Source organism: Eschscholzia californica, unplaced genomic scaffold (assembly GCF_041429995.1).
Source record: "Eschscholzia californica isolate CP2 unplaced genomic scaffold, dmEscCali1.0.p SCAF_2, whole genome shotgun sequence".
In the NCBI taxonomy this organism is placed as follows: Eukaryota; Viridiplantae; Streptophyta; class Magnoliopsida; order Ranunculales; family Papaveraceae; genus Eschscholzia; species Eschscholzia californica.
The window spans coordinates 29,938,093-30,082,271 of NW_028238309.1; the positions used below are offsets into that span (position 1 = coordinate 29,938,093).

The 144,179-nt window shown below is 37.0% G+C and overlaps 4 protein-coding genes, 4 long non-coding RNA genes and 1 pseudogene across 34 annotated transcripts; 5 read left to right on the forward strand and 4 right to left on the reverse strand.

The window, feature by feature from the left end:
• Positions 1 to 1,555: 1,555 nt before the first annotated feature.
• LOC147557320 (uncharacterized) lies at positions 1,556 to 3,470 on the reverse strand. The gene is made up of 3 exons (XM_086658801.1): positions 2,705 to 3,470; positions 2,196 to 2,648; positions 1,556 to 2,082 (listed from the first exon to the last, which is right to left on the reverse strand). The coding sequence occupies exons 1-3, from the start codon at positions 3,468 to 3,470 to the stop codon at positions 1,556 to 1,558; spliced, it is 1,746 nt and encodes a 581-aa protein (XP_086514927.1).
• A 3,771-nt stretch (positions 3,471 to 7,241) lies between these two features.
• On the forward strand, positions 7,242 to 8,667 carry LOC147557321 (uncharacterized). Its single transcript, XM_086658802.1, has 3 exons — positions 7,242 to 7,728; positions 7,828 to 7,977; positions 8,548 to 8,667. Exons 1-3 carry the CDS (start codon positions 7,306 to 7,308, stop codon positions 8,665 to 8,667), a joined length of 693 nt encoding a protein of 230 aa, XP_086514928.1. The 5' UTR covers positions 7,242 to 7,305.
• Positions 8,668 to 16,451: 7,784 nt separating this feature from the next.
• Positions 16,452 to 20,820, reverse strand: LOC147557322 (uncharacterized). The gene is made up of 3 exons (XM_086664073.1): positions 20,683 to 20,820; positions 19,064 to 19,348; positions 16,452 to 18,640 (listed from the first exon to the last, which is right to left on the reverse strand). Exons 2-3 carry the CDS (start codon positions 19,335 to 19,337, stop codon positions 18,360 to 18,362), a joined length of 555 nt encoding a protein of 184 aa, XP_086520199.1. The 5' UTR covers positions 19,338 to 19,348; positions 20,683 to 20,820; the 3' UTR covers positions 16,452 to 18,359.
• On the reverse strand, positions 16,797 to 18,350 carry LOC147557323 (uncharacterized). The gene is made up of 3 exons (XM_086658803.1): positions 17,555 to 18,350; positions 17,078 to 17,452; positions 16,797 to 16,930 (listed from the first exon to the last, which is right to left on the reverse strand). Exons 1-3 carry the CDS (start codon positions 18,348 to 18,350, stop codon positions 16,797 to 16,799), a joined length of 1,305 nt encoding a protein of 434 aa, XP_086514929.1.
• A 6,620-nt stretch (positions 20,821 to 27,440) lies between the features above and the next one.
• Positions 27,441 to 28,501, reverse strand: LOC147557324 (leucine-rich repeat extensin-like protein 7; annotated as a pseudogene).
• Positions 28,502 to 28,755: 254 nt separating this feature from the next.
• On the forward strand, positions 28,756 to 36,949 carry LOC147557325 (uncharacterized). Of its 16 annotated transcripts, none has more exons than XR_015233935.1 (5): positions 28,756 to 32,175; positions 32,257 to 33,789; positions 33,971 to 34,448; positions 34,624 to 34,695; positions 35,174 to 36,949. It is a non-coding gene; the product is annotated as an uncharacterized LOC147557325 (long non-coding RNA). The 16 variants fall into 16 exon arrangements; XR_015233938.1 differs by having other exon boundaries at positions 33,971 to 34,066; XR_015233930.1 differs by having other exon boundaries at positions 33,971 to 34,901.
• A 9-nt stretch (positions 36,950 to 36,958) lies between these two features.
• Positions 36,959 to 85,883, forward strand: LOC147557326 (uncharacterized). 4 transcript variants are annotated; one of them, XR_015233922.1, is made up of 28 exons: positions 36,959 to 38,125; positions 38,226 to 40,390; positions 40,490 to 41,859; positions 41,963 to 42,024; positions 42,444 to 45,258; positions 45,391 to 45,439; positions 47,021 to 48,186; positions 48,293 to 50,798; positions 51,197 to 52,260; positions 52,423 to 52,878; positions 53,085 to 53,607; positions 54,214 to 55,231; positions 55,865 to 56,329; positions 56,430 to 56,802; positions 56,903 to 58,812; positions 58,909 to 62,441; positions 62,574 to 63,092; positions 63,342 to 63,393; positions 64,006 to 64,074; positions 64,265 to 64,424; positions 64,542 to 68,771; positions 69,772 to 69,965; positions 71,507 to 76,662; positions 77,715 to 77,932; positions 78,010 to 78,895; positions 79,075 to 80,405; positions 81,514 to 84,727; positions 84,896 to 85,883. It is a non-coding gene; the product is annotated as an uncharacterized LOC147557326 (long non-coding RNA). The 4 variants fall into 4 exon arrangements; XR_015233923.1 differs by lacking the exon at positions 64,006 to 64,074 and having other exon boundaries at positions 52,423 to 52,518; positions 53,085 to 53,161; positions 53,561 to 53,607; positions 58,909 to 62,623; XR_015233921.1 differs by lacking the exon at positions 64,006 to 64,074 and having other exon boundaries at positions 52,423 to 52,518; positions 58,909 to 62,623.
• Positions 85,884 to 86,437: 554 nt separating this feature from the next.
• Positions 86,438 to 87,923, forward strand: LOC147557327 (uncharacterized). Of its 2 annotated transcripts, none has more exons than XR_015235166.1 (4): positions 86,438 to 86,737; positions 86,827 to 86,920; positions 87,055 to 87,088; positions 87,828 to 87,923. It is a non-coding gene; the product is annotated as an uncharacterized LOC147557327 (long non-coding RNA). The 2 variants fall into 2 exon arrangements; XR_015235167.1 differs by having other exon boundaries at positions 86,827 to 86,878.
• A 772-nt stretch (positions 87,924 to 88,695) lies between these two features.
• On the forward strand, positions 88,696 to 95,860 carry LOC147557328 (uncharacterized). Of its 8 annotated transcripts, none has more exons than XR_015233944.1 (10): positions 88,696 to 89,539; positions 89,673 to 89,742; positions 90,495 to 90,586; positions 91,199 to 91,251; positions 92,333 to 92,407; positions 93,473 to 93,553; positions 93,647 to 93,727; positions 93,969 to 94,304; positions 94,864 to 94,947; positions 95,539 to 95,860. It is a non-coding gene; the product is annotated as an uncharacterized LOC147557328 (long non-coding RNA). The 8 variants fall into 8 exon arrangements; XR_015233948.1 differs by lacking the exon at positions 93,969 to 94,304 and having other exon boundaries at positions 88,700 to 89,029; positions 89,122 to 89,539; XR_015233946.1 differs by lacking the exon at positions 93,969 to 94,304 and having other exon boundaries at positions 88,697 to 89,539; positions 92,333 to 92,411.
• Positions 95,861 to 144,179: the final 48,319 nt, after the last annotated feature.

Consider the following 144,179-nt stretch of genomic DNA (forward strand, 5'->3'; position numbering starts at 1 on the left):
ATAGTACTCATATGGCTAGGTAACAAATAACCTTAAGGCTCGAAATTCGTGACAAAATCTTTGGACAAGGATAGTATAATAACTAAGATCTAAAGTTATTAACAAGATAAAATCCTCAACTAGCCTCACATAATTCTATCAACTCAAAAATTTTGAATTTTGAACTTTCTTGCATTTTGAAATAAGGGACAAATTTTTGTTCCCACATCCCCAAATTTAAACCGAACATTGTCCTCAATGTTCTAAAAATGAACAAAGAGAAATGTTAAAATAAATAAAAGGGTAAAAGGAAGGATATTACCAGATATCGGTGTCCCAAAACCTACCAAGTGTATAGGTTGCCTCCTAGTTAGCGTTAAGTTTAGTGTCCTCAGCCAGACCATGGTGACTCAAAGAAAAGAAAAATTACTAGACCTACTGGATTCCGGGTTGGTGACTCCCAGTAAAATAGTAATCGGAAAATCTTAGGGTCAACCCAGAATGTGAAATATCCAATTAGGTCTATTCTCACGTAAATGTAATGATATAACAGTTTAAATGAAACTCTTAGAGTGAATGAGCGATCCCCAAATGATGCTAAGATCACTAAGTTTGGCAATACACTAAAGAGGACAGACATTGGATAAAATGGATCCTCATAAACTCGACAAATGGGTAGAGAAATCGTGTTAGAATTGACAGGTATTTCCATGGGAGGGTCACGAGTTTCCGAAAGACATGGTGCAAAATAATCGAAGAGATTTTCAGGTTCACCTAGACCCACACTCAAACTAGGAGATTTTAAAGTAAGCTCATCAGGATGTTGCATTGAAATTTCCTCCAAGTTAGGTGCAAGATCCTCAGACTCCGACTTAGGTAAAGATATAGCCAGACCTTCTAGAATTTCTTTCATTATGATGTCATCAGTGTCCTTAAAAAAATCTAAAGTTTCACCTAAGTCTAGTGACACATCACTCTCGTTTAAGATTTTAGCAAGCCATAATTCATCATCTTCATCCTCTGCTAAATAGATTTGATGTTGCACCACTGAAGGACTTATTCCCTTAATATCAACTGATGAGTTAGGTACTAATGGTTTGACTTCTAAAGGTTCAGGTTTAGCTTTCCACTTGAGGTGATCTACAATTAGGGTTGATTCTAACACAACATTTACTTTCTGGACATCTTCTTCCTTAGCAACTGACTCAAAGTAAGCCAAAAGGAGCTCTAGTGGATCTTGAGATAATGTTGTTGGTAGAAAATCTTGAATTAACAACTCAATTAGGTTTGCCTCATCAAATTCGTCAGGATTAGATGGGTGCAGTCCAGCATTGAAAATGTTTAATTCGACTTTCATGCTACCAAATGACATCCTCAACAACCTACTTCTACAAAAAATGATTGCATTTGATGTGGCAAGGAATGGCCGACCTAAGATAATTGGGATTTGCTTATTGACATTCTCGACTGGCTCAGTATCTAAGATTATGAAGTCAACAGAAAAAATGAGTTCACCCACTATAATTAATACATCCTCAACAATACCACGTGGACGTCTTACAGAACAATCAGCTAATTAAAGCATCACAGATGTGGGTTTCATCTCCCCTAATTCTAGTTGCAAATAGACTATGTACGGCAAAAGATTGACACTGGCACCTAAATCAAGTAAAGCACGCTCTATGTGATGATCTCCTATAGTGCAGGGAAGTATCTGGCTACCAGGGTCCTTATACTTAGGAGGGAGTTTCTGCTCTTTAATGATGGAGCTGACATTCTCAGTTAGAAAAACCTTCTTGTGTACTTGTGGCTTACGCTTATGAGTACACAATTCCTTTAGGAGTTTTGCATAATCAGGAATCTGCTTGATTGCATCAAGTAATGGAATGCTAATTTTTACTTCTTTAAGGATATCCATTAATTCATTAGCATTTGCACCCTTTCTATCCGCAGCTAACCTTTCAGGAAAAGGAGCTTGAACGGTGCGGATCTTCTCAGGTGAACTCTCGTCTATACTCTTAGAAGGTGTCTCACTATCTATTACATCCTTGGTGGGTGGGGAGATAGTAGTTTTACACTTTTCAGGTTCTTCCTCCTCATCACCTATAACTTTCCATTCCTAAGTGTAAAAATCGATTGTACTTGTTCTTTTGTCTTAGAAGAGTTAGGTTCAAACACTCCTTTTGGGTTTGGTTGAGGTTGGCTAGGGAATTTACCTGGTTCCCTCGCACTTTGTGTATTTGCCAATTGACCTATTTGTGCCTCTAACTTTAGAATGGACTGAGCTTGGGAGTTCATCATCTGAGTTGTTATTTCTTGGAACCGAGCATTACTCTGGGCGAGTAATGATAGAGATTCCTCTAAAGACGACAACTTTTGTTGAGTAGGAGGGTTTTGCACAGTTGGTTCTTTAGGAAAACCGGGAGGAGTAAGAATATTCTCAGATTGAGTGATATGAGTTTGTCCGTTGGACCATGGGAAATTGAGATGCTTTCTCCACCCTGGGTTGTAGGTGTTAGAGAATAGAGCAAACCTTTGTTTGTTCTCATACCTTTGATGCTGATAAAGAGCATTGGCTTGTTCATGTTCACTAAAGAATAAGGTGCATCGGTTACCCGTGTGTGTAGGATCTCCACAAATCGAACATGGGTAACTTACTGGTTCATTTCCTACACTCATAACCGGATTTGGTGTGCCCTTAGACTCGACAGAAGACTTTGTTTACCTATTTCAACGACCTCTAATCTTTTTGCTAAATCAACAAAAGCTGGATGAGATTCCATATGGTATATGACCCCCTTGTTAGCTACAGTCCTCCTAGGCTCTTTAAAGGGTTCCCATTGGTGAGATTTCTCTTCCACATCATAGAGGTACTCCATTGCCTCTTCCGCTGTTTTATTCACAAATCCACCATTGCAGAATGACTCAACCATGGGTTTAGTTTGATAATCTAGTCCATCATAGAGAATCTGGTTTAATCGTATTTTCTCGAAACCATGGTGAGGGAATTGTAAGACGAGGTCGTTAAACCTCTCTAAATAACTACTAAGGGACTCTCCATCTTGTTGTACACCTGCAAGATTTTGCCTAATGGTAGTGGTTTTGTGTTTAGGGAAGAACTTTTGAAGAAAAGTTGTGGTTAACTCTTCCCAATGACTGATTGACTCGGGTTGCAAAGCGTGCAACCAAGATTTAGCTTTCTCTTTCAAAGAAAAGGGAAACAACCTCAGTTTTAACTCATCCTCAGACATATCTCTATATTTCATGGTTGAACATATCTCCTCAAATTCCCTAATATGGTGATAGGGATTCTCATTTTCCGCACCACGAAAAATAGGCAACATTTGAATCATACCCGGTTTTAGCTCAAAATGAGTTGTGGTGACAGGCAACTGAATACACGACGGACGACTAGTCTTTGTGGGGTACATGTACTCTCTTAGGGTTAGTGGAGCATTCTCAATCCTACGTTGATCTATGTTCTCACCCATTACTTCAACAAATTCACCTCCTTGATCTCTTTTAATGAAATGACCTAAGTGATCACGAGGTCTAGGTGGCATAAACTGACGCGGACAGAAAACAGAATATTTTTTTTTTTTTGTATTTTTTCGAAAACCAAGGATTAACTACGAAGATCCTAAGAAAACAAGCACAATCACGCTGACTCCACCAAGCAACCTAAACAGAATCTAGCAACAAGTTATTAGACGTAGATTTAGTGAATGGCTTGTTAGATTTGCCTAGTAATTTAGACAGCTCCTACTTCGCCACAACACTTGAACTATGACTGTTGTAAGGGTTACTCGATCAAAGTAGACGGTAAACAATTCTCCAGGAAGACAGCCAGCTATGAAAGCTGAAAATAATTGTCTTCCTTCGGCAACGTTTCCTCTTCTCGAGGCGGTCTGTTTGACAAGAATTGCCTAACACGTTTTCCTCTGAGAATGCCCAGATAAAAATCGAGTTCTAGAGTTGTTTATGAAGGTCCCATGAGCTCGATACCCCAGGGTCACTGTCTAAATCAGATTTTAATTTTTAACGAGGCTTACGATCGCGTATGTTGTTTCCTAATTGGGCAAGAGTTCGGTGATGAAATCCGACTCCTATCTTGTCACTGGGTTCGTGCCCTTACTAGAATGCTTACACTAAACAGTTCGACAAAACAATTAGGCACACGAATTCACACAATTACCCACTGACAGGAGATTCGTGGGTGATCAAACAAGTTACCTCCCGTTCCAGACGGGCGACGACCTTTGCAGACGACCCGGACCACACTTTCCTCAAGTGTTTGAATCTGAGGCTTTTTTTTTTCTTCACCTCTTGCTAAATCTGAAACAATCATAAATAACCAGAATTTAGAAAGCTCCTAAAAAAAACTAGACACAAAATAACTTTTTTTTTTTAAAGCAAATAAATTCCTAAACTACTAGTTTAAAAATCAATTCCAAATTTAGAAACAATTCCTAAAAACACATTCCCGACAGCGGCGCCAAAAACTTGATGTGAAATCTAGTCAACCTAAATAATAGGCTAACTAGACCAAACTAAAACTCGCAAGAGCACGAACCGTATGTGAATATGGTATGTATTACGAAGTCGATCCCACGAGGATTTGTTTGGAATTAAACCTAAACCTAAAATTAACTAACAAACTAGGAAAGTGGACAATCTATTTTAGAGAAGATATTTGAAAAACTAAAAATTGGAGAATTTGGAAAACAAAATAGGTAGCAAACAAAATAAAGTTGTGAGGAAAAACTATGAGATGGTAAATCTAGGATATTGGAGTTCACCACTAACAATCATATTCGAATCTAATATCTAATTCAAATCATTATCCCTCTTTAATAACTCAAAAATTGTTAGAAATCAATCTTCAATTTTCGGAAGATAAAACAATAAAAGACCCTTCTCAATTAACTACACCCATAACCCACTTCACTTAAAACATCATGCAATTAAGAATTAAGTTGTTAGTTTCTTAGGCTAACCGAAGTACGATTAATTGTAACACATTAAGGCACATTAGAAGAGATAATAATATAAATATGGTACTAGAATTTAAATAATCTTGTTAGGGTTTCATCCTCTATCCTAGTGGAAGAGTTAGAAACTCATGGATATTAAATACATGGTTCAATAATAATAAACAAGCAAAAGAAAAGAAAAGAGAGAAAAAGATAAAACCGAATTGATAATTGATGAAGCCCGTTACTCCCGTCTTTCTCCAAAAATTATCTACAATTGTAGCTCAAGAATCTCCCAAAATTATACTCCACAAGAAGCTAATAAGTCTCTTGTATTGCTCCTCTAAAGTTGAACTCAATGTTGGTGTGTGGAGTTGTGTCTAAATTCCTTAGGTTGGTTAGCTTTTGTAATGTCCTAGTAGCTAAAGATTTGGAAACCCATATGTTAGAAACCACACAAAATTGGAAACAGTAGGTTTTAAGAGATTATTTTGAGACAATATATATAAGGTCATTCTACGGGAATTTAGGTGGATTGACCTTTGTTAAAATGACCCTCATTTCCAAGTATTGGTCAAATGACCCTAATTTAGCCATAAACTTCCATATTTGCCCCTCACTATAAAAGGTTGTCTAAATAATCTAGACAACCTAATTTGGCCAAAATTAGAGTAAACTCTCTCTCTAGTAGAACGAAAAAGGGAAGCAACTCTCTCATCTTTCTCATTCTAGGGCACTCTCTCTGAATCGATCAATCTCTCTCACGCACACTCTCAATCGATCACTCTCTCTGATTCAGGTATCCCTATCTCTCTCTTAAAAATTGGGAACCCTAGCCCCCAAATTAAAATCCTAAATCCCCAGATTTTTTTTGGAGCAAGCTCTAATAGGGTTTTAATGGAGGCTTCTAAGTAGGATTTTAATGGAGGCTAAGCTTCTAATTAGGGTTTTAATGGAGGCTAACTAGGGTTCTTACTGCTTTGAGTTCATGACAATCCATATTTTATTAGTAGGTTTAGGGAAATAATACCCACATAATAAATATAGCACATAACCTGTTTGTAGAAATGTCAGAGTGAAGATAATAGCTAGTGGGAAATATGTTACTATATTTTGTCATTTCAAAGTCTTGTTATTATTTTGTTTTTAAGGTTTTATCTTAATTAGTAGTAGTACCAAACAAGAAGTTTTGATTATTTGGATTGTTGAATTAGTTAGAAGATAAAATAGTAAACATATTTGTTACGAAAAGTCTTTGAGGTCCCTTGATGTAGAAACCTCCAAATTATGCAGAAAAAGCTTGTTGTTACCCTCTATAAGCAAATAAGACTTGAAAAATGAAACTAACATTTTTGTTTGGAGCTAGAAATCTTTTCCTTGGTAAAGCTAGATACAATTTAGATGAGATCATTGAAGTTGTTAAATATATTCATGTAACTCTATACATGTGTGATTCTACCAAAAATAGGTGCTAAAATTAGCAAAAGGAAATAAATGACATAACGTACCTTTGGAAATCCCTTTCATAAACACTGGACGAGCTGTTAAGGGGGCGATTCTTGCTCTCTATAATATGCTAATTATGATTAAATTGTTCTATTCATTCATGGGTACTTGATTTTTCTTCTTTACTGAGTTTGTTGTATTCATTTATTTGTGATCTACTTCCTTAGACTTTCGGTAATTATATATGAGCTCATTATTAACATTCATTATATATTGTTGTTATTGTATTATCTTAAGTAACTCATATAAATACATAAAGTTATATGGTCTGATCTTAAGCAAGGTGTGGATAATGTTCATAGTTGTTCTTAAGAAAAATGTGGATAACTCCCACTGAGATTGCTGAATTATGAAATTGTGTTATATATGCTTCTTCACATGTTTATTATATTGTTCACTTAGACATGTTTCTTCATAAGAATCTATTGTGTTGGAATGCACATCAATATCTGATTGTAAAATGGTGTTTGTTTAAATGTAGTTTTGGTAAGTTATATTTAGTACTAAAATTGGAGGTTGACAATATGATTTCTTATTTGTTATGCAGGATGACACGTAATCTACCATTAAAGACTAAAGAAGCACCTCGTGCGAAAGTGACATGCATTTCAAGGATCGAGGATATGATTTTTGTTAAAGATAACTTGAAAAATGATAGACAAAAGCAAATGTTCAAAGAAAGTTGTTTTGGACATCTTTTAGAAGTAAATGACCTTAAGTTTTGTTATGTACTTGTGCATAACATGTTGCTGCGTGAAACTAAATCATCGGATATGGATGATGGTTCGATGAAGTTTTTGTGGGTAAGAAGGAATTGAAGTTTTCAATTGTTGACTTCTCTGAGATTATGGGGTTGAAATATGTGAAAGTAGATGAAGAAGACACGCTTGTAGAAGACATGGAGGAAGATCTTGACGAGGTATCATTGAGAGAGAAATACTTTTCAGAAGAGTTAAGCATCAACAAGGAAGTCTTAAAGAGATGTATTGAAGACTGTGAAGTTGATGTAGATAAGGTTAAGCTTTGTTTATTGTTGTGCTTAGACTATTTTTTGTTAGGTAAAGATGCTCGTAGGACGAATGTAGATACAGAACATATAGAGTTGGTGGATAATATAGAGAAATTCAATAAATTTCCATGGGGTCCTAAGGTTTTCCAACGCACTTTATCTTGCCTAAAGAAGGCATTGCCTCGTGCAATGGAATCAAAGAAAGAGAAGAAGGAAAATGGAATATCTTATTATTTGAGTGGCTTCCCATTTGGATTTCAGGTAATGTTATTTGATTTTATTTTCTAATTTTTATTAGTTTTGCATAATGAGTTCAAATCTAATAACTTTTTGAATTTAAAGAATAGCTTCGCAAAACAGGTTTGGGCATACAAATGCCTACCCACAGTTGCAGAAGAATGCGCAAACCGAAAAGCAGGAGGGAAGGGCGATCCTCCCATCGTTAAGTGGAATTCCAAATGCAAAGCTGTCACTTTTGAATCATTAAGGAAAAAATTTGTAGATCCAAATGTAAGATGTTTGTCTCAAATCCTCTTATAATTCACGTAGTCTTTGTAACCCTATAATTACTTATACTAACATGTTCATCTTCCAATGATTTTGATGGAAGTGACACCTTATAGTAGAGAAGGTGGAGAAGATAGAGAAGGGACTTCTGAGTTAGAGAGGCCACAAAGCGAAACCGAGCTACTTAAGAAATAGATTTTTGACCTTAGAGAAGATCTTCGTCGACGTGATGAGATAATAAAAAATTGGGAATAAAAAAATATGTGTTTGTGGTGGATTAGAGCGATCTGAAGAAGATATCGAAGAGAAATCACAGAAGCTTATGTCCGAAACGGATAGAAAGGTACTTGTTTAGTAGTAGTTTCCTTTTTTGTTTGAACTATATTTAGATGACATCATACAAGGTATTTATACTATAAAATTGCTTACTGTAAGATGATGTAAAAGACAACAATGCAGAGGAGAACCTCTCAGACTTCCATGACCGTTTGTCTCCGGAGGTAACGTTATTTGGTAGTGTAGTTGCATAACTATTTCATTATATTGAGGAGTTTGCATATCGGTCTGTTGCAGGAGACTCTAGGCGATAAAGATGTAGATGAGCGTCTTGATCAAATGGAAAATGAATGTTTTACAAAGGTAATATATATGTGTATTAGTATTTGTAATCATTTGAACAAAGAAGATATTTAGTTACAAAAAAATTGTAAGGTGCAACAGATGTGGTGGGAGATGATGTTGATGGAGTGAAGAAATTTCCTTTGTCTGAGATGAGAGAAGGTCAATCCGGCCCCCAATTGCAAGAAGATTTGATGGAGGTAATAAAATTTATATGAGGCTAAAAATTTATGTTTTGAGACTATTATAATTGGTTCCTTTTTATTCCTCTACCTAATTTATTTATATTTTAGGATGCGACCGAAGGGTCATTAGACACGATATATAGCGTGTTTAGTGAGGTGTTTAAGGTAGATGAAGATGTAAATTCTGTTAACGACGCTCGAGTGAAGGAGGTTGACGATATATTAAAAAAGTATCCGTCTGTAGCCTTAAGACCACCTAGAGATAGCATTCAAACCAATAAATCACCTTACGTAGGGATGAAAAGGAAAAAAAGTAACGTTCGTGAAACATTTGACGTCAACGATACTATTAGATTTATGTCGTGGGTGAATGCATGGAAGAAGCACCAGTAAGTACCTATTTTAGAATTTACTATAATATGAATTTTCTCTTCATAATTATAATAGCTATATATTTGACTCATGAGTACCTTTAACAGAACAAACCTACGTATAAATGTTGGCATTGCAACCGTAGAAGGTAAATGGTTTAAACAGCTATGGATGCAGAACCATTGGTTGACATGCTAGGTATAGGACTATTGGAGTTATGTTTTTGTTTATATTTATATTTATACAATTTGTAGTCAAATTTAATGAAAGAGTGAAAGACTTGATTATCACTATCATTCATATGTTGCAGCAAATCGATGTTGGGTTGCATTACTACCGTACAAGAAGAAACTGTGACCCTTCAAGATTCGGGTTGGATTGGACAACGACCGACTGTTTCTTTTCTGTAAGTTTGTGATTATTATGTATTACGAAGTGTTTGTATCTTGTGTGTCATCTTTTATAACCCTTTGTTTCATTCTTTTTGTTGAAAATACATGTTTCGGCAATTTAGTAGTGGCTAAGTATTTGTTGACCTCACAATCTTATGTTAAGTTGGTTCCGCGACTGGTAATAATATACTTACATGGTTCTTATCAAGTCTGGTTAGAATTGTCAATCTCTTGTATCCTAGATTTCAGTCTCGTTAGGGACTAAGTGTTAATGCTTAGAATTTTTTTATTTAGTTTAGCAGTATTGCTGTTAACTTTTTAGTTCTTTGTGTGCCCCTTTCGTGTTTTGGTTATCTTCATTGCTACCCTTAGTAGTTTGGTTATAAACATGATCTAATATTCATGACTAATATTGTGTTTTCTCCTCTTTTTGTCGAAGCAACTACTTCAAACTTGTCACGAGAAACCCCGTTTTCAAAAAGATCCATTGTTGGGCGAAGATGCTGAACCAAATCATGGAAGATGCTGAACCAAATATATTTCCCGATTAATTGTAAAGGTGTTCATTGGGTCCTAGGTGTTGTTCACCTTAAACAAAGAAAGATCGTAATCTACGACTCAATTCGTGGAGATGGACGACGGCAGACCAGGGGTATGAGTTTTTTAAAGTCTATGTTGCCATTTTTAATGAAGAAGTTGGAGGACAACGAAGAAGAAAAGAAAATCGTGAAGAAGAATCCATGGACAGTCGAACACGCTGCTTTTGTCCCGCAACAAAAAAACACGTAATGTTTATCTCACAAATTGATATTATTATAAATTATATTAGGCCACTTAACAACTGTATTATTACTAATTAGGAATGTCATATTTGTACCACAGGGATGACTGCGGACTTTATTTACTCAGATACTCGATTGTCTAACATCTAGAGAACCATTAGCTGATTGGTCATTAAATGATATAACCGAATATCGACGCAACCCATGCTTAAAATTGTTTAATTACCACACTCTCAGATGAGGTACGAGTTGGAATCTTAGTGTCTTAGCATATTACTTCATATATAACTGAAACTAGTTACATTATCATGAAAAAAATGAATTACTGAAACTAGGTACATAACCATGAAAATCATGCATCTCTTTTTGTCGTAACTCACTGCTCGATGTTGCTTAAATTTTTTGGAGAAGCCCGAGCTCCTTGATGAATGTTGTATAGTTTGTGTTGCTTATATGTTTAGTTTTAGGTAGTGAAAGTGATATATCAATCCGTATGATGGAGTTACAAGTAAAACTCGGTATTCATACATCTATTACTTGGTATATTACTGAAACTAGGTACATAACCATGAAAATCATGCATCTCTTTTTGTCGTAACTCACTGCTTGATGTTGCTTAAATTTTTTTGGAGAAGCCCGAGCTCCTTGATGAATGTTGTATAGTTTGTGTTGCTTATATGTTTAGTTTTAGGTAGTGAAAGTGATATATCAATCTGTAAGATGGAGTTTACAAGTAAAACTCGGTATTCATACATCTATTACTTGGTATATTACTGAAACTAGGTACATAACCATGAAAATCATGCATCTCTTTTTGTCGTAACTCACTGCTCGATGTTGCTTAAATTTTTTTGGAGAAGCCCGAGCTCCTTGATGAATGTTGTATAGTTTGTGTTGCTTATATGTTTAGTTTTAGGTAGTGAAAGTGATATATCAATCTGTAAGATGGAGTTTACAAGTAAAACTCGGTATTCATACATCTATTACTTGGTATATTACTGAAAGTAGGTACATAACCATGAAAATCATGCATCTCTTTTTGTCGTAACTCACTGCTCGATGTTGCTTAAATTTTTTTGGAGAAGCCCGAGCTCCTTGATGAATGTTGTATAGTTTGTGTTGCTTATATGTGTAGTTTTAGGTAGTGAAAGTGATCTATCAATCTGTAAAATGGAGTTTACAAGTAAAACTCGGTATTCATACATCTATTACTTGGTATATTACTTGGGTGGGAGAACATTAAAAGGGAGATCGCTAAACCCTTTTGCTACTTTGGTATTGACCCTCAAGCTAGAATCTTAAACCCCTTTTGCTACTTGGGTGTTGACCCTAAAGCTAGAATACTAAACCTCTTTTACTGTGTAGTTTATTTATTAATTAATAAGACTGGATCTTTTTATGTGTTCTCAGCCCGATGCAAAGAAACGGAAAGCTCAGGTGCAAGAAGCTAAAAAGAAGAAGATGGTTCAAAGGGTTGCGTCTATAGTGGTTGCAGTAGCAAGGGATCGGGCTTGGACTCAAAGACTAACAGAGCTCCAACAACTTGAGGCAGAGAAGGCACCAAAGGGTTGAATCAATGACTAAAAAAGTCTATTACTAGACAGTTGGCCTTTTTGTTTGAATTTCGTTTCTTGTGTTTTTTTTGTTGTGGACAAGTCTTTTGTTGTGGACAAGTCTGTATTTCGGTTCTCGTCTTTTATATGTTATGAATCATTTATTCCAGTTAGTTTTTCTTCCTGTTTTGTTATTTCATGAATCGTTTAAGTAAGTCTAGACTCTGTCTTGACAAATGTAGACTCTGTCTAGACAAGTCTAGACTAATGGAGACTATGTTTAGACATGTCCACTTTGTACTGATGTTGCCTAATACGTTAAAACAAACCAAATTACATTTATTATACTTCATAACTATTACATTACTTACTAACAGAACTCTTAAAGCGCTTGAATAGTATTATTGCAATACTAAATGCAAACTTCATAATGCACTAAAATAGTTGTCGAACATGTGAGGTTGGGTCTTCACTCAATACAGCTGGACATATTATACTGTTGTGTGAATCACCGTCCCAAGCAGGACATGGTTTTTGTTGAGCTTCCTGTGTGATACAAAAGATAATCGAAATGCACATTTTAGAAAAGGTAAACTAAACTAGTAACTGGTTACAAAACAAAGACATATACTTACTTCTCTGTAACGTTCTCTAGCATCAGAAACCCACTCAAACCTATTGCAATTCTTGTTCTTACAGAGAAGGAAATAACCTATCCCATTATTATTAGCATCAGTGGCATACATCAACGACATATAACTGAAACAACTCATTTCACAATAGCAAAAGTTCCAACCACATTCGGTAACGGAATGGTCTAAACTTTTACATATTTGACAATGAGTAGTAATGGACATGGTAACTAGTCTAAGATTTTGTGGTAACTATCTTGTGTCAACAAAGAGGGAGTTGTTGTGGTATATATAGAAGAGAATATATTCTCTTGTCACACTCTAAATCATTTAATTTCTTTTGTCTACAATGAGAATATTTTTTTTCTAAAGAAAATAAAACTTTTATGAAGCCTAAAAGTTGTACTCAAACCTATTTTTTGGTGTCTTTGAGAATTCCGCGTTTCTTCATGACAGCATCATGTTTTGCCAATGCATCTTCGGTCCATTCGAACTGGTTGCATCTGAAACACCTAACGAATTTCTGACCACGACTACCACGATCCTCTGATGAGTGAACACTCATCCAACCTCCGCAGTTAGGCCTTGTGCATGGATAACCATCTCATGGACAATCTTTTATGTCGTGGTTATCCTCGTCGCAGTAGTAACAAGTCTTTGGAATAATTTGTTTAACACTCGTTGTTTTTTACTCGTGTACGGCATGATCAAGCCATTTAAATGTTTCACACCAACTAAATTGACATGTTAAATATCTTCTTCCAGGACACGGATGCCCGTCGAATACATGTAACTTTTGAATGCCGATACATGTACTAACAGGACACCTTGAATACATCCATGGGCATTTTGTTGCAGTGTGTGTGGTTTCTTCGCATAGTTGGTAAACCTCCATCGAACTTGAACTACTCATACTTTGTAGAATTTGAGACAAAGTAAAACTTGATAGAAAGATAAAAGGTTTGTAAAATGAAAGTAGTCTTGTACCCCTTTTATAACGAAAAAACTTTGTACAGAAAACACTAAAATATATTGTGCCAGTACATAAAAACAATTTTATTTGTTATTTAAAAAGTTAATGTATATACCTATATAAATATGTGTGGTGTGAATGGAACTTATTTCTTTAATAGTATGAACTAATAACACAACAATCTTTTCATGGGTAATTCAAGTGTAGATATATGTCCTGCTTGTAAAATGGAAGGACATTTATTGACCGATTGTCGATGGAACTATTCTCTATGTCAATACGGTTGCAACGGATTCATGTTATTAATGTTTACTCCTGACATTAGAGGAAAGGGATACTTTCTATTATGCGGAAATAATGAGTGTAAGACGTTTGAATGGTTATGTGATGCGACGATGAAAGAAACAACAGTAACTGGGTTTAATTTCACTAATGAATTTATATTCCTACAAGAATACTAATTTTTCACATGTTATGATATGTAGGATGAAATATGTTGTTTATGTTATGAGTTCGGCCATAATCTACACAGTTGTCTGTCGGGATTAGCTTCATGGGAATGCACATGCGACGAGATATGCAAGGGCAAGGATATTGCTTAGTGTTCTTGTAGGAATTTAATCCGTTTTGATGTTACATTTTATATATGTACAATTTATTCACAATGTTTTGTTTGTGGTAGATTGAAAATAAAAGTTCATTTGATCACATAAGCAAAGATACATATTGGCACATATGCCTATCGCTATTACTACTAATCGTACTAATGAACCAAACACATTTCTACGTAGAGAAACAATTATTTAACTAGTACATAGGGGTTTAAAAAGCATCACTATCAGACGAATTTTCAATGATATTAGGATCGTCTTCATTGTCGAAACCAACAGTATAAATATCCATACTGGTTCCCAAAATAGTTCGAACATAATCCGAGAAGTCTGTCTCATTGCGCATCGAGTACGGAGAACACAAATGCTCGACATCTAAAGCATCACGCAAATGACTATGACGAAGTAGCCTTAGTCTCATTCGATCATTGTCTTCTCTTACATATAGTAAAGCCCAGTTAGAGTCTGTAGCGTCGTTTCCAAGATGGACAGCTTCACGGAAAATTGGTATCCTAACTCCTAAATTAATGCATTGCTCATGTAGATCAATCCTGGTTCGAATCTCTAAATCTAACACCGTCAATCAATTTCTTCGCCCGTTACTATTCCGAAAAAATTCTTCTTCTTCTTGCAATCTTCGAGCCATTTGTCGTAATTGGAATATTCATCTATTCAACACGGTAGAATCGTTCAAGTTGTTATTACCTGTTTCCATTATGGATTCGAATTGCTAGGTTCCTTAAATTATTTTAGTGTGTACTTAAGTAGATGAAGTGTGGAATTGGGTAATGTAATTACAACATATATAAAACTCTAAAATGAATCTCAGGAATAAAATTGATGTTTATTTTGAAAATAAACTTTTATATGACTCAGTCTAGACTGCATCTGAAAGAGTCTAGACTGATTCATACACTTAATCTTAAAGTAATAAGACAACTCAAGCCTTTCAATCAATCAACTTTTTGGTAAATTTATAAAAAGAATATTAAGTAGCTAAATCTAAGATTCAGATATTCGATTGTCAGGAATAAAATTGATGTTTATTTTGAAAATAAACTTTTATATGACTCAGTCTAGACTGCATCTTAACGAGTCTAGACTGATTCATACACTTAATCTTAAAGTAATAAGACAACTCAAGCCTTTCAATCAATCAACATTTTGGTAAATTTATAAAAAGAATATTAAGTAGCTAAATCTAAGATTCAGATATTCGATTGTCAGGAATAAAATTGATGTTTATTTTGAAAATAAACTTTTATATGACTCAGTCTAGACTGCATCTGAACGAGTCTAGACTGATTCATACACTTAATCTTAAAATAATAAGACAACTCAAGTCTTTCAATCAATCAACTTTTTGGTAAATTTGTAAAAAGAATATTGAGTAGCTAAATCTAAGATTCAGATATTCGATTGTCAGGAATAAAATTGATGTTTATTTTGAAAATAAACTTTTATATGACTCAGTTTAGACTTCATCTGAACGAGTCTAGACTGAGTCATACACTTAAGCTTAAAGTAATAAGACAACTCAAGTCTTTCAATCAATCAACTTTTACACGTCAATCAAACACTATTTACTCACATGACAACTTGGAGAATCCATAAATCTGATTTTCCAATTGACTATAATAATGGGTGATAGCAGTTATTACAAAGTTGTTATTACCACTAGTCTATCAATCTTCTTATTCTACTTCTTTATCATCTTCTTCAACTTAGTCATGGGAGGATTTAACGGCGGCATTTGCTTCAGTTGTCGAGATGCAGGGCATAAATTGGTTGAATGCCCTACAAGAAAAATGTGTCCGAAGTGTGGAGAAGGTGTAATGCAATGGTTAAGGGTCAACAAAACAATGAAAATCATGGTAGCTATTTTTTCAATTGCTCGTCACGTTGCAAATATTTTAAGTGGGATGAGGGCGAGACATCACGAACAATTGAGACCAATGAAAATATCTCAATTAACGGGAAACTGAAGAACGACGAAATTGCCCAGCTCGAGAATATGTTTGAAAATTTAGCCCAAATTGCTGAGAAAAAAGATTTAGAGATTACAACTACTGTGACAAAGATTGTTGTGTCGATGAAGAAAAATAATCTTTGAATTCTCGTTGTCTGTATGTGGTTTTTATTTATTGCACTTTTGAATACTGATATGTATATGGGTATTCCAAGACGTAAACTTATGTTCTTCCATGGTTGTAAGTAACTTAGACGATAACAATGATGACAAGACGACTGCAGGAGTCTAGACTCAGACTGCATGAGTCTAGACTCAGACTGTGACTCACGTTTTCTCGTGGAGTCTTTCTGTATACAAATTTTAACTAGTCGAAGTATCCAATAATTGCAAATCAAAAATACAAATTCATTCATCATGTATCGAGAAATCGTGGCATACATCAAAATTGTACTACAATCACTCCAAAATATTTGACCAAAGTTCCTTTAAGTGTTGAACCTGCATATTTAAGTTCAAATAACTCGTGTTATACACCTACAAATACACAACTAAGGTAGTAAAAAACTTAATAAGCAAAGATATTTTGTTTTTACACTTGCATCAAAGAGGAAGGGTCTGACAAAAAGATGGAACTGCTTCATTCGAGCGGCAAGTCTTCCGATTATGTCCCAATTGATGACATCGACTGCATGCCTTCCTTTGTCTTGGTAGAGACTCCCCGCGGGATTCTCTTCATGCTATCTTTGGTCTACCTCCTCGACGTCTGGTAGTTGGAGGTTTAATAAACGAATCATCACGAAGGTCTGGACATGACCAACCAGATTGAGATGTGACGGGGTACACAGATTCGGCATAAGCTTTGCGCACTGTTTCAAGATAGTAATATTTGTTGCAATAATTGTAAACGTGTAAGTCCTCACGTTTAATAACCGCGATAGCATGTATACATGGTAGTTACTCTAGATCAAACACCCGACAACTGCAATTTTTATTTAGTATGTCAACTGTTTCACTTGTATGATCATAGTTTACCTGAAATTCGGTTGAACTGATTGGTATAACGAAATATGGGGCTGCCTGTTCCATCCGTGAAGTTATCTTGTCTGCTGCCCATTGGGTGAGAATTGTTTCCCTCGTACTAGATTGTTGCCGACGTTCAAAAAACCATTGTTGTATGGTTGCTCTAATGTATTCAACGACATGTGTGATAGGAAGTTCCCTTGCTTCACACATCAAACCATTAAAACTTTCAGCTATGTTTGATGTCATGATATCATACAGCCTCTTACTCCCATAAGCACGAGCCCATCTCTCAACTCCAACATCACGCAAATAACGACCAACATTTGGAAAAGCAAGATCCAACTCAAGGAATAACCGTTCAAACTCTGAAAGTTTGTAACACTTGCTTGCTCAAAAAAATAACGAAAGGAAATCATCTTTTTTAAACTTTTCCTTCAAATTATTACTAAGGTGGTAAACGCATGTACCGTGCATTGCATTAGGAAATACAGTTCGAACTCCTTTCAAAATACTCCTATGTCGATCTGAAACAATGACTAAGTCGTTAACATCGCCAATAACTCGACGTATATGAGATAGAAACCAAGGCCAAGACTCATCATTTTCCGAATCACCAATGCCGAATGCAATTGGGTATATGTTATTGTTGCCATCAAGACCAGCAGCAAAAAATAGAGTACCAAGATACTTAGCTTTCAAAAAGGTCCCATCAATCACAATAACTGATGGAATGCATTCCTTAAACCCACGTATGCAACAACCAAGTGCCATAAAATAAAATTTGAAGTGATTTGAGTTACCTTTTTCAATGTGGCATATGGTACCTGGATTACTCCGACACAACTCATTTGAGTAGTTACTCAATACAACATACGCTTCATCAGGAGACCCCCTCACCAAATCAATCGCACGTTCTTTTGACCGCCAAGCAACATCGTAACTAATAGTGATGCCAATATCGTTTTGTACGTCCTGGATTATGTCATTTGGTTTATGTTTTCGTTTCCCTCCTACAAACTTGTGTCTTATTAACTCTCCAATAACTCTAGAAGTAGCTTGTCTATGCACACGGTGGAGGTTGCTAATCTTGCTGCAAGTATGAGTTTCGTCAAACTTAGACACCCTAAAGAAATTAGATTCGTCGATTTTAATTGCTCGTAAACTCCACTTGCAACCTTTAACTACACAAGCTATTGACCATAAACTCTTTGTTGATTTCTTTACTCGAAACTCGAATTTTTCACTGAGAGCCCATAAACGCATCTTATCTTTTTATGCACTCTTGCATTTAAATACCTCATACACTTTCACACCCAAGTCTTTCTTTCCTGAACCTGATCCTTCGTCTTCATCTTCATAGATGTTACAAATAGATTCAAAACTACTCGGAAGTGATGGTAGATCATGTAAAAGAGGAACAATAATAGGCACATCAACATCTTCCGTACCTAAGTCTTTTAACGGCTCCTTACCTTTAACTTTTTCCTCCTTGCAACCACTTCTACCAAATGGATTTTCACTAAGTACTTCAACATCATCAGATGATCCACCCCCTACATCAAAATTAACTTCATCAGAATATTCCCAAATCTCAGAACAACTCAAATCAAACAAATAGTCTTCTCGTTCTCTAGAACAAATGTCTGGTTTTAACTCTTCTGCGATTTCTTCCTTTACACCCGAAGAACTCAAATCTACCACATAATCTTCTTCATCGAGAGAATAATGGTCATGTCTAAAATCGTCGGGTTCTTCTTCTCCACTTACCTCAACATTTTTTCTGATCATAGGTTCTTCTGTAACTGTTCTGTTTGGTGAGGTGGTCGGATAGCTAGTGAATGGAATGTTCAAATCTATCGAGCACACTTGTTCTCTTTGAGGAACTTCCTCTGGTATTAGGTATTCCTTTTCTACGTTTTTAGAGTGTGAACCACCTTCCATAGTAACATACAATGGAATACACTTAGGGAAATTACCTTTGACAAGTGTCCAGAAAAATGTGAAGTCACGCTCAACCTGAATTTCCATAGGTGAAGGACTCTGAATCGTCCCCGGAACCATAAAACTCAATTTTGGCAAACTTGTCGTGTTATCTTCACACACTATTTCATTAACAACTTCACGAAATTCTCTAAGTGTAGTCCCGCCTGATATAACTATTCCGGCTTGTTTACCACCAATATACTTTATTTCGTTATTCACATTTTCTAATCTACCACCATGAAATAACCAAATGCTCACGGATTCCATTACGAATTACCCTACAAAAAAAGATAAGTTCATTATGTATACATACTAAAATTACTACAAACTTCTAAAATACATACAAACATGACATGAATTTAACATGTAAATTGAAAACACATAAGATGAATTCAATATATAAAATGGCAATCAAGCAATACATAAGATGTAATAATAAAAATGAAGTAAGACCAAACTTCAACAAACATGAACAATAATTTGATTCATTGAGGATTATTAACAAACACATGGTGAATATGACTTATGATGTTCTTAGGTCAAATGTTTGTACTTGTTTTAAGAAACAATAGATTGGTAAAAACGTAAAATTCTATAATGAAAATGACACTTAGTATGAAACTTATTGTTAACAAAACTTCATAGGGTCAAAGATAAATAACTTTTAACAACATGGATTGTTTTTCCATCAATGATTTGTTCTTAAGGGAAATTTAGTGTACTAAAGCGATATATCAAAGTAGTCTAATTCAATTGACATATGTTTCGACACTCAGGTAGGCTCCGATTATGTAATCAAAGGGTGAACGTATTGGCGCAAAATAAATTGAAAAGAAAAAGAAATAGAAACACATAGTACATATTAGAGAAATACAAACAAGTAAAGCAAATAAATTATAACAAGTGAAATTCTACATAAGTACAGGAGGTAAAGTCATATTCCAACCTATAAAGATCAACAATTCCATATGCTTGGGCTTCTATTGCAAACATATATATATATATTCAATTCCATATGTTACTGATAGATTGTCTATTCATAGTTGATCTAGTATAAATTACCAGGGAAAATGGTAGCGAGAAGAGATCACCAAGTTCAAGTTTTTTTTTTGCATAATTTGGAGGTTTCTACATTAAATAACCTCAACGACTTTTAGTAACAAACAAGAATATGAATCTTCTAACCTAATGTTTACAGTTTTATCTTCTAACTAATTCAACAATCAAAATTATCAAAACTTTTTGTTTGGTACTACTACTAATTAAGATAAGGCTTAATAACAACACTTTGAAATGATAAAATATACTAACATATTTACCACTAACTATTATCTTCACTATGGCATTTTGACAAACAGGATATGTGATATATTTATTATGTGGGTAAGAACCCTAGTTAGACTCCATTAAAACCCTAATTGAAGTAGTTTGAAGATAAAACTTAAATAATGCCACTCATATACTACTAATAAAATCATGGATTTCATCAAATGAAATCTTCTCTCAAAACAGTAAGAACCCTAGTTAGACTCCATTAAAACCATAATTACGAGCCTCCATTAAAACCCTATAGTTGAACCGAAAAAAAAAACATCCAGAGAGATAGGGATACCTGCATCAGAGATATTAGTGTGTGAGAGATAGTGATCGATCCAAAGAAACTGCGCGAGAATGAGAAGTAAACGAAGAAGTTTATGGCTAGTTTTCGTTCTACTAGGGAGAGAGAGTTTTACTCTGATATCCTTGTTATTTTCGGTTGTCTAGATTATCTAGACATCCTTTTATAACGAGGGCAAATATGGAAGTTTATGGCTAAAATAAGGTTATTTGACCAATACTTGAAAATGAGGGTCATTTTAACAAAGTCCACCCAGTCAGAGGTCAATCCACCTAAATTCCCTCATTCTACCCAATTTCCCCAACTTTTTATCAACACACAATCCAAACTCCAATTTTTTATGAACGCAAAATCCAATATTTAGCAATTGTGTCAACCCAACTTATAAATATGCTTGAAAATTTAATCAAATTCGTAAACTCGAATCCCTCTTAAAAATTTATCATATGTTTGTCTATCACCAAGTGTGTACAAGAAGAAAATCCAAGAACAACCACATCCTAGAATAATCTCAAAGTAAATCCTCCAGTGTGCAGCTAAAAAATGACTAAAATCACATCCTAGAATGAAAAAAAGTAATATTTTTATCTTTAACAAAAACCATGAATAAAAAATCCAATTATATAATGGAGTACTCCTACAAAAGGATCTCAGTTTGAAGCAAGAGTTGATCATGAGGCGTTGAACCCAAAAATTTAGTAGTTGTGTCTTTTCCATGACCAAGAATAGGGATATCATGGAGCTAAAGTACTATCTTAAGAGAAGCATAAGTAAAAGCAACCACTTAGTGCAGAAGACAGGTCATGAACCATGATGTCATTGAGGAAAACTTCTTAAGCTTTATGGGAGAGAGAGAGAGAGAAAGATAGAAGTTTGGAGATCTTAATCTGGATAATGAGATTATTGTTGTTGATATTCTCTTTCTACCTACAGTCATTTGGGGAGAAAGCTTGTCACTTACTCCCACCATCCCATTCCTTTACTCCCTTCGTGCCATTTTATTTGAGTGTTATTCCATTTATGGATATCCTAAATGTTTCTACACTTTTCTTTTGTAACATTCATTTAAATATTAACATGATGACACTTCCAAAACTACTCTTTAGTTTTAATACCGATAAAAAGATCTAATTTGTTCTACACTTCAAATATTATATTGAGTTATCTCCTTTTTGGCCCCATACTTTACGACCAGCTTCCTTTTTGACCCTTTACTTTTTGCAAATTCAAAATTAGCCCCTTTTTTTCTGACTCCATCTAAACAATGTTAAATTACTTAACATATCTCTTCCAAGAATACCTTTGTCTGTCAACATGCATCAATCCTTCCCCTTTTTTTCTCTTAAACTCTCACTAACTTACGTGCACGCCATCCGAAGTTGAATCGTTTGAGTGAAAGAAAAAAAACCTCAAAACTCCAACATATTTAACTAATCACACTTTCTTTCTCTAAAAATCTACTATGTTTCTCTCTTTAAAAGTATTCTCGTTAGTGGTAAATGGAGTCTCTCATCTTTTGAGTGAAGGTCCGTCCGCCCGTCCGGATTACCCGCCCCCAGTCTGAAAGATTACTGACCCTTAGATTTCTTAGGGTTACATTTGAACCATTAGATTTGTAAATGACTTGGTATAAAAATAAAAAAAGAAAACCTAAAATCATTTTATCCATCTCCTGACCTCTTCTCTTCATATTCCCAAATTCCTAATCCTAGATCTAGAGTTGAGCGGCTGAAGAACCTTAAATCCCTAATCTTTAGTCTTTAAGTTTTAAACTTATCTTCAAGATTTCATCCTTCAAGTTCAACCCACTTTAACCTTTCGGCTTCAACCCTGATCTCCAACCCTCAAGTCTTCAACCGTTCGATCAACTCGGTAAGAAATTTTCTTTGAATCTCTATCATCTTCTTTGTTTATTCAATTTTAACTTCGAATCTCTAGTATCTTTTTTCTGTTTATTTGTATTTTAACTTCCAATCTATATTTTCTTCTCTGTTTCTTTGAATTTTAACTTCAAATCTCTATTTTCATCTCTTTTTTCTTAGGGTTAATTTCGTTTTGGCCCCCAATTTGTGATCAACTGGCGTTTTAGCCCCCTATTGTGTCCGGCAGTTCGTTTTGGCCCCATATTTTTATCACACATACCAATTTTTCCCTTGTGGCATTTCAGTAAATCTTCTTATCGTTTTTTTTATGATTTTCTAGAATTCATTTTCTTTTTAAATCTTTATTTCATCAATTCCTCTCTCTTCCCTTTCTCTCTCTACCTACATTTTCTATTTCTTCCCTTTCTCTCTCACCCCCTTTTAGGGGTTTTTTTCTCATCCAGAGAACAACGTCGATCTCTGGTCTTCTTTAGATCTGGTGTTATTAACTCAGTTGATCATATGAGTTCTTATCATCATGGATTTTTGAAACTCCAAAACGCAAATCATCAGTTTCGGTTATTGCTTCATGAACTATCTGAAAAGTAGTATAAAACCCAACTTTCCAATACCAGCATCAAGTACCCATCCAAAAAAATACCTAATCCTAAAATCATCAGCATCAAAGTGTAGTTAACAACGAAAAGGAATTCCACCGAGCATTATAGCAAGGCAAAATAAAGTAGTATAAAACCTAACTTCCATTACTAATAATAATTCACAGATGATGATGAAGACGAACTCTGTCAACAATGTCGGTTCTTGTTATGGTGGATTAGAGAAGCTGAATCGTCAACAGTTACTTGAAGTATTGGTGGATTAGATAAGCTGAATCCACCATTATCAATCTCGAGAACCATGTTTGATGATTATATCTAGGTTTTCTTTCCTTTTTCCCTATAAGTAGGTATATGAATTTTTGGTAGAAAAAAACCCTCAATAGTCCCTTTAGAGCATCTCCAACCCCAGTCTGTCTTAGGCCGAAAAAAACACTTTTTCACTCAAAATTTTTGGCCTCAGCTCAGCCTCTAAAATTCAGCTCCAGCCCCAGCCTCTCTTGAGGCCGAAAATTTGTTCATGTGGGAAACGCGTGTGTGCACTTTTAGTTGGTGTGCGAAAAACGTGTGTGATTTTATGTATATATAAAATACGTGTTTGAACAATTTTTCGAAAAAAAATTTATTCGGGGACCGACATTTGGTGGGATGTATTTTAATTACTAATATTTAAGTTTTTTAGAATTTGAAAAAAAATTAAAACTAATTAGAATTACAAAAATGTATTTTGATTTTTAAGTTATTTTTAATGTTTTAGTTCTTTTTAATTGTTTAATATTAAAAAAAAACAAGCAGATCTGGCCGTTGGATAAACCAACGGCCAAGATATGTCCCCAAGTGACCGTTGGGGTCACTTGGGCCTCCCTTCAGTCGCCCCTAACATGAGGGGTGACTGAGGGAGGAGCCCCAGCCTGCGCTCCACCCGGCTGGGCTTGGAGCGCTGGGCGGAGGCCATAATTTCAAAATTATGGCCTCCGTCCGGCTGCGGTTGGAGATGCCCTTATACTTCCAGATGGTCACCATCTTCCATTACTCATCAATTCCTGATGGTGTATACATATTAGATGGTTTATATTTCCAGATGTTCACCATTTTCCATTACTCATCAATCTCCTGATGGTACACATATCTGAAAGCAAAGTATGAGGGGATCTCAAGAAGACAAGAACCACAGATGATTTCAACCATCGATCAGCCCCATTCTTCGTTGACTTTAAATCGCAGTAGTCTGTTACTATATCTTTATCAATTACCTACTTATTATTAGGTTTATGCATATGATGAACATCAGTTTTAGAAGCAAAATCATGATCATAAAGACTTCGGAAGTAAGAACCAATTCCTAATCGATGTTGAATCCTCTTGAATGAAGGTAGAGATGCAGATTTCTCGATCTAGATCAGATAGGCCACCATGTCGAAGAAATCAAAGAATGAATAATAGGATTTGAAAATAAATTTCTAGATTTGAATTACTTACAGGATAACTTATATTCAACTTATTTTCTTCTATGTTTTTGTTGCGATAACCACGACGATACATCATACGATCTCAAGATCATAATCATGCATCTTCTCATCTACAAATTTGTTGATCTGAAGATTCTGAACTTGGTAAGCACTTACCCTTTTTTGTTAATTTGTTTAAATCATTATTATTATTTTTTGTTTAAATCATCATTGTTATTCTATTTTTTTTGTTTAAGTCATTCACTTGATTTTTTTGTTTTTCAGGATACAACTGTCATTATCTTATGCAACATGCTGTCATTTTTGCTGATTTTCTCAATTTGAATGTTAACTTTTGTAATTTTCTAATTCATTTAGAGATTAAGTAGTAATCTTATTAGTGTAATTATGTAAATTTGATAATTCGATCATAAAATTTTACTTTATCAACATGATTACCTTCATAAAAAAGTCTTTATAATTTTTTGTTTTACACGGTCATTCTCTAGATTGGGGTAACAACAAATTCAAACGTGATATTCCTCAATGCATTTCCAAATGATGTAGTGCAAAATTTCAATTTTCTTTATATCTCGAAAAATCAAATGCAAATGGTTATGTATGTATCTACTTCCGAGGTACTGAATGTTTCTCACCAAGATTCTATTTTAAATGTATGCTTAGGAACTCAATCACGTGTCATGCTATAACAGTTAGATGTTAAAACCTTTGGTTTATGCCATACAAAAGATTAAGCTATTCTAAGATCAATGTATCTTACTTCTCAATGATCACAGGCCAAACATTTGATTCGTAAAAAAACTTCCTCTATATTATTTACACAAGTTAAATCAGACTTAATTGAATTGTATACATTTTAAACGACATATATCAAACTCACTTCTAGTTTTGCATCTGACATGTCAAATGTAATTGATTCATTAGTTAGGGATTGGGCAAGTCAAAGTGTCTAATTTGTTCTACACTTCTAATGTCATATTTAATGAAATACTCTAAATTAAATGGAGGTAGTTTAGGAAAATATTATCATTTTTCAACAATAGATAAGGTTTATACAATAAGTTGAATTCTCCAAAAGGTCAAACAAAGTGGGACGAAATGAGTATAACATTTGTTGTCAATTGTTGAATTTGAAAATTTGAAAACTATATGGAGGAGAGAGAGTAACGGAAAGTTAAAGATAACGGAAAAAGGGGCCATACGGGAATTATTGCTAAAGTAGGGGGCTAGGTAGGAAGCTGGTCACAAAATTGGGTGTCATTTGAAAATAACCCTTAAACTTATAATGAAAGAGGCGTAAAACCCAAAATCATAAAAGAGGTCTCTTCTGGGGATATTGGAGTTTATGTCAACACTTTGAACCACTTGGGCAACCAGGTGTTGACAACTTGGGTTAATTAAAAGTATAAATAATGTAATAAATTTGTCGAGCTTTAAGCTTCTTTATTGTTGTTGAGCTTTAGATCATTTTCATTATCAGTTTAACTTATGCGATTATCGTGCTTATCACACTTTCATGATGTATCAATGCTTTGTAACGACTAACGTAGATAGTAGTCGTTGATTTCTCAAAACAAAAAAAAAAGGCCAGCGCTTTGGGGAAATCAAAATAATTTCCGCGGTGTGAAGACTTTGTCAAAAACTAGTCAACATCAGTTGACCAGTATATTTTCTAAATGTTAGGGGGAAAACAAATCTTTTGACCATTTCTTCTCCATTCCGACAAGGGTTGTCGGAATCCGGCTACCACTAGCATCACCGAAATCCAGCCATCACCATCATCACCAAAATCCGCCCACCACCATCATCACCCAAATCCGACCACCACCATCTTCACTACAACGGATCAAATGGTGATTAAAATTCAAAAACCCAAACGAAAAATCAAATCTCAGTTATGGGTTTTCTGTTCTTTTCCTCCCCATACAAGAAAAAGTTATGATTCTTCTTCAAACCCTTTAATGGAATACTAATTCCTTCACTCTCACTGTTTCCTTCCCCTTTAATTAGGGTTAGGGTTTTCTTGTTTTCATTCAATCTGTGATCTATTGCCCCAATGGATTTTATCGGATTAGAAGCAATTGAAGGACTTAGATGGTTGGATTTCATGGCCAACTTCAAAATCAGAAGTTTCATCACTGGTAATTCCATTAAGTGTTCTTTATACTCCATTAATGAAATTCAATGATCTTCCTTTACTCCTTATGATCCATTAATCCGTAATCGATGTGGAGTTATTTTGAATCCTTATGCTCGTGTTGAATACCAATCTAGGTTATGGGTTTGCTCATTTTGTTCTCAAAAAAATCCATTTCCTAGGGCTTAGAATTGGGGAAAATAATATTCCTGCTGAACAAAGCAAGATCATCTTCTTTCTCCTGCTTGAACAAGTACACAGTGAAAGAGAGATTGATCTTAGACATTTCTAGGGTTAACGTTTAATCCTCAATTGATTTAATATATTGTGTAATTCATATAGATTACCCAACTCCATAAGAAAATTTCTAATTTGATTATGTATCTTTAGGGTTTATGTTTAATGAATCACAATGGTGATGGTTGTGACCGGAGATGGTGGTGGGAAATGGTGGTTGGAGTTGAAGATGATGAAGAAGAAGAAGAGGAAGAAGCAATGTTTGATTTCCCCTTAAAATTTGTTTCCCCGGAAAATTTGAAAAATTTCACATATTCCTTTTAAAATTTCAAACCCCAGAAACTATTTCGCTTGGCCACTGTTTTGGGGAAAGCATTAAAGTTTCCGGGGAAGACGGTAGAAAACAAAAAAAATTAAACCAACCACTCTTTTAATGTCGCCGGAAAAAGTCGCCGACGATTTCACCATCTTCTCTTCTCTTTCTCTCTCTTCTCTCTCTCTCTCTTCTCCCTCTATTCTCTTTCTCTTTCTTTCTCTCTCTTCTCATCTTCTCTTCCAAACTCACCATTTCTCCTATCTTCTCCGGCAACGACCCCATTAATTGATTAAAACTCACATCAAACACAGTCACATTTTTCAATAATCCAAGTTCTGTTAATCCATTATTCATCAATATAATCTCATTCAAACCACTCATATTACCTAAACTAGCTGGTATACATCCATGGAACTTGTTATTAGCAAGAACAATTACAGAAACGGGCGAGTTTCCGAAATTCTCAGGAAGATCAAATGCGAAATGATTATATTAATGAAAATAGCATCAAGATCTTTATCAAATAGTTCTTTAGGAACTGTTCCTTCAAATTCATTAAACCTAAGGTCAAGAAATTTCAATGAAGGTAATTTAAGTACTACTTGAGGAAATCTCCCAGCAAATCTGTTATTACTTAAATCTAACTCAAATAATAACTTCAATTTAATGAAATTGTGAGGAACAGTACCGCAAAATCGATTGGAGTTGATATGAAACAATGCTAAATCAGTTAGTAACCCTAGTTCTTCAGGAAGGTAACCAGCAATATCTCCATGATTAAGATCAATACCAGCAACAGTTCTCACCAATGGATCATCAAGTGATGATGAACAGAACACACAGACTGGAAGAGAAGATAGGAGAAATTTTACTCAACTAACCAGACCTCCGGCGAAGGGGCTCCTCCCCTTCGCCGGAGATGAAGAGGAGAATTAAAAAAAATGAAAAAAAGAAAATTGTCGCCGGAGATGATGGAGTCGTCGGAGATGGTGGAGTCGCCGGAGAAAAGAAGAAGAAGGTGAAAAGGATTTGATTGTTTGGGGAAAATAAAAAAATCAATTTTTTTTTGTTTCCACCCAAAACTTCACACCCCGGAAACTATATAGCTTTCTACAAAGCGTTAGCCTTTTGCTTTCCCAAAGCGGTGGGCAAAAAAAATTCCTGCGAAGTGTCATACTTAACTGGTCGTTGATTTCTCAAAAAAAGAAAGAAAAAGAACTCCTACGAAGTGTCTTAACCTAACTGTGTGAAATTGGGGGTTTTAGTTTCTAAAGTTGTTCCTTACCACGTTCTATTCAAACCCAACGGTCGAAACAAATCCCCCTAAACCAGACAAAATAAAAGAAACGAGTTCACGATCTCCTTCCTCTTCAGTTTTCTCTTTCTACTCTTTTCGTCTCTTCCTTCCTTCTTCTGTTTAGGTATTTATTCTTCCTTCCGTTTTCTCTTTCTACTATCTGTTAGGGCTTTTGTTGTTTCTCTTTCTACTCTCTTCTTCTCTTCCTTCCTCTCTTAGGGTTTTTGTTCTTCCTTCCGTTTTCTCTTTCTACTATCTGTTAGGGCTTTTGTTGTTTTACTTTCGATTTCTCTTTCTACTCTCTTCTTCTCTTCCTTCCTCTCTTAGAGTTTTTGTTGTTCCTGGCTGGAACTTCCGCTGTCCAGACGATGCTGCAAGCGGTTTGCTTTTTGACTAATCTAGGGTTTCGTGGCTAATTTGGTTTCTCTATTTTTTGTTTCCTTTCAAACATCTAAATTTCATTCTCTGATCGTTTCTCTGATTAGGGTAGTATAATATGGGTTGGATTTCGTTCTTGATCAGTTGATTGCTTCTGCAGATTCCATAGTTAGTCAATTTGGGAGATCTGGATTCAACTACAAAAGGGATTCAAGTTTGTATTTGATATGGAATGGGATTATTTGTTCATTAATAATTACTTTTTAATGGCTTTAGAGAATGATTCTGATGCCGATCTTCAGGGGGAAATTCTTCCAATTGAGCCCAGTTGCATCGCTTGGGAGAAAGATTTCCGGCAAACAGTGAGATCAGCCGTGTTAATGCATTTGGATATGTCGGTATAGAAACTTAAACATAATCTACTTTTTCCGTTACTGTCAATTTTGAAACTTTTTTTCTTTACAGAAGTTTAGGTATCCGTTTGTGTTAATAGTATGGCTTTGGTTTCCATAGGTTACATAAAGCTCTCCTATTTATGTAACCTATGCATCAGGGTATACCTATTTATGTTGATAACTTTTAATCTATTGATTGGTTCAGTTGTCTATGTGTTTCTCATGCCCTCGGCAAAACATTACTAATATATAGTTTTGGTTTTTTCTAGTGTGCCATTATTTTAGAATCATGCAATACTTTTCCATTCCGTGCAGTCCTCCATTATTTTTGCGGTTTCGAGGACGAGTCGGTGTTTTCTTAACTTGCTTCTTTGATTTTTATCCATGTTAAAGGAATAATAATTTGTGCTTGCAAAATTCATTTGATTTTGCAAGGGAAATCTACAAATTTGATACTCCCAGAAGATATTATTTGGCTTTCTCCCAGGGGGGTTTCCTGTTTTCATCATTTATGGAACCAAATACCCAAAGACCCAACTGTCCGTGCTTTTCTCAAGCCCTCCGGGGAAACAGTAAACTATTAGGTTTTACTTTCATCCCTTAACATGTGATGAACTCCTTTTCTTTTTCGATTTGAGGAAGACTGGTGTTTAGAGGAGATGTTAATTTGTTTTCTTTGCATTTCAATTCAAATTTGCCTTTTAGGGTTCCCTCCCTTCCAATTACTAATGCATTGTATATTTGAAAGGGGGGTTTTTGGTCACTTGCTTTTTCAAACTTTTCCTTGTTAGAGGGGCAATTATATAAGCATGAAAAGTTCATTTGTTTTTGACTTTTTTCACAAGGATGCGAGAACTGGACTTATTCCAGGGACACATTATGTTGTTTTGTGAAACAGCTATTTGAACTTGCTTCTTTGATTTTGTGAGAATAGGACTTTCTCCAGGGAGGAATAACCTTGTTTTGAAAATTGAGTTTTTGCTTTATCTCCTATTGTTCTGTTGAAGTTCTCTGCCTTATTGTTGGTTTATGAAAGTGTTAAATATACAAATATAGAAATGGTGAATTTATTGAATACTTTTTCGAGATCCTGTAGTACCTACTCTCGTGTCGTCGTGGTTTTCCATTTTTGAGGACTAGGTTCTTTTACTTTCTGTGAAGGGGTTTCGTTGATTGAACTTTCTGCTTTCAGTTTCTTTTTCTTTCTTTCTTTAGGTGGTCTGCTTGAACCTGTATGTTACAACCTGGAGTTAAGATAATGTCTTTCAAGTTCTTGTTGTCTTTTTCCAGTTGGTAGCATACTTCTACTGGGAAATATGCAATGCGTTAGAGGTTTTTCAGTTCATTGTCCATACTGAAATATCAAATATGCAATATGATAAGTTTCACAATGTTCTACAGGGAAGTCAATTTCAAGCGTATTATTTAGAGGGTATTTGGTTTTTGTGTAGGTTTTTATCACATTCGAATGTTTACCAAAAGTTATTCCTTCACTTTTCTATGGAGTACATGCAATTCCTTTCTCTTTCTTTTTGGAAGTCTTTGCACTCTTTATCTGGTCGTACTCTGATTTAAGAAGCAGTTATGTTTCAATTAAGCCTTTATTAGTTTCACTTTCTTTCTTTTTCTCAACCGCCCTTCCTCATTTTCCACGCTGATTAGGATTTAACACTTGACGAACTGGTATGGTTCTTCTTTTGAAGGGAACTTTCTACCCTTGATACATGGGAGAAAGTTTTTGTTTTTTGGTTATGTTCATTCTGACAACTACTAGATGCAGTTGGGTTTAGCGGTGCCATTTGTGCGAGTTTGCTTGTCCAGACTCAGATGATCACTGGTATTGTATATTTTAGGACTCGGGTTATGCTGACCCAGTTCAACCGTAAGGGGGTTTTCTACTTGAGTTGCTTTTCTCAAAACTTAGTTTGCAATGCATTCATATTTGCTACCGTATTAAAAATTCCTTCATGTTACTCTTAGGATTTGGTGCCTGTTGTGGAACGGAAGTGCTCTCCTGATAAAAAGTTAAGTGGTTGGATTTCTTCCTTATCATTTGTTTGAAACTTTTTTTTTTCAATTGATGTTTCCTAGGATATGCAGCTTGGTCCAACTCCAAGAAGACACAATCTAGTTTCCTTTGAAGGTTTATTTTTTCTGATTTAGCACGTCTTTCGGGTAAACAGTACTCTATTAAGTTCTCTTTCAGTTTCTAGCGTGCAGCGTGCTTCATTTTAAGAATATTTCTCCATATTTGCATTCCTTAACATGTGGCGAACTCTTTTTGTTTTTCGATTTTGAGGATGATTGGTGTTCAGAGAAAGTGTTAGTTTCTTTTCTTAGAAGAGATCTTCCTGTCGAGTTCCATTCAAATTTGCATCTTTTGGTTTCTTCGTTTCCAATTACTATTGAGTTGTTTATGAAGGGTGTTTTCTGTCTATTAACTTGCTTTTAAGAAAAGTTTAGTTGTTAGAGGGATAGTTATAGAAGCATGAAAAGTTCATTTCTTTTTATTTGCATTTTGAGCATCTAAATGTGGTTCGCTTTTATATTTGACAATGGAGGGTGTATTAGTTCATTGATATTGCACGATAAGATCCACATGCGCATGATCTTGCGTAATTGTTATTCTGGTGGTTTAAACCAGCAACAGTTTATTGATATGATTTTTCTTCAGGTAAAGCACATTCATATTCATTCTATTGAGCCGTTGCTGTGTGGTCTCCAAGGAAGATCTCGGGGAAACTGCAAGATCACTTTGTTTATGTATTTGGATATTTCGGTACAGAAACTTTTGACATTAACTAGTTTTTCTGTTACTGTCAATCTAGAGTCTATTCTCTCCTTTGGTTGTTCTTCACAGATAAGCAGGTAACGTCTCTGGATTTGTTCGTGCTAGTCGATATAGTTGCTTTGACTCAAAATATCATCTTGGTGAGGGAAGGTTTATCTTTTTGTTTGATATCTTTATAATGATCTATAACCACCAAATTCTGATTAATGGATTGCTGTTTTTGGTATATGCTTTGGCATAACTCTGAGCTATCATCTTGGTCATTGAAGGTTTATTGATTCGACTTGCAGTGATTTATTGGTACTTGGATTAAGGTTTTAACATTGAGAATTGTTAGAATTGATTGTTGTTTTCTCCAGTTGGTTACATGCTTCTTGTTAACAAGATATCAGTCTGTTGATTTTCTTTTTCGTGGGAGGGTTTTGGGACCAAAAATGAAAATCTTTACATGGAGTGTAGTTTGTGCAATCCTTCCAATTTTCTTAGTTCATCGTTACTAATCTAATATGCATTGTTAAAAGTTTCACGATGTTGTACAGGAAAGTTGGTGGCTTCTAGAGGAAGAATGGGCTCTCTTCTTTTGTCTAAAGGGGGTTTTCTACTTCACATTGGTTCCACAATGTCCATTTTTTGTCATTTGTCGTTTATAACTCTGTATGAGGTTGTACCTCTCTATATTAAGAACATCAAATTTATTTAATACCTTTCAGGAGTACCTCATTCCCAAAGACCGACTTTCCGTGCCTTTCTCATGTACCTGGGGGAAACCGTAGACTGATAAATTTTGTTTTCAGTTTTCAGCGTGCTTTATTTTAAGAATCTTGCTCTATCTTTTCATTCCCTAACATGTCTTGAACTCCTTTTTGGTTTCAAGGATGACAGGTCATAAGGGGAGACCTTAATTTGATTTCATATAAGAGATTTTCCTGTTTGGAGTCCAACCTGATTTGCATCTAAAAGTTCCGTCTTTGCTTTTTCAATTTTTATGCTTGTTAGAGATATGTTTATATTGGAAGGGGTTATCTTATTGAACTTTCTTCTTAGTTTTTTTCTTTTTTCACATCTTCTTGAATTGATTTACGTATTTGTTTTTGTTCTCTTTCTCATGCATCTATGTGATGGGATCATGGGACGACTAGTCTTATTCTGCCATGTTAATCAGAGAGGCGAAGGGATAAAAGCCATTCTAGTTCCTTTCTTTTTACGGTGTTTTCAATAGTTCTAAGTACTCATTTGGTTCCTATTTGTTTGCTAGGATGATTGGGGTCAACTTTGTCAAATCACCTGTGTGAAGGGTCATTTTTTGAACTTGCTTCTTTGATTTCTGTACTTGTTGGAGGAACTATAATTAGTGGAAGGAAACTCAATTAATGTTTTCCTGGGATTTGCAACTTGGTCCAACTCCAAGGAGACACGACCTAGTTTTCGCTCGGTCTGGTTACGTTTTCCTCGTCCTAGGGGATTAATAAATCTTGATCTCTTAGTTCATAGGTTATTTATTTGACTATTGAGTACGTGCAATTTCTTTCTTCTTATTCTAGGGGCTGCGTTGGAGGTATTAGCACTCCGTACCTGGTTGCAATTGAGTTAGGAAACAATAAGGTTTGATTGAACCCTAAAAACTTAACTTTTCTTTTATTAGTTCACTTTTGTTCTTTTGAACTCCCTCATTTTCGCACGGTTATTAGGCTTCAACCTTTGAAGAACCTTTGAAGAACCTTTGAAGAACCGGCATGGTTCTTTTTTTTTAGGAAGTTTTCTGTAGCTAAATTTTTGTTTTTAGGTTATGTTCGTTGCGACGACTATAAGATGCAGTTGGATATAATAGTGGTATTTGCGTGATTTTGCTGGTCCAGATTCAGATGATCGCCGACATTTGGTATACTAGGACTTGGATTTAAGCTTACTTGTTCAATCTCAAGGGGGTTTCTACTTTTTATTCTCCTGAAAGCTTTGTTTATAATTTGTCCATTTTCCTGCCGTATTAAAAATTCCTTCACCTCCTAGGATTTAGCACTTGTCGCGGGATGGAAGCTCTCTCATGTTAAAAGCTTAGTGTTCAATTCTTCCCTATAATTTGTCTGGAACTTTTGCTTTATTTGGGTTTTTTGTACTAAGACATTGAATTTCTTGTATTCCCATGAAGACTATCTTTCTTAATTTCTTTTATGCTGCATGGAATTAGGTTGACATAGTTTGATGGTTTCTTCTTGAAGAAGGTTTTCTACACCCAATTTGTAGAAGTTTCTTATCCATTTTAGGTGATATCTTTACGCTATTTGTTTGCAATTGCATTAAATTATTCGGAAAAATGTCAGTGGAAGTTTGCTATCCAGCACTCATCTTGATCTTCCATATTCTAGGACTACGGATTGTGCTGGAAAATCACTTGTTCTTCCTTGGGGGAGTCCTTATTTTAAGTTGTTTGTGTAGCAGATTTGCATTACGGTTGTTGGTGCTGCCGACCTTGTGAAGCTATTACGAAAAACGTTTGGAGTTCTGATGGAGGTCTGTGTTAGGTTTTCCTTCTCATATAGAAACAATGAATCTGCTGATATTTTTTCAGGAACCTGCAGTAGTATTGCTTTGTTGGGTATAGTTGCTCTGGCATAACTTTAAGCCATTGCCATGGGAAGGTTTATCGTTTCGATCTGCGAATATCTGTAACACAGTGATTTATTGATACGCCTATTAAGGGTTTATCTTTAAGAAAGGTTTGAATTGATTGTTGTTTTCAACAGTAGGTATCCTGCTTCTTGTCAACTAGATTTTAGTTTGTTGATTTTCTTTTTGTGGGAGGGTTTGGGGACCAAAAATTAAAATCTTTCCACAGAGTGAACCTTATGCAATCATTCCAATTTTCTTAGTTCATCTCTTTTTCCTGTGTTTCCATGGTGAAGGCGGTGGCTTTTTAATCTACCTGCATTCTTTGTTTTTGTTGCCTTTATTGTACTTATAAGTATTTATTTACTTTGTTGTTTGGTAGGAGGATGGGGACAACTATGAGGATTTAACTGGGATGTAGTTGGCACATTGATGTAGGACAGAAATGGGAAGTTGGAAATAAGGAAGAAAAATAGCTTGATTATATTATAGATATAAGAAATAACGCACTAGTATCACACCAGTACAAACTAGGAATCACTCCTAGAGCCCTTAGGCATCACACCTTTGGGGTATTTGCATCACACAAACACATAAAGCTTAACTAGCTGCTGGAATACTCTCTGTCTGTCCTCAAACAGCAGAATACAACCCTTATATATAGCCTAAAACTGACCCTTAATATCCCATACTTCTAGACTTTTAAACTTCTAAACTCCTAGGACATAAATGACATTAAAGAGACACTAGATGACATTAAAGATATTAAAGAGACACCAAAAGACATTAAAGACACTTAACCATCCTAATACTTAGAAACTAGTAGAATCTCCACAAAGACATGTGGATCAGGCCCGCATTATTCAAGGTTCTAAGTGGGCCATTCATGCAAGACACGCCAAATCAAAATTTGGGTCTGGCAATCCTTCTTTTGACGTCTCCCATATGCCTTAAACAGTTGCTGCCATTCATCTCTATCAATTCTCCCGGGCTTGAGAAAACTCGACCCCGACGAGTTAAATGCATAAAATTTCTCATCAAGGTCTTGGTCAAGTACTTTGGACTCATCATCTCTATCAATTCTCCCGGGTTTGAGAAAGGTCGACTCTGGCGAGTTAAATGCATAAAGGTCTTCGTCAAGTACTTTGAACTCATCATATCTAATCCTTGTATAGTCAATAAGTGGGTGCCCCTTCCAATTAATCCAATATCCTTGATGGGAATCCACCTCGATAGAAACACTTTGATGATCAACAATGTCTTTAGTTTCTTCGTTTTCCATTGTTAGAGATGTGGTAACGAGTCCAACAACAGATACATGGGAACTATTTTCTTCCTCCTCTAGGTCATTATACTCATAGATTCCATAATCAAATAAAGTTTCATTTTCTAGAGCTTTCTCTTCATTATTTCCGGCTTGCTCATCTCCTTTTGCAGTTTCAGGATGTTTAGCACGATGGTGTGTTCGAGTTTCCATCTTAGCTAGTCTGGTTTGCACGTCTTTGAGTCGTTCTGTAATTTCAAAAATGATATCGTCTCGTTCATTCTCAGTTAATCTTCTCCTAAGTCCGGATCTAGTTGCCATTATGTAACCTCGCTCTGATACCAAACTGATGTAGGACAGAAATGGGAAGTTGGAAATAAGGAAGAAAAATAGCTTGATTATATTATAGATATAAGAAATAACGCACTAGTATCACACCAGTACAAACTAGGAATCACTCCTAGAGCCCTTAGGCATCACACCTTTGGGGTATTTGCATCACACAAACACATAAAGCTTAACTAGCTGCTGGAATACTCTCTGTCTGTCCTCAAACAGCAGAATACAACCCTTATATATAGCCTAAAACTGACCCTTAATATCCCATACTTCTAGACTTTTAAACTTCTAAACTCCTAGGACATAAATGACATTAAAGAGACACTAGATGACATTAAAGATATTAAAGAGACACCAAAAGACATTAAAGACACTTAACCATCCTAATACTTAGAAACTAGTAGAATCTCCACAAAGACATGTGGATCAGGCCCGCATTATTCAAGGTTCTAAGTGGGCCATTCATGCAAGACACGCCAAATCAAAATTTGGGTCTGGCAATCCTTCTTTTGACGTCTCCCATATGCCTTAAACAGTTGCTGCCATTCATCTCTATCACACATGCAATTCATTTGTTTTTCTCCACGGATCTACGAATTGGAGCGACCTCCACTGAGCAATGTGCGATATCCATAGGTAGGTTGTCTGTGTTTTTCTCCTTCCCTAAGGAAAACATTGCTGGTTTCAGGTGTGCCATATTTAAAGAATCTTGGTAATATTTTCATTTTCCAATATGTGCAGTCCTCCATTGCGTTAATTGTTGGTTTTCTTAAAAGAGATCTTCCTGTCGATTTTCCATTCCATTTGCCTCTTAAGGTTCTGTCATTTCCAATTATTAATGCATTTTTTATTGGAAGGGGGTTTGCTGTCACTTGCTTTTTCAAACTTTTCCTTGTTAGAGGGGTAGTCATAAAAGCATGAAAAGTTCATTTGTTTTTTCACAGGGATGTGAGAACTGAGAACTGGACTTACTCCAGAGAGGCAGAGAGGCATTAAATTGTTTTGTGAAATGGCCGGGTTTTCCTATCCTTTATTGTCCGAAAGAAGCCTCCTTCCTTATTCTTTCTTTATGAAGGTGTTAGTTATGTAAATAGACATAATGAATCTACTTAATCCTTTCCGAAAAGGGTGATCAATTTGAGGGCTAGGCTCTTTTGTTTTGTGGAAAGGGTGTTACCTTATTGAACTTTCTTTATTCAGTTTCTTTTCTTTCTTCATATCTTCTTGAATTGATGTATATATGTGCATTTCGTTCTCTTTCGCAGGCATCTCTTTGTTGGGGAGGCTATTCTTAATTTGCTATGTAACATGTGAGAGAGGCAACATGTTAAAAGGCCAATCTACTTCCTTTCTTTTTAGGGGCTATTCAATTGTTATAATTACTCATTTGATTTTATTGGTTTGGTAGGATGATTGGTGTCCGTTATGTCGAGTTAACTGTGTGGAAGTGCTTTTTGAACTTGCTTATTTTATTTTGTGAGAATAGGACTTTCTCTAGAGAGTAATAACCTTGTTTTGAGAATTGAGAGGGGGGTTTTCTATCTCCTATTGTTCTGTTGAAGTTCTCCTTCCTTATTGTTGGTTTATGAAGGTGTTAGTCATGCAAATATTGAAATGGTGAGTTTATTAAATACTTTTCCAGGAACCTGCAGTACCTAAAACATTCTCGTCATCTCTCGTTGTCGCGGTATTCCATTTTTGAGGACTGAGTTCTTTAATTTTCTGTGACAGGTTTTGTTGATTGATCTTTCTGCTTCCGGTTTCCGTTTCTTTCGTCTTCAGCTGTTCTACTTGAATTGATTAGACAATTTGTTTTTGTTCTCTTTCTCAGGGTTCTTCGCGGGGTGATTCCTACTTCTGTTTTGCCATACTTTATCTATGCCTTCAAGTTTTCTCTTCATCCTTATTCCTGCTTATTAGTTGCCGGATCTTTTGCTGATTGAGCGGTGCCTGAAAGTAGTTTGCGTTATACTGGTCTACGGTTTTGCGGTTGATTTACTATAGTTTTTTATTTGCATTTCGAGCATCTAAATTACGTGCTTAATTGTGCCTGATTAGTGGTTGGATTTCGTTCTTAATCGGTTGATTGCTTATGCAGATTTGCTAGTTATTCATTTTGGAAATCTCAATTGTCACTGGATTCAGCTACACATCTAATTCGATCTTATATTTGATGGCGGAAGAATTTATTTGTTCATTGGTATTCACTTTTCAATTTCTAGCATGATATATTATAAGAATCTTGCTCTATCTTTTAATTACCTAAAATGTGATGAACTCCTTTTTGTTTTGATTTTCAAGTTGACTGGTGTCATAAGGAGATGTTTATTTGTTTTCTTAGAAGAGATTTTGCTGTCTGAGGTCCAAGCCGATTTGATCCTAATGTTCTGTTAAGGAGGTTGGTTATATTGGAAGGGGGATCTCTCTCTCTCTCTCTCTCTCTCTCTCTCTCTCTTTGTGTTTTCAATTTTATACTTGTTAGAGATGTGTTTGCAGAAGCTTGAAAAGTTCTTTTCTTCTTTCCCAGTGATGTGAGTTGTACTTATTCTAGGGAGACATTTCATTGTTTTCCAATCCTCTATAGTCCTGTGGATGTCTTCTTCCTTATTATAGGTATTAGTTATGTAAATATGGAAACAATGAATACTTAATAATTTTTCAGGAGCCTAGAATACTCAAAAGTACTCTTGCAGTCTCGTGTCCTAATGATGATCTATTTGAGGGCTAGGTTCTTTTTGTATGTGAAAAGGGGGTTATCTTATTGAGCGTTCTTCTTTCAGTTTCTTTTCTTTCTTCATATCTTTTTGAATTGATGTACATACTTGTTTTTGTTCTTTTTTCTCAGGCATCTTTGTGATGGGACGGCTAGTCTTATTCTGCCATGTTGATGTTAGAGAGGCGATGGGTTAAAAAGCCAGTCTAGATCGTTCCATTCTAGGGTTTTTTCAATAGTTAGTATTGATTTGATTCTATTGGTTTGCTAGGATGATTGGTTGAATAACCTTTGCACCCCCTTTTCAAATCATGTTTTTCTTGTTTACTTGGTTGTTGCAATGGAAGTTTATCTTCTTGTGGGGGATATTTGTTCTATGCTTCCTGTGCTATGACATTCCATTGTTTTTCTTTTCGACTAATCTTGGGCTTCGTAGTTAATTTAGTTTTGTTGTTTTTGTTTTGAGTTTTGATCTATTTTTGGTTCTTTTGTCGTTTCTCTGAATAAATGTAGTTTAATGTGGCTTGGATTTTCGTTCTTGATCGATTGTGATTGCTTCTGCAAAGTCGATAGTTGTTAAGTTTCCGAAATTTTTATTGTCATTTGATTCAATCACAAATAGGGTTCAAGTTTGTATTTGTTATTGAAGGGGCTAACTTCATTGATAATGACTTGTTAATGACTTCAGAGAATAATTTTGATGTTGATCTTATTATCTCTTTGTGCATGATAACATCAACATATGGAACGCCTTCCGTACTTGCTGTGCTGGTTGTTTAAAGCAATAACGGTTTATTGATTCGATTGCTCTTCAGGAGGTAAGCACTGCTTCATATTTTTTTCAATTGAGCCCCAGCTTTTCGATTTTTATCCTTGTTCGTTTTTTATACGGACAAGGATAATATCATTTGTCCCTAGGGAACAACAAGACGCGATCTAGTTTACATTGTTATGTAAAATTCTTCGCTTAGGGTGTTTATGATGTTTTTAAATACCTTCAAATAGTTTCAGTAACCTTTCACATCGAAGATCTGTTCATCTAGAACCTGTTCTCGCCTTGGGGTTTTCTTCATGGATACGTAGGTATCCTCTCTGGATTTGTTTGTGCTAATCGGTATAGCTGCTTGACGTAACTTTACAACATCTTTTGGTCAGCAGAAGATTTATCCTTTTGTTTGGTGTCTTTCTAATAATCTATAACCACCATTTTCTGATTAATGGATTGCTTTTATGGGTATAGTTGCTTTGGCATAACTTTGAAACATCAGCTCGGTCATTTGAAGGTTTATCGTTTTAATTTACCAATAAATGTTTTATCAATGAGATACTTTAATCAAGGGCTAAACTCTGAGATGGTTTGAATTGATTGTTGTTTTCTCCAGTTGGTATCCTGCTTCTTGTCAACATGATCCCAGTCTGTTGATTTTCTTTTTCGAGGGAGGGGTTCGAAACCAAAAATGAAAATCTTGACGCGAAGGGAGTGTAGTTTATGCAACGCATTAATTATTTAGTTCATTGTTACATATGTAATATGCATTATTAAATGTTTAATGATGTTATACAGGAAAGTTGGTGTCTTCGGGAGGAAGATTGGGCTTTCTTCTTTCGTCTAAAGGGGGTTGTCTAGTTTCCGTTAACTGTTTCTTTGATTTTCTTTTTTGCTTCCTGTCCAGGGATGATCTGTTCAAACTTCAAATAAAAAAGTTTGTAACCTTGTTTCCAATTTCTTTCTCAGGAATCTTTGTGATGGAATAGCTATTCTTCTTCCTGTATTTTAATGGGGAAGCAGTGGCTTTAAAACCTACTTGCGTTCTTTCTTTTTGTGCTTTTTATAGTACTTATAAGTATTTATTTCACTTCATTGCTTGGTAGGAGGAAGGGGTCAGCTATGTGGATGTAACTGGAATGTAGCAGAAGGGGTCTCTCTTAACTTGCTTCTTTAACTTTTATCCTCGTTAGAGAAGATGTGAAATGACAGTCGACACATGAAAAATTTATTGTTTTTTTCAAGGGATGTTCGAATTGCACCTACTCCAGTGAGATTCTATTCAGTTTGCTCTGAAGAAGGTTTTCCTATTTTGCGTATATTTCATAAAACTCTTCCTTATCGTTGATTTATTCTTCTCTATGAGGGTTTACGTATTTATGTCATATTGTCAATAACATTTAATTTATTTAATACTTTGAGGAATGTGCGATATCCATAAATAAGTTTCCTGCATTTTTCTCCTCCCTAGAGAAACATCATGGTTTCTATTGTGCGATATTTGAAGCGACTTGCAATAAAACATCATTCCCCAACATGTGCAGTCCTCCATTGTGTTATGTGTTGGTTCCAAGGGCGAGTGGATATCGAGTTGAGACTTCTTCTTCGGAAAACATTTCTCCCTGACGATCCATTCGAATTTTCCTCCAATCGTTTTCAAGTACTTATTGGAAGGGGTTTTTCTCTCTTTGGTTTTTCAATTTTTACACATGTTAGAAATGTGTGTGTAGAAGCATGAAAAGTTCATTGTTTTTCCAGGGATGTGAGAATTGTACTTATTCGAGGGAGACATTGCATGTTGTGAAATGCAGGGTTCTCTTATCCTCTACTGTCCTATAGAAGTATTCTTCCTTATTGTTGCTTTATGAAGATATTGGTTATGTAATATTGAAACAATGAATCTGCTTAATGTTTTTTCAGGAGCCTGCAGTACTCAAAAGTACTCCCGCGTCCAATGGTGATCTAAGGGCTAAGTTCTTTTTATTTGTGAGAAGGGGATTATCAAATGGAACTTTCTTCTTTCAGTTTCTTTTCTTTATTCATATCTTCTTGAATTGATGTATATATTTGTTTTTGTTCTTTTTCTCAGGCATCTTCGTGACGGGATGATATCCCCTTCCTGTTAATCGTATCTTCTCTGAATCAGTTCGTGTAGGTTATGAAATCTTTCTTCTTTCAGTTTCTTTTCTTTATTCATACCTTAATTGATGTAAATATTGTTTTTTGTTCTTTTTTCTGAGGCATCTTTGTGACGGACGGTACCTGTTTGTGTTAATGGTATCTTGTCTGAATCTGTTTGTCTAGATTATGAAACCTTGGTCATCCGATTGATTTTTTTGTAGGTTTGATATCTCTTAAAATGCTTTATAGCGCCAACTTGTGATTATGGTCATTCAAAGGTTTAGTTCTTTGGGTAGTAATAAGTTTCACAATGTTCTACATTGAACTCCGTGTATGCATCTAAAGGGGGTTGTTTTGTTCAGCGTTTTCCTCTCAGCCGTTTTATGCTTCATTACTTCAGGGGTATCTTTTCAAATGAAAATAACTTCCGATTCCATTTGATTTTTCAGGGTCTGTGGCGGAACATTTGTTCATATTCTACATGTATTTTCATGGGAAGACGGTGGCTTATTGTAAAACCTTCCTTTGTTCTTTATCTTTGTGATCGGTTTTTCAGTAGTTCAATTGTTCTTTGCCAGTATTTATTGTTTGGTAGGTGGACTGGGTTCAACTACGATGGGGTCTCTCGTAACTTGCTTCCTTAACTTCTTTTTTTTCTTAAATTTTTTTTTTGAGAATTCGACTACGATATACGTTAGTCGTTACAAGGCATTGGTACATCATGAAGATGTGATAAACACGATAACCGCCTAAGTTAAACCATTAATGACAGAGGCCTAAAGCCCAACAACATGTATTCCAGACTTAGCCATCAAGGTTCAGAGGATCATTTTTTCCCGGTTGCTAAAGTCATTTGGAATTCTGTGATTCCTCCTAGAGTTAGTTTTGGGGTTTGGGCTGCTGTGTCGGGCAAAATCCCAACCCTCAATAACCTCAGGAGACGTTGGATGATCTTGCCTAGTAGATGTATCTGTTCCAAGGAGCAGGTGGAGTCGTCTGATCACTTGTTCATCCATTATAAGGAGGCAACCAATCTCTGGTTATTTTTCCTAAATCAAGCTGAGATTCATGTATGTTTGCCTTCCTCTTTGCACATGCTGTTGGAGCAATGGAGCAATTTGGCCACTAAGGGTATTAAGAAAGAGTTGTGCAATCTTATTCCTAATGCAATTTTATGGTCTGTTTGGAAGTTTAGGAACTCCTGTACCTTTAAGGAGTCTGCTAGGCCCACTAGGATTGAAATCGAAGATGTTCTAGGACTTCTGTTTCACTGGTCTAGGACCCTGCCTTGGGTTAGCAGTTTCACTTGTTTGGATTTCATACTGAATTCGAAGGAGATTGTGTTGTAAGTCGTAACTTGTTCCCTCACAATCTTTTTCCAATCCCTTTGTATTCTTTTTCTCTCTCAATAAAGATTTATTCAGAATGTTGAAAGAAAAAACCCAACAACATGAAAGAGGCCTAAAGCCCGACAAATTTATTACATTATTATACCCTTAATAACCCAAGTTCTATAAACCATAGATTCCACCTCCTCTGGGAATCGAACCTGGGACCTCTAGGGTTTTCGAGTTTATGTCAAGACTTTCAACCACTTGGGCAAGCAAGTGTCGACTCTTTAACTTCTATTCGTGTTAGAGTAATAATAATTGAAGCATGCAAAATTCTTTTGTTTTTTTCAGGGTCTTTGAATTTGACTTACTCCAAGGAGTTGTAATTTGGTTTGCTCTCAAGGGGTTTTCCTGGTTTCCATAGATTGCATAAAACCTTCACATATTGTTGGTTTATCCTTCTTCATCAGGATTTACCTATTTAGAGTGTGCAAAAATTCGTTTGGTTTTCCTAGGATCTTCGAATTGGATGTTCGAAGATAAGATAATATTAGCCTTTTTCACTTTGCTACAGCTATAGAGATTAAATTGTTAAAGAAATAAGAACTATAAATATTTTTACTTCATGTGTTGCATAAACTTAGATGATGCTTGTAAGGTCTATTCTTTCTATAGATGCGTTCGCCTTGAGGCAAAAACATACTGCCTCGCCTTTAGGCACGTAGTGTACTCTACCAAATTTTGAAACATTGTTCTCATGTATCAGGCTACAATACACTATTAATTTCCCTTCACAGTTTCTAATATGCGCTATTAAAAATGTTGTTGTATCTTATGAGTTATAACTCGCTATCGTGTGAATTCATACTTTGTGTTTGTTGGTTTGAAGGATGACTGGCTTCTTGAGTCGACTTTAATTATATTTCCTAAAGAGGTTTTCCCAGTTGAATTTCTTAGGATTTTCCTATATGATTTTGTCCTTTATAATCATTACCAATTAGTTGTTTATTTTTTTTTTATTTTTTTTGAGAAATCGACTACGATTTGCGTTAGTCGCTACAAGGCATTGATGCATCGTTAAGATGTGATAAGCACGATAATCGCCTAAGTTAAACCAATAATTACAACATCTACTTATTTAGTGCCTAAATTACATGGGATAAATCTTGGTGATAAACTGCTTCCACTGAGACTCGATCCCAAGACCTCATGGGCTTAAGAGGGATGTCCTACTACTACACCAAAGGGTGGTGGACAATTGGTTGTTTATCTTGGAAGGGGTTTCCAGTCTTTTAACTTTCTTCTTTGATTTTTTAACCAGGTTGGTGGAGTAACTATTGAAGCATGGGAAGTCCATCCGTTTTTTGCCCAGGGATTTGAAAACTGGTCTTTCTCTAGGGAGGCATTATCTTGTTTTGTGAATTGAGGGGGTTTTTCCTATCTGATGTCGTTCTATAGAGTCTTCCCTTACTGGTGGTTTATGAAGGTGTTTGTTATGCAAATGTAGAAAAGGTAAGACCAGTGAATACATTTTGAGGAATCCGCCGGACCTCTCATGTCGTAGTGTTCTATTTGAAAATTGTGTTCTTATGTCTTCTCATGAACTGGTTCTTTTTCAGGTAACTTTCTTCTTTCAGTTTCTTCATTAGGTGGTTTACTTGAATTGACGGACATTATTTGTTTCGTTCTCTTTATGAGGGATCTTCGTGATGGAATGGTTAGTCCTGTTGCTAGGAAGATTGTGGTCAACATTGTCAAGTTAACTATGAGAAGGGGGCTTCCGAACTTGCTTCTTTGATTTTGTTGGAGAAGTTACCATTAACACATGCCATATTATTTGACGTTTAGAGGGATTTGCAACGAGACACGATCTTGTTTCCTCTCAAGGGTGTTGTGGGTGTTAGTACCTAATTAACTACCCTTGTATTTTCAGGTATCAGTGACATTTAAAAATCTGGTTCCTGTTCCTCTTATGCTAGGAGAAACACTATCATTTAACTATAGAAGCATGAATGCACGATAGTTTTCATTCCAGGGAGACATTACATTGTTTTCTGAAATGCAGGGTTTTTCTGTCCTGTAGAAGTCTTCATTGCTATTGCTACTTTATGAAGGTTAGTTATGTAAACGTAGAAACAGGGAATCTACTTTATACTTTTTCAGGAGCTTACAATACTCAAAAGTACTCTTGCGTCCCAATCATGATAAATTTGGGGGCCATGTTTATTTTATTGTGAAAAGGGGGTTATCTAATTAAACTTTCTTCTTTCGGTTTCTTTTCTTTCTTCTTATCTGTCGTTGTTCTCTTCTGGGACATCTTTGTGATGGGACGACTAGTCTTATTCTGCCATGTTAATATTAGAGAGGCGATGGGTTAGAAAGTTATTCTAGTATGTTTCATTTTAGGGTGTTTTTAATAGTTATAAGTACTCATTTGATTCTATTGGTTTTCTAGGATAATTGGGGCTTATCTGGAATGCTTTTTACCAGGGACTCATAGAGCCTGGTGTTCCTCATTAGAGCCATTCGAATTTGCCTCTGATCCTTTTCAAGCACTAATGCGTCCATCTTAGGAAGCGGGTGTTCTAGTTCTTAACTTAATTCTTTGATTTTTATCCATGTTAAGTGAAATTTGTTTGATTTTCCCAGTGATCTATAGAATGGTCTTACTCCAAGAGATGTCATTTTTCGTTTATAACTCTGTTTGAGGGTGTACCTCTAACATCAAATGTATTTAATATGTTTCTTGAGTATCCCATACCCAAAGACCGGCTTTCCATGCGTTTCTTATGCGCCCGGGGTAAACATTTACATTGTTAAATTTATTTTTTAGTTTCTAGCTTGTTATATTGTGAGAATCTCGCTCTATCTTCTAATTGTCTTACATGTGATGAACTTATTTTTATCCGTTTCGAGGACTGGTGTTATAGGGAGACGTTTATTTGATTTCTCATAAGAGATTTTCCTGTCTAAGGTCTAAGCCCATTTGCCTCTGAAGTTTCGTCCTTTTCTACTTCTAATGAGCTCTTTATATTGGGAGAGGGTTCTTCTCGCTCTTTGCTTTTTCAATTTTTATACTCGGGAGAGGTGTGGATGTAAAAGCATGAAAAGTTAATTTATTTTTTGGCAGGGATGATAGGATTGCACTTATTCCACGAAGAGATTACATTGTTTTGTGAAATGCCCTATCTCTATCGTCCTATAGAAGTCTTCTTCCTTATAGTTCCTTTATGAAGTTGCTAGTTATGTTTATATAGAAAAAATGTATCCATTCAATACATTTTCAGGAGCCACAATACTCAAAGTACTCTCGCACCCCAATGGTGATTATTCATTTATTTGAGGGTCGGGTCCTTTTTTTTTGTGAAAAGGGGGTTATCTTATTGAACTTTCTTCTTGAATTGATGTACACATTTGTTTTTGTTCTCTTTCTCAAGCATCTCTGTGATGGGACGGGTAATTGTATTCTACCTTGTTATTGTATAAGAAGCAATGGGTTAAAAAGGTGTTCTATTTCGTTTCGTTTTAGGGTGTTTTCAATAGTTATGAGTTCTCATTTGATTTATTGGTTTGGTAGAATGATTAGGGTCAGCTTTGTCAAGTTAACTATGTGAGGCTTCCCGTCGCTTCTTTGATTTTTGTCTTTGTTAGAGAAACTATAATTAACTGAAGCAAAATCAATTCTCGTTTTTCAGGGATTTGCTACTTGGACCAACTCCAAGGAGAGGCTATCCAAATATTATCTGGTCACATTAGTACTCTCTGTACGAGGTTACCTATCCAAATATTTTCAAGATTCTGCGATATTTAAAACTCTTGTTCCGTCTTTCGCTTATGGCCTTCCATGGGAGAACAGTACCATTTAAATTTCTTTTGATCTCTTTTAGCTCGTCGCTAGCATAAATGTTGCGGAATTTTCTCTAACAATTTGTTTCCTAACATGTCGCTTAACCCTTTCTTTATAGTTTGTAGTCCAGGATGATGCGGGTGTATTGTGGACTTAATTTATCTTCTTAAAAGGGGTTCCCGTCTCAAGTTTAATGAGGATGAAGGTAGTGGTTTTTCTTTAGTTTCGTTTGGAGAATACCTCAATTTTTTTCTGTCTTTGTAGTTGCTTATTTGTATTTGGTGTGCATGTCTTGGACTTCATCGTAGTCGTAGCTTTATATGGTTTGGATATATGTGCAGAAGTCTGGCTTCTCTGAAGCGCGTTTGCAATTTCAAGTTGATTATTTAGAGGGGTGAATTCTTGCGAAGGCTTCTTTCTGGTCCAATCGTTGACCAATTGGGATTTCTTCACTTATCGTCGGAACAGCATTATGGGGTGTTAGCAATTAAAAGTCAGATAATCTACTGGTGGAAACTAGTAACACTTGAACTCGTGAATATGGTTTTCTTGTTAAGTTGGTTATTTGAATGGAAGTTATCTTCCAGTGAGGGATATTTGTTCCATACTTCCTGTACTATGACAGTGCCATTCCACTGTTTTTCTTTCGACTAATCTAGGGTTTCGTAGTTAATATGGTTTTATTGTTTTTGGTTCGCGTTTCGAACATCTAGATTTGATTCTTCAATCGTTTCTGTGATTAGCGTAGTATAACATGGGTTGGATTTTGACATTTTCATTCTTGATCAGTTGATTGCTTCTGCAAATTCGGTAGATATTCAATTAAGGAATTTCGATTGCTTCTGCAACTACAAATAGTTGTCAAGTTTGTATTTGATATTGAAGGGGTTATTAGTTCATCGATAATTACTTTTTAATGACTTAAGAAAATGAATATGATGCCGAAAACAGTTTATTGGTTCAATTGCTCTTCAGAGGGGAAGCATAGGTTCATATTCTTCCAATCGAGCCTCGGTATTGAAATTTAAACTTTATGTAGTTTTTCAGTTACTCTATCTGAAAGCTATTGTTCATTGGGCGTTTCTTTACAGAAGCTTAGTATCCGTTCGTGGTGGAACAGGTACGGTTGCTTCTGCGTAACTTCAGGATATCTTGGTCATCTGGATATTTCAACCAGGAGGTAAAATTTGAGAATGTTTTTGAAGTTATTGTTGTTTCTCTAATCGGTAGCACAGTTCTTGGAACTAAAAACGCAAATGTTTACGTGTTGGGAGTCAGTGTCTTTGTTACGCCAGTAGTGGGCTTTGTTCTTTCACAATCTTTGCAATGCATTATAGGTTTTCCTAGTTTATTGTTATTTTTGAAATATGCATTGTATATTTGAAAGGGGGGTTTTTGGTCACTTGCTTTTTCAAACTTTTCCTTGTTAGAGGGGCAATTATATAAGCATGAAAAGTTCATTTGTTTTTGACTTTTTTCACAAGGATGCGAGAACTGGACTTATTCCAGGGACACATTATGTTGTTTTGTGAAACAGCTATTTGTACTTGGTTCTTTGATTTTGTGAGAATAGGACTTTCTCCAGGGACACATTACGTTGTTTTCTGAAACGGCTATTTGAACTTGCTTCTTTGATTTTGTGAGAATAAGACTTTCTCCAGAGAGGAATAAGTGAATAACTTTGTTTTGAAAATTGAGTTTTTTTTTTTATCTCCTATTGTTCTGTTGAAGTTCTCTGCCTTATTTTTGGTTTATGAAGGTGTTAGTTATACAAATATAAAAATGGTGAATTTACTGAATACTTTTTCGAGATCCTGTAGTACCTACTCTCGTGTCGTCGTGGTTTTCCATTTTTGAGGACTGGGTTCTTTTACTTTTTGTGAAGGGGTTTTGTTGATTGAACTTTCTGCTTTCAGTTTCTTTTTCTTTCTTTCTTTAGGTGGTCTGGTTGAACCTGTATGTTACAACCTGGAGTTAAAACTGTTGCTTTTTCCAGTTGGTAGCACACTTCTACTGGGAATATGCAATGCGTTAGAGGTTTTTCAGTTCATTGTCAAATATGCAATATGATAAGTTTCACAATGTTATACAGGGAAGTCAATTTCAAGCGGATTATTTAGAGGGTATTTGGTTTTTGTGTAGGTTTTTATCACATTCGAATGTTTACTAATAGTTGTTCCTTAACTTTTCTATGGAGTACATGCAATTCCTTTCTCTTTCTTTTTCGAAGTCTTTGCACTCTGTAGCTGGTCGTAATCTAATTTAGGAAGTTATGTTTCAATTGAGCCTTTATTAGTTTCACTTTCTTTCTTTTTCCCAACCTCCCTTCCTCATTTTCCACGGTGATTAGGATTTAACACTTGAGAACTGGTATGGTTCTTCTTTTGAAGGGAACTTTCTACCCTTGATACATAGGAGAAAGTTTTTGTTTTATGGTTATGTTCATTCTGACAACTACTAGATGCAGTTGGGTTTAGCGTTGTTATTTGTGTAAGTTTGCTTGTCCAGGTTCAGATGATCACGGGTATCGTATATTTTAGGACTCGGGTTGAGCTTAGCCCCGTTCAACCGTAAGGGGGTTTTGTACTTGAGTTGCTTTTCTCAAAACTTAGTTCCAATGCATTCATTTTTGCTACCGTATTAAAAATTCCTTCACGTTACTCTTAGGATTTGGTGCCTGTTGCGGAACGGAAGTGTTCTCGTGATAAAAAGTTAAGTGGTTGGATTTCTTCCTTATCATTTGTTTGAAACTTTTATTTCCTTTTCAATTGATGTTTCCTAGGATATGCAGCTTGGTCCAACTCCAAGAAGACATGACCTAGTTTCCTCTGAAGGTTTATTTTTTCTGATTTATCATGTCTTTCGGGTAAACAGTACTCTATTAAGTTCTCTTTCAGTTTCTAGCATGCAACGTGCTTCATTTTAAGAATATTTCTCCATATTTGCATTCGTTAACATGTGGTGAACTCTTTGTTTTTCGATTTTGAGGATGATTGGTGTTCAGAGGAAGTGTTAATTTCTTTTCTTAGAAGAGATCTTCCTGTCGAGTTCCATTCAAATTTGCATCTTTTGGTTTCTTCGTTTCCAATCACTAATGAGTTGTTTATGAAGGGTGTTTTCTTTCTATTAACTTGCTTTTTCAAAATTTTTTAATTGTTAGAGGGATAGTTATAGAAGCATGAAAAGTTCATTTCTTTTTATTTTCATTTTGAGCATCTAAATGTGGTTCGCTTTTATATTTGATATTGGAGGGTGTTATTAGTTCATTGATATTGCACGATAAGATCCACATGCGCATGATCTTGCGTAATTGTTATTCTGGTGGTTTAAACCAGCAACAGTTTATTGATATGATTTTCTTCAGGTAAAGCACATTCATATTCATTCTATTGAGCCTTTGCTGTGTGGTCTCCAAGGAAGATTTCGGGGAAACTGCAAGATCACTTTGTTTATGTATTTGGATATTTCGGTACAGAAACTTTTGACATTAACTAGTTTTTCTGTTACTGTCAATCTAGAATCTGTTCTCTCCTTTGGTTGTTCTTCACAGATAAGCAGGTGGCCCTCTGGATTTGTTCGTGCTAGTCGATATAGTTGCTTTGACATGACTTCAAAAAATCATCTTGGTGGAAGGTTTATCTTTTTGTTTGATATCTTTATAAATGATCTATAACCACCAAATTCTGATCAATGGATTGTTGTTTTGGGTATATGCTTTGGCATAACTCTGAGCTATCATCTTGGTCATTGAAGGTTTATTGATTCGACTTACAGTTATTTATTGATATACTTGGATTAAGGTTTTAACATTGAGAATCGTTTGAATTGATTGTTGTTTTCTCCAGTTGGTTACATGCTTCTTGTTAACAAGATATCATTCTGTTGATTTCTTTTTCGTGGGAGGGTTTTGGGACCAAAAATGAAAATCTTTACGTGGAGTGTAGTTTGTGCAATCCTTCCAATTTTCTTACTTCATCGTTACTAATCTAATATGCATTGTTAAAAGTTTCACGATGTTATACAGGAAAGTTGGTGGCTTCGGGAGGAAGAATGGACTCTCTTCTTTTGTCTAAAGGGGGTTTTCTACTTCACATTGGTTCCACAATGTCCATTCTTTGTCATTTGTCGTTTATAACTCTGTAAGAGGTTGTACCTCTCTATATTTATAACATCAAATTTATTTAATACCTTTCAGGAGGTACCTCATCCCCAAAGACCGGCTTTCCGTGCCTTTCTCATGTACCTGGGGGAAACCGTAGACTATTAAATTTTGATTTCAGTTTTCAGCGTGCTTTATTTGAAGAATCTTGCTCTATCTTTTCATTCCCTAACATGTCGTGAACTCCTTTTTGATTTCAAGGATGACAGGTCATAAGGGGAGACATTAATTTGATTTCTTATGAGAGATTTTCCTGTTTGGAGTCCAACCTGATTTGCATCTAAAAGTTCCGTCTTTGCTTTTTCAATTTTTATACTTCAGATGTGTTTATATTGGAAGGGGTTATCTAATTGAAATTTCTTTTTAGTTTTTTTTCTTTCTTCAGATCTTCTTTAATTGATTTACGTATTTGTTTTTGTTCTCTTTCTCAGGCATCTATGTGATGGGAATCATGGGACGACTAGTCTTATTCTGCCATGTTAATGTCAGAGAGGCGAAGGGATCAAAACCATTCTAGTTCGTTTGTTTTACGGTGTTTTCAATAGTTATAAGTACTCATTTGGTTCTTATTTGTTTGATAGGATGATTAGGGGCAACTTTGTCAAATCACCTGTGTGAAGGGTCATTTTTTGAACTTGCTTCTTTGATTTTTGTACTTGTTAGAGAAACTATAATTAGTGGAAACAAAATCAATTGATGTTTTCCTGGGATTTGCAACTTGGTCCAAGTCCAAGGAGACAGGACCTAGTTTTCGCTCAGTCTGGTTACTTTTTCCTCGTTTCTGGGGGATTAATAAATCTTTATCTCTTAGTTCATAGGTTATTTATTTGACTATTGAGTACATGCAGTTTCTTTCTTCTTATTCTAGGGGCTGCGTTGGAGGTATTAGCACTCCGTACCTGGTTGCAATTGATTTAGGAAACAATAAGGTTTGATTGAACCCTAAAAACTTAACTTTTTTGTATTAGTTTCACTTTTGTTCTTTTGAACTCCCTTCCTCATTTTCGCACGGTTATTAGGCTTCAACCCTTGAAGAACCGGCTTGGTTCTTTTTTGAAGGAAGTTTTCTGTTGCTAAATTTTTGTTTTTAGGTTATGTTCGTTGCGACGACTACATGATGCAGGTGGATTTAACAGTGGTATTTGCGTGATTTTGCTGGTCCAGATTCAGATGATCGCCGACATTTGGTATACTAGGACTTGGATTTAAGCTTACTTGTTCAATCTCAAGAGGGTTACTTTTTGTTCTCCTGAAAGCTTTGTTCATAATTTGTCCATTTTTCCTACCGTATTAAAAATTCCTTCACCTCCTAGGATTTAGCACCTGTCGCGGGATGGAAGCTCTCTCATGTTAAAAGCTGTAGTGTTCGAATTCTTCCCTATAATTTGTCTGGAACTTTTGCTTTATTTGGTTTTTTTGTACTATAACATTGATTTTCTTGTATTTCCATGAAGACTATCTTTCTTGATTTCTTTTCTGCTGCATGGAATTAGGTTGACATAGTTTGAGTGTTTCTTCTTGAAGAAGGTTTTCTATACACCCAATTTGTAGAAGTTTCTTATGCATTATAGGCGATATCTTTAGGCCGTTTGTTTGCAATTGCATTAAATTATTCGATAAAATGTTAGTGGAAGTTTGCTATCCAACACTCATCTTGATCTTCCATATTCTAGGACTACGGATTATGCTGGAAAATCACTTGTTCTTTCTTGGGGGAGTCCTTATTTTAATTTTTAAGTTGTTTGTGTAGAAGATTTGCGTTACGGTTGTTGGGGTGCCGACCTTCTGAAGCTATTAAGTTAAAGAAAAACATTTGGAGTTCTCATGGAGGTCTGTGTTAGGTTTTCCTTCTCATATAGAAACAATGAATCTACTGATATTTTTTCAGGAACCTGCAGTAGTATTCTCGTGTCGTAGTGGTGTTCTATTTGAGAACTGGGTTCTTTTATTTTCTTTCTAATTGAACTTTACTGTTTCAGTTTCTGTTTATTTCTTCATTAGGTTGTCTACTTGAATTGATAGACATAATTTATTTTTGTTCTCCTCACCAAGGATCTTCATGATGGGTGGTTAGTCATATTTTGTCATAGTGTATTGGTTTAGTAGGAGGATTACGGTCAACATTGTGAAGTTATCTGTGTGAAGGGGGCCTCTGAACTTGCTTTTTTGATTTTTATCCTTGTTTGAGAATAATGATCGACTCATCAAAAACCATTTGATGTTTCCCAGGTATTTGCAACGAGACGCGATCTGGTTTTCTCTTCAGGGTGTTGAAGGTATTATTACCTAATAGCTTACCAAATATATTCAGATTGTGATATTAAAAAAATCTGGTACCTGTCTTTTCCAAGTACCCGAGAGATAAAGTATCATTTAAGTTTCGTTTATCTTTTAGTTTCTAACTTGTATAAATTGAGAAATTTGTTCTATATTCCATTCGCTAACGTGTTGTGGGACCCTTTTTCTTAGTTGTTGGTATTTTAGGACAACTGTGGTTTATTAATTTATCATGCTATGTGCACGATATGATCCACATCAGGATCACCTTCAATAGTTGTTGTGCTGGTGGTAAAAACCAAGTACAGTTTATTGATTCTATTGCTCCTAAGGGGGAAAACATAGATTCATGTTCTTCAAACTGAGCCCGATCTGTGTGGCTTCCAACCAAGGAAGCTTTCAGACAATTAGTAAGATCAGTTGTGTTCATGAATCAGATATGTCGGTATAGAAACTTAAACATGATCTTGCTTTTCAGTTACTGTTTATCTAGAATCTATTCCCAATTGGGGTTTTCTTTACAGAAGCTTAGGTATCCATTTGTGTTAATGGGTATGGCTGTTGATATTTACTTTTTAACTGCTTTAGAGATTGTTCTGATGCAGATCTTGACATGTGTATACGCACGAGAAAATCCACATCCGGATGAACTTGCTTGCTTACTAAGCTGGTGGTTTAAACCAGCAACAGTTTATTAATCCGATTTTTCTTCAGGTAAAGCACATTCGTAATCATTCTATTGAGCCTTTGCTATGTGGTCTCCAATGTTGATTTTGGGGAAACCGCAAGGTCACTTTGTTGATGTATTTGGATATGTCAACATAGAAACTTTTGACATTAACTAGTCTTTCTGTAACTGTTAATCTAGAATCTGTTCTCGCGTTTGGTTATTCTTCAAAGATACGTAGGTATCCTCTCTGGTTTTGTCATGCTAGTCGATATAGTTGCTTTGACATAACTTTAGAACATCATCTTAGTGAGCTGAAGGTTTATCTTTTGGTTTAATATCTTGATAATGATCTATAACCACCAAATTCTGATTTGGATTGCTTTGTTGGGTATAGTTGCTTTGGCATAACTTCAAGCCATTGTCATTGGAAGGTTTATCGTTTCGATCGGCGAATATCTGTAACACAGTGATTTATTGATACTCCTATTAAGGGTTTATCTTTAAGAAAGGTTTGAATTGATTGTTGTTTTTAATAGTTGGTATCCTGCTTCTTGTCAACAAGATTTTAGGTCGTTGATTTTCTATTTCGTGGGAGGGTTTCGGGACCAAAAATGAAAATCTTTCCACGAAGTGAAGCTTATGCAATCATTCCAATTTTTTTAGCTCGTCTCTTTTTCCTGTGTTTCCACGGTGAAGGCGGTGGCTTTTTAATCTATCTGCATTCTTTGTTTTTGTTGCCTTTATTGTACTTACAAGTATTTATTTACTTTGTTGTTTGGTTGGAGGAAGGGGACAGCTATGAGGATTTAACTGGGATGTAGCTGAAGGGGTGTTTGTTAACTTGCTTCTTTTACTTTTATCCTTGTTGGAGAAAACACATGCAATTCATTTGTTTTTCTCCAGGGACCTATGAATTGGAGCGACCACCACCGAGCAATATGCGATATCCATAGGTAGGTTGTCTGTGTTTTTCTCCTTCCCTAAGGAAACATTGCTGGTTTATGGTGTGCCATATTTAAAGAATCTTGATAATATTTTTATTTTCCAATATGTGCAGTCCTCCATTGCGTTAATTGTTGGTTTTCTTAAAAGAGAGATCTTCCCTTCGATTTTCCATTCCATTTGCCTCTTAAGGTTCTGTCATTTCCAATTACTAATGCATTATTTATTTGGAAGGGGGTTTGCTGTCACTTGCTTTTTCGAACTTTTCCTTGTTAGAGGGGTAGTCATAAAAGCATGAAAAGTTCATTTGTTTTTTCTCAGGGATGTGAGAACTGAGAACTAGACTTACTCCAGAGAGGCAGAGAGATTAAATTGTTTTGTGAAATGGTCGGGTTTTCTTATCCTTTATTGTCCAAAAGAAGCCTCCTTCCTTATTGTTTCTTTATGAAGGTGTTAGTTATGTAAATAGACATAATGAATCTACTTAATACTTTCCGAAAAGGGTGATCAATTTGAGGGCTAGGCTCTTTTGTTTTGTGGAAAGGGTGTTACCTTATTGAACTTTCTTTATTCAGTTTCTTTTCTTTCTTCATATCTTCTTGAATTGATGTATGTATATATGTGCTTTTCGTTCTCTTTCGCAGGCATCTCTTTGTTGGGGAGGCTATTCTTAATTTGCTATGTAACATGTGAGAGAGGCAACGTTCTAAAAGGCCAATCTACTTCCTTTCTTTTTAGGGCCTTTTCAATTATTATAATTACTCATTTGATTTTATTGGTTTGGTAGGGTGATTGGTGTCCGCTATGTCGAGTTAACTGTGTGGAAACGCTATTTGAACTTGCTTCTATTATTTTGTGAGAATAGGACTTTCTCTAGAGAGTAATAACCTTGTTTTGAGAATTGAGAGGGGGGTTTTCTATCTCCTATTGTTCTGTTGAAGTTCTCTTCCTTATTGTTTGTTTATGAAGGTGTTAGTCATGCAAATATAGAAATGGTGAATTTATTGAATACTTTTCCAGGAACCTGCAGTACCTAAAGCATTCTCGTCATCTCCCGTTGTCGCGGTATTCCATTTTAGAGGACTGGGTTCTTTAATTTTCTGTGACAGGTTTTGTTGATTGATCTTTCTGCTTTCAGTTTCCGTTTCTTTCGTCTTTAGCTGTTCTACTTGAATTGATTGGACAATTTGTTTTTGTTCTCTTTCTCAGGGTTCTTCGCGGTGTGATTCCTACTTCTGTTCTGCCGTACTTTATCCATGCCTTCAAGTTTTCTCTTCATCCTTATTCCTGCTTATTAGTTGCCGGATCTTTTGCTGATTGAGCGGTGCCTGAAAGTAGTTTGCGTTTATACTTGTCCACGGTTTTGCGATTGATTTAGTGTCGTTGTTTTTTATTTGCATTTCGAGCAACTAAATTACGTGCTTAATTGTGTTTGATTAGTGGTTGGATTTCGTTCTTAATCGGTTGATTGCTTATGCAGATTTGCTAGTTATTCATTTTGGAAATCTCAATTGTCACTGGATTCAGCTAAACATCTAATTCGATCTTATATTTGATAGCGGAAGAATTTATTTGTTCAGTGGTATTCACTTTTCAGTTTCTAGCATGATATATTATAAGAATCTTGCTCTATCTTTTAATTACCTAACATGTGATGAACTCCTTTTTGTTTTGGTTTCCAGGTAGACTGGTGTTATAAGGAGATGTTATTTTGTTTTCTTAGAAGAGATTTTGCTGTCTGAGGTCCAAGACGATTTGATTCTAATGTTCTGTTAAGGAGGTTGGTTATATTGGAAGGGGAATTTCTCTCTCTCTCTCTCTCTCTCTCTCTCTTTCCGTTTTCAATTTTTATACTTGCTAGAGATGTGTTTGCAGAAGCTTGAAAAGTTCTTTTCTTCTTTCCCAGTGATGTGAGTTGTACTTATTTTAGGGAGACATTCCATTGTTTTCCAATCCTCTATTGTCCTGTAGATGTCTTCTTCCTTATTATAGGTATTAGTTATGTAAATATAGAAACAATGAGTACTTAATAATTTTTCAGGAGCCTAGAATACTCAAAAGTACACTTGCAGTCTCGTGTCCCAATGATGATCTATTTGAGGGCTAGGTTCTTTTTGTACGTGAAAAGGGGGTTACCTTCAAATAGTTTCAGTAACCTGTCACATCGAAGATCTGTTCACCTAGAATCTGTTCTCGCCTTGGGGTTTTCTTCACGGATACGTAGGTATCCTCTCTGGATTTGTTTGTGCTAATCGGTATAGCTGCTTGACGTAACTTTATACCATCTCTTGGTCAGCAGAAGATTTATCCTTTTGTTTGGTGTCTTTCTAATAGTCTATAACCACCATATTCTGATTAATGGATTGCTTTTATGGGTATAGTTGCTTTCGCATAACTTTGAAACATCAGCTCGGTCATTTGAAGGTTTATCGTTTTAATCTACCAATATCTGTAACAAACAATGATTTATCAATGAGATACTTCAATCAAGGGCTGAAATCTGAGATTGTTTGAATTGATTGTTGTTTTCTCTAGTTGGTATCCTGCTTCTTGTCAACAAGATCCCAGTCTGTTGATTTTCTTTTTCGAGGGAGGGGTTCGAAACCAAAAATGAAAATCTTGACGCGAAGGGAGTGTAGCTTATGCAACGCATTAATTATTTTAGTTCATTATTACATATGTAATATGCATTATTAAAAGTTTAATGATGTTATACAGGAAAGTTGGTGTCTTCGGGAGGAAGATTGGGCTTTCTTCTTTCGTCTAAAGGGGGTTGTCTAGTTTCTTCTTCGGGAGGAAAGTTTCTTTGATTTTCTTTTTGCTTCCTGTCCAGGGATGATCTGTTCAAATAAAAAAGTTTGTAACCTTGTTTCCAATTTCTTTCTCAGGAATCTTTGTGATGGAATAGCTATTCCTCTTCCTGTATTTTAATGGGGAAGGCAGTAGGCAGTGGCTTTTAAACCTACTTGCTTTCTTTCTTTTTGTGCTTTTTATAGTACTTATAAGTATTTATTTCACTTCATTGTTTGGTAGGAGGAAGGGGTCAGCTATGTGGATGTAACTGGAATGTAGCGGAAGGGGTCTCTCTTAACTTGGTTCTTGAACTTTTATCCTCGTTAGAGAAGATGTGAAATAATAGTTGACACATGAAAAATTCATTTGTTTTTTTCAAGGGATGTTCGAATTGAACCTACTCCAGTGAGATGCTATTCAGTTTGCTCTGAAGAAGGCTTTCCTATTTTGCATATATTTCATAAACTCTTCCTTGTAGTTGATTTATTCTTCTCTAAGAGTTTACGTATTTATGTCATATTGTCAATAACATCTAATTTATTTAATACTTTGAGGAATGTGCGATATCCATAAATAAGTTGCCTACGTTTTTCTCCTCCCCAGGGAAACATCATGGTTTCTATTGTGCGATATTTGAAGCGACTTGCAAGTTGCAATAAACCATCATTCCCCAACATGTGCAGTCCTCCATTGTGTTTTGTGTTGGTTCCGAGGGCGAGTGGATATCGAGTTGAGACTTCTTCTTCGAAAAACATTTCTGCCTGACGATCCATTCGAATTTTCCTCCAATCGTTTTCAAGTACTTATTGGAAGGGGTTTTTCTCTCTTTGTTTTTCAATTTCTACACATGTTAGAAATGTGTTTGTAGAAGCATGAAAAGTTCATTTTTTTGCAGGGATGTGAGAATTGTACTTATTCGAGGGAGACATTACATGTTGTGAAATGCAGGGTTCTCTTATCCTCTACTGTCCTATAGAAGTCTTCTTCCTTATTGTTGCTTTATGAAGATATTGGTTATGTGATATTGAAACAATGAATCTGCTTAATGTTTTTTCAGGAGCCTGCAGTACTCAAAAGTACTCCCGCGTCCAATGGTGATCTAAGGGCTTAGTTATTTTTATTTCCGAGAAAGGGATTATCGAACGGAACTTTCTTCTTTCAGTTTCTTTTCTTTATTCCTATCTTCTTGAATTGATGTATATATTTGTTTTTGTTCTTTTTCTCAGGCATCTTTGTGACGTGATGATATCCCCTTCCTGTTAATCGTATCTTCTCCGAATCAGTTCGCGTAGGTTATGAAATCTTTCTTCTTTCAGTTTCTTTTCTTTATTCATACCTTAATTGATGTAAATATTCTTTTTTGTTCTTTTTTTCTGAGGCATCTTTGTGATGGACGGTACCTGTTTGTGTTAATGGTATCTTGTCTGAATCTGTTTGTCTATATTACGAAATCTTGGTCATCCGATTGTTTTTTTTGTAGGTTTGATATCTCTTAAAATGCTTTATAGCGCCAAATTGTGATTATGGTCATTCAAAGGTTTAGTTCTTTGGGTAGTAATAAGTTTCACAATGTTCTACATTGAACTCCGTGTATGCATCTAAATGGGGTTGTCTTGTTCAGCGTTTTCCTCTCAGCCGTTTAATGCTTCATCACTTCAGGGGTATCTTTTTCAAATGAAAATAACTTCCGTTCTATTTTATTTTTCAGGGTATGTGGCGGAACATTTGGTCATATTCTACATGTATTTTGATGGGAAGACGGTGGCTTATTGTAAAACCTTCCTTTGTTCTCTATCTTTGTGATCGGGTTTTCAGTAGTTCAATTGTTCTTTGCTATTATTTATTGTTTGGTAGGTGGACTGGGTTCAACTACGATGGGGTCTCTCGTAACTTGCTTCCTTAACTTCTTTTTTTCTTAAATTTTTTTTTTTGAGAATTCGACTACGATATACGTTTGTCGTTACAAGGCATTGATATATCATGAAGATGTGATAAGCACGATAACCGCCTAAGTTAAACCATTAATGACAGAGGCCTAAAGCCGAACAACATGTGTTCCATACTTAGCCATCAAGATTCAGATGATCATTTCTTTCCGGTTGCTGAAGTCATTTGGAATTCTCTGATTCCTCCTAGAGTTAGTTTTGGGGTTTGGGCTGCTGTGCTGGGCAAAATCCCAACCCTCAATAACCTCAGGAGACGTGGGATGATCTTGCCTAGTAGATGTATCGGTTGCAAGGAGCAGGAGGAGTCGTCTAATCACTTGTTCATCCATTGTAAGGAGGCGACCAATCTCTGGTTATTTTTCCTAAATCAAGCTGAGATTCATGTATGTTTGCCTTCCTCTCTGCACATGTTGTTGGAGCAATGGAGCAATCTGGCCACTAAGGGTATTAAGAAAGAGTTGTGGAATCTTATTCCTAATGCAATTGTGTGGTCTATTTGGAAGTTTAGGAACTCCTGTACCTTTAAGGAGTCTGCTAGGCCCACTAGGATTGAAATCGAAGATGTTTTAGGACTTTTTTTTCACTGGTCTAGGACCCTGCCTTGGGCTAGCAGTATCACTTTTTGGATTTCATACTGAATTGGAAGGAGATTGTGTCGTAACTTGTTCCCTCACAATCTCTTTCCAATTCCTTTGTATTCAGTAATAACCCAAGTTCTATAAACCATAGATTCCACCTCCTCTGGGAATCGAATCTGGGACCTCTAGGGTTTTGGAGTTTATGTCAACACTTTCAACCACTTGGGCAAGCAAGTGTCGACTCTTTAACTTCTATTCGGTTAGAGTAATAATAATTGAAGCATGCGAAATTCTTTTGTTTTTTCCGGGGTCTTTGAATTGGACTTACTTCAAGTAGTTGTAATTCGGTTTGCTCTCAAGGGGTTTTCCTGGTTTCCATAGATTGCATAAAACCTTCATTCATATTGTTAGTTTATCTTTCTACATCAGGGTTTACCTATTTAGAGTGTGCAAAAATTCGTTTGGTTTTCCTAGGATCTTCGAATTGGATGTTCGAAGATAAGATAATATTAGCCTTTTTCATTTGCTACAATAATAGAGATTAAACTGTTTAAGAAATAAGAACTATAAATATTTTTACTTCATGTGTTGCATAAACTTAGATGATGCTTGTAAGTTCTATTCTTTCTATAGATGCGTTCGCCTTGAGGCAAAAACATACTGCCTCGCCTTTAGGCGCGTAGTACACTATTAATTTCCCTTCACATGAAGTAAAAATATTGAAACATTGTTCTCATGTCCATCAGGCTACAGTACACTATTAATTTCCCTTCACAGTTTCTAATATGCGCTATTAAAAATGTTGTTGTATCTTATGAGTTATGACTCGCTATCGTGTGAATTCATACTTTGTATTTGTTGGTTTGAAGGATGACTGGCGTCTTGAGTCGACTTTAATTATGTTTCCTAGATAGGATTTCCCTGTTGAATTTCTTAGGATTTGCCTATATGATTTTGTCCTTTATAATCATTACTAATTAGTTGTTTATCTTTTTTTTTTTTTGAGAAATCGACTACGATTTACGTTAGTCGCTACAGGGCATTGATACATCATTAAGATGTGATAAGCACGATAACCGCCTAAGTTAAACCAATAATTACAACAGCTACTTTATTTAGTGCCTAAATTACATGGGATAAATCTTGGTGATAAACTGCTTCCACTGAGACTCGATCCCAAGGCCTCATTGGCTTAAGAGGGATGTCCTACTACTACACCAAAGGGTGGTGGACAATTAGTTGTTTATCTTGGAAAGGGGTTCCAGTCTTGTAACTTTCTTTTTTGATTTTTTAACCAGGTTTGGAGCAATTATTGAAGCATGGAAAGTCCATCCGTTTTTTGCCTAGGGATTTGAAAACTGGTCTTTCTCTAGGGAGACATTATCTTGTTTTGTGAATTGAGGGGGTTTTTCCTATCTAATGTTGTTCTATAGAGTCTTCTTCCTTACTGGTGGTTTATGAAGGTGTTAGTTATGCAAATGCAGAAAAGGTAAAACCAGTGAATACATTTTGAGGAATCTGCCGGACCTCTCATGTCGTGTGGTGTTCTATTTGAAAACTGGGTTCTTATGTCTTTTTCATTGAACTTTCTTCTTTCAGTTTCTTCATTAGGTGGTTTACTTGAATTGACGGACATAATTTATTTCGTTCTCTTTATGAGGGATTTTCGTGATGGAATGGTTATCCTGCTGCTAGGAAGATTGTGGTCAACATTGTCAAGTTAACTGTGAGAAGGGGTCTTCCGAACTTGCTTCTTTGATTTTTATCCATGTTGGAGAAGTTACCATTAACACATGCCATATCATTTGACGTTTAGAGGGATTTGCAACGAGACACGATCTGGTTTCCTCCTCTCAAGGGTGTTGTGGGTGTTAGTACCTAATTAACTACCCTTGTATTTTCAGGTATCAGTGACATTTAAAAATCTGGTTCGTGTTCCTCTTATGCTAGGAGAAACACTATCATTTAGCTATAGAAGCATGAATGCATGATAGTTTTCATTCCAGGGAGACATTACATTGTTTTGTGAAATGCAGGGTTTTTTCTGTCCTGCAGAAGTCTTCTTAGTTATTGCTACTTTATGAAGGTTAGTTATGTAAATGTAGAAACAAGGAATCTACTTAATACTTTTTCAGGAGCCACAATACTCAAAAGTACTCTTGTTGTGTCCCAATCATGATCCACTTGAGGGCCATGTTCTTTTTAGCTGTGAAAAGGGGGTCATCTAATTAAACTTTCGTCTTTCGCTTTCTTTCCTTTCTTCTTATTTGTCGTTGTTCTCTTCTGGGACATCTTTGTGATGGGACGGCTAGTCTTATTCTGCCATGTTAATATTAGAGAGGCGATGGGTTAGAAAGTTATTCTTGTATGTTTTATTTTAGGGTGTTTTTAATAGTTATAAGTACTCATTTGATTCTATTGGTTTTCTAGGATAATTGGGGCTTATCTGGAATGCTTTTTACCAGGGACTCATAGAGCCTTGTGTTCCTTATTAGAGCCATTCGAATTTGCCTCTGATCCTTTTCAAGCACTAATGCGTCCATCTTAGGAAGCAGGTGTTCTAGTTCTTAACTTAAATCTTTGATTTTTATCCAAGTTAAAGGATTAATAATTAGAGCAAGTGAAATTTATTTGATTTTCCCAGCGATCTACAGAATGGTCTTACTCCAAGAGATGTTATTTGGCTATGTCTTGGGGGGTTTGCCTATTTTGCATCAGTTCCGCAATGTTCATTCTTTCATTTTTCGTTTATAACTCTGTATGAGGGAGTACCTCTAACATCAAATGTATTTAATACGTTTCAGGAGTATCCCATACCCAAAGACCGGCTTTCCATGCGTTTCTCATGTGCCTGGGGTAAACATTTACACTATTAAATTTATTTTTTAGTTTCTAGCTTGTTATATCGTGAGAATCTCGCTCTATCTTTTCATTGTCTAACATGTGATGAACTTATTTTTATCTGTTTCGAGGGCTAGTGTTATTGGGAGACGTGTATTTGATTTCTCATAAGAGATTTTCCTGTCTAAGGTCCAAGCTCATTTGCCTCCGAAGTTTCGTCCTTTTCTACTTCTAATGAGCTCTTTATATTGGGAGAGGGTTTTCTCGCTCTTTGCTTTTTCAAATTTATACTCGGTAGAGGTGTGTTTGTAAAATCATGAAAAGTTAATTTATTTTTTGGCAGGGATGATAGGATTGCACTTATTCCACGAAGACATTACATTGTTTTGTGAAATGCCCTATCCTCTATCGTCCTATAGAAGTCTTCTTCCTTATTGTTCCTTTATGAAGTTGCTAGTTATGTTTATATAGAAAAAATGTATCCATTTAATACGTTTTCAGGGTACTCTCGCGCCCCAATGGTGATTATTTGAGGGCCAGGTCCTTTTTTTTTGTGAAAAGGGGGTGATCTTATTGAACTTTCTTCTTGAATTGATGTACACATTTGTTTTTTGTTCTCTTTCTCAGGCATCTCTGTGATGGGACTGGTAATTGTATTCTACCTTGTTAATGTATGAGAAGCAATGGGTTAAAAAGGTGTTCTATTTCGTTTCGTTTTAGGGTGTTTTCAATAGTTATGAGTACTCATTTGATTTATTGGTTTAGAATGATTAGGGTCAGCTTTGTCAAGTTAACTATGTGAGGCTTCCCGAAGTCGCTTCTTTGATTTTTGTCTTTGTTAGAGAAACTATAATTAACTAAAGCAAAATCAATTCTCATTTTTCAGGGATTTGCTACTTGGACCAACTCCAAGGAGAGGCTATCCAAGTATTATCTGGTTACATTAGTATTCTCTGTACGAGGTTACCTATCCAAATATTTTCAAGAATCTGCGATATTTAAAACTCTTGTTCCGTCATTCGCTTATGGCCTTCCATGGGAGAACGGTACCATTTAAATTTCTTTTGATCTCTTTTAGTTTGTCGCTTGCATAAATGATGCGGAATTTTCTCTAACAATCTGTTTCCTAACATGTCGCTTAACCCTTTCTTTATTGTTTGTAGTCCAGGACGATGCTGGTGTATTGTGGACTTAATTTATCTTCTTAAAAGGGCTTCCCGTCTCAAGTTTTATGAGGATGAAGGTAGTGGTTTTTCTTTAGTTTCATTTGGAGAATACCTCAATTGTTTTCTGTCTTTGTAGTTGCTTATTTGTATTTGGTGTGCATGTCTCTTGGACTTCATCGTAGTTGTAGCTTTATATGGTTTGGATATATGTGCAGAAGTCTAGCTTCCCTGAAGCGGGTTTTCAATTTCAAGTTGATTATTTAGAGGGGTGAATTCTTTGCGAAGGCTTCTTTCTGGTCCAATCGTTGACCAATTGGGATTTCTTCACTTATCGTCGGAACAGCATTATGGGGTGTTAGCAATTAAAAGTCAGATAATCTACTGGTGGAAACTATTAACACTTGAACTTCTGAATATGGTTTTCTTGTTAAGTTGGTTGTTTCAATGGAAGTTATCTTCCAGTGGGGGATATTTGTTCCATACTTCCTGTACTATGACAGTGCCATTCCACTGTTTTCGTTCGACTAATCTAGGGTTTCGTAGTTAATATGGTTTTATTGTTTTTGGTTCGCGTTTCAAACATCTAGATTTGATTCTTCAATCGTTTCTGTGATTAGCGTAGTATAACATGGGTTGGATTTTGACATTTTCATTCTTGATCAGTTGATTGCTTCTGCAAATTCGGTAGATATTCAATTAGGAAATTTTCGATTGCTTCTGCAACTACAAATAGTTGTCAAGTTTGTATTTGATATTGAAGGGGTTATTAGTTCATCGATAATTACTTTTTAATGACTTACGAAAATGAATATGAATATATGATGCCGAACTTATCATGTTCATGTGCATGATAAGATCCATATGAGGATCACCTTCAGTACTTGTTGTGCTGGTGGTCTAAACCAAAAACAGTTTATTGGTTCAATTGCTCTTCAGAGGGGAAGCATAGGTTCATATTCTTCCAATTGAGCCCCAGATGTGGCTTCTAAGGAAGCTTTCGGCGAACTGTAGGATCGTCTGTGTCGATGTATCAGAAATGTTGGTATAGAAACTTAAAACATTATCTAGTTTTTCAGTTACTCTATCTGAAATCTATTGTTGATTGGGTGTTTCTTTATAGAAGCTTAGGTATCCGCTCGTGGTGTAACAGGTATGGCTGCTTCTGCGTAACTTCAGGATATTTCAACCAGGAGGTAAAATTTGAGAATGTCTTTGAAGTGATTGTTGTTTCTCTAATTGGTAGCACAGTTCTTGGAACTAAAAATGCAAATGTTTACGTGCAGGGAGTCTAGCATATGCAATGCTTTATAGGTTTTCCTAGTTTATTGTTAATACTGAAATATGCAATATAACTTGTTTCACAATCTTCTACAGGAAAGTTAGTGTCTTTGTTACGCCGAATAGTGGGCTTTGTTCATTCGTCTAACGGGGGTTGTCTAGTTTAGTGCCTTCCTGTCAGTTCGTAGGGGGATCTTTGTAAATGAAAAATTGATAGCTTTTGTTCCCGATTTCTTGCTAAGTTGTTTTTCTGATGGAATATTTATTCCTATTCATCCTGCATTCCAATGGGGAAGGCGTTGGTTTTTGATATGCCTTCCTACGGTATTTATAATTGTGGTCGGGTCTCTTTAGCTTGTCAATTGTGAGCTTTTGTTGCTGATGTATTTGAAGGAGTGTCTCTTATTAACTTTTATCCTTGTTAGAGGAATAATAATTTAGTCATGCAAAATTCATTTGTTTTTCCCCTGGGATTTTTGAATTGGCTTACTCGAAGGAGACGTGATTTGGTTTGCTCTCAAGGGCTTTTCCTGTTACCCGTAGATTGGATAGAACTCTTCCCTGTCGTTTTTATCCTTCTGAAGGAGGGTTTGCCGCTTTATCTCGGTAACGTTTAATCTATTTAATACTTTCGGGAATATGCAATATCTGTGGATCAGCTGTACATGTGTGTCTCCTTCCCCTGAGGAAAACAACACTAATAAATTACATTTCTGGCATCCAGTGTGCCATATTGTAGGAATTTTGCTACATCATTTCACTCCCTAACATGTGTAATCATGCATTTTGTTATTTTCTTATTTTGAGGATGAGTGAGTGTCTAGTGGAGATGTTATCTTGGAAGTGCGCAAAATTCATTTGATATCCCAAGGATGTGAGAATTGGACTCTCTCGAGGGAGGCATTACCTTGTTTTGTGATTGTAGAGGGTTCTCCTATCTTCTATTGTTCTATAGTCTTCTTCCTTATTGGTGTTTTTATATGGTGCTAGTTAACTCTGTAAAACAAGGTGAGGGTGCAAGCAAGATGTGGAATTTCTTTCTAAACTCCGTAACAGCTTCATGGTGTCAGCCAAGAAATATTTATCAAATTTTTGAGCAATGGGGCAGACTATACAGAAGCAGCTCTAGGAAAGAGGTCTGGGATCTCATCCTCTTTGCCATAATATGGTCTATCTTGAAAGATAGAAATGAGAAAACTTTCAAGGGGACTAGTGATTCCAATAGCCTCGAGGTGGTTTTAGCTCTATGGTTTCATTGGAGTAGGAATTCTAGTTGGGCAAAAGGAAAGTCGTTCTATGACTTTACCTCTAAATGGGATGAGTTGATGATGTAATCTTTAGCGTCTAGTCTGCTCTCTTCATTGTACTATACCACCTTTTTTGATATATTAATTCAAACTTTTCAAAAAGAAAAGGTACTACTGAACTTAAGAAAATAAAACAGTGAATCTACTATAGTACCTAAGTATTCTTGTTTCAAGTGGTGTTCTATTTGAGGACTGGGTTCTTTTGTTTCTTGTGAAGGGGGTTTTCTGATTGAACTTACCTCTTTCAGTTTCTTATTTTTTCTTCATGAGGTCTTCTTCAATTGAAAGACATAATTCATGTTCTTTCTCCTTCTCAGGGATCTTCGTGTGGGATGGTCAGTCCTATTCTTCCATAATTTATTGGTTTGCTAAGACAATTGTGGTCATCTTCGTCAAGTTAACTGTGTGAAGAGGCTTCTGAACTGCTAGTTTCTTTGATTGTTTCCTCGGTGGAGAAGTTATAATTAACGCATGCAAAAATCAATTTAGGGGGTTTTCCTGATTTATATTGTTATATGGAAGTCTTCTGTAAGGGTGTCATTACCTAATTTCCTATCCAATATTTCAGGAACAATATCACTTAAGTTTCTTATGTTTTTTTAGTTTCTAGCTTGCATAAATTGAGGAGTTTGCTCTAATGTCCATTCGCTAAGGTTTACTTCACGGAGGGAATTTGGTTTGTCTCAAGCTCCGTTCAGGTTTTCCTGCCCCAGTTTCATTTCTGTATACTTCAGAATTTTTCTGTGCTGTAGTTGTTAGGTTTTTTTATGTGTCTTGGACTTGCTTCATCATGGTCGATTGTCTTGTAGGGATCAAATACGTGTAGATTCTGTAGGGGTTTTCTATTTCAAGCTGATTATGTAGAGTGGTATTTGTTTCTTGTATAGGTTTTTATCACGTTCGAATGTTGACCAAATAGGTAGTCCTTCAAGTTTCATACAGGGATAACGTTACGGAGTGTTAGTTTCTAAAATTTGGATGATCTTTTGATGTAGAAAAGGGTGACACTTGAACTCCCACTCTAAAATCTACTTTGTTTTTTTTGATTGGCTGTGTTAATATTGTCTCTTCAGTTTCTCTTTTCTTCCGCTTAGTCTGGTTACATTTCCACATTTCGAGGGGATAAATTAATCTTGATCTCTTAGTTGTATTACTTATGTACAGATGATAGGATCTACTCGGAGAAGCGATCGAATTGTTAAGGAGGTTTTATATCCTATCTCCTTATTTCAGGGACTCGGTTGGAGGTTTTAGCACCCCTGTACCTGCTCGCAACAATTCAGGAAACAGTTACGTTTTGATTGACCCCTAAAAACCTAACCCTTTTGTAGTTTCACTTTTGGTATTCCTCTGAACCTCCCTTCCTCATTTTCCCATGGTAATTGAGATTTAACCCTTGAAGAACTGGTGTGGTACTTCTTTTCGAGGGAGTTTTCTGTCCTTGTTCCATGGAAGTATGTTTTTGTGTTTAGGTTATGTTTGTTCCGACGACTACAAGATCTTGTTGGATATAACGATGCTACTTGCGTGATTTTGCTGGTCGAAAATCTGATGATCGCGGGCATTTGGTATACTAGGACTTGGATTTAAGCTGAGCCTGTTTAAGCTCAAGGGGGTTTTCTACTTCTTGCTCCGCCGAAAGGTTAGTTTACAATTCGTCCGATTTTCCCGCCGTGTTTAAAATTCCTTGACCTTTTTAGATTTTGCGCTTGTTGTAGTATGGAAGTGCTTTCCTGTTAAAAAGTAGTGTTCCAATTTCTTCCTTAAATTGGTGTGGAACTTTTGCTTTCTTTGGTTTTTTATCCTATAAGTTAATTGAATTTCTTGTATTGCCGCAAAGAGGATCTTTCTAGATTTGCTTTCTGTACGGTGGAATTAGGTTGACATAGTTTCATGGTTTCTTCTTGAAGCAGGTTTACTACACCCAACACGTAGAAGTTTCTTATTTTTGTAAGACAATATCTTTACGGCATTTCATTTGCGATTGGCTTCAAGTATGAGGAAATTTCAGTGGAAGTTTGCTATCCAGCACTCGTCTTGATCTTCCATTTTCTAGGACTATGGATTTCACTGAAAAATCACTTGGTCTTTCTGGGGGATGTCCTTATTTTGAATTGTTTGTGTAGCAGTTTGGTAATTCTCACTTCATTTTTAGGGTTTGCATTACAGTAGTTGTGCTGTCCATACTTAACCAACTGAAGTGATTGTTCTTGCTGCATTCTTTGTTTTCCAGAGGATTTTAGTTGAAGATTTTAGTTTTAACTTGCTTCCTCTTTTATTTTATCTTTGTTTGTCTTTTGAAGGTGCTAGAGGGTTTTTGTTTCTGGTGATTGAGATTCCTTCGGGTTGATAAGGGCCCGTTTGACCTAGTACTGTAATACAACTTATTTGCTCAGAAATTCTTTTTCATCTTATCTGAGACCTACGCTATTTGTCGAATGGTCCTTGCTTTAGATGTACTTCTTTGCCGTTGCAAGGGAAGGCTTCATGGTGGTTAATATTTTTGTGTGCTGCGTAACATCACTTGTAGTTACGCTGCTATGTTTATCTCGTGCTATTTATCTGGCTCCATCTGTGCTTCTTCTCTGGATCAGTTAGTTTTCTCTGTTTTCAGTGGTTACTTTATACTGTCAATAGTGCAGGTCATACACCAATGGAGCAGGATCAGACAAAAAAAACATAAGAAGGATTTGTGGAAGCTCATTCCAAGGGCAATAGTGTGGTGTGGTCTGTTTGGAAGTTCGGAAATAACAGGACATTCAAAGAGTGTAATGAGAACAGCTTGCTAGAGGCCGAGGACATTCAAAGCCTCCTATTTGGATTTTATTTTGAACTGGTATGAGCTAATGAAGTAACATATAAACTTCGTAGTAACATGTAAACTTCCTAGCCAATTCCCAAGTTTTTGTACACACCTTCTTTTTCATATTAATTCAAATCTTTAAAAAAAAAAATGAGCCACGGCTGTGTGGTTTCCGACGACGCTTTCGTGGAAAACAGTAAGATCACTATGTTGATGTCAGATATGTATGGCTCTTTTTGCGTAACTTTGTGACATTCTGGTCATTCTAAGGTTTATTGTGTTGGTTTGATATCTTTATAATGCCTCGCAACTCTACATTGTGATTGAAGTGATTGTTGTTTTCTTTTGTTGGTAGCACACTTCGTGTCAATTAGGTCTAAGTCTGTAGATTGTTTTCATGGGAAGCTTTTGAAACCAAAAGCGGAAATCTTTACCTGAAGGGAGTCTAGCTTATGCAATGCACTATAGATTGGACTGACACCGACGAGATTCAGCCGAAGGGGTCTTTCTTAACTTGCTTCTTTAACTTTTATCCTTGTTAGAGGAAATGAGGAGTAATAGTTGACACATGCAAAATTCATTTGTTTTATTCCAGGCATCCTCAAATTGGACTGACTCCAACGAGATGTGATTCAGTTTAGTCTCAATGAGGTTTTCCTATTTTGCATATATAAAACTCTTCCTTATCGTTGATTTATCCTTCTCAATGAGGGCTTACGTATTCATACCGACGCATTTAACTTTATTTGATACTTCAAGGAATATGCAATATCCATACGTCAGTTGTATGCGTTCCTTTCCTTCCTAAGGAAATATTACTGGTTTCTAGTGTGCCATATTTAAAGGATCTTGGTATATACTTTCATTCCCAGCATGTGCAGTCCTCCATTCTGTTATTTGTTGGTTTCGAGGACGAGTCTGTAAGTTGAGAGATTCTCTTTGAAGAAATTTAATGCTAGGAGATCCACTCGAATTTACCTGTAATCTATAAGTATTAAGGAGTTTATCTGGAAAGTGGGTGTTGTACCTTTTAACTTGCTTCTGTTATTCTTATTTATGTTAAAGGATGAGTAATTAGATCATGCGGAATACGTATGACTTTCCTAGGAATCTAGAAATTGGACTAACTCCTAGGAGATGTTATTTGGTTCGCTCCCAAGGTGGTTTCCTATTTTTCATCGATCCAACAATGTTCTTCTTTGTCATTGAACGTGTATAACTCTATGTGAGGGTGTACTCTCTAGATACACAACATCAAATGTTAATACATCACAAGAGTATCCCATACCCAAAGACCGACTTTCCATGTTTTTCTGATGTCCCTGGGGAAAAAAATACACTATTAAATTTTCTTTTCTGTTTTAGCATGCTATATTTTAAGGATCTTGCTTTATCTTTTCATTCCTTAACATGTGACGAACTCCATGTTTTGCCTGGTGTTATGAGGAGACGTTAATTTGTTTTATAAGAATATATTTTCCTGTCTGAGTTCCAAGTCAATTTGCCTTTTAAGAACTCTCTTGTTTTACATATCTTCTCGAATTGATGAACTTTTTTTTTGTTCTTTTTCTCAGGCATCTTTGCGACGGGGCGGCTAGTCCTATTTCGGTCATGTTAAAGTTAGAGAGGCGATGGGTTAAAGTACTCATTTGATTATTTGATTTTCATCCTTGCTAGAAAAAACTATAATTAACAGAAGCAAATCAACTGATTTTTTTGCAGAGGTTTGCACCTTGGACCAACTCTTAGAAGACGCGATCTAGTTTAGTCTCAATACCTTATTATGTATCCAAATAGTTTTCAGAAATCTGCGATTTTCAAAAATTAGTTTCTTTCTTTCGCCTGTGGCCTTCTTCAGGAGAATAGTACCATTTAAATTTCTTTTGTTCTCTAACAATTTCGTCGCTAACCTGTCGCGTGGACCTTTTCTTTGGTATTGGTATTCTAGGACAACGTTGGTGTATAGAGGAGGCAATTTATCTTCTTAAATGGGGATCCCATCTTAAGTTCAATGTGCACAAATCAGTTTTCTGTTTAGATTTCATTTGGAGAATACCTATAAAATTTTTCTTTCTTGTAGTTGTTTGGTTGTATTTGGTGTACATGTGTTGTACTTCATCTTTGGTTGGTTGCTTTGTAGGGGTTGGACACTTATTCCAGAGTCGATAATTATTCAAACCAATCACATCAGGATTGCCTTCAATACTTGCTGTGCTGGTTGTTTAAACCGATCAATTTTTGACCAATTGGGATTCCTTCACTTATCATTGGGACAGCATTATGGGGTGTTAGCTACTAAAAATCGAATCATCTCCTGGTGAAAAATAGTAACACTTGAACTTCCTCTCTAAAATCTGTTTTTCTTGTTTAATTGGTTGTTTCACTGGAAATTATCTTCTAGTGGAGGATATCTCTTCCATGCTTCTTGTAATATGACAGTGCCATTTTTTTTCTTTTAGACTAATCTAGGGTTTTGTAGTTACTTCGTTTTTTTGTTTTTGGTTTGCGTTTCAAACATCTATATTTGATTCCTTAATCGTTTCTCCGATTAGGCGTAGTATAATATGAGTTTGATTTTCATTTTTGATCAAGTGATTGCTTTTGCAGTGTCGATAGTTATTCAAACCAATCACATCAGGGTCGCCTTCAATACTTGCTGTGCTGGTTGTTTAAACCAGTCATAGTTTATTGATTGGATTTTCAGGGGGGAGCGGAGATTTATATTCTTCTAATTGATCTCCAGCTGTGTGATTTCCAAGGAAGCTTTCGAGTGAACAGTAAGATCGGCTGTGTCGATGTATCAGACATGTCGGTACAGAAATTAAACATATTTAGTTTTTTAGTTCGTTTATCCGGAACCTATTCTCGATTGGTTTTTTCTTTACAGACGCTTAGGCATTGGTTCGTGTTAACGGGTATGGGCGTATGGCTGCTCTCGCGTAACTTCAGGACATCTAGTTTTTCAGTCTGTTTATCTGGAATCTATTCTCGATTGGTTTTTTCTTTACAGATGCTTTAGGCATCAGTTCGTGTTAATGGGTATGGACGTATGGCTGCTCTCGTGTAACTTCTGGACATCTTGGTCATCTGTATATTTCAACCTGGATTTCAAATTTGAGAATGTCTTGGAAGTACTTGTTGTTTCTCTAGTTGGCGCCAAAATTATTGGCATTAAAAACGGAAATCTTTACGTGCAGGGAGTCTAGCTCTTGTAATGCATTATATGTATGTTAGTTCATTGTTAAATACTGAAATATACAATACGATAATTATAACAATGTGTTCTAAAGGGAAGTCAATTTCGTTATTATGAGGAATGATTGGGCTTTGTTCATTCCTCTAAAGGGGGTTGTCTAGTTTAACACTTTCCTCTCATTTCTTACTTCTCAGGGGATCTTTTACATTAAAACTTGGTAACTTCTGATGGAATATCTATTCCTATTCCTCCCGCATTCCAAGGTGAAGGCACTGGATTTTGATATGCGTTCATGCGATGTTTATATTAGTGGTTAGGTCTTTTTAGCTGGTCAACTCTGAGGTGTTTATTGTGATGTATCTGAAGGGGTCTGTCTTAACTTGCTTTACCTTTTATCCGTGTTGGAGGAATAATAACAGAAGCATGCAAACTTAATTTGTTTTTTGTTCCCAGGGATCTATGAATTGGCTTTACTCCAAGCAGACGTGATTTGATTTGCTCTCACGGGGGTTTTCCTATTTTCCATAGATTGCATAGGACTCTTTCTTGTCGTTTGTATATCTTTCTCTATGAGGGTTTACCTATTTATATCGGTGATGTTTAATCTATGTAATACTCAGGAATACGCAATATCCGTAGATCAGCTGGACATGTGTTTCTCATGCGCCTCGGGAAAATAGTACTTAAATTACTTTTCTGGTTTCTAGTGTGCGATATTTCAAGATCTTGCTACATCTTTTTACTCCCTAACATATGCAATCCTGCATTGTGTTATTTTTTTTGGCTTTTAGGACGAGTGATTTTCTAAAGGAGACCTCTTTGACGAGCTGCCATATTGAATTTGCCTCTAAATTTAATCCTTTTCAATTCCCGATGAGTTCATCTTGGAAGGGGGTGTTCTATTTCTTAACTCGCTTTAAGTTTTATCCATGTTAAAGGAATATGATAGTGTGCAAAATTCATTTGATTTTCCAGGGATGTGAGGATTGGACTCTCTTCAGGGAGGCATTACCTTGTTTTGTGAAACGAGGGGGTTTTCCTATCTTCTATTGTTCTGTAGAGTCTTGTCCCTTATGCGGTTTATGAAGGTGTTAGTTATGCACTGGTTTCTTCTTCAAGGGGGTATTCTAGACCAACTCGTAGAAGTTACATTTACTATAGGGGATACAAACATTTTGTTAGTTGGACGTCTGCATTCCATATCCAACATTCGGGCTGGATCCTACTCATTTCTTTAAGAGTCATATGGCGGTTGTTGCTCTCCGTACTTAGTTCATTACCTGAAGTGGGAAAGTGAAAACCTTTTGAGTTCACATGCTCTGCAGATCTCTGGGTTTGCTTAAAATCTTTTTGGGCTTTCCTACTCATTCCTTTGAAAGTTTGAAATACTATTATGGTTGCATTGGTTGTTTTAGAGGATTTAGTATTTAAGTTGGAGAATCGGCTTCCCTACAACGACGGGTTTCAGTTCTTAATTGCTATTATCTTCTTGTGTGTGGCACCTGTATATTCAGCATTGAACATACACCTTCCTATTACTATTTTAAGGGTGCATAATTGGACAACCACAAATTTCTATTTGTATCACTTTTGAGGAGAAGAGGATAGTTGGATGTATCTCTTCTCCATACACAGTTCATGGGTGTATTTTAACTACTATTGTTGCATATGCAGGCTTGTTTTTTCTAGCAGGAAAAGGCTCTGTTGTTCTTGAGTTTTCTGTCCTCTTTTTGAAGAAATGTGCTGATCGGTTGTCAGTTTTAGTGGATTTGCGGTTTAATGACTATTGAGTATTTGCAGGCTGGTTTCTGCTCCAGCTGTGGCTGGCTCATTAATAATAACTTGTGTCCTTTACCCTTGTTTCCTTGGTGGTTTCCTTTTTTACCTCTTGGAGGTGCTAGTGGATTTGTTATTGAGGCTGTGAGACAATTTGCTTGATGAGAGTTTGCTTTAGGAATTCGTCCTCACCTTATCTTAGTGATGTGCTGTCTCTCTTAAATGCTCCTAGTGTCAGACATATTCTTTTACTTTTGCCATGGAATACTTCATGGGACTTTTTCTTGTTTGTATGATAACATGCTTTATTTTCGAGTTTGTTACTCCTGGAGTTAGCTATTACCTTCAGGGACATATGCGTCTTTTCCTTGTTTGTATCCGATATCAATTAGTTTTTCTGTCATTGGTTATTTCAAGTCGCAATTGACAAGAACTCCGGATATTTATTTGCGAGATTTGAAATTTAATTATCTGTTTCAGTTTTGGTGTATTGATTATGTTGTGTTTGTCAAGTTAGGAGTTGGGATTATATGCCATGCTGGTTCTTCAGTACGAGCTTGGTATAACTAAGCCATTTGATATTACCTCTCTGACAACCAATTTTAACTCTGCAGATACCAAGCAATGAACATGTGGTTGTTGGTCCCAATCCTGGAAAAGGAGGGAATGATTCAGTTGTTTGCCTGTTTTATTTTATTGGTCCAATCATTTTGAAGGTATATTCTGCTTTTGATTAAGTAGTATCGTTTCTCAATGGTTTCCTGTATATGCACACTTGCTGAGTTTAAGATGACAGTAGCTATTCTCATCTTATTACGGGTCCTGGGAGTAGTAGTCCTTCGTGCAGTGAGCATTCACCCGGTATGATCAGTATATTGGAGTTTCATCTCTCTGCTTTTCTGCTGATTGTTTGAAGTTGAACTATTGATGTTGACATTTCTCTTTCTTGATGTTTTATTGCGTTTACTATGGGTTACATCGAGAATTAGTGTACGCCTTGTGCGCGTCGAGGCACACGCCTCAAGGTCACTTTTTGGGAGCAAACCTCCTCGAGGGCCTTGAGGCAGGAAAGGGATTTTTTAAACATCGGCGTTTTCAGATTGTTATTGCTGCGAGCATGTATTTGCAATTCAGATGATTATGTTCTAGTTCAATTGTTGGAGTTTGCCTTTTGGATTCTACATGTTCTCATCTTACTGTTCCTGTTCCTTGATTTTCCGTCAGGCTACTTGGCCCTTGCCTTTGATCCGTTACTGTTGCATGCGAGGAACAGGGGCTGATTGCTGGTTAATATAGAAGATTCCACCAAGACACTCAAATTAAATGTCGAAATGTGGAAACCTAAGGTGGTTAATTTGTATTTGCGAGTACCATCCTCCAACTTCTAATTTCCAATCATCTTTCAAGCAAATATTCTCACATTAAAATGTTTCTAATTTGTCACTTTTTATATGTTATTTTTGCATCTGTTGTTTTCTTCATTGCGGTAAATCTCCTGACTCTGCTTCATTTTTCATATTAATGGTATCCTGTTAAGAACAAGTAATGAAATTTCAAAATATTTCGGCCGAAATGACTGGATCTTTTCAATTTCAATGCCTATCGAAATTCCATTCCTTGTTTAATAATACTTTCTCGTATTTGTGCATGATCCTTATCAGACTATTTGGAGTTTTTGTGAGCAGAGGTCATTGTGGAAGAAGGGGGTGCTGGAATTCTGCATTAAACTGAAAACAAGTTGCTTCTGGGATAGTTTTGGTAATGTTTCAAATTTTATTTCTCCAATCGTTTTTTCAGTTTTTATATGTCGTTCTTTAAAAGTTAACATTTCCGTTATAGATCCTTCCTGCCTCTGCAGTGAAGTGTCATGCTTGAGGCTTCCTGGCGAAGGCTCCACGAGCCCCCCCCCCCCCCCCCCCCAAAGGCCTCGCCACTTACTAAGCTTGAGCGTACATCCTATAGCCTAGGCTTCAGACACTCTCGTGAGTGAAGTGGGACTATAACAGGAACTATATTTTCATCATCTCACCATAGGGTTGTTTCAACGTGTATAAGATTATCTACTATTTCATCAATCTGACTTCATCTTCTCTACTTTATCCTTGACCTAAAGGGTGAAGTTTCTTGGTTTGCTGGGATCTTGATTTGGTTGTACAGATAATATGTACCTTGGCTACCTCGTTATAGTTTCCATCTAAAAAGGTCACTTCTTTATGTGGTATCCTGTTGATCTCTTGAACAATGGTTCAACATTGAATGTTCTTTGATGCCCATGGGTGGAAGATTCAAGGTGACTTTCCTAAGTGGCGATAGTTCACCCTGAGGTGGATGCTGGCGTTATGAGTTCAAATATCTGCTTTGTGACAAAAAGAACTCAGACATCATACACCCAATGTCTCTGATTCGGCAACTTGTAGACTTAAATAATATACTTCCATTTAACATTACTCAGTTTCCTGCAATAATGGAGCCCCCAAAGTAGATTTTTTTTTTGAAACTTCTACTTGTTCTTATCTTACTCTTTTTTTTTTTAACTTTGAATGAATATATCCTGAGTTGTCCATTGAATACTCTTTCAAACAGGCTGAGTTTGGGTTGGTTTCTCTTGTTTATATCCTGAGTCTGGGTTGGTTTCAGTTGTCCATTTATTATTCCTTGCCTGAGTTTGGGTTGGGTTCTCTCGTTTATATCGTCAAGTCCTCCGTTCTTGATATATAGTTGTTTCCGGTGTTACAAGTTTCTCATTCCTTAAAATTCAGGTGTCTTGGTAGAATGATACGTGGGCTCATAAGTTCTGTTGTGTATGTCAGGTTAGGATTAAGTGCGTGGCTAGTGCCTCGATGTGATTGTTCATCACCAAGACATGTCTTTAACCGAAAACTAAGCAGAAGTCAAGTTACGTACTTGTAGTTGCCGGTCTTAAGCCTGGATAAGGAGGGAACATGATTAAATGGAGATACTTATCATATTATGTTCAGTGTTTACATGGATAGGACTCTGACTAAGGGTATTTTTAGCTTCAAATAAGGTAACATTCTGTCTCCACTGACTTCACTTCTACCTTGAGTGTCAGCCTGTTTGTTAAATAGCTCCTACATTTTGCAGGATCTACATTGGTTTATTCAGAGCTTCATAACCGTGAAAGCATATGAACCGGTCTCACTTACAAGATGATGCACTTCTATATTGACAGTTTTCAGTATCTTCTGTAATTTTACAGCCTCTAGGGTCCCTCGGAAATCCTGCTTCAAACACAGGCGAATAACCAATTGGCGGTAGGACAACATATTTCCGGTTTATCCCTGAAAGCACCAATGACATCTTCTCTGATTTCTTCATTATTTGGTTGTGGGATTGGTGATGTGGGTAGTTCTTGTGTTGGTTGATAAATAATCCCCAAATTTTCGATAATCTCGGTTCCTGAATCAAGATTGTCAGTCTAAATCATATTAAACCCTGTGCTTGCTTATAGGTCCACAGTCCACTTATGTTCAGTTGTCACACCCTGTATGACACTTGATCAAAAAATCATCCCCATTTACCAGATTCAACGGAAAAGGTTGATGGGCAACTTCCCTCCCTCTAATGGACAAAATCTCTCGGTGCGTTTCTTTTCCTTCTTCGTTACTGAAGGTTTTCGTTACAACCTCCATTATGACCTTAATTTGGAATTTCCATAGGGGTTTCATTATTCTTTGAGTAACAGTTTTAGGGATTTTCTTATTTGTCGTTGTTAATTCGTTCTAAACCTGATTCTGATCATGTTATTGGAGGACAAAGCTACTATAATATGGAAATTTGGAAACTATCTATACCTTATACAGAGAAGTCTCATTTTGTGTTTTAGTTAAGGAATTTATAGAGAAAACTTGGAAAACCCCAATAACAATTAAGGGTAGTTTTTCCACTATAATTCAGTTATGAGAAGTCCAGGAAGAAAATGAAAGAAGAAAGAAAGAACAGAGGCAAGAAGCTTCATGTAGCAAACAAGGTGAAAATATTTTACTTTTTCTCATTCTTGAATTTCTTCGGTTCTCTAATGTCGGGGATGCTACCAAGGCGGGAAACGGGTCTATAGGGATTTTGAGTTAGGACCTCAACCAAATGGGTTTATGTATTCTTAGGGTATCGATTTGATCTAATTAGGTTTGCAATTGTCTCTTGATGCAGGAAGGTGGTGGGATTATCCATTGCTCAAATGCTAATCGTGATTTTACAAGAACAAGAAGTTCTTCCCTCTTGTTCTTCGACCAAAAAAAATTAAGGGCATCAGGGACGTCTTGCCAAACGTCAGGTAATTGTTCTATCTTTCTTTTTCTTAATGTTTGGTGTTTCTAATAAGCTGGTTTTGTGTTACTTCACAGTTAAGCAGGTAACGTCTCTGGATTTGTTTGTGTTAGTCGATATAGTTGCTTTGACATAACTTCAAAAAGCCATCTTGGTGAGGAGAAGGTTTATTTTTTTGTTTGATACCTTTATAATGATCTATAACCACCAAATTCTGATTACAGATTGCGGTTTTGGGTATAGTTGCTTTGGCATAACTTCAAGTTACAATCTTGGTCATTGGAAGGTTTGTTGATTCGATCTATGAATATCTGTAACAAACAGTTATTTATTGATGCTTGGATCAAGGTTTTAACATTGAGAATCATTTGAATTGATTGTTGTTTTCTCCAGTTGGTTAGCTGCTTCTTGTCAACAAGATATCAGTCTATTGATTTTCTTTTTCGTGGGAGGGTTTTGGGACCCAAAATGTAAATCTTTACATGGAGTGTAGCTTGTGCAATCCTTCCAATTTTCTTAGTTCATTGTTACTAATCTAATATCCATTGTTAAAAGTTTCACGATGTTATAGAGGAAAGTTGATGTCTTCGGGAGGAAGATTGGGCTCTCTTTTTTGTCTGAAGGGGGTTTTCTATTTCACATCGGTTCCACAATGTCCATTCTTTATCATTCGTCGTTTGTAACTGTATGAGGTTGTAACAATGAATTTGCTTAACACTTTTTCAGGAGCCTAAAATACTCAAACTACTCTCGCGTCCTAATGGTGATCTATTTAAGGGCTAGGTATCTTGTTTGCACCATCTGGTCGGGATTTCCTTAATATCTTGGGGAATTGTTCTTGCTGCATTCTTTGTTTTTCTGAGGATTTTAGGTGAAGATTTGAAAGTTATAACTTGCGATCGTCTTCTTTTGTGCGACATATGTTGAAGGCATACAGTTTCCTGCTATTACTCCAGGGTGCCTGATTTAGACAATCACAATCTATATTTGGGTCTTGTGCTGATATGAAAAGAACAATTGGCTGTCTCTTGTCTATTTGCTATTTGTATGTCTCCTGTGATTGTTTATAAGGGTCTATTGCTTTCTTTAGTTATGTCTTCCTTTTGCAGTTTATATGCTGACTGGTGGTCCAGTTCTAGTAGATTTGTGATGTGATGAGGATCTGCAGGCTCGTTTCTTGTCCAGTCTTAGCAGGAGTTAAAGCTTCTAGCCAGGTCCTTTACCCTTTGCTTCCTCCTTTTTTTCTTTTTCGTCTTCTGAAATTGCTAGTTGATGTTAGATATGTCGGTATGGAAACATGAACATGACTGTTGCTGAATCCGCTCGTGGTGATGGGTATGGCTGTTTTGAGTACTTTATGACATATGGGTCCTTGGAAGGTTTTTGTGGTTTGAAATCTTTATAATGCTTTACAACTATATATTTTGTTATTTTTTGGTTTCGAGGACGAGTTAGTGTGTAGTGGAGACGTTAGACGAGATTTTCTGCCGTATGAAGTTTACCTCTTAGTAGTCCTTTTCAATTTACCTCTAGAATTAGTCCATGTTAAAGATCTATGTTGGAGTGTGCAAAATGCATTTGATATTCCCGAGATGTGAGAATTGGACTCCTCCCAGGGAGGCATTTCCTTGTGTTGGGAATTGAGGGGGTTTTCCTTCTATTGTTCTATACATTCTTCTTCCTTATTAGTGGTTTAAAGAGGTGCTAATTATGCAAATACAGAAACAATGGATCGTCCGCAGTACCCAAAGTATCAGTATTCTTGTGTCGTAGTAGTGTTCTATTTAACGATTAGGTTCTTGTGTTTCCTGCGAAGGGGGTTTTCTGATTGACCTTCCCTCGTTTAGTTTCTTTTTCTTTCTTTATGAGGTCTAATGGAACTCTTAAGACATAATTTATGTTCCTTCTCCTTCTTAGGGATCTTCATATTGGGATGGTCAGTCCTATTTAGCCATAGTTTATTGGGAGGATTGTGTTCAACATTGTCAAGTTTCCTGTGTGAAGGGCCTCTGAACATAGCTTCTTTGGTTCTTATTCTTGTTGGAGAAGTTACAATTAACACATGCAAAACCATTTGTTGTCCCTAGGGTGATCTTGCATCGTTTTTAGGTGGTTTTCCTGATTTATAATGTATAATTTCCTGATTTATAATGTATAATTCTTCTTTGAGGGTGTTGAGTGTGTCATTACCTAATTAGCTATCTAAACATTTGAGGAACGTGGTCATATTCAAACATCTGGTATCCCGTCAACCTCTTGAGTCTTGTTTACCTTTCGGGAGAAATAGTATCACTTAAATTTCTTCTGTCTTTTTGTTTCTAGCTTGCATAACTTGAGGAATATGCTCGATCTTCCACTCCCTAACATGTTGTCTGGATCCTTTCCCTAACTGCTGGTATTTTAGGACAACTGAGTCTTTCTTTACGGAGGGAAGCCGGTGCGTCTCAAGTTTCGATTCGGTAGCTGCTTTTGTGCCCAAGCCTCATATGGGTATACCTCTAGACATTTCTGTGTTGTAGTTGATTATTTCGTGGGGTTTTTGTTTTGTGTGTTTCTTACTGATTCAATTGTTGAGCAATTGGGATTCCTCCACTTGTCATTGGAACAGCATTGTGGAGTGTTAGCTACAACAAATCGGATAATTTCCTGGTGGAAAATAGTAACACTTGACCTGAAATCTGTTTTTCTTTTTTAATTGATTGTTGCAGTGGAAGTTATCTTCCAGTGGGGGATATCTATTCCATGCTTCCTGTACTATGACAATGCCTTTCCATTCTTTCGTTTTCAACTAATCTAGGTTTTGTAGTTAATTTGCTTTTGTTGCTTTTGGTTTGCGTTTCAAACATCTAATTTGATTCCTTCATTGTTTCTCTGATTAGGCGCACTATAATATGGGTTGGATTTTCACTCTTGATCAGTTGATTGCTATTGCAGATTCGATAGTTACTCAATTTTTCAAATTTCGATTGTCTTTGGGTTCAACTACAAATTGGGTTCAAGTTTGTATTTGATATTGAGGGGGGTAATTAGTTCAGTCATAATTACTTTTTGATGGCTTTAGATACTGATTCTGATGTTGATCTTATCGTGTCTTTTTTTTTGATGAAGTGATCTTATCGTGTCTACAATCATAGACTCATGTTCTTCCAATTGAACCTCAGTTGTGTGGCTTGCAAGGAAGATTTCAGGTGGACAATAAGATCAGCTGTGTCGATGTATCAGATATGCGAGTATAGACACTTAAACATGATCTACTTTTTCAGTTATTGTTTATCTAGAATCTATTCTCGATTGGGTTTTCTTTACAGACGTTTAGGTTTCCGTTCGTGCTAATGGGTATGCCAGGTATCGCATATCTTCATGACATCTTGGTTAACTGTATATTTTAACCCGGAGTTAAAGTTTGAGAATGTTTTTGAAGTGATTGTTTTTTGTCCAGTTGGTAGCACACTTCTACAACAAAATATGCAATGCATTGTAGGTTTTTCAGTTCATTGTTAATACTGAAAATATGCAATATAATAAGTTTCACCATGTTCTACTGGGAAGTCAATTTCAAGCGGATTTTTTAGAGGAGTTTTTGGTTTTTGTGTCGGTTGTTATCACGTTTGAATGTTGACCAATATTTATTCCTTCACTTTATTACAGGGACAACGTTATGGAGTGTTAGTTTCTAAAATTCAGATGATCTCCATTTTGATGGGATAAATGAATCTTGATCTCTTAGCTGTTTAAATTATTTTCAGATGATGAGCGATTTGGTTTTTGTTGTAAAGGAGGTACTATATGCTAACTTTGTTCTTTAGTTCATAGGTTCTTTTTTTACTATAGAGTACAGGAAGTTTCTTTCTCCTTCTTCTTGTCGGAAGTCTATGCACTCTATACCTGGTCGTAACCTAATTTAGGAAGCAGTAATGTTCCAATTGACCCCTAAAAACTTATTTTCTCTATTAGTTCTTTTGAACATCCCTTCCTCATTCAATGCGTTGATTAGGATTCAGCACTTGACGAACTGATATGGTTCTTCTTTTGAAGGGAGTTTTCTATCCTTGTTTTTTTTTTTTTTTGAATTGTTCAGCGTGTGCCTCGAACCCTTGACCTCTAAGGTGGAAGATCATACCTCTTACCACTCCAACCAAGGGTTGTTGCCTTTCTATCCTTGGTTGCTCAATCAGAGTAAGTTTTTGTTGTTTCATTATGTTAGTTCCGCAACTACTAGGTGCAGTTGGATGTAACAGTGATATTTGTGTAATTTTGCTTCTCGAGATTCAGATGATCACTGGTGTTTGGTATTCCAGGAGTCGGTTTAAGTTGAGCCTGCTGAATAGTAAGGGGCTTTCTACTGGAGTTGCTTTTCTGAAAGTTTAGTTTGCAATGCGTCCATTTTTGCTACCGTATTCAAAATTCCTTCACGTAACTTTTAGGATTTGGCTCCTGTAGCAGGACGAAAGTGTTGTCCTGATAAAAATTTTAGTTGTAACATTGCTTCCTTAACTTGTTTTCAAGCTTTTATTTCCTTCTAAATTGATGTTTTCTAGGGATTTGCAACTTGGCCCAACTCCAATAAAACGCGATCTAGTTTCCTATGAAGGGGTTTGTCCTTAACATGTGATGAACTTTTTTTCTTTTTCAATTTGAGGATGATTGGACTTCAGAGGAGGTTTTCTTTTGTTAGAAGAGATCTTCGTGACGAGTTCCATTTCGAATTTGCATCTTCAGGTTTCGTCCTTTTCAATTAGTAATTGGTTGTTTATTGAAGGGTGTATCTGTCTCTTAATTTGATTTTTCTTCAGGTAAAGCACATTCATATTCATCCTATTGAGCCTTTCCTGTATGGTCTCCAAGGTAGATATCGGGGAAAGCGCACGATCACTTTGTAGATGCATTTGGATGTCGCTATAGAAACTATTGAAATTGATTAGTACTTCTGTAACTGAAAATCTAGAATCTGTTATCGTCTTCGGTTTTTCTTCACTGATTCATAGGTATCCTCTCCGGATTTGTTCGTACTAGTCGATACAGTTGCTTTGGGATAAACTTAGAACATCATTTGGTAAGCGGAAGGATTATTCTTTTTTGTTTGATATCTTTATAATGATCTATAACCACCAAATTCTGATCAATAGGTTGCTGTTTGGGTATAGTTGCTTTGGCATTACTTTAAGCCATCATTTTGGTCATTGGAAGGTTAAGTTTCTATTTGCGAATATCCATAGCAAACAGTTATAGATACTCGGATTAAGGGCTTAACTTTGAGAATGGTTTGAATTGATTGTTGTTTTCTTCTGTTGGTGTTCTACTTCTTGTCAATAAGATATCAGGTTGTAGCTTTTCTTTTTCTTGGGAGGCTTGCGGGACCAAAATGAAAATCTTTACTTGGATAATAGCTTATGCAATGCATTCCAATTTCCTTAGGTCATTGTTACTAATCTAATATGCATTTTTAAAAGTTTTATGATGTTATACAAGGAAGTTGGTGTCTTTGGGAGGAAGTTGAGCTCTCTGCTTAACGATGATTTCTTCTAATAAAAAATCGGTAGCTATGTTTCCATTTTCTTTCCTAGGTCTCTTTGTGATGCAATAGTTATTCCTCGTCATCCTGTGTTTCCATGGGCGGTGGCTTTTTAATCTACCTGCTTTCATTCTTTTTGTGGCCTTTATTGTCCCCTTATATAAGTAATTATTTCACTTTATTGGTTGGTAGGAGGAAGGGCCGCAGAGGTCAGCTATGAGGATGTAACTGGGATGTAGCCGAAGGGGTGTTTCTTAACTTGCTTCTTTAACTTTTATCCTTGTTGGCAGGGCCGGCCCTGAGGCCAAAGCGGGCAAAGCCTCGCTTCGAGCCCCAGGGGTCAAAGGGCCTCCCGAGAAGTTGCAAAATTGGAGGAAAGGGGGTCTTCGACTTTGTTTATATATTTAGATGTATTCTTAGGGTATCGATTTGATCTAATTAGGTTTGCAATTGTCTCTTGATGCAGGAAGGTGGTGGGATTATCCATTGCTCAAATGCTGATCGTGATTTTACAAGAACAAGAAGTTCTTCCCTCTTGTTCTTCGACCAAAAAAAATTAAGGGCATCAGGGACGTCTTGCCAAACGTCAGGTAATTGTTCTATCTTTCTTTTTCTTAATGTTTGGTGTTTCTAATAAGCTGGTTTTGTGTTACTTCACAGTTAAGCAGGTAACGTCTCTGGATTTGTTTGTGTTAGTCGATATAGTTGCTTTGACATAACTTCAAAAAACCATCTTGGTGAGGAGAAGGTTTATTTTTTTGTTTGATACCTTTATAATGATCTATAACCACCAAATTCTGATTACGGATTTCGGTTTTGGGTATAGTTGCTTTGGCATAACTTCAAGTTACAATCTTGGTCATTGGAAGGTTTGTTAATTCGATCTATGAATATCTGTAACAAACAGTTATTTATTGATGCTTGGATCAAGGTTTTAACATTGAGAATCATTTGAATTGATTGTTGTTTTCTCCAGTTGGTTAGCTGCTTCTTGTCAACAAGATATCAGTCTATTGATTTTCTTTTTCGTGGGAGGGTTTTGGGACCCAAAATGTAAATCTTTACGTGGAGTGTAGCTTGTGCAATCCTTCCAATTTTCTTAGTTCATTGTTACTAATCTAATATCCATTGTTAAAAGTTTCACGATGTTATAGAGGAAAGTTGATGTCTTCGGGAGGAAGATTGGGCTCTCTTTTTTGTCTGAAGGGGGTTTTCTATTTCACATCGGTTCCACAATGTCCATTCTTTATCATTCGTCGTTTGTAACTGTATGAGTTTGTAACAATGAATTTGCTTAACACTTTTTCAGGAGCCTAAAATACTCAAACTACTCTCGCGTCCTAATGGTGATCTATTTAAGGGCTAGGTATCTTGTTTGCACCATCTGGTCGGGATTTCCTTAATATCTTGGGGAATTGTTCTTGCTGCATTTTTTGTTTTTCTGAGGATTTTAGGTGAAGATTTGAAAGTTGTAACTTGCGCTCGTCTTCTTTTGTGCGACATATGTATTTTCCAATTGAAGGCATACAGCACTCTTTCGAGGACATGTCTGCTTTCGATGTCCAGCACTCTTTGATCCTTGCTACTCTAGGCCTATGGGTTATGCTACAAAGTTACTTGGCCTGTCCGGATGGTGTTTTCTATTTGAAGTTCCTAACGTATTTTTGTTGATTCTTTCTAAATTTGTACTAAGTCCACTTTTGAATGTGCAAAACTTCTTAAGCTTATTTTCAGGGATATGCATTAAGTTCTAGTTGTTCATACTCAGTCCATCACTTGGAGCGGGAAGGAGGAACACTTGGGAGTTCGCACGGCCAGCTATTTCTCGGTTTGGTGAATCTATTCCGGTTACCCTTCTCATTTCTTAGAGATCGGAACATTATTTTGACTGCATTTGTTGTTAAAAGATCCAGTATTTAGTTGGGGATGTGATTTCTGTTCTAACTTGCTATTATGTTGTTTTGTGCGGGATATATCTGTTCAACATTAAGCAAACAGACTCTTTCTACTACTTTGAGGGCACAGAAATTTGAGGTACGTCAAATTGTTGCTGAATTTAGTTTGGTGGTAGAGATACTAACATAATGGATTTTTTAACTTTCTGGTTCGTGAGTTGTATATAGGATCTGTGGTTTCCATCTGAATTTGGGGTTTGGGGGATTAGCAGAATGGCAGGTGCAGTTGTTTACATTAGTATTGATTTCCTATACAAAACAGGTTTGAAGTGATTGTCGTTCTCTAAGTTTGTCAAAGAAATTATTTAATTAAAGGAGCTTTCTCTTATCATTATAAGTGTTTATTGTTCTCTAACAATGGAATACACAACCTTAAGAATTTCAAATTTTCTCCAGGGATTACGGTTTGGGTGCAGCTGCAATTTCTTAGGTATTATTGTGTTCCAATGTTGATTTATTTCAGGAAGGCTGTTTCTCTTTTGTGCAAAATCGAACTTACCTCTTTCAAATTTTTTCCCTCTTTCCGTCGAGGTTAAATTTTGTTTTGAAGATATGGGATGGCTAGTCCCATTCTGCCCATGTTCATTTCAGGAAGGCGATGTACTTTAAATCCGCAATCCTTAATTAAGTAGCTACTCTGTTTTGAGGATTTACTTTGGTCCTTGGTATCTGATTGTTAATTATAATTTAGAAATCACTCTGTGTCTTTAATAAAGCTTTATGTTATAAGCTGTTTCCGGAAAGTGTTTTTCTTAGGCTATGTCTCTTCCACCTTTAAGATGGAGTTTTCTATAGTAGCATGTCTTCTGAAAAAATGTTTTGCTTAGCCTATATGTCTTCCACCTTTAAAATGTGCCATTAACTGTGTTCTGGGTATGCATGGATCCACATAAAAAACATTCGCTGACGGTTGGTATTCTTAGACCGGGGTTTTAAGAAGTATCTCTATTTAAGGTTTTTCATGACAGTTTATTTTCCTCTTTGTGCAATCTTTTTCCTAGTTGTAATATGTAATTCCTTAACCTCGCTTTTAGGGTTATTTATTTCTTAAAAGGTTGTAGAACTTATCTTACTGGATTGCGGGAGTGCTTTTGTTTCTTGGAAGGGGTTTTTCTTATGTAAACTGCAGTTATATTCATGAATTGTTATTGGGGATGTGTACTTTGCAGATTCAGTCACTCTTTCTGGTTGTTGAACGACTGGGAATTATAATGAAATCTTACTCGGTCTCTTTGAAGGGAGTTTCTATTTCAAGTTGCTGGTTAGGAAGTTTACGAATATATCTTTTATTTGATAGTATAATTCTTTTTCATCCTTTTGTGTAGATTATGAGTTATAGGGTTTGGTAGGTTTCTTTTAAATTTCTTTTAGTGGTCTGAAACATTATTATGGCTTTGTTGTTCTGTTTTTCAAGGGCCTTAATATTTACCTACATATTTGATTAGGTTTTTCCACAAAAGTGGGTCTTCTGTTCTAACTTGCATTTATGTTCTTTCTCGAGCATACCTCTGTTTAACAGTAGGCATATAGTTTCGTTCAACTACTTGTGGGGTAGACAATGTGGAGAGTCTGCTATCTATATCCGACATATGTTGAGCCCACAGAACTACTTTCCTGAACTCGTAGTGGAGAATCACAATTTCCTGATTATTGACACAACAAATGAAAGACCCCTGAGTTTTATGCTTTTATCTTGGTCCTTTCTGTTTGCATGTGATTAGACAGTTGGTGCATGGTCACTTTTTCTCCTCTCTACTTGGGCATTATCTTTTAGTTGTGTTCCTTCTTTTTTATGTGCTGCTAATTTATTTGACAGAGGATATTATCTTTTAATTGTGTTCCTTCTCTTTATGTGATATTATAACATAAGATTTGCAGCTGAATAAATTTTGAGGTGATAACAGCTATATTCCACATAGATAACTCTCTTAGAATAGAAGGTCTGTCATGTTGGTTACCATTACTTTGCTTGGTAAATCGTTCTGGCTTGAGAAAATTTGCTGGATACTACAACTAGATTGCCTGGATGTTATGAGGATAAAATTTTATCTTTTCTTTTTTCACTTTTCCAGTTACATGTCTAGATGAAGTAAATGTGTAAAAATATTGATGGTCTTATCTTTGATGTAGGTTATGAGGATAAAATTCTATCTTTTCTTTTTTCTCTTTTCAAGTGCCATGTCTAGATGAAGTAAATGTGTAAAAATATTGATGGTTTTATCTTGATGTAGGATATGCGGACTTCCTAATTCGACGGGAGAAGATTCAACTTTTCAGTGCTGGGTGGATGGGTTTGAACTGATATCATTTCCTTGCCTTGGTCTACATTTTTTTCAGCAATTTACATGGATCCAAAGTTGCTGGGTTCAAGGTTCCAAGTTCTTCAGTTCTCGTTCCCGTCATTTTGTCTTTCAAAGGTGTGTTAGAAGTTTTGCTTTCTCAGAAACTCCATCATGTTGATAGGATATGTGCAATTTCAAGTCGAACGGACAAAAATCAGCTTTCTAGTGCTGGGTCGATTGGTCGGAAGACTCTGAACTGGACTCATTTCCTTCATCATGTGTAAGTTAAGTATTTGCAGTCCTATTGCAGATCCATGAGTAGTGAATCCATGGTTCCGAAGTTCTTTACCGTTTGTTTCCTTCATTTATTTTGCTTTTATTATTTGGGGAAGGTAGGTCAAAACTAAAACCTTTATCCCTCACAAACAAAATGAATCTTGCATTATAAATCCTTGGCCCCTCTCTCTGTCTCCCCTTAACTGATCTATCTACGGTTGTGTTCTTCCTGATTTTTTGGTATCTGTTGCAGGCTTCTTTCAAGTTATTGAAGCTTTAGCTGGTTCCTCGCTGTTTGTGTTTATATTAATATAGGTTGTCAGGTTGATTTCATTTTGTGTTTCTTGAATTATGTTCTTAAGCATCTATTAGTTTCCTTTCAATTTGGTTATTTAGGTCGGATGTTTCGTAAAACGAGGGGTTCAATTTATGTTCTTGATTGAATGCTTTCTGCAGATTTGATATCTATGCCATTTTGGAAATTGAGATTGTCAATGATGCCACTTTAAATCTAATTCAACTATAAGTATGATATCCAAAGGGGGTTCTTCATTGGTTGTTCTTTATAATTCCTTCAGATAAGATCTTTTATTCTGCCCATGTTCATTTCATGAAGCCAATTTACTTCAAATTCGGAATCCTCAATTAAGTAGCTTCTATGTTTTGAGTGTTCACCCTGATCCTTGGTATCTGAGTGGTATTTATAATTTAAAAATCTATACGTTTCTTCGATAAAACGTTCTGTTTATAAGGTGTTTCCCGAAACTGTTTTGCTTAGGGCTTTGTCTCTTCCACCTTTAAGATGGAGGTTCCTATAATAGCTTGTTCCACGAAAAATGTTTTGCTTAGGCTACGTCTCTTCCACCTTTAATATGTAAGTGCCTTTAGGCTTTAACTGTGTTCTGGGTATAGGTGGTCGCTATCCACATTCAGACATTCACCGACGGGGTGTGAAGCAGGATCTTTATTTAAGGGTTTTCATGAGAGTTTAGTTTTCTCTTTGTGCAATCTTTTTTCCTAATCGTAATATGTAATTCCTTAGCCTCGCTTTTAGGGATATGTATTTCTTCAAGAGGTTGTAGAACTTATCTTACTGGATTATCTTTGTTTACTGAGGATTAGGTTTCCATTGTGGGAGTGCTTTTGTTTCTTCCAAAGTGTTTTTTCTTATATAAAGCTACAGTTACATTTTGTACAGGGATCATTTGTACAAACATTTTTTTCACATTCACTTTAAATTATATTCATGAAGTGTTACCGGTGATGTCTCCTTTGCAGATTCAGTCACTTGTTCCGTTTGTTGACTGCCTGGGAATTATAATAAAGTCTGACTCAGTCTCCTTGAAGGGAGTTTCTATTTCAAGTTGGTGGTGAGGAAGTTTAGCGATAGATTTTTATTTGATAGTACCATTTTTTTCATCCTATTTGTGTAGAGTATGAGTTATTGGGTTGTTAGATATCAATACTCTGTTCATCGTGCAATTGTGTAGAATATGAGTTATAGAGTTGGTAGGTTTCCTCCAAATATCTTTTAGTGTTCTGAGACATTATTTTGGCTTTGTTGTTTTGTTTTTCAAGGGACTTATTATTTACATGAAGGTTTGATTCGGTTTGTCCAGGAAAGGGGGTCTTCTGTTCTAACTTGCATTTATGTTCTTTCTCGAGCATACCTCTCGTTAACAGTAGGCATATAGTTTCTTTCAACTATTTGTAGGACAATGTGGACAATCTGCTATCTATATCCGGTATATGTTGAGTGGACAGAACTACTTTCCTGAATCGTAGTAGAGAGAATCACAATTTGCTGACTTTTGACACAAAATAACACCGGAGTTTTATGCTTCATCTTGTGTAAATTAAGTATTTGCAGTCCTATTGCAGATCCATGAGTAGTAAATGCATGGTTCCTAAGTTGTTTACCTTTCGTTTCCTTCATTTTTTGACTTTTAAAGATATGTTAGAAGATTTGCTTGCTATTGTAGGAGCTCCATCATGCTGGTGCAAACTGCTTGATAGATTTTTCGTTTCAACTTCGGTTTGTATTACTAACTTAAGTTTGCTTTCGAAATCGTACTTGATCTTATTTTCGTTGTGGCAGTATGTTGCTACTTGCTAAAAATATAATCTAGTGCTAATTGTTTGCAACATAAGCGCTAACACTTCGAGTTTTTTGCTTGTCGGTCTTATAGTCTTATTGTTAGCCAACTATGACCGCCTCACTTATCTTGCCTCCAAACTCATTTCTGCTTCTGTAGTTGTTTCACTTGTGGTCAATGTGTGTGTGAAGTTATGAGTTGTGTCATGTCCTGAGATGCGACATATTATATTGGATATTGTTTGGTGCGATGTATTAATAGTTGTTTCAATTGTGGTCAACGTGTCTATGTGAAGTTATATGAGTTGTGTCATGTCCTGTCCAAGGTCCAAGCCGTTTTGCCTTTAAAGTTCTGTCATTTTCAATTACTAAGTAGTTTTTTTATAACGGAAGGGGTTTCTCTCTCTCACTCTTTCTCTCTCTCTCTCTCTCTCTCTCTCTCTCTCTCTCTCCCTCTCTCTCTCTCTCTCTCTCTCTCTCTCTCTCTATCTCTTGCTTTTTCAATTTTTATACTTGTTAGAGAGGTATTTGTAGAAGCATGAAAAGTTCATTTATTTTTTCTCAGAGATGTGAAATCGTACTTATTCTAGGGAAACTACATTGTTTTGTGAAATGCGGTGTTAGTTATGAAAATATAGAAACAATAAATCTACTTCATACTTTTTCAGGACCCTACAATACTGAAAAAGTACTCTACCTTCCCAATGGTGATCTATCTGACGACTAGGTTCTTTTTATTTTTGAAATGGGGTTATGTAATAAGACTTTCTTCTTTCAGTTTCTTTTCGTTCTTCATATCTTCTTGAATTGATGTACGTATTTGTATTTGTTCTTGTTCTCTTTCTCACGCATATCTTTGACGGGACGTCTAGTCTTATTTTGCCATGTTAATGTTAAAGAGGCGATGGGTTAAAACGCCATTCTAGCTTGTTTCATTCAAGGGGCTTTTTAAACTTGCATGTTTGATTTTCATCCTTGTTAGAGAAACTATACTCAGCGGAAGCAAATTGATGTTTTCCAGGGATTTTTAACTCGGACCAACTCAAAGAAGACGCGCTATAGTTTCCTCCGGAAGGGGATTTCCAGATTTATCTTGGTACGTAAGTATTCTTTGTATGAGGGAGTTAATACATAATTACCTATCCAATTTTTTTCAAGAATTTGCGATATTAAAAAATCTGCTTTCCTTTAGCTTATGGCCTTTTTTCGGAAGAACAATACCATTTCAATTTCTTTTGTTCTCTTGTAATTTCTAACTAGCATAAAAATTGAGGAATTTTCTTTAACAATTCGTCCATAACATGTCGCGTGGACCCTTTCTCTAGTGTTGGTATTCTAGGACTACCGTGGTGTACAGAAAAGCTAATTTATCTTCTTAAATGGGGTTCCAGTCTGAAGTTAAATGTGGAAGAAGTGAGTTTTTGTCTTGAGTTTCATTTGGATAATACCTCAAAGTATTTTTTGTCTACTAGCTGCTTAGTTGCATTTGGTATAGATGTCTTGGACTTCATCTTAGTCGTAGCTTTATATGGTTTGGATATATGTGCAGAAGTTTTGGTTTGTGTGTTTTCAATTTCAAGTTGATTATTTCGTGGGGTTTTTGTTTTGTGTGTTTCTTACTGATTCAATTGTTGAGCAATTGGGATTCCTCCACTTGTCATTGGGACAGCATTGTGGAGTGTTAGCTACTACAAATCGGATAATTTCCTGGTTGAAAATACTAACACTTGACCTGAAATCTGTTTTTCTTTGGTAAGAAAAACTTAAAGATTGCAACAAACTCTTCATTAGCAGTCTCTGTTCTGACGAATGCAGAGAACACACCTCCTTGGCACCTTAACCGGATAATACGAGAGATCCGAGCACTATGGCTACAGTTTGAGGATTTTTCCATTACACACGTGTACAGGGAAATTAACCAAGCGACAGACTACCTTTCGAAATGAAACCAGCTTCGGGTTTTATTGAGTTGCTACCAAATTCACTTCCCGCTGAACTTCAAGTGATTGTGCGAGATTATAAGAGAGGTGTATTTAGAGTAAAACATAACTAAATAGAACGTATAGTTTTCTTTTGTTAGCTTTGCATTACTTTTTGAATTTCTTAGATTTTTTGTAATGCGGTGGGCCCTTTAACCCGTTGACAAATTCAAATGAAAAAGATGAGGAGGCGTCAAAAATCTGCAACGTACACCTCAAAATTTATGATGCTAGAAGGAAATAGGCTAAGGTCATTTCCACAGGTATTCTATTGGCTTGAGTTGCTCTTTATCTTTGTGTTTTGTAGCTTTTATAATGGACGTTGACCATAAAAAATAGTCACCTCTTGTATGCAGCGACGAGTAATAAGGAAATAAGTTGTGGAGCAAAGGAGGATGCGCATTAAGTAACTTTCTATGGCCTAGGACGGGAACCAGGTATGTAGCACGTGTATCTGGACTTCTTTTAAGATGGTCATCTATTGCCGTTTTTGGAGGTAAGAAAATTATATTGTTTTTTTTTAATAAGATTCCATTAAAGCATAATTGTTCAGACATACGAAGTAAGGAACAACTACAATGAAAAGCATAGGGGGACAAATTCCGACTGAGCCAAGTAATGAGCCACTAGATTGCAACTTCTAGGGCAGTATTTGACTGACACGTTAAATGATCGCAGCCGTTCTCGTAAGTTGTTTACCGCCGTTGATATCCGCCAAGGTATGGAAGCATCGACCCGTGTGATGTATCCCACCATGAGATCTGAGTCTCCCTCTAAGATAAATCTTTCCAACCCCAAATCTGGTGCCGAACTCACTCCCATTTGAAAGGCTTGAAGTTCACTGTAAATGGGGGAAACGGATTCAATCTTGTCTGATTTCGACCCTATAATCTCTCCTATATGATTACAAGCTACAACAGCTGTCGTCGCCTGTTCAGATTTGTATGCTCCATCCACGTTAATTTTGATATCAAGTGGAGAAGGAGGAGTTCATTGGTCTACCTGCATGTGAAGGTTAGAAGTATATAGATAATAATGGAGCTCGAGTAAGATTTACCTCATTTTGAATTAGCCACCAACACCTATTCAGATCGATTGCAGTTTGGTTGAAAATGAGATCATTTCTTGTCTTCCACCACCTCCAAAGTAGATGAGTATAAATAACACAAATATTATCCATTTGATTCATATGATTGAGCATGTTATCTAGGTTAACTATTGGATTCAGGTCAAAATCGATTATAGTTTGATGGCCTGTGAGAAAGATTAAATCTCTGAATTTAGGGCAAGTGCCGAATAGGTGATAGGTTGACTCCGACTCCCCAGAGTTGCACATTTTACAAACTTGTTGAACAGAATCATTGTGTTTTCCTAAATTCTCTAAATTGGGGGGACCATTATAAATCAATTATACTCGGTGGCCTGCTTCCAAAGTTTTGACCACTGGAAATCACTTATACTCGGGTTTAAAATAAGTCTGACTGTAATAGACGTTAAAATGATTGGTGTCCATATGTGTCTGTCAGAAGAAAGATAAGTAAAATTATGTTCTGAATTGCTCTACATGTTTCAGGAGTAAAGAGACTATGAATCAATTGGATGTTCCAAGTCTGTTGGTTTGGAAGGAGGAGGTTTGCAACCCAGTAAACATGATCAGGTAAATTCTGCACAAGATCAGGAAGTTTGGTAGTTAAATCAGGGATCCATGGATCATGAATGATGCTAGTAGTAGTTCCATCGCCTATCTGCCAAAACTATATTGTTATACATTCTCTCTCTTATGTCTAAGATCGACCTCCAAAATGGAGAAGCAACTCTAGGAGTATTACTGGTCCAAAAATTGTCTGAAAACCATATTTGGAATGCATCAAATTGACCCAGACAGCTTTCTTGTTGGTAAGAAATCGCTAGAGCATTTTGCCTAATAGAGATAGATTAACTTCATGTAAAGACCTTATACTCAATCCACCATGTTTCCTTGAGGAAGTTATAATATCCCAGGTGATGAAGTGTAATTTTCTCTCCCCTTTCTCATGACCCCACCAGAAGCCTCTTTCTGCCTTTTCTAGTTGATTGATAGCCTGCTTGGGGATAATTTGATAGCTAAAAGGATATGTACAATAGCTTCCCATGACAGATTTAATTAGCACGGTCCGACCCGCTTAGGAAGTTAGCTTTTGTTTCCATCCTGCTAGAGTTTTGTCGAACTTTTCTATTAACCAATTGTAACTGTTCACTCTGTTACCAGGTTTAAGGATAAGAGATCCGAGGTATTTAGCTTGATCGGTCATAATAGGAGCTTGAAGGGAGTTGGTATAAGAGGAGCGAATATCTTGGGAGGTACCTTTACTGAAGAAGATAGAGAACTTACTAAAGTTGACTAGTTGCCCTGAAAAAGAACAATAACTATTCATAATATTATGGATAGCTTGAAGGTTGTCTTGAGTGGCTTTCCCAAACAGAATGAGGTCGTCGGCGAACAGCAAATGCGAGATTGTGGGACTAAAATTGTTGATCTTGTAACCTTTGTAAGAACCTGTAACTCATCATAAGAAATAAGGCGAGATAAAGCTTGTGTGACTAGGAGAAAAAGGTAGGGTGACTGTGGACACCCTTGCCTCAGACCCCGAGGCGCCACAAAATCCCCGTGGAAACTACCGTTGATCTGAATGTTATAGTGAGGGGTAGTAATACATGAAAGAATGAGCTCTAACAAAAGGTCGGAAAGACCTGTGGCGATCAGGACTTGTTTTAGGACGTCCCAATTAATCCGGTCGTAGGCTTTGGCCATGTCGATTTTTAAAGAGAAAGTCCCCTTTTGGGTTTTAGATTGCTTCATAGAATGCATAAGTTCCCGAGTAATTACAAAATTGTCTAGGATTTGTCTACTCGGGACGAATGCATTTTAGGTCAAAGATATGACATCTTCTAAGTAAGGACGAATTCTGTTCGCAACTATTTTAGTGATAGATTTATAAATCTAGTTGCAAAGGGCAATAGGCTGGAATTTAGAGGCCGTGTTAGGATGTCTCACCTTTGGGATCAATGCAATGGTGGTCAAGTTGATAGTAGGGTAAATAGTACATGTACAGAAAGCGGATTGAATATACTTGATCAGGTGTGGGCTAATTGTTTCCCAATTATGTTGGTAGAAGAAACATGGGAGTCCATCCGAGCCCGGACTCTTGCTCGATCCCATCTCCATAACCACTTCTTTAATCTCATCTGTTGTGGGGATCCTAGACATATGACTCGGATTATCGGTTGAAATCACTTTATAAGCTTGGAGGATCACTAACGGCGTTGGGCCTGTCGATTCAGCTGAAAATAAATTCTGAAAATAGTCCACCAGATCGTTAGCTATTTCAATTCCATTTGTAAACATATTACCTGTTTGCAATGTTAGTTGATGGATCCGATCTTTTTTGTCTTTTCTGGGACATGGAGACATGAAAGGCCCTCGACTTGCGATCTTCGTTTTGGGCCCATTTGGATCGAGATTGTTGTTCTAATTTGCACCGATGGATTCCCTCAAGGTGTAATAATTCCTCCTGAATTGAATTTTCGATAACTATTGAATTAGCTGTTGGGTCTTCATATTGTACATCATTGAGCCGTTTATGTAGGATCTTCATTCTGTTTGAAAGGTGGCCAAATGCATGTTTACTCCAGTCTGTAATGGAGTCTTTAACCCCCTTTGACTCTATCGTAGAAGGATCCTTGAGTGTCATTCCATTTATTTTGAAATACCGTGTCGTATTGATCATGTTTTGACCAGAACACTTCGAATTTGTTAATCGTTTGCACTGCATGTCCTTCTGCCTTTAGTTGAAGCAATATCGAAGAATGATCGCTATTATATCTTGAGAGGTGGAAAATCCAACATCAGGAAATCGTAGAATCCAGGAATAATTGCATAAGGCTCTGTCCAGTCTTTCTCTTGTTAAGTGATCGTATGATCTGCAGCTGGTCCATGTATAAGCTGGACTATTGAAGCCCAAATCCATCAAACCCGCCTGAGATGTGAAAAATTTAAATTGATTAGCAAAAGGGATAGATGTTGAACGTCCCCATTTAAATTTGATTCCTGAGGAATGAAGAAAAATCTTGAATCACGTGTTTTAAGAAGGTAAGTGGGAGAAACAAACCTTCCGGTCCGTATGCAGAGTACATACAAAAGACTGAGTACGACATAAGATGTTGTGTAACAGTGAACACACTGACTCAATAAAAGGACCACACAAAAGGATGAAATGCCATTTTGGGCATCTGAAGATCTATAAGCATAGATCAAAAAGATGATAGGATTAGAGAGACTCGGTACGCTAAGATGCTAGAGATCCGAAACAGAAAATCTAAGACTCAGAAACGTCTAAAAGAATTTCGACCCAAAACTCATGACAAAGAGCGTTGCCAAATCGGAGTTTGAAAAGACACCGATGAGCAAGCACGCATGAGAGAGACGTTTATGTTTGAAAACATAAAGTCAAGTCATGTTGAACATGATGAGCATTTAGACATCCAATTCGGATTGGAAACCCGAATCACTACTGAAACATCCCAGAAGGCTAAAGGATGAAAGTAGTACAAATTTTCATCGTAGCAAACTTCCAGACATGGAAGGAAATTAGGCTTAAAAGTGTTTAAGCCGTAACCGTTGCAAGTTCTACATAAGAAATTAAAAGTCTTAACTCTAGTAAAGATTACTAGATATTATCAAGGTTGAAGATAGCAATCTTCAAATTAATTGATAATAAGCAAATTTTAAAACCGACTACCACGGTAGTCAAACTAAACTGTCACCTAAGACATAGTATGAGATTCATACACAGTCTAAGGCATGAGGTTAATTTGGAATAAACCTCGACAAGTAAAACTAAGTGGGTAAAAAGAGTTTTACAGAAGAGGCTCAGATTTACAACTCTCGTTATCAGAAATAATAGAATTATTTCACAAGTCGTCTAAATTTGGTTTAGTGTTTAAACGACAGTCCATTGATGATAAAACATTCCGAATAGGTTTGTCAGATATGTGATCTGATGAATGAAACCCTATTAAGTGAACTTGGAATATTTATTATCAAACCCCTAGTCCAGGTCATTGCATGGACAACAATGACTCGTGAAGACTAGTACGGGAGACGATGGGATAACGCAGTTTTATGGGCTATAGGAATAGTGTATTCGATTCGACTACGTGGGCGTTTAAAAGGTTTATACACTGGATAACCCTCTAATGAGAAGTACATCACTCTTGATGAACGTCACAAATACTTCTCAAAAGACAAGTTTGGAGAGATTCCTCAAAACATGAGTGCTCCACTGATCTTATGTAAGGAATGTCCGACTTTGGTTCTGTCAAACACCGCGCCGTAAAAGGAGGTTATAAAGAAAGATACTGGGAAGGACATGAGAGACATGAAGTTAAGTGGGAGCGCAAGAATGGATTGTGTCATCCTAATCACATTAGGTCAAAAGTGTCTCAAGGCCACTTGATGAGTGACAACTGAAAATGCGTGGCCGCGCTCAAATGGGTTAAGAATTAATCGTTTGTCTTTTACAGTTGTACTCAGAGATCAAGAAAGTCTGAATGACGTGACGTATCAGATGGGATACTAAATTGACACGGGAATCGAGGCATGCACTTGTTCTAAGTCCAAGTGGGAGTCTGAAGGTGTTGAAGGAGATGTCCTTCGACCAAGATGGCAATGCGAGCAATATGTCGGCTAGGACAATTGATGAAGAAGATCATCAAGTCCGATCGATTTAGGGGTCGTAGTGTTTAGCTAGAAACCAACTATGATCGTCAAATTACGAAGTAATTCGCGGCTAACTTCGATCGGATCCTACATCGGGTTACACATAAGAATGGGTATTTAATCGAATGATATGACTAGTGGGAGTGTGATATAACATTGGGAATGTCCCATAAACATATCTCACAGGCCTAAATAGAATTTGGGCAAAAGATAGCAAAAAAAGCCCGAAATAAGAGTTTTGGGCCTAGACCGATTCGGGAACTTCTAGGACTCGGATTGGGCTGAATTTTAGAGGGTTAGTTGCTGATATAATAAGAATTATATCTGCCAATTTTCGTGGTGTTTGGACACCTCCTCCTTAGAGAATTGAGAAAATATCAATAATTGCTATTTTCGACAATTTCCCTAAATCTTATTCTAAAGGGTGTTTTAGGAAACCTAAAAGGAGGTGGATTCTTATTAGGGTTCTATATAAACACTCTTAGGGCAGAGAATAAGGTGTGAAATTTCTCTCTAAGCTTTCTTACTCTACCACATCAAGTAGAGAGGAGAAAGTGAGCTAATTCCCAAGCTATCTTCTAGTCAAGCAAGAAGAAGGTCTTCTTATTATCAAACCACCATTGGAGTGCTAGCGAGCTTTCAAGGAGGGAGATTAAATACACTATTCGGTGTCCCAAGTAGAGGAGCTACGTTTGAAGCTCTTGGTCATCTTTAATCTATTCAACTAGCTCGAAGGAAATAGCAATTAAGGTAATCTACTATCTTCGTATTAGTTAATTACTAGTTTTGCATGATGATCTTGGGGATACTAGTGTTAGACATTAGATGTCTTTATCTGCTATAAACACTAGTATAAGGGTATAAATCCCTTAAGTAGGCCTACCGTGTCTGCACGTGAGACGTCAGGGGGTATGCACGAAACAAATGGCTGTGAGAAGTAGTAGAACGCAACAACCTAACTTGTCAGAGGACAAGTCACGTGATGAAATCCTGAACGTAGAGCAGGCCGAAGAATCACGGGACGTTTGTGACGCACCTGGTCGGACCGACAATTCACAAACGAGACAAAAAATCCGACAGAGCCTCCTCTGCAAATCGAACTGGTCGCACCTGTAAAGCTGTCATGCAAACCATACATTCGCATAAATAAGAATTAACTATAGAGCGGAAGCTAAACAAACTCAACTCAGTTTTGGGTCGAAACCCGAACCACAAAAAGAACTACAAAAGCCTCTTACACATCAATACAACTTTTAAACAACTCTAAGTGTTATATATACATATTCGAGTTCGGTTCTGCAATAACTACATAACTTTAAAATAACGGAAAGTCAATAAACGACAACCAAAGAAAACGACGTTACCATGCTAGCCTCGACAGACAAGATCACCGGCTGGAATACATACGCTGCCTCGAGGCTACGACAAAGCACCTGCACACTAACAACTGGTAGGGGGTCAGAATACTCACCGACACGAGTTATTCTAGTAGAAGACCAATCCAAAACCCATCACGTTTTCAAAAGTTCATTTAGTAAGTTCTAAACATCATGACAAAACGAGTTATCAAATCAGTTACGATATATACTATATACAAAACCATTTTCCTTAATCTAGCAAGCGATAGCAGTGATTAGCTGCTCACCTATGATGCGCTCCCAATTAAGAGAGAGTTCCCCAGGAGAGTCTAGAGTGCGTTAGATAGTACCAGCCTATTTAGGCACTAGCTAATGCACTAACGTCTCATCGAGAAAGAGACTTACCCCTAACCGGTAAGCCCCTCTCCCACTAAGGGACTCCGCAATCATTAAATAGTTTACCTCATGATACATATATACCTTAAGTAACTAAATACGTTTTAGATCACTGAGTTCGAATAAGAGAGCCGTCCCCCAATACCCATGGAAGGACCTGAACCTCATTCTCTTCGGTACCCTGTCATGCATCTAATGCAATCTTTCAAAATAAGTTACGTTCATATCTCAAAACCATATCCTCATATTCGATTTAAATCAGTTTCATTTGTATATCAAAACCATATTCCCATATTTAATTCATTATCTTATCAAACACGGACATGGAACAACCAATAGTCATATCGCACACAAAGCAGAGGGATTCCCAATCAATGTCACCTCCCAGGCGAGCGGTCAGGTGTACGTCCCTGAGCCTCGAACTGGAGGCACAAGCACCAATGGCCAGCAAGTGAAACACTCTACTCCCACGAGTCTCATAACTAGTGTCGCCCACCTTACCGGTGTCACACGGGTCACACCCGTGTCCATATGTCATCCTACCCTCAATTGCTACATGCTCGTAGGTTGACATAATCCGCAGTCGGGTACATACAAGAAAATCCAAAGTAGTTCGCAATCACAGTAAAAACAGTTCGAAAACATTTCTCATATTGCAGTAAAACCATTCAACCATATAGAATCTAGCATATTCATTATCTATAAAACCATGCTGGATAAAGGATAACCCCTACCTGGCGGTACTTCTGCTCCGCCAAAACCTTAGCAAAATCGTCCACGATAAGCTCTGGCTCCCCTTATACAAAAGCCATAAAGAACCGATACAAACATTAGGTTCTAAACGAAGAACCATCGCACGACAAAAACAATAAATATAAGAAAACAATGAAAACTTAAAACATAAAAGCAATCTCGTCAACTCTAGAAGACTTCAAATATAATCCAATTTCGATCGATCTCTTACTTCGTACCTATGTCTCCTGAATATCGGAAATGCATACGAAACAACCAACTAACTTCTCATAAACTCTATCTTACATTTCAGAGTCTTCATAAGATGACAAATCATATAATGAACCCCATAATATAAATCTATAACTGAAATTGTCCATTCATATGAAATACGACAAAATTCGGGTAACAATCTCTATTCCAATTCATTCCCAAAAACTAGTCCAAATATGAAATTCGAGCCGTAAAATAATTCGGCAACACCTCGTCTATATATGGATACCCCGAAATAGCCCATAATATCCTAAACATGATCCTGAACATAATTCATTACTAGAAATCGAATAATAACCGTCTAAATAGCTCCAAAATTTGAACCCAAATGAAATTAGTATAACTATAGTTATCGACATAACCATCAATAGAACCATCAAATTTGGACGAAAATGAAAATTTTGAACCGCTAAATATGTAGAACAAGTCGAATGGGATTGAACAAGTTTCATTGAATTCCGATATCCGGACGCGAAAATCGATGAGAGAAACTCAGAACCCCTCGCGGCCAAAACCCCATTTGCATTCAACCATCCTGCCACTGAGAAATTACGTTTCAAAAGAAAAGGAAAGTTGGGGCTAATTGTTGCACGAAGTGAGCACGTGTAACCAGGGAAGTGAATTTTGATTTTGGGTTTAACATATGCCACTTGTCAATTAATAAGGTGGCTATGAGACTTAATTATTTTTGAGTCCTAAATTCCAATATATCTCATAAACCAGCCCCTCTAATCTTATAAGCTTAATGAACAAGTACCATCATATTTGTAACCAATTTATTCAATCTCCACTAATTAATGCCAAGCAGTCCCTCTTCTAACCGCAATCTTTTATTTCTTTAATCGAAAACATGGGATGTTACATGTCTCGGGCGAGGAGTCTAGTGAGGAGTCCGGCGAGGAAGGAGGTGAATAAGGAGGCGAAGGAGGAGCGCAAGGAGGCAAAGAATCAGAAGAAGAGGCACAAGAAGTTGAAGAAGCCTATTTGACTGACGAGGTTGGATTCCTTGTGGACCAATCATTTTGTTAATTATTTTTATAATTAGTTTACAGAATATCTGAACCATTCTATTAGGTTTGGAATTACGCATAGTCTTAATAAATGGGATGTTATACCGGATTTTCAACAAGGGTTGGCATTGGCTGGGAAATGGTTACCTAAGCCCGCTAAGGTCCTAGCTAGAAAGAAAGCACTTATAGATTATAGGCAGAAATTAGACAACCTGTCAGCTGCAGAAGTAACTCATATACTCCATATAGTTTTCATACGTAAAATAGTTCCAGTTACTTCGAAATGAATATTTGTAATTTAGGTTGTTTGGGGCAGGTTGATTGGAATCCTTACGTGAAGTATGGAGATCATTATGAGGCTGACGAGTTGGGATACATTAGCTAAAGCTTATTTATTCCTGTTCATTCCTATTACAACAAGATGGATTTTACCTAGGATGAGAATGGACCAACTATTAAATCTTGGGTGGAAATTTCTTTTACCTATTTCTCTAGGTAATCTATTGTTGACAACTTCTTTCCAACTCCTTTCACTATAAGGGCATACGAGATTCTATTCCCGATTTATAACTTCTCTCAAACAAGAGAAAGAAACAGCAAGTTATTCATAGAAATTCGCCATATGTTCCCTATGGTAACTGGGTTCATGGATTATGGTCAACAAACAGTAAGAGCTGCAAGGTATATCGGTCAAAGTTTCATGAAACGGTTTCTCACCTAAAGTGGTATGTAACCCAAATTATGTAAGAGTTGAAGAATTTCCTCCTCCTCCAGCCCCAAAAAACAACAAGTTCAAAAAATGGTAAGTAATACATGCTGATGTCCAAAAATGGCCTAACGTTATATCAGCATGAAAAAGGGTGTTGATGCATGACACATCCGTTATGATGGTATATTCTATTATGTGTGGTAAGATTCCTGCGTCTGTTCTTGCTTCCAACTCTGAATCTCCGTTCCTCGCTTCTGCTCCTTGCTCCTACTTCTGGCTCCTACTCCTGTTTTTCTTCCTCCAAGCTCCTGATCTCCAAGCTCCTGGTCTCCAAGCTCCTGTTTGTCTAATTCCAGTGGGGGGAAAACCTGCAAAGGGTTCGAAAACTGCTCCGACGCTCAAGACAGTCAGGGTGCTCTTTGCAGTAAAAGAATGAATATGGATTTATCCTTTGGGGGCGAGTTATGGGAACTCTTAAGTATTTCTTCTAGGGTTTCTAGGGGTTGAAGGGCTTAAGTGGCGGCGGTCTATGTCGTTGAGGGAAACTTTCCATTTGTGTTTATCTCGGATTCGGGATAGATGAAAGTTCCTATGTTCAAGGATTTTTAATTGATATCCTGCCGATGTGATAGATCTTCTAGGAGAAGTTTCCTCCCTTAGACGCGTGGAGTCCAAACTTGCTTTAACACTTCAAAATCTGTTATCCGAATAGGATCTTTAAGGTATTTCAGGATTAAGTCAGTAGGTTGCTAGTGCGCTTCTGCCTTCCCAGTTATGGGTGTAAGGCATCGACCGAACCTACGTGGACCCCCTCATTCCTTTGGAGACCACAGGGTTGATCTATTCATGTCGAGGGCATAGCAGGGCTGATTTTTTTTAGCCGACCTCCCAGTTAGAGGAGTGTGTAGCGGATCGTCAAGGGTACAGCGATCCTGCTGCCTTAAGCCGGGTTGACCCGTTGGACTTCAGATCTGATCTCGACTCTTCAGACGTTAGTCAACGTTTGGACATTTTATGCATCATCATGAGTCCCGCAACTCCTTAGTCGAAAGTATTATGACTAAGGAGTAGAAGTAACTCTGGTGTTTCTAAAATAGTGAAGATCCTGAAGACAAAGGGTTTACCCGGACCAGAGTTATTTCGTGAAGCTCGGTCTTTCTCCTGGTTTTCCGGAGCTTTACATTCCAGTGCTTATCCGAGCTGAGCTGTGTAGAGTGTATTTGTCAATGCTAGTCGATTTCCTTTTCATCTGGCTATTTGTGCTAAAGCTGTCCTAATTATGCCCTTTTCGAGACGAAGTACACGTTTCTCCTTTTTTGTGACACATCTCCGGTTCTGCGAGAGTAATTGATTTCCTTTCTCATGTTTGATTTGGTGACGTCATAGATATTATTCTCTGTTCGCAGGTTCCGGCGTTAATCGTTTGGGCGACTGTTCACAAGAGCTCTGTTGCCATGCGTGGGTAAGTGGCATTCCTTGGTCGGGATGAATTGCGTGTTTTACCGAGTCCCCTTAATTCCCTTACTGACCTGATTTGTCTTGAGCCGTGCATAACCGATCGATTATGATGACTGTGCATATTCCCGAGGTGCTTTATTCCTTTACCTTGACGCTTCTCGTTCCTTAGGAATACTCCCTGATCTCCTCCCTCAGTTATAAATAGACTCCTTTGGTCTCTGATTTCTCATCGACTCGTAAAGTTTTTTCCTTCATCGATTTTTCCAATATTTATACTTAGCTCCAGTTTTTGCTAGGGGTTTCCATATGAGACCTCTATTCGAGTTTATGCTTGGTGTTCTCTTTGGTGATGTTTTTCCATAATGATCATGGTAAGGGGTAGAATTTTCCATAATGGCCATGGTAACCCTGTGTGCCATTTTGAACTATTTCATCTAGGGGGCGAAGTTTCCGAGGCTGCCTTCTATTGAGAAGATGGTGATGAGGGTGAAGGAGAGTCTTCCTCTAGGATTATCTCTTTCTTAGACAAATTTTTAGAAGACGCTTTTTGAGCGATGGCGCAACTCCGGTTCGCAAGATGGGGGTGATCCAGATATCGATCGGGGTCTGCCGCCTGGTGAAGGATGACTTGGGCAATGTTGAGCTCTGCCCAGAACGCCACCCCCCCCTCTTTGTCGTGTTACCTGAATGTCTTCCTTGTTTTGAGATTTCTTACGTTACGGGCCCGAGCGCCCACACTTGTCTTGGTGTCTTCGACTGCAATTTCTTCTACAATAGACCTTTTTCGAGAATTTAATGAAAGGGGTACTTTTTTACTTTTTCACGCGCCCATCTTGTTTCTTTTATTTTCCATAGTTTTGCCTTGCTTCGCTTGTTTGTCATTGCTTCCTTCTTGTAACTACGCGGAGATATGAACAAAGCCAGTTGGCGTTACTGTTAGTCAAATCCTATGCTAACTAATGCGATTTTCCTAACTTACTATGCATGCTCCGGATGAACGCTCCTGCAAGGATAACAATTGGTCAGGCCTATTAGATTATGCCCTAATCTTACCATTTCCTCATGTAAAATAGTACCTCAGTTAGCCCTGCAAAAAAAGTTTTCGAATACCGTCTGAGTTTTTGGGTATTTGCCCCTGGTCGTCTCTACCAGGGTTGTTTTCATCGTCTTGAGCACGAATAGTTTAGCTAGGTTTCCCATTGACCCCTGGTCGATTCTACCACGGTTGTTTTCGTCGGCTTGAGCACGACTAGTTTAGCTAAGACTTCTCCTTGACCCCTGGTCGTTTCTAACAAGGATGTTTTCGTCGGCTTGAGCACGACTAGTTGCTAAGACTTCTCCTTGACCCCTGGTCGTCTCTACCAGGGTTGTTTTCGTCGACTTGAGCACAACTGTTTAGCTAGGGCTTCTCCTTAACCCCTATTCGTTTCTACCAGGGTTGTTTTCGTCGGCTTGAGCACGACTAGTTTAGATAGGACTTCTCCTTGCCCCTAGTCGTATCTATCAGGGTTGTTTTCATCGTCTTGAGCATGACTAGTTTAGCTAAGACTTCTCCTTGACCCCTGGTCGTCGTTTCCAGGGCTTAGGTTAACTAGGACTTCTCCTTGGATCCCGGGTGGGGGACCGCATTTTGCTCGAGTAAAGTGAGTTTAATTAGGACTCCTCCTTGTGGCACCTCGTCGTCGCCTTAGCTACCAGGGATGCCTGTTTCGCTTAAGCAAAGTGAGTTTAACTAGGACCTCCTTGGACCCCTGTTGGAGGGTCGTGTTTTACTGGAACAAAGTTTCAGTTTAACTAAGACTGCTCTTAGAGACCCCTGGTTGTCGCCTTGGCTATCAGGGCTACCAGTTTTGCCGCAACAAAGTAAGTTTAGCTAGGAGTCCTCCTTGGGGCCCCCGGTCGTTGCCTTGGCTACCAGGGCTATCCTTTTTTAGTGACGCTGAACAGTCTCTCATAGGGTTTCTCCTTAAGCATTCTAAAGATTTATTTAAGTCCCGACCAACTTTTACTCCCTATGATATCGCGCCGACTAACTTACATCTCACCCTTATGATTGGGGGGGGCTCTAGAGGATCTCGGGCGCAATGCTATCTCTTTTTTAGAAAGCTGGTTTGAGGTGCTCCGCGTTCCAAGGGTGTGTGAGGATCTGCCCTGACGCGTTCTCCAATCTGTAAGATCCGAGTCCCACTATTTTAACTATCTTATAGGGTCCTTCCCAGGTGGGAAAGAGCTTAGCCCCGAGGGTCTTTGGATGAACTTGGAATTTCTCTACACCATGTCTCCTACGTCGAATTTCCTTATCCTCATGTGAGATTTGTGTTGTTTAGTCATTGTGTCTTTAAAGGCTAGGTTTCTTATCTCTGCCTGGTCTCGGACCTCGTTGATTAGGTCCAAGTGTTCTAGCATCTATTGTTGATTGGTTACGGGGTCCAAATACTTGATCCTAAGACTCGGCTTGCCTATCTCGACCAACATTATAATGTTCATGCCGTATACCATTGGGAAGGGTGTCTCTCCAGTGGCTCTCCGTGGTTGTTACGGTAGGTCTATAGTACGTTAGGGAGCTCGTTCACCCAGTTCTGGTTCTCGTGACACTTAGTTTTAATGTACTTCACAAAAGTTGTGTTAGTTACCTCGACTTGGCCGTTTCCGGCTGGACGTGCTGGGCTGACGTAAGCTGGCTTGATCTCGTACCTTGCGAGGAAGTTTTTTTGGCTTCGTTGAATTGAGGCCCGTTGTCCATGACCAGGATTCTGGTATCCCGAATCGAGTTATTACATTGTTCCACAACACTTTTATTATGTCCTTGATGGGCCTAAAAGGTGTCCCTAAAATATCTATACCGCAAGTGCACGGTGGTCAAGTAGTAAAACCCGGCAAGACCGGGGTCGATCCATAGAGACTAATCAAACCTATTCTAAAACTTAGATCGAGCACGGTTTTTGTTTCAAATAGGTGGTGATGAAACGAAACAATAAAATATTTAAAGATACGGGAGTGCTACATGTACAAGATCCTTGACAAAATTTGTGACTTAAATGACTCTTTTTCACTAAAAGACAAAAATTGATCAAAGCTTTTCAAAGTTTGCATTTGATTGGGACCGTTCAAATGGCATTTTGTCAAGAATCTTGTCAAAGATTCTTTGTGCATTTCGCATTTCCCTTAAAGATAACAAACAATATATAAGGGAATCCGTGGGGGAGAAGCCTAAAGATTTTGAGTTCATCCATGAAACACTAAAAAAAAGACATTCAACAAACTAATCAAATACTTATTTTCTATTACTCGGACTTTAGGATATAAACTATCTAAAGCCCGGAAAGTATTTTCGTTAAAACAATCTTAACAATTTATGTTTTCACCATTGCTACTAAAATTTGTAACTATTAAACTATTAATCATCAACAAATAAGCATAGACCATCAAGGAATTTAATCCAAGCATGATATATCAAATCATGAAGCATGAATAATGAAGAATTCGTTTAAAAGTAACTATCAAGTGTGAATAATGACATGAAGAACGATTAGATATTGGATTAATTCATGAACATATCTCTAAAAGTGTCGACAATATAAAACTAATCATAAAGAGTTCATTCCAAAATCAAGATAACAAAAAGAATAAAAGAAAAAGAAAGAGATCGCCAAGGGTGAAAACATATTTCGAATCGGAGTCCAGACGAGAAAAACAGAGTTGGTATGCTTCCCCATTCCGTATTAGTGGTTGTTTCCTTTCTATGAGATCGGTCGTTTACGAAAAATTTAGTCCATCTTTTGTAATGTGTTGAGTTTTCTTTCATACTCATACTCGCACATTGAGTGAACCATTTCTGAGTGACTTTAATTTTTGAGTGTATGACCGTAAGGCAGTAGTCGAGGCGAAATGTGTTGAGAAGGTAATCGAGGTCTTGTCTGTTCTGAACCGAAATGATACTCATATTGGCTGGTCACGTGCACTTCGAGTCTAGATTACTAGTGAAGGGATTTTTAGCATTTGTATGGTTTGGTCGACTAAGATTTCGTTTTTATTAACTTTCGAAAATCTACAGGATAAACATTTTTAGTCCATGTCATATTTAGACCCTTATGGATTTTTGAAATTTCTGAATTTTGTGGGTAAATTCACTGCAACCCTCAAGAGACAAAACTCGGTCTCTAGGGCAACCTAGAGGTTTAACGGCTTGTTGCACGTGCTAAGTGCAATCGTGGGTCCCTACGAAAGTGGTGAAACTGGTTTAGTTTTATTTTTCTGTTTTGCTCGAGGACTAGCAAAATCTAAGTTTGGGGATGTTTGATGAGTCATGAAAATGCCTCATCTGAATCTCTTAATTTAGGTCAGTTAGTCCAATTCGAGCCGTTACTCTGATAAATTGCTTGTTTTTGTGTTTCAGGTATCTTTACAGTGTTTAGTGTGAAAAACGAGAGAAAGGCGTACTAGGGGCATTTCGGTCATTTGGTGATAAGGGTATTTTGGAAATTTTAGTACTCAGAGGGAAACTGGAGATGAAGACGAAGCCAAGGGTGAAAACAGATTTCGAATCGGAGTCCAGACGAGAAAAATAGACCAGGTCTCGAAGAGTGGAGTCAAAGACAATTGACCAAATCAACTAAATACACGTGACGTGCAATCTGGTGGCTCGGATCGATTGAGGGCTCTTTTCGGGTTAGTCACTGGTGCTATTTAGAATTTCCTGGTATCCTTGATTCAGCGCACCAGAGCGTACTTTATTACCATGTGCCTACTTGCATCTAACGGTTGGGGGTGTCACAATGCATATGGCATCATCTAGTAAGCAAGTTGCAATTCCTTACAATACACCGAAAAGCACCATATTGAACCTCATGTTAGCCAACTATCTTTGACTAATTGTTTCCAAAATTTATGGCACTTATTTTCATCTTTCCCTTTCTCACGTATCCATCCACTAACAGTACCTAGAGAGAGAAAGCATGAAATGGAAAGATTGCTAGATATTTTTGTAAGGAGGATAAATGAGAAAGAGATTTGATCGATTGAAAAGAATACTTTTAGAAGATATTGAAGAGATGGAAAGTGGATTAAAAAGAGGTGAATAGTTGAAGATATTCTAGAGAGATGAAGATGAAATTAAAGATGGAAATAGAGAAATTAAATGGAAGGAGATTATTTAGAGAAGCAAAAAATTTTAGAGAAATAGAAAGAAATGATTTGATTTTTTTTCTTCTCTCTACTGTTTTGAATTACAGAGAGGGGGTGCTTTCTCTCTCTACATTCTCCATATTTCTAAATCCGAGAGATAACCGAACATAGAAAGAAAATGTTCAATCTCTTCTATGGAAGGAGACAGCTGGGTATTTTATTTGAAACAGAAACTTAGAGAGTCATTGATGAAGAAGAAATCAGTGAAGAGTGTGAAATTTCTTGAGAGAGAGAATCGTGAAGATATCTTCTCTCAAACTGACAGTAGAGAGACTTAGAGATTTCAGGGATTTATGGAAACGATTTTATTAAAGGAAATCGTGGACGGGGATTGAAGGAAGATTATAGACAAAGAGGGACAACTGCAACTACTTCATTCTCACATAAATATTGAAGAACAGAGAGAAGGAAATCATCTCGGTTTTGGGAGGTCTTCATCAGTTTTCTTTCTTGGTTCTTGGTCATCCTCTCTGTCATCCTTTTCTGAACTATCATAGAGTAAATTTTAATGAGAAAAGGTAAAGAACAGAGAGAGGGTGAGGTCTTTAGTGAGCATATATTTTATTGAGAGAAGACAGAGAGCCTCTTCTCTAATTTAATTCATCTTCTTGTTTTGTTTTCTTTTCTTTGATAATCTTTTTGTGAGAGAAAGTAAAAAAAACAGAGAGAGAACCAGAGTAGTGATTTAAATTGAGGGAGAGATAGAGAGATTTGTGGAGAGAGAGAGAGAGATTATTTCTAATATAATAAAGTCTTTCTCTTTTAATGTGTTTATGTTAGTTGATTTCTGGATTGAAAAGTAAAGAAAAGAGAGATTTTACAGAAAGTTAGAGAGAGAAAAAGAGTTGGAGAAGATGAGAAAATATGTGAGAAAATAATTTTCCCACAGAGAAATTATTTCCGAGAAGACGAGAAAATCGATTTCCTTAAGGGTCTGTTTGTCTGTAAACAGTAAAAACAAAAGGAAAATATCTCCCTTAGGGGTGCGTTTGGCTGCAGACAGGAAATCATTTCCAGCGAAAGTTTAATTTTCTCCCTATTTCTCTTTTACTCTTTATATGTACTTTAATCTCGTATTATGATAATCTAATCTTCTAATCTAGGGTTAATGATGAAACCATATTCAAATTATTAATCGGGGTTTTAACGAAAACATCTCCCGTAATTAGGATAGTTCATTATCCGAAATTCTGAGTTATAAAAAGAAAGTGATTTAATTTGACTAATATTTATTATTAAAAATGATTTTATGTGGTGGAATCCTAAACCCTAGAATCCTCTCCCCATCTGAGTTCATTTTCATTTCCGTAATTTTATTTTAATATTTTATTTATTTTATTTTAAAAACCAAAACCAAATCATTTTAAAATCTTATTACTTCCTAATTTTAGAATAGGTTTAACTAGTCTCTGAGGAACGAACCGGTCTTACCGGAATTTATTACAACTTGACACCCGTGCACTTGCGGGTGTAGACCTATTTAGGGTAACCTTTTAGGCCCATCAAGTTTTTGGCGCCGCTGCCGGGGACTATGTTTTAAATTTATTCTAATTTTGGAAAGTTTTTATTTTTGGTAAGTTTTAAATTTTGGATACTTTGACTTGCTTCTCTGTTTTTGGTGTGCAGAACACTAAGGTGCTGAAGAGGAGGCGCAACAAGGAGGATGACCTCAAAAGAAGAAATTTACTGTTTTTATTTTTTTATTTTTTTATTTTTTTTTTGTGAGAGAGAGACTTAGACTTTTTAGTACTTTCTTTTGTTTTGACCCTAAATTGGAGGGCTTTTATAAATTGTAACCGAAAAACCAAAACGAAGCCTCGGGTTCGAACACTCGCGGGGAGAGTGGCCTGAGTCGTCTGCAAAGGTCGTCGCTCGTCTCAAATGGGAGGTAACTTTCTCTAATCACCCACGAATCCCCTGTTAGTGGGTACTTTTTATAAGATCTTCGTAGTGCTTCCTCGGTTTTCGTGTTAAAAAAAAAAAAATTGGACCAAAAGAAAGGAATCAAGTGTAGTTTTGTCCGTGTCAATTCTCATCAACATAACTGTAAGTGTTTCCAAAAACCCCCCAAAATGCTAAAAGAAGAAGAATTTTTTTTTTACCAAGTAAAATACTCAAAAATCATCAACATTCCCCTGAATGTCTGAAACAGAACCCAAAATGTCTTTAACATATTTTTAAATGTTTCCCACAACCCCCAAAATGCTAAACGAAGAAGAAACGTTTTTTTACACAGTAAAAGTTCAAAATTCCTCAACAAACCCCTGAATGTCTTGGACAGAACCCAAAAGAACAACAACAAAACCGTAAATGTTTGAAACATAACCCTAAAACGTCTTTAACATAACTGTAAATGTTTCCAAAACCACCACAAATGCTAAACGAAAAACAAAAGTTTTTTTTACTAAGTAAAACCCTAAGAAATCATCACATTCCCCAGAATGTCTAAAAAACAAACCCAAAATGTCGATAACAAAACCATAAATGTTTGAAACAGAGCCCAAAATATCTTCAACATAATTTTAACTGTTTCCAAAAACCTCCCAAATGCTAAACGAAGAACAAAATCTTTTTTACCCACTAAAATACCCAAAATTTACTAACAAACCCCTGAATGTCTGGGACAGAACTCAAAATTCACCAACAAACCCCTGAATGTCTGGGACAATACCCAAAATAACTACAACAAAACCATGAATATTTGAAACAAAACCCAAAATGTCTTTAAAATAACTGAAATGTTTCCAAGATCCCACAAAATGCTAAACGAAGAAGAAAAACTTTTTTACCAAGTAAAACACTCATTAATTATCAACATTCCCCTGAATGTTTGAAATCAAACCTAAAATGAACAAAACCAAAAATGTTTGAAACAAAACCCAAAATATCTTCAACATGTATTGTGGTTTTAAAAATGTATTGTGGTTTTAAAAAACAAACCCTCAAGTTTTGAAAACAAAGAATATGAATAAATCTAACATAAAGTAACACAAAAACCAGAAATGTTTACAAACCAGGATCTTTTATATGTAGATCTGAAGAACAAACCATCCAAAATGAGTAAAATTTGTTAAAACATATCAAATGTGTTCTAGGAAGACCAAAATGTTTCTACATATTAAATATTTCTGAAGAACAAAATCTATATTTATTAAAACACATCAAAATCTTTGATTTTGTTGAACATGCTGAAGATCTTAAGAAACACCCACATGAAATTGTTGTGTATTTAACAATAAATCTTTATTTTTCTCCTGAAAATCGAGTAACAAAACCAAAACCCTAACAAAAGATTTTAGATACCCTAGTTTTTTCAAGATCGAACCGATGAAAAATCGAGTAACAAAACCAAAACCCTAACAAAAGATTTTACATACCCTAGTTTTTTCAAGATCGAACCGATGAAAAATCGAGTAACAAAACAAAAACCCTAAAAATCGAGTAACAAATCCAAGATCGAACGGATGAAAAAAGCCTTATCAAACCAGAACCCTAACAAAAGATTTTAAATACCCTTAGTTTCTCTGGATTTCAGTCGAATTTTTGATAGAGATGATGGATATTAAAGCTCAAAAACGATTTTGTAGAGAGAGATCAGATGGTTTTTGGTTTTTTAGTGGGAAGCAAAAGATGTAAAGATGTAAGAGAGAGAAATGTTTTGGGCTATAAACCCAAGTCTGACTTTCAAAAGTGTCTAGAAATTGTGGGCGGGAATTATGGGCGGAATATGTTTTGATTTTGTTATTTTGAGGAGGGTTAATGTGGGCCAGGACAGTATTGTCTCTTATTTATGTAAACGAGGGTAATGTGGTACTTTCATCAAATGGGTTCTTTTCTCATTATTATTTGAGAGTGGGCCTCATACATATTAACCCCCCATATATATGGCCTTATAATTACCGGCCTTATTTAGAGAAGCAGAAAATTTTAGAGAAATAGAAAGAAATGATTTGATTTCTTTTCTTCTCTCTACTGTTTTGAATTACAGAGAGGGGGTGCTTTCTCTCTCTACATTCTCCATATTTCTAAATCCGAGAGATAACCGAACATAGAAAGAAAATATTCAATCTCTTCTATGGAAGGAGACAGCTGGGTATTTTATTGGAAACAGAAACTTAGAGAGTCATTGATGAAGAAGAAATCAGTGAAGAGTGTGAAATTTCTAGAGAGAGAGAATCGTGAAGATATCTTCTCTCAAACAGACAGTAGAGAGACTTAGAGATTTCAGGGATTTATGGAAACGATTTTATTAAAGGAAATCGTGGACGGGGATTGAAGGAAGATTATAGACAAAGAGGGACAACTGCAACTACTTCATTCTCACATAAATATTGAAGAACAGAGAGAAGGAAATCATCTCGGTTTTGGGAGGTCTTCATCAGTTTTCTTTCTTGGTTCTTGGTCATCCTCTCTGTCCTCCTTTTCTGAACTATCATAGAGTAAATTTTAATGAGAAAAGGTGAAGAACAGAGAGAGGGTGAGGTCTTTAGTGAGCATATATTTTATTGAGAGAAGACAGAGAGCCTCTTCTCTAATTTAATTCATCTTCTTCTTTTGTTTTCTTTTCTTTGATAATCTTTTTGTGAGAGAAAGTAAAAAAAAAACAGAGAGAGAACCAGAGTAGTGATTTAAATTGAGGGAGAGATAGAGAGATTTGTGGAGAGAGAGAGGGAGATTATTTCTAATATAATAAAGTCTTTCTCTTTTAATGTGTTTATGTTAGTTGATTTCTGGATTGAAAAGTAAAGAAAAGAGAGATTTTACAGAAAGTTAGAGAGAGAAAAAGAGTTGGAGAAGATGAGAAAATGTGTGAGAAAATAATTTTCCCACAGAGAAATTATTTCCGAGAAGACGAGAAAATCGTTTTCCCTAAGGGTCTGTTTGTCTGTAAACAGTAAAAACAAAAGGAAAATATCTCCCTTAGGGGTGCGTTTGGCTGCAAACAGAAAATCATTTCCAACGAAAGTTTAGTTTTCTCCCTATTTCTCTTTTACTCTTTATATGTACTTTAATCTCGTATTATGATTATCTAATCTTCTAATCTAGTGTTAATGATGAAACCATATTCAAATTATTAACCGGGGTTTTAACGAAAACATCTCCCGGAATTAGGATAGTTCATTATCCGAAATTCTGAGTTATAAAAAGAAAGTGATTTAATTTGACTAAATATTTATTATTAAAAATGATTTTATGTGGTGGAATCCTAAACCCTAGAATCATCTCCCCATCTGAGTTCATTTTCATTTCCGTAATTTTATTTTAATATTTTATTTATTTTATTTTAAAAACCAAAACCAAATCATTTGAAAATCTTATTACTTCCTAATTTTAGAATAGGTTTAACTAGTCTCTGAGGAACGAACCGGTCTTACCGGAATTTATTACAACTTGACACCCGTGCACTTGCGGGTGTAGACATATTTAGGGTAACCTTTTAGGCCCATCAAGAGGCAGCGATCTTTGCCGTTGAGGGAAACTTTCCTTGTGTGTTTATCTCAGATTCATGATAGATGAAAGTTTCTAAGTTCAAGGATGTTCAATTGATATCTTGTCGATGTGATAGATCTTCTAGGAGAAGTTTTCTCCCTTAGACGCGTGGAGTCCAAACTTGCTTAAACACTTCAACATCTGTTAGCCGACTAGGATCTTAAAGGTATTTCACGATTAAGTCGGTAGGTTGCTAGTGCGCTTCTGCCTTCCCAGTTCTGGGTGTAAGGCATCGACTGAACCTACGTTGACCCCCTCATTCCTTTGGAGACCCCAGGGCTGATCTGTTCATGCCGAGGGCAAAGCAGGACTGGTTTCCTCTAGCCGACCTCCTAGTTACGGGAGTGTGTAGCGGATCGTCAGGGGTTCAGCGGTCATGCTGCCCTATGCCGGGTTCACCCGTTAGACTTCAGGTATGATCTTGACTATTCAAACGTTAGTCAACGTCCGGACATTTTATGCATCATCAATACAACTTACATAATTAAATTCTTATTAACCACCGAACTTTAGTACTAAACTAAACTTCTTTTCTTTTCAGAAATCTCATTTAGAAAAATTTGGTAAAAAGTTGAGGACATGTGGGGGTGGTCAAAGTGAGCCCATTTTCCAAAGTCAAAGGAGAGTATGGCGCCCATCGCGAAGTTGATAGCCAAAGAAGCTGAAGATGTGCCGTTAGATTAAGAAAGTTGAAGACGCTCTTGTTTAGGAAACTTTTTATTGGTTTGAATACATGTCATATTTTGAAAGTGATTTTTGATGTATGAATACTTTGATAGGGGTTTTTGATGTAAGACGACTTTTATTTCAATCAAAAAATTTATTTCCCGTCTCGGTATTATGAATCGAATTTTATTTTAATTGAAATTGGACAGTGCTATGAAATAATGTGGCAACCGGAACTGGTTCCAGCCCACGAAATGTGACTTAGCTAAGAAATATGCTAAGCCCCTCCGTGCCCACGAAATAAGGTGGAAACCGGAAGTGATTCGCTGCCACGAAATGGGACTTAGCATAGAAATATGCTAAGTCCCTTTTTGTGGGTGAAATCTGTTCCTGTTTCCACCTTTTTTCGTGGCCACGAAACTCACGTTCCATTTTGTGGTCGCGAAATAAGGTGGAAACCGGAAGTGATTTGCTGCCACGAAATGGGGCTTAGCATATTATGCTAAGCCCCATTTCGTGGGTGAAATCCCTTCCTGTTTCCACCTTTTTCCGTGGCCACGAAATGGAACGTGAGTCTCGTGGCCACGAAATACCGTGGAAACAGGAACAAATTTTACCCTCGAAATGTGATAGTGCTATAAAATGCATCAGATTCCTTGGGTTGAGGACCCACGAAATAGAACAATTATTTTTTGTTCCCCGCGTCGATTTATGTCGTATAGGTAAACAGAAATAATAAATACTTAAAAAATTGATAACATTCAATTTCGTATTAGTTAATAATCTATACTGATAGTTCTTGATTACATTTCCCAAAAAAATTATTAAACACGTGTGAATCGGAAATCTTATGAAACTTAAAATAATAAAATAAAATAATAATCAAAGGATCATCAAAATTTTCTACCGGACCCGTACCAACCAAATCCTTATAACCACCAAATTGTGCTTCAAATAACTTGTGTCAAGCCCAATAATTTTCGTTTTTAACTTTTTCGTAGAAAGTAAATGGTGGGACAAAAGGCAGAGGTGAAAAATCCTTCAAAGTGACCTAAACATAATGATCATTTTTATGATGAGCAAGAACGATCATTTGGCATTTGTTGTAATTCGATGACCCAGTTTGATGATGCATAAAATGTCCAAACGTTGACTGACGTCAAGAAGTCAATATCAGACCTGAAGTCCAATGGGTCAACCCGGTTTAAGGCAACAGAACAGCTGAGTCCTTGACGATCTAGTCAATATCGGCTAGAGGAACCAGCCCTTTCGCCTAGAGGAACCAGCCCTTTCGCCCCCGACACAGACAGATTAGCCTTGGAATCTCTAAAGGAATGAGGGGGGTCCACGTAAGCTAAGCCTTTGTCTCACACCCTAAACTGGGGAGGCATGAAATGTTGGGAATTGTATGTATCTAATACATATCCTAATCATCTAACTAGTGTTGGTAGCGGAATCTCAAACATCTAATGGTTAACACTAAGTTATCTAGGATCGAATACATGAACTAACAATGAACTAGAAGTGGGATAAACTAACCTTTATCGTAATTTTCCCACGAACCTTTCCAATCGCGTGTGAAGATCAAAGAGCTTCAAGTGTAGTTCCTCTACTTGAGACACCGAATGAATAGCTTGAACTCCCTTCTTTCAGTCAGCTAGGACCTTCTTGAAGGTAGAGATGAAGAAATCCTTCTTCTAGACTTGATAGATAGAATGGGAACTTTTTCTTTAAAATCCTCTCTCTCTAATAATTGTGTGAAGAGAGTGATTTCCTTCATGAGAAAATTCCATACCTTTTCTGAACTCTAAACTGGTCCTTATATAGGCATTACCTTAGTAGAGTCCTACTCAAATAAAGAATCCTAAAACTCTCTCAGAAAAGATAAGCTTTAGTTAGAGTTTAATCTAACTGGGATTCCTAATTAGGGACAAAACCCTAATAAGGGTTACCCCTTGATGTGGCCGGCCAGACTAACCCTTAATGGGCTTAGTCTGCCCGACCCACATCCCACATGTGGCCGGCCAGGGACCTCCCTCTAAGGAAGTTCCCTTGTTGGCCCAAAAGTGGGTTTTACACCTTTTCGGGCTTCCCTTTTGAGGCCGGTTATTTTATATCTTTTAAGCAATATTGGATTAGATCATATCCATCTATATGCTAGTTCCCATCAGTCTATTCTCACAGTTCAAGTTACCATTCTTATGTGTAACCCGTTGTAGGATCCGGTCTATATATGTTAGCCGCGGATAACCAAAGTGATCCGACAATCGTAATCGGCTTCTAGCTAAGCATTACGACTCCAAATTGAACCATATTGATTGATCTTCCAAATAATGTCATCATTATCCTAAGAGCCAAATCGTACGCATTGTCATCTTTGTCGAAGGACATTCTTCCGGAAGAATATACCTTCAGACCTTTAGGATATATATTCTTCAGTCTCCCACTTGTACTTGGAACAAGTGTGGGGGTAAGAAATCGTGGGTCAAGAAGTCATCTGGACCGGGCCGTTGACCGGATGTCGAACCTCCACCTGTTAATAATTTTACGGGCATCGACGATGTCTTTGGGCTTAACCTGTGACAAAAGAGACGACAACACACGTGACCGTGAGGTCTTAGGGGACATAGGGAATGTGCCGGCCTAAGGGGGCTCTGACGGTCAAGTCAGTAAGCTTGCAAGAGAAGTAAAGTGTACGTGGATATTAGCCTTGGAATGTTACCGTTGGTTGGATAATGGTCGGAGCCTAGGCACGGCTCGTAGAGTGGCCGAAGCTCGCTCTCTACGGATGACTGACTTAATTGGAGAGAGAATATGACAGCCTATGAGGTCTGTCTTTAACTGAAGCAGCCCTGGAGTGGTTTGCCTTGTCCAGGGGTATGTATCGTAAATAAGTGGGAAGCTTTAAGGACCTGACCTTATAATATTCACGTGGGTGAGATAATGAAAGCCTGACCTCCAGGAGAGATAAAGTAGCCTGCCTTCCTTGGTTGTCAGGTCGTCCAGGAGAGAGAAACGTAGGTCGACCCTTGAGAAAGCCTTGTATTTGGAAGGGTCCCGCACTTGACAGGGGTCCTTCACTTGGAAGGGTCCTGCCCCCGGATGTCAGATTGTAATTGTATTTAGGTGAGAAGAAGGAAGCTCGATGGTTGCTCAGATGCTCGCTTTGTATGAGAGAGAAACTGGATGTTAGTATTGAATCTGTACTCGTTGTGTTTTCCCCGACATCCCATCCTCTGCATCGCCTTCCTCTCGGTCCTTTTATAGTGTTTGTGGTCGATCATCACCTGTCGTGAGTTGTCGCCTTCAACGGCTGTCACCATTAATATGAACATTGTAACCCCTTAACGGGTATATTCGGGATCTTCACTGATCGTAACGTCTCCTAACGGATATGCGAAGGGAGTTCTGCTGGTGAGGACGGACCCCTATTGCCAGAGCTGCAAATACTTGCGTGTCTTAACATAATTCGGGGTGCCTGAAGATAAATGGGTCGGGCCCATTAGCCATTAATTCATGGGCTTGGTCACCATGTCAGCCCATTAATCGTGGATTTTTTGGGCGCTCCTGGTGACGTATTTTGGCCCATACAACAAGTGCAATGCTCGATTCCCATGTCTTTTCATATTTCATCTGATACGTCACACTTATCAGACTTTCTTGATCAGGAGGACAAACTGTCAAATCAAATGATTAACTATTTAATCCATTTGAGCACGACCATGCATTTTCAGTTGTCACTCATCAAATGGCCTAGAGATACTTTATCCTAACTCTTGTTACGAAGACATATTCCATTCTTGTACTCCCACTCAGCTTCATGTCTATCCTGTTTCACCCGGCCTCCGTTTTTCTAACCTCTTTTTACGACGCGGCGTTTGACGGGACCAAGGTTTGACATTCCTTACATAAGATGAGTGAGCACTCATGTTTTGAGGAATCTCTCTAATTTGCTAAATGAGAGTCATGACGTTCATATCTTCAACTCTTGAAGCACTCTCACTTGGTGGGTTTCCAGTGTATCTTATACACCCATGAAGTTGTCTTGAATACCCTTATTCCTATAGCCCAAGAAACAGTGCTATCTTGTCAATCATTCGTGTTAGTCTTCTTAAGTCATTGTTGTCCAACCAATGACCTGGACTAGGGATACTTATGATGGAATGCTTCCATGTTCACTTAGTAGGATTTCTTTTATTAAATCACGTATCTAATAAACCTATCTGGAACTTTCCACTATTTTGGGTTGTCGTCTAAATTCTAAACCACAATTTAGATGGTGAAATAAACTAGTTTATTTCAGATAACAAGAGTTTGTAAAATTGAGTTCCCCACGTAAACTCCTTTACGTGCCCAGTTTTATAAGTCATTTAGGGCAGTCTTTCATGACCCTAACTCCTTAGATTCGTACATCTTTCATGTTCGATTTAAGGCGACAGTTTAGTTTGTGGATTCAATTTACAATTCATTTTCACTTTGCCTATTATTATCATGCCGAAGAACGTCTTCGTCAGCTTTTATAATAATATCAGTTTTCTTAAACTGAAACTAACACTTCTTAAGTTCTAATTGTATTTTCTTTACTTCTAGAGTTTACAACGACTCCCACTGCGAAAAACCCTTTTCACGTGGTTGTCCTTCCTAAAAGATTCCTATCTTTATATTCGGAAGATTGCTTTTATGACTTCTTCAACTTTACTTTCAGAGACTTTCTCCTACATGCTCCAAGTATCTTAAGAATTTCTCTGTTTGTTTATGGGTGGCGACATCAAATACTTATGTATTTCTAGATGTGAGGGTAAACGTCGATCATCTTCATAATCGATCTCATGTCTTGTGACATCAATGTTTCCCTCATGTGTGCTTTTGCTCATCAGAACTTCCAAATTCTGAATTCTTGCTCAGCAGTGATACATGAGAGATGGGTAGAGTCTCTCTCTTAGAGTATTTCTAGTTAGACCTCTTCAAAACTTCTTTTCAACGAGCCTTATTATCTATTAATCTATCACTATATAAATTTCGATGCCCATATTATTTACCCTCGTCTGGTGTCCTACTGAGTCAGTTCCTTAACTGTTTCTCAATTCTAGTATGTCTCACATACAGGACGTAAAACTAACTTGTTTCCCAACTTACCCTCTTGTCGAACAAGAGTCCAACTATTCTTATCAGAATATCAACCCTTGAATTTCTTTACGAATGGTAGATACCAACTCTTACTTTTGACCCTTTTGACTTTTAGCAATTTTCAGAGTCTAGTTCTTCTTTAGTTTTTGTGGGTCTTCTGAAGACTCACTGGGGTTTTGAACAATTTCGTAAAATCTTCTTTACTCTTCTAAGAAGTTACTTGGCGAGTTTTTCGCAATTGTTGTTCTTTTGTTACCCGGTTCGAATCAGATTCGAATATTTCTCTCACTCGTCTTCTTGAATAACTCCTTTCAAGGAAGACACCAACGGGAGCAGCAACCTAATTTTGTTCCGATGTTGTGAGGGAAACCCCCATATTTCTTCTCTTGAAGAAGAAACTATGTCTGTTGTTCTCAGACTTAAATAAAAGACTATTTCAGAACTTCTTCTAAAATCCACACCCATATGAAATTCTTTTATTTTTTATAGCAGTTTTAGGTTTAGTGGGTATGCAGCTTGTATTATACACTGTTGTTTCGGAAGACATGTTATAACTAAGACTTTGATCTCATCAAAATCTTTAGTCATTTAGATTCATTACTTGATTCAGGTCAAGTTTCTAAAACTTCTCCTAAGTTCGAGTACTTAGTTGATTCTAGTCACATTAACCACAATCTTATGTCTAACATAAGTATTAGTGATTAATTGACCTCTGTTTTGTCATAAGAGATCTTGTTAGACGAGTTAGTTTGAACCATGCTTATTCTTTTCGAATTTCATGTTCATCCTAGTTGTCTGGCTAGATTAGAATAACTAATTGGGTCGATTGGTATTAATGTTTGTAAGTTGAAATAGACACCTTTCTAAGAACATCATAAAATATTTAAACCAAATACTTTATTTTCTCATAAATCTAATTCTAGAGATGATGTTCAAAAGGAAAATACTAAAATCTAATAAAAGTAATGCCTATAGGATATTAAAATTCTTCTTGAGCCTTTTCAGCAACCATTGCTTCTTCTGCTCTTTGACAGATTCGTCTCCTTTAAGTTAAGTACTCAGTTCCCACTTGTTCCTGTCATTCATAATGAAATGAGCATTAGGTATCCAATACCTTTAAGGGAATTGTATTTAATTGAATCAACTTTTAACATTTTTACCTTTTGTTGAAACCACGGTTCCATTTTTCTTGTCTTCCAGGAATTTGGGACAATTTCTCTTCCAATAGCCTATTCCATCACAATAGAAACACTTAGAGTCAGAAGAGTAATTTTTAGTTTTGGCAACTTGTTTGCCTTTTACTTTTGCCAAATTTCCTTTTGTTCTTCTGTTTCCCTTCCTTTTTAAATCCTTTGTCCTTTTTTAACCATAAAAACTTCTTTCTTAGGTTCCACTACTACGATATTCTCTTCGGTTGTCTGGAGCATTGCGTGTAATTCCTCCAAAGATTTATCCCATCCATTTATATTGTAGTGCATTTTAAATTGATTGAACCCATTATGAAGTGAATGCAGGATGATATCAGTGGCAAAATCTTGGCCATGATCGATTCAAAGTCGTGCTAGTTTCTCAAAAAGACTGATCATTTTGAAAACATGTGACCCTACAGGCTTACCTTTTTCAAGGCGACAATCTAGTATTGCCTTTGACATGTCGTACTTCTCCATTTTGGACTTCTTTTGGAACAATTCCCTAAGTTGTCCTATCATGTTGTTAGCATCCATGTGTATGAACTTATCTTAAAGATTAGGTTCCATGGTTGATAAAATTAAGCACGTTACGGGTTCAGATTTCCTCCGAAGCCTCTTTTCTTCCTCCTTTTCCTCATTAGTCGATTCTTCCGTGATTATCAGAATAGGAGTGTCTAAGACAGCTGCATTGTTTTCGGATCTGAGGATGAGCCCCGAATTTCGTTCCTATACGTCAAAGTTATCTCCGTTCAACTTATCCTTCTTAATGAGCCAACAGACGTTGAGGGTTTCTTTGTTTGTCATAATTATACTACATGTAGAGAATGCAAAGTGACCTTAAACTTGTTATCCTATCAAAATCCTAATTTTGCCTTATTATTCAAGAATCTTTTCCCTTATTTGAAAAATACGATTCCAAGATCCCAATTCTTCGAAATTAAGCGTACTAGGGCACTGCCCTTAACTCCGTCGTCTTGGGTGAGTAACATCTTTACTGATCATACTCTTATGACTCTTGGTTAATTAGTTTCATACTTAGAGTGTCAAACTAATCCTTTGCCTCCCAAACCCTTTTGCTGACTCGTTGAGTAAAACCAGTTTAGACGTGTAGACCTCTTCATAAATCTACCCGTATTGTCCTGAGGTTAAAGATGACACCCTGCGGAGGCTGACCCACCATTGATGAACAAGGGCTCAACAGGTGACTTATTCTGGGTAGGTTATACTCAAAATTCTTTTAGGGATTATTACGTATTTTATCAAGTTTGCATTACTGTGAACTCTATCTTAACCATTCGTGACTTATATGTAAGCTTTTACGTGAATTCTCGTAATGTTTTATGTAAAACCCTAGTACAACCTTCTAAAAGATCTTATCTTTTAGTTTAATTCTTGTTCGCCTAATGATTCGTTTGGATTTTCATCCTTGAACCACCATTGATTACTCTCACTCGAATCATGATCTCATCATTCGATTCATCAACGGTTTCCATAAACCCTATACTCTAAGTATTATTCGGCCACATACTCTTTTGTGCTAAGAAAAGTATGTATCCTAGACTCGTTTCCAGGTTTTGCTATGTTCCATAGAGCTATTTGTGGGATATTGTTGTAGGGTTTTATACCTGTCTATAGGAATATGATACTACCTAATATTGTAAAAGGAATTTCAATCATCATATGATTAACACTAGGTTGTCCACGATCTATACATGAACATATCAATAAACTAGAATCGGAAAGATGATTACCTTAATCGCTTTCCCGCGAACTAAATCCCGACCAGTATTCGGAAGATAAGAGCTCCAAGTGTAGCTTTTCTACTTAAGACACCGAATTATAATTGAACTCCCTCCTTCGAGTCAGCTAGGACCTTCTTGAAGGTTGAGATTAAGAACTCCTTCTTCTTAACTAGATAATTAAGAAAAACACTCTTTCTCTCTCTCAGACAGCTCTATTTCTCTCTCCCTCTCTCTGAGAAGAAGTGATTTTAATTCCCTTCAATTGAATTCTTTTGCTTTTTTCTCTTGCTTTTAGGTTCTCTAATATGGTCCTTATATAGAAATCCCAATTATAAGAGTCTGACCGAAAATTGGATATATAAAGACCTAATTAGGAGATATTTACCAAAATACCCTTTAAGGGTTAACCTTAGTGTGGCTGGCAAACATAGTCCTTTTATGGGCTTCCTTGGCCAGCCCACTTAAGCTCCAACCGGCCATGAGATGGCCGGCCCCTTGCTTAGGTCGGACATCACATGGCCGGCCCCCTTAAAGCCTTCCCGAGCCTCCCTCTCGGGCCCGGATGTGTGTGTGTGCGTGTGTTCGGACTTCTCCGAACTAATTGGACTTACTAATAATGGATCCAATCCACCTATTTGCCAATTTCCCACTACTCCATTTTCTCCGTTCAAACCATCACTGTTATGTGTAACCCTTGTAGGATCCGGTCTATGTTAGCCGCCAATTACCGAAGTGATCCGACGATCGTAAGCGGCTTCTAGCTAAGCATTACAAACCCTAATTCGACCGGACTAGATGATCTTCCGAGTAAGGTCATCTAGATCCTATTCCCCAAATCGTACGCATTGACATCCTTGTCGAAGGACATTCCTTCCGAAGGATACGATTCCTGCAGACCGAGGGAATATATCCTTCAGTCTCCCACTTGCCACTTGTACTTAGAACAAGTGCAATGTTCGATTCCCATGTCTTTGCATATCTCATCTGATACGTCATACTAATCAGACTTTCTTGATCCCGAGAACAAACTGTCAAGTCAAATGATTAACTCTTAATCCATTTGAGCATGGCCATGCATTTTCCAGTTATTACTCATCAAGTGGCCCGGCGATACTTTATCTTGATTCTACTCAGGAAGACATATTGCATTCTTGTACTCCTACTCAATCTCATGTCTATCCTATCTCACCGAGTAACCACTTTTATAACCTCTTTTTACGACACGACGTTCTGTGGTACCAAAGTTCGACATTCCTTACATAAACTGAGCGAGTACTCATGTTTTGAGGAATCTCTCCAATATTCTTAAATGAGAGTTATGACGTTTCATAAATTCAACTCTTGAAGTACTCTCACTTTGACGGGTTTCCAGTGTATCATCTATACAGCCATGAAGTTGACTTGAATACCCCTATTCCCATAGCCTCAGAAATAGCGCTATCTTGTCAATCACTCATGCTAGTCTTCTTAAGTCATTGTTGTCCAACCAATGACCTGGACTAGGGATAACATAATGGAACGCTTCCATGTTCACTTAGAACAGTTTCTTTTATTAGACCACGCATCTAATAAACTTACTTAGAACACTCCATTATTTTGGACTGTCGTCTAAATTCTAAATCAAAATTTAGATGATGAAATAAACTAAGTTTTTTTCGGATAATAAGAGTTTTTAAAATTTGAGAACCTATGTTCGTACATCTTCTATGTTCGTTCTAAGGTGACAGTTTAGATGTGGATTTTAATCCAGTTACATTTTCACTTTGCTTATTATTATCATGCTGAAGAACGCCTTCATCAGCTTTTACGATAATATCAGTTTCTTAAACTGAAACTAGTACTTCCTAAGTTCTAATTTTACTTTCTTATCTAGTAGAGTTAGCAATGACTCCCAGCATGAAGACTCCTTCTCATCTGTTTGTCCTTCCTAAAAGATTCTTATCTTTATTTTCGAAAGATGATTTTATGGCTTTCTTCAACCTTCGATTTCAAAGACTTAATCCTAGATGCTCCCAGCATCCTAGGCTGCTCTCTGATATGTTTGGGTAACGACATCTTTATACTCCAAGTATTTTTCAGATGTGCAGGTAAACATCAATCATCTCCATGATCGATCTGATGTCTTAGACATAAGTATTTCTCTCATGTTTGTTTTCGCTCATCAGAATTTCCAAATTCTGAATCTTGCTCGGCAGTATTCCATGCGAGATGGGTAGAATCTCTCTCTAAGAGTACTTCTATTTAGATCTCTTCAAAAACTCTTTTTTGAACGAGTCTTACCATCTCTTTGATTTATTGTTATAAACTTCGATGCTCAAATTAATTCACCCTCATCTAGTGTCCTACTGAGTGAGTTCCCTAACTGTTTTGACATTCCTAATATTCTTCTCAACCCCATTACGTCCCTACATACAGGACTTGAAACAAACTGGTTTCACTCCCACATACCTTCTTGTCGAACAAGACTAACCATTCTTCTAAGAATTGAACTCTTTGAATTTGTTCACGAATGTTGGAAACCCATTCTTACTCTTATCTCTTTTGGCTCTCAGCCCAATTTCGGAGTGGTTCAGCTACAGTTTGTGTGAGTCTTCCGAGGACTCTTTCGGGGGTTTTGAGCAAATTTCGAGAGACCTTCTTAATTCCTTAATAAGTTTCCTGGCGAGTAACTCCTTACTCCCAATATAGCGAGTAACTTCTTTACTCTTATTGGTTGCTCGATTCGAATATTTTCCTCCCACTTGTCTTCGTTGTAAAACCTTTCTTTCAAGTAAGACACCATCGAGAGCAACAATCCAGTTGTGTTTCGATGATTTGCGGGAAAACCCCGTTTTTCTTCTTTCGAAGAACCTATGTCTAAAGCTTTTAGACTTCAAATAAAAGATTGGTTTTAGAACTTCTTCTAAAATCCATACTTGTATGGATTCATTTATTCACTATAGCATTTCTAGGTTTTAGTTGGTTGGTAGATTTTTATTAGACATTTTATTTTGGAAGAATATATGACTTTAGACTTTATGATCTCATCATAATATTTAGTCAGTTTGGTTCCTTACTGGATTTAGGTTTAGTTTCTAAAACTTTTCCTCTAATATAGTTTTTAGTCTATTTTAGTCACATTAAACACAATTTTATGTCTAACATAAGTTTTAATGATTAATTGACCTCTGTTTTGTCATAAGAGATATTGTCAAATTTTTTGGTTCGAACCATGATTAACAATTGTTGAGAGGCGCGCGATCAAACAACTTAAGCTTCATCCATGTTCTTCCAAATTTATTTGACCATATTAGAACAACTAAATTGAATCGTTTGGTACTGTTGTTTAAAAGTTAAATATGCACCTTTAAGAACATCATAAAATACTAAATAGTTTATTTATTTCCATAATCTCATTACAGAGTCGATGTTCGAAAAGAAAAACTAAAACTAATTAAAGTAATGCCTATGGAGTCTATGATCCTTCTTGAGCTTTTCAGCAACTCTTGCTTCCTTAGCTTTTGATAAATTCATCTCTTCTTCAATAAATATTCATCTCCCACTCGCTCCTGTCATTCATAATGAAAAAAGCTTTAAGGTATCTAATACCTTAAAGGGAAAGTATCTGATTGAATCAACTTATAACATTCGTACCTTGCCCGGAACTCTCGGCTCCGTTATTTAGTTCTTCCTGGCTCTTTTTCAGGCATTAATTCTCTTATTCTCGTTGGTTTCTTTTCCCCTTTTGACTTCCAAGAACTCCTTCTTTAGTCTCAAGAATGCTGATTTTGCTTTCAGCAGACTTTCAAAGGAAATTTTTCCAAACTTCGCTCAAAGCCAGTTCTTACATCCTTATAACTATCACCCAGTGAAAGCTGGATGACGTCAATCGCCAGTCCGGCTGCCATAGGAGACCCATCTATTCCATGTATTTGAAGTGATCAATCATTTCCAAAACATGGTGCCGAACTGGTTTCCCTTTCTCAAGTCGTTTCTCCAGTGTTATCCTTGAGATTCTAAATCTCTCCATTCGACATTGTGTTCTAAACACTTCTCTGAGTTGTCGAATGATAGTGTATGCTTCCATGTCAATGAACCTATCTTGATATTTCCTTCCCATGGACATTAACACCAATCCAATTACTGGCGTTGACTTCCTTCGGATAATGTCTGCTTGCTAACACTCTTCCTCAGAAGAGGTTTCTGAAAGTACGGGGATAGGAGTGTCCAATACAGTTGCTCTTGCTCCGAGAAACTTTCTCAGATCTCTTTCCCATTGAACAAAGTTGGTGTCATCCAACTTTACAAGTACCGTATGGAGGTTGAAAATTTCGTTGTTTGTCATAATTAAACTACATGTAAGAAACGCGAAAGTGACTTAAACTTGTTATCCTAGCATAATTCTTAATTTGCCTATATTATTCTATATTTATTGTCCCCTAAAAATAATATAATTCCAAGATCTCATTCCTTCGAGGTTAAGCGTACTTTGGCACTGCCCTTAACCCGTCGTCCTGGGTTAGTAAGTTCTTTATTGATCATACTCCTATGACTCTTGGTTGACGAATTTCACAATTTAGTGTCAAATTCGCCCTTTATCCCCGAAATCCAAAACCCATTTGCTGACTCGTTGAGAATAACGATTTAGACATGTAGACCTCTTCATAGATCTACCCGTATTGTCCCGAGGTAAAAGATGGCACCCTACTTTGGCAGACCCACCATCGATGAACAAGGGCTCAACAGGTGTCTTAATCTGGGTAGGCTCTACTCAAAATTGTTTTTGGGGCTATTACGTAATTTATCAAGTTACGTTACTATGAACTCTAGCATAACCATTCATTATTTATTACGTATAAGTTTATGTGGGTTTGCGTAATGGTTTATTAAATCTTTGTATAGCCCCTAAAAGATCTCATCTTTTAGGTTATTTCTTGTTCGCCTACGGTTCATTTGGATTCATATCCTTGAACCTCCATTCATTACTCCCACTTGAACCATGATCTCATCGTTCGGTTCATCAATGGATTCCAAGACCCTATACTCTAAATATTGTTCGGGCACACACACTTGTGCTTAGAAACAAAAATCGATTACTTATCTAATGGCATACTAATCTACGCAACCACATACGTTCATACATACAATAATATGACATTCATAATTTAAGATAAAGTATGTATCCTAGATTCGTTTCTAGGTTCGCTACGTTTCGTATAGTTATGTGTGGGAAATCGTGACATCTCTATGTTTAATGGCCTCTAAAGTCGATTCAAGGAAAAACTCTGTTTGGACCCTCGAATAGTTCGGGTCAATGTCGGAAAATATGCTAGGAACCGGGAGAAAAAGGTTTGAAAAACTCCCACTTGGGTCAAGGCCCTAAAGACCTCGAGTCAAACTCGAAAAGTACTGTCGTTTTCACTGGTGGGAAGTGAGCCGACTTAGTCAACCTGTCTACTATCACCAAATGGCGTCAAGGCCTCTACTAGAACGTGGTAAACCTGTGATGAAGTCCATCGATATATTCTCCCATTTCCACTCGAGAATGGGCAACGGTTCCAAGAGTCATGATGGATGTCGATTTTCCGCTTTCACCATCTGACATACATTACACTTACTCACATACTCCGCAACATCTTTCTTCATCCCTGCCCACCGGTACTGCCTCTTCAAGTCTTTGTACATCTTGTTACTCCAGGGGTGAACTGTGTACTTACTTCGGTGTGCTTCATCTAATATATCCCGTCTCAAGACCGGGTCTGCCGGTACATATAATCTCCCTCGGAATCTCAATCCGTCGTCCTGCCCGGTACTGAACTCAGTCTCAGTCCCTTGCATTAACGGAACTTGTTTCCGACACCACTCATCATCAATTTGGGTATCCACAATACGATTCAGCAAAGATGGTCTAACAACCATGCTACCCAAAAATAACGAGTCAACTCCTGACCCAACAACGTCAATGGCATATGTTGCCACATCCTCCAACATCTTCCACTGGTTCATCATCAATGTTGCCACGATACCCCTTGGTTGTCGGCTTATTGCATCGGCCACCACATTTGCCTTACCCGGGTGGTATTGCAACGTGAAGTTATAATCCTTCATCAACTCCAACCACCCGCGCTGACGCATGTTCAACTCATTTTGTGAGAAGAGATACTCGAGGCTCTTATGATCAGTAAAGAGATCGAACTTCTCACCATACAGATAGTGCCTCCAAATCTTCAAGGCAAACACTATAGCTGCCAACTGTAAGTCATGAGTTGGATAGTTTTGCTCATGTGGCCTCAACTGCCTAGAAGCATAAGCAACCACTTTATCTTTTTGCATCAATACACACCCTAAACCCTGAATAGAAGCATCAGTATAAATCACAAATCTGGTGCAACTCTCTGGAATGACCAACATCGATGTAGTAGTCAATTTCGTCTGAAGTTATTTGAAAGCCTCATCACACTTTATATCCCATGAGAAGACCACTCCCTTCTTTGTAAGATTCGTCAAAGGTCCTACAATACTTGAGAACCCCTTGATGAACCATCGATAATACCCAACCAATCCTAGAAAACTACGAATCTCAGTAACCGAGGTAGGCTGCTTCCAATTAAGCACAACTTCAACCTTAGAAGGGTCGACCAATACTCCGTCCTTAGAAATAACATGGCCTAGGAATTTTACTTCCTCTTGCCAAAATTCACATTTCTCGAACTTTGCATATAATTGATGTTCCATCAGTCTCTCTAACACCAATCTCAAGTGATCCTCATGATCCTCCTTAGTCTTGGAGTAGATAAGAATGTCATCAGTAAAGACAATGAAAAAAATTTATCCAAGAAGTCCTTGAACACCCGATTAATGAGGTCCATAAACACTGCATGAGCGTTAGTCAAACCGAAAGACATAACAAGAAACTCATATGAATCATAACGTGTTACAAATGCCGTCTTAGGAATGTCCTCCTCTCGGACTCGTAACTGATGGTACCCTGACCTCAAGTCAATCTTAGAGAACCACTTGGTCCCCCTTAGTTGATCGAACAAATCATCAATCCTTGGTAAAGGATATTTATTCTTCACAGTAACCTTGTTGAGCTCTCTATAATCGACACACAACCGCATCGACTCATCTTTCTTTTAAACAAAAAGAACAGGTGCACCCCAAGGAAAACTACTCTGACGTATGAACCCCTGATCTAGTAATTTCTGAATCTGGTATGAAGCAGAGATAAATGTGCCCATGGCACTAGGATCAAATAAAATTTTACCCATTCTAGTATGAATAAGAAATGTGCCCTGTGGGTTACGCTCATGATGACGCCATGATTTCCTGTCTGAGCTCTAGTCCTCCTCGGACAATCAAAAGACCTGTTTCCTACTTCCTGACAATTATAACAAACTCCTCTAAATGGTCTCTGTCCCACACCATCAACATTAGCCACTGGCGGTTGCCTATTAGTAGTCACTACTGTGATATCCCTGTTGCCTCCCTCGACCCGAGGCCTCTTACCATCCCGCTGACCATTATAATCATTGCGCTGGTTCCAACCAACCTTCCATAATTTCTACCGTTCCCCTTTTGTTCACCCTTGTTCTGTACTTTGATTCCTCTCTGCTTCTTTGCCTCCTGTATCCGAGCATCGTGAACCTTAGCACAAGAAACCACCTTATGATAGGTGTCGAAACTAGGTTGCCCAGCAATGTACCTGGAAATGTCACCACACAAAAGAGTCTGTGAAACTCATTTTCATACTCCAAAGTAATACAAAAAAGAAAAAAAGAAATGAAGAAAGGAATATAGTTGTTTATGAGTATGTTTGAGCACGTTAGCTCTTTTGTGTGGGTGATGTATATATGTGTTGGTGTTTTTTCATGAATAAGTATTCAAAGCAAGAAACAAATGTAGAAATTCTTGAGAGGTTCTATCATGAAGAGGTCGACATTCTCAGGAATTCATCATCATCATCCATCTCTAGTATCCGTTAACTTTTAGAAGGCATCCTTAGAGGGTTGAGTGAGTGAGAAGGGCGAGTGAGCTTCCCCATCTCATTTAGTGGAATGGGCGAGTGAGCTTCCCCATAGCACTCGAGAAGCGTCTCAAACTTCTAGTCCGAGACGGATGCATCTCGGGTTCAGGAAGCGTCTGGAGTACCTTAGGCATATCGGTCTAGGACAGAGATGGCCTAGGACCGAGATGGCGTAGGTGCTTCGGCCAAAGGCCGGAAGCATTTAGGATGCGTCTGGGACGGCCTAGGGAGTCTCAGGTTTGGTCCCAGACATCCCAAAGGCTCGGCCATAGGCCGGACACGTTCTATGCCTAGCCTGAGACCGAGATGCGTCTAGACGCGTCTGGCCTCGGCAAGGAACGTGTTGGGCACGACCCAAAGCTCTCGGCCTTGAGCCGAACCGAGCATGGGCCGGACCTATGCATCATCCGAGTCTCTTTTGGTTCGGACCATCATGATTGGGCCTTGACCTTAGGCCTTGACCCATTGTTGTCCTAAGCTATTCCGAATTTGACTTAGGACCATAGGCCGAAGTTTTACGGGTCTTGACCCAAGTGGGAGTTTTTCTGACGAAAGTCTAAACATTTCTCCTGGTCCCACCCAAACATTACCGAAATTGTTTGGCCACCCGAAGGCCCGAAACAGGTTTTTCCTAAAATTGATTTTGGGAATCATTAAGAGTCAAATCATATTTTTTCGAAATTTACCTGGACTCAAAAGCCCAAACAGAGTTTTTCTTAAACCTTATTTTAAAAATCATAAAAGATAAAACTGGAACGCGCCATTAGTCGAATTCTTCGAATTTAGACTTAAGGTCCGTAATGTGACATAGAGATATCGACAAAAGTATCTCCCGGATGATCATGCATATAAAATTGTTAGTCTTAAATATTATATGAATGCATGTGATGTGAATGCGGAAACTAGTATCGTCATAGAAAGTTATTTCTTTCATTCTTGTTTTAAGCACGAATGGGTGCAATTTGTAACAATTTTAATTTCAAGTTTATACGATCTGCTTATCGTTTGACTCTTGTAATTAGAGTTTACGGTCTATGAGTCCATTGAAGAAACTCAAGGATGGAGATCCTAATTCGAGTGGGAGAAATCAATGGAGGTTCAAAGATGGCGATCTTGCCGAACCAAAAGGCGAAACAAGAAGAGAAATCCTAAGAATATTAGATCTTTTAGGACTAGGGGCCATACTAGGATCCATATGTGCTTCATTTACTTTCTCGCGCGCATTTACATATTTATATTCGCTTTATGTTGTAGATGTTAGTTAGGCTAAATAGTTCACTATAACACATACTAGACTAAGCTTAAAAGTTCCTAAAAGTAATTTTGAGAAAATGCCTACCCAGACTAAGATACCCTTTGCGCCCTTGATCATGGATGGTGGGTCGGCCTTCGCAGAGTGCCTCTTTTATCTTGGGACAATGAGGGTAGACTCATGGCAGGGGTCTACATGTCTGAATGGTTTTTCCCAATGAGATCAGCAAAAGATTTTTGGATACTCGAGGCAAAAAGATAGATTAGGCATTTATTAATGCAATCTATCAACCAAGAATCATAAGAGTATGATCAGTGAAGTAGTTCGCTCACCTAGAACGACAAAGTTGAGGGGAGGGCCCTAGTCCGCTTAACTTCGTGGAATTGGGATCTTGGAATCACGATATTAAATTAGGACGATTTTATTGAATAATGTGGGAAAACTGAATTTTTCCGAAAAAACGATAACGAGATTAAAACTTTGCAATTCTTTCGTGTAGTTTTAAGATGGCGAATAGTAACTAGTTCAACCTTGAATTACACCTAAGGGAGGTGTTGGACAACTCTATCCATGAAGGAAGGAACCGAGAGATACATCATTTATTGGATCACGAGTTTGAAAACAAGTTGAATGTCTCAAACTATCCAATTTAATAATTGGATGTTATTTCGACTATTGAAGAGGTAGAGCATCAAAAGGATGATCGAGAAAGGGCAGAACCAGAATCGATAAATTCCTAGATGCAGGCAGCCATGGAGGTAACTCATCTTGAGAAACCCTCTGACATGGAAGGCCGCACCATTAACCGACAAGCTTAGGGGTTATCTCGAAGGATGTCGAGAATGGAGAAGTTTGAAACCACCCAGAAATTATTGAATCTGTGCCTTGAGTAAGAAAAACCAATGCCCTCATGTTCGGCAAATGATTGAACTCTTTGCGAAACTAGAAGGGTTGGGTTCTCAACTTAGCCTAGATGCGGTTAACGATATCATCCTTTGTTCACTTCATAAAGGGTTCAATTTATTACAGATGAACTACGGCATAAATGGATGGATCAAGCCCTTAGAGGAGCTTGATGCAATGTTTCTGGTAACCAAACAATTTATAGCAAAGGTGGAACCAAAGAATGAGATTTTTGTTGTTCATGATAACAAAAGGCAGAAGACGAAACCTGCGTTCAAAGGAAAAGGCAAGAATGCTAAATCCAAGAACACAGTTTCTCTTTCTGATGCTAGATGTTGCTACTGCGATGGCAAGGGCCATTGGAAAAGAATCTGCCTTAAGTTCTTGGAGGACACGAAGAATGGAATAGTAGCTTCCACTTCAAGTGTTGGCGATTAATTTATCAAGTACTGAAAATTTCCCAAATTGGTATGACATACCTAAGTATTTGGCTAAAGGAGAAGAGATCCAAGAAGGAGCAAAAGCCAAGATTACTAAGGATGCTGAAAGGGATTTGAATCTTCTTTAGGCACTAATCTAGATTAATTTGTTTTTCTAGTTAGACATCTTTTATGTACTAAGTATTACGGAGAATCAATAAAGGAGTTTAGTTGTTAATTGAGATGTCTTAAAAGTGCTAAATTAACAACATATACCGAAGATTCTAAACTTGGTTATACCTGTAAAAGATACGCATAAGGATGTGACTCATACAACGGGATCATCCAAATTACATTAGGAAAACGTGTCTCAAGGTCGTTTGATGAGTAGCAACTGAAAATGTGTGGCCGCGCTCAAATGGATTAAAAGTTAATCATTTGTTTTTGACAGTTGTACTCGATATAAAGAAAGTCTGAAAGATAAGACGTATCAGATGGGATACAAATTGACACGGGAATCGAGCATTACACTTGTTCGAAGTACAAGTGGGAGTCTGGAGGAGATGTCCTTTGACCAAAGATGCAATGAGAGCAATTTGTCGGATACGACAATTGATGAAGAAGATCATCAATTCCGGACAATTTAGGGGTCGTAATGTTTAGCTAGTTACCAACTATGATCGTCGAATTACGTAGTAATTCGCGGCTAACTTCGACTGGATCCTACATCGGGTTACATATAAGAATGTCTATTTGATCGGATGATATGACTAGCGGGATGAGACATATAATCATGGGAGAGTCACATAAACATGTCTCATAGGCCTGAAAGAGGTTTAGGCAAAGATAACACAAAAGGCCCAAAAGAAGGGTATTTGGGTCGGGCATAAAAGGAGGTGGTTTGGGGCCAAAAGGGCACGGCCAAGCTTGGTCGTGTGGCCCTATAGGGGTCGGCCAGATCTTCCCAATATGGGCTTGATGCGGCCGGCCAATAATAAAGAAATCAAGAAATAGAGACTAATTTCTATTTTTGAGTATTTCCTTAATCTTATTCAAAAAGGAACCTAGTTAGGGTTGTACTCTAACTTAACACACTATATAAGGTCCTTTAGGGAATTGAATAAGGTGTGGAATTTCTCAAGAAGCTTTCAGTCTCTACAACATCAAGTAAAGAGAGAAAGAAAGATAATTCACAATCTATCTAACTAGTCATATATAAAGAAGAAGGTGTTCTTCGTATCAACCACCATTGGAGTTTTAGCTAGCTACAAGGTGGGAGATCAAATTGATCATTCGGGTGTCTTGAGTAGGGGAGCAACACTTGGAGCTTTTGGTATTCGCATGCGATTGAAAAGGTTTGAGGGAAAACTAGCGATTAAGGTAATCCTAGACTCTTAGTTAATTATTAGCTTATGCATGATGATCTTGGGACCATACTAGTGTTAGACATGAGATGTCTGAATTCCGCTTAGAACACTAGGTGACACCACAACCTAACAGTTTTCACATTTAACTGTGCTTCATAAAAGGTTGTGGAAAAGACACCATACGAATTATGCTTTAGAAAGGTTCTCAAAGTTGTCTTTCCTCAAGGCCTGGGGATGGAAAGTTTATGTAAAGAGATTACAAGGGCTATCCAAAAGAGACAAAGGATTATTAATTCTACAACCAAAGTGTCTGTTGGTCGTGATGGTGTCTTCCTTGAAAAGGAATTTATTTCCAATAAGACAAGTGGGAGAAAAATAATATCAATGGAATTCGATATGAGCAACAAATAAACAATGATATGCAGATATCAGTTGTAGCGACTCGTGCCCATCTCGAGGAAATGGACAAATGAGAAGAGGTAGAGTTAGAGGAACTTGAGGAACCTACCACACAAGTTGAATTAGATTTGCAAGAGAATTCAAAAGGAGTTGAGAATATCCCGTTAGTTTCTCAAACCCCTCGTAGGTCTCAATGGCTCAAAGAATTATCTCAAAGGACACACGTCCTGCTGTTAGAAGATAATGAGCCAAGTATAACGAGTCTCGACTCTGAAAAATGGCTTAAAGCCATGAGATCGAAAATGGATTCCATATCAAAAAATCAAGTTAAGAACTTGGTCGATTTACCCGATCGAGCAAAACCAATCGGATTCAACTGGATTTTGAAGATGAAAACTAACAAGGATCGAAAAGTTAGAGTTTTCAAAGCCAGACTTGTAGCTAATGGTTACAGGAAGATTCATGGTATAGACTATGATGAAATCTTTTCCCCTGTCGCGATGCTAAAATCTTATAGGATCATACTAGCAATTGCAACGCATTATGATTATGAGATTTGGCAAATGGATGGCAAGACCGCCTTCCTGAATGGAAATATAGAAAAAGATGTGTACATGACACAACCTGAAGGGTTGGTTGAGTCGAATAATGCTGGAAAGGTTTGCAAGCTTCAGAGGTCCATTTAGGGACTGAAGCAGGCAAGTAAGAGTTGGAATCTTTGATTCGACGAGGCAATCAAAGAGTTTGGTTTCCATAAGAATGCAAAGGAATCTTGTGTTTACAAGGAGGTTAATGAGCAACCTAATTTTTTTCGTCCCTCTATGTCGATGACATATTAATCGTTGGAAACGACACTCTGAGGTTAGAATCAGTTAAAAACTAGCTTCAGAAGTGTTTCTCAAAGAAGCATCTAGGGGAAGCAGAATACATACTGGGCATCAAGATCTACAGAGATAAATCGAAGAAGATGATTAGACTTAGTCAAGAAACTTATATAAATAAGATTCTAGACAGGTTCAGTAGGAAAGACTCTCAGAGAGGATTTCTTCCCATGTCACATGGCATTGTGCTAAGCAAGCATCAGTGTCCTAAGAATCCTGATGATGATGCACGAATGAGCAAAATTCGTTATGCTTCGGCAATAGGATCAATCATGTATGTCATGGTCTGCACTCGCCTTGATGTCTCATTTGGGTTGAGCGTGTAGCCCTTACCAATCTAACCTAGGACGGGTACACTGGATCGCCAATAAGAATATTCTAAAGTACCTGAGAAGGACTAAGGATCATTTCTTAGTATATGGTGGGAAAGAGAAACTCAAAGTTGAAGGCCATGTGATTGCAATTTTCCAGACGGATAGAGACGGCTATAGATCGCAATCTTGTTAGAGCATTTCCAATGTTGAGGGGTTGACGCTTCCAAATTCAAATTTGGGAGCCCCAACCCCAATAGATCCAACCCGGGAGCCCTAGGACTATTGTGGTTGCGAGTTCCCAACGGCTAGTTGGGAACTCCCAACTAGGACTGGGAAAACGGTCCGAGAACCCGATACCCGACCCTATCCGCTTGGTCCATGAAGACCCGTAGTCCGAAGAGATCCCGAGTCGGGCTTACCCGACCCGTTGCTTCGGGTGTTGGTGGGCGGGACTCGGGCCAGGCTTCCAATCCGAGTCCAGTCCAGATATACCCGAGTTCCGATGCCCGAAACCCGCCCGATCAAACATATAAAGTCTATATGTTTTAAACTGGTCCAAGGGGGTAGAATCATTTGGCCTTCAAAGAGCCTTGCTCATATCTTTGACCTAATAGTGAGGGACTTAATAGATGGACCTTGTTTAAATTTTGGCCTTGAAGAGGCTTGTATTGTAAAGTATTAAAGAGGTTATATATATAACCATTCCTTTTTCTCCTTCATCTTTACCCCCAACAATGTGGGGCTAAATAGGTAGAACTTGCTTACAACCCAAGAAGTGTGGTACTAAGTCTCCAAAGAGAACTACAAAAATCTCTTAACTTTATTAGTCCCACATCACCTATTTAGAGTTAGAAAAGGGATTTGAGATTCTTATTAAATAGAAAATAAGGTTCACTCAAAACATTAAGTCTATTTAATTTGTTAGTCTTACATCACCTAATGAGAATTAACGTGAGAGTGAAGTGAGACTCTTATTTTAAATGAAAAGAAGAGAATTATTATGAACAAAGTCTTATGAATTAGATGTAATAAGGAAGTGATCGGTCCTAATGCTAGTTTAATTTGTCAGCAGTACTTACTTCAAAATTTCATAAGATAATCAAATATAATAAAGATATATTTGTACAACTTTTAAAAATAAGACCAAAATGTTTAGGGTTATTTATAACGTCTTTCAAATATCTGATTAAAACCTTTTATTATATGATTATTGAAAGTATCTCAAGTTACGAGTTAATAATTTTAGCCTTTAAAAGCCTTATTTGGGAAGCAAATGAAGGGGTTATTTATAACTTCTTTTCTTGCCTCTCTATCTTTAAACCATCAATGTGGTACCAGAGCCGTGGGTAAAGGGGTGCCACTGGTGCGGTGGCACAGGGCCCACCTTTACCCAGGGGGCCGTTATATTAACCAATGGTTAAAAAAGATCAATTAAAAATATTGGGATTTGCACTGGTATAGGATGTACGGTACAATGGTAAATAGAAATCAAGTAAAATTCTTGAGATTTGTACTGTTGTAGGGTTGTATGGTGTACTAGTGGTTAATAAAGAATTTCTTTTTAAGTTTCCAACAGTAATGAACCCGTAGAAGTGACATTTGAAAATGTCAAATTAGCTATGACGACATGCCTATTTAATAGGCTTTGCTTTTTTACTCTCTAACTCTCTCTTTCTCTCTATAACTCTAACTCTTACTCTAACTCTCCCTCTCTCTCTCTCTAACTCTCCCTCTCCACTCTAATTTCCAATTCCTACCCTTTTATAAAGAAACAGTGTGTTATGTCTTTTTAATTTCACTATTCTATTCATCAAAAAAAAATTCAATATTCTCATACTTCTCCCATCTTTGTTAATTATTTTTTCTTCATCTACCTATTATTTGTAACTTTAAGTACAAAATTTCCGTGTTTATTCAATTAACAAATTTATATCGAACGAAGGGTCTGTTTGATACATGTGAAATGGGAAAATAGAACATCGATTTTTTACTGTTTGATTGGACTTAAAACGTGAAAAAATCGAATTTCATAGGAAGAAAAGATAACAAAATTATTTTACAAATTTTATAACAAAAAAGGTGGGAAAGTCGTTTTCCCACCCTTAATTTTTTTTCCGCGCTTTCTCTCCATGCTGGTCTCTAACCTTCTCAATCTCAAATTTCTAAAACCCCTCTCACAATCTATCTCTCTACGCATTGTTGATTAATGAGTCTTAATTTATAATATTCATCCTTGAAAGTGAATTTTTGACTAAAATGATTATGAAGATTTGGTTGTTTCAAAAACTAGAAGGAGAAAAAATTTTAAATGAGAGTTGGCGATGAAATTTTTCCTAGTAATAATTTTTCGAAAAAAGAGATTTTGAAATTTGGCACAGAGCCCACAATATCTCGGCCACGCCCCTGTGTGGTACTAAAGATTGAAAGCTTTAGGATTGAACACCAAAGAGGGAGAAGTTATAACCTCTCCTCTTGCTTCTTTTATCTCTAACTCAATGGTGTGGGACTAACATTTGTGAAGCTTGCTTAAAGTTTGTTGTGTGATGTTGACATTCTTGTGACCTTCACTAACTATGGGACATGGTCAATAGTAATTGACTATAACAAATTGTCTCTATGCATGTTTTTTTCTCCTAACTTTGATGTGTTTTATTTTTCAACAACAAAAAATATTTGGATAGATTTTTCTAAACAAAATTTTGTAAGACATTATAAATACTTAATACACTTTAATGGGCATGGTCACCGTGCCTATTCCGTATTTTAATGTGCCCAACCAAGTAGTATTGGGCTATTGGTTCATCATCTATTAATGGTTTGTCACTTCTTATGATATAGAGTCTTCCGCTTTGTTCCCTAAGAACTCCCCCAAGCTCTCTTGTAATCTTTCTCTTTGATCCTCTCATTGTTGGGTACTTGAGTTGTTCATTATTTTCATCTTTCTTTGTTTGTCGAGTAGTGGTAATAAAACAAATATAAGACTCTTTCTTGTTTGTGTTTGTAATGGTTTTTTGTTCAATGGTGAGTATTTGTGTTGAATTATGGGAAGAGTTTGGGTCTTCTTATAGAGGTGAGGAGTGGTCCATGTTCACAAAAATGTCACATTCTCTATAGAATTATCGTTGGGAATGAGCATATAATTCTTCACTCACATAGATTGTTATATATATAGTTAGCCACCCAAATACTTTAGTCCAGCGGATAAATAATTCAAGCGAACTCGATGTCTTCGAAGCTTCAATGTACTTCTATGGAGGAACCCTATGAAGATATTAGAAGAAATTCAGATTACAGACAAGTTTCTTCTTTAACTAGCAAGGTAACTAATAATAGTAGTAGTAATACTAGTTTGGGTATTGATGAGAAGAGTAAGAATATGGATTTGACTTGGTTGGATGAAAAACTGAAACTGATTGAAGAATTATCAGAGAAAAATAAGAAAGATAAAACTTGGCAAGATGATGATGGAGGCGAGAGTGATTCAAGTTCTGATCTGTTGGAACAAAAGGTGTGGGAATAAATAGATGAAAAGATGAGAGAAGATGAGAGGTGTGGGACTAAATAGATAAATGGAGGGAAAGAAAGTGATCTCCAATTCTTGTTTTGCGATGGATCATGTTTTAGTCCCACACCTTTGGGACAAAAGAAAAATTACTTGGAGAAGGGTTATTTATATCCATCTTCCCAAATATCTCTAAGTATCTCTCTCACTTTCCTCACACCAAGGGGATTGGGTATGAGAGTAATTATTTGTTTTTATATCAAATAAATATATAAAAAAATTGTTATCGTTTAAAATATGTTTTAAATTAAACTACCCAGGCCCGTCCAGCCCGAGTCCATTGGAACCCGCTCGGGCAGGTGGGCTCGGACGGGCTACGGGCTCGGTAATGGAGACTTCTGTCCGGCCCGATCCGCCTGTCAACTACACGCGGACTAGGCTTACTCTTGCCCGATCCGCCCGAGTCCAACTATATATTGCTCGAGCCCGTTCGAACCCGCCCGATTCCCACCCCTACTAGTACTCCTAACAGGTAATTTGGGGTGTGTCCCCTTTGAGGACCCACCCCATTTAACCTTTTTTTTTATCATCTTTTTCAATTGTAATCGTTATATATATATTTCAAATTTAAATTTTATTTTTGAAATAAATAATTTATAGTTGAAATCAAAAGCGCGCACACTTACATCACACATACATAATTTGGATTTCGGAGCCCCTGTTGATAGAGCCCAACTTTGAAGTTTATAAAAAACTAGGGGCTCCCAAAATTCAAGGGCTCCTAAAATTGGGAGCCCGGGCCCCTTTATTGGACTTGCCCTTACGTGTTCTGTTTGAATGGAGGAGTAGTGAGTTGGAAAAGTTCTAAACAGAGAACGGTTGTAGACTTACAACTGAAGCAGAATATTAGCAGCAAAGGAAGGAGTTTGGATCAAGAAGTTTGTAACGAAACTTGGTGTTGTACCTTGCATAGACAAGGGAATAGCTTTATATTGTGACAACAATGGAGCAATCCCTCAAGCCAAGGAACCTAGAACACACCAGAAATCCAAGCATATCCGAAGGAAGTACCACGTGATCAGGGAGATCACAAAAGGAAAAGATGTGGTCATTTGCAAGGTCCATACGAATGACAATGTGGCAGATCCTTTGACTAAACTATTACCTCAACCCAAACACAATTTCACACAAGGGCCATTGGTATAATGCGCATAGGAGAATGACATTAAATGTAATATGGATTCATAAAGGAGGTTATGTACATATTTACTTACATTCTGTGTAGAAATGAAACGTTGTTTATTCTCAGTTAAAAATTCAGTTTAGTATTTAAAGTGACAGTCCACTGATAATTTGGTTCATGTCATTGCATGGACAACAATGACTTACGAAGACTAGCATGTGATATCAACATGATAGTGCTGCTTCATGGGCTATCAGAATAGGAGTATGATGTGGGTGTATAATTGGGAATATACACTGGATAACCCACCGTGAGAGTACATCAAGAGTAATAAACGTCAAAAACCTCTCATTGACAAGATTAGAGAGATTCCTCAAAACATGAGCGTTTACCTCACCTTACGTAATGAATGACTGACTTTGGTTTTGTGAAACGTCAAGCCGTAAAAAGAGGTTATATAAAGGCGGATACTGAGAAAGACATGATAGACATAAAGCTGAGTGGGAGCACAAGAATGGAATATGTCCTCTTAATTGAATTAGGATAAGTATAAGTATCTCTAGGCCACTTGATGAGTAGCAATTGCAAAATGCATGGTCATGCTCAAATGATTAAAAAAGGTTAATTATTAATTTTGACAGTTTTACTCGGGATCAAGAAATTCTAACAAGGGATGACATATCATATAGTATGTGAGCAATTTTTCGGATAGGACAATTGATGAAGAAGATCATCAAGTCCGGACGATTTAGGGATCATAATGTTTAGCTAGAAACCCACTAAGATCGTCGAATCACGAGGCTATTCGCGGCTAACTTCGTCTGGATCCTATATCAGGTTACACCAAAGAATGTCGATTTGATTGGAAGATATGACTAGATAGATGAGACATAAAAGTATTGATTAGATTCATAAATATGTCCAAAAGGCCAAAAGAAAGCTAAGGCAAAGATAGTAGAAAGGTCGGAACTAAAAAGTTATTTTGGGTCGGGCTTAAGGCCCATGAGTGGGTCGGCCATGCTATGACCGATTACACTAAAAGGGCCGCCCAGACTTAGCCCTTTAGGGCATATGGTGGAGGACCAAGAGAAAGAAACAAAAATAGAAAGTAGTTTCTATTTTCTGAAAATCCTAAGTCTGATTCTATTTTGGCATTTAGGCATCCTAATTAGGGTTCGACTCTAACTTTAAGGATTCTATATAAGGCCCTCATTAGCACAGAATATGGTTTGGAAAATTCTCAAAGAAATTTCTGACTCTACAACACCAAGTAGAGAAAGAAAGAAAGAATTGTTCCCAACTATCTATCTAGCCTAAAGAAAAAGGTGTTCTTCGTCTAACCACCATAAGGTTCTAACAAACTTGAAGGTGGCATATCAAGTTGATTATTTGGGTGTCTCAATTAGAGGAGCTACAATTGGAGCTTTTGGTCTTCTTATATTTTGAGCGTATTAATTCGTGGGAAATAGCGATTAAGGTAATCTCTAAACTACTTAGTTTGTTCTTATGTTTACAAATCTTTTCTTCTTTGTATTAGTTAGTAGAGTAATAAAATACTAAAATTCTAACTA

Excerpts from the sequence above, each read along its gene's own strand:
- LOC147557320 (XM_086658801.1), bottom strand. The coding sequence starts at position 3,470 with ATGGGTGAGAACATAGATCAACGTAGGATTGAGAATGCTCCACTAACC. Across the intron at positions 2,649-2,704 it reads ATTAGAGGTCGTTGAAATAG|GAAATGAACCAGTAAGTTAC; the intron begins GTAAACAAAGTC and ends TTATGAGTGTAG. Across the intron at positions 2,083-2,195 it reads ACAAAGTGCGAGGGAACCAG|GTGATGAGGAGGAAGAACCT; the intron begins GTAAATTCCCTA and ends GGAAAGTTATAG.
- LOC147557322 (XM_086664073.1), bottom strand. The coding sequence starts at position 19,337 with ATGGAATCCGTGAGCATTTGGTTATTTCATGGTGGTAGATTAGAAAAT. Across the intron at positions 18,641-19,063 it reads TTTCTGGACACTTGTCAAAG|GGGGTGGATCATCTGATGAT; the intron begins GTAATTTCCCTA and ends ATTTTGATGTAG.
- LOC147557323 (XM_086658803.1), bottom strand. The coding sequence starts at position 18,350 with ATGCGTTTATGGGCTCTCAGTGAAAAATTCGAGTTTCGAGTAAAGAAA. Across the intron at positions 17,453-17,554 it reads ATTTCCTAATGCAATGCACG|AGTTTGAACGGTTATTCCTT; the intron begins GTACATGCGTTT and ends ACAAACTTTCAG. Across the intron at positions 16,931-17,077 it reads GGTAAACTATGATCATACAA|TGCGCAAAGCTTATGCCGAA; the intron begins GTGAAACAGTTG and ends ATCTTGAAACAG.
- LOC147557321 (XM_086658802.1), top strand. The coding sequence starts at position 7,306 with ATGGGGTTGAAATATGTGAAAGTAGATGAAGAAGACACGCTTGTAGAA. Across the intron at positions 7,729-7,827 it reads GCTTCCCATTTGGATTTCAG|GTTTGGGCATACAAATGCCT; the intron begins GTAATGTTATTT and ends TTCGCAAAACAG. Across the intron at positions 7,978-8,547 it reads AAAAATTTGTAGATCCAAAT|GAGACTCTAGGCGATAAAGA; the intron begins GTAAGATGTTTG and ends GGTCTGTTGCAG.